This window comes from Gordionus sp. m RMFG-2023, chromosome 1, assembly GCF_954871325.1.
Source record: "Gordionus sp. m RMFG-2023 chromosome 1, tfGorSpeb1-WG-v2, whole genome shotgun sequence".
Lineage (NCBI taxonomy): Eukaryota > Metazoa > Nematomorpha > Gordioida > Chordodea > Parachordodidae > Gordionus > Gordionus sp. m RMFG-2023.
The window spans coordinates 40,088,076-40,232,254 of record NC_088775.1 but is presented as its reverse complement, the minus strand read 5'-3'; the positions used below and the strand labels follow the sequence as shown (position 1 = coordinate 40,232,254).

General features: G+C 27.3%; 3 protein-coding genes across 4 annotated transcripts; 2 read left to right on the top strand and 1 right to left on the bottom strand.

The window, feature by feature from the left end:
• Positions 1-19,410: 19,410 nt before the first annotated feature.
• On the top strand, positions 19,411-19,911 carry LOC135925445 (uncharacterized). Its single transcript, XM_065460772.1, has one exon. The coding sequence runs from the start codon at positions 19,411-19,413 to the stop codon at positions 19,909-19,911; it is 501 nt and encodes a 166-aa protein (XP_065316844.1).
• Positions 19,912-27,196: 7,285 nt separating this feature from the next.
• LOC135922036 (uncharacterized) lies at positions 27,197-92,603 on the bottom strand. Of its 2 annotated transcripts, none has more exons than XM_065456443.1 (21): positions 92,505-92,603; positions 69,223-70,020; positions 67,103-67,363; positions 66,907-66,992; positions 64,375-64,483; positions 63,773-64,081; positions 63,286-63,582; positions 62,653-63,082; positions 61,230-61,374; positions 60,500-60,620; positions 59,405-59,568; positions 59,041-59,201; positions 58,824-58,927; positions 45,920-46,077; positions 45,094-45,160; positions 44,851-44,942; positions 44,037-44,143; positions 43,591-43,700; positions 43,109-43,208; positions 27,652-27,758; positions 27,197-27,505 (listed from the first exon to the last, which is right to left on the bottom strand). In XM_065456443.1, exons 2-21 carry the CDS (start codon positions 69,506-69,508, stop codon positions 27,441-27,443), a joined length of 3,279 nt encoding a protein of 1,092 aa, XP_065312515.1. In that variant the 5' UTR covers positions 69,509-70,020; positions 92,505-92,603; the 3' UTR covers positions 27,197-27,440. The 2 variants fall into 2 exon arrangements, with proteins under 2 accessions (XP_065312515.1, XP_065312516.1); XM_065456444.1 differs by having other exon boundaries at positions 27,200-27,505; positions 63,782-64,081.
• LOC135925439 (uncharacterized) lies at positions 85,760-87,474 on the top strand. The gene is made up of 5 exons (XM_065460760.1): positions 85,760-85,942; positions 86,175-86,237; positions 86,655-86,822; positions 86,924-87,277; positions 87,320-87,474. Exons 1-5 carry the CDS (start codon positions 85,760-85,762, stop codon positions 87,446-87,448), a joined length of 897 nt encoding a protein of 298 aa, XP_065316832.1. The 3' UTR covers positions 87,449-87,474.
• Positions 92,604-144,179: the final 51,576 nt, after the last annotated feature.

Here is a 144,179-nt window from a genome sequence, read left to right as displayed (position 1 = left end):
CTTATATGGGGATTAATAATTTGGCAGAGATGAGGTCACTTATATATCCAAGAATTTTGAAGGAACTTAATTATGAGGTAATAATTGAAGTGGGGGAAAAAGTATTTAAGCCTATTTCAACTTTAATCAGCTCGAGAATTAAGTTTATTTGGATAAAAGAGGGAAAGGTGAGGCAGTTGCTGACTTTGGCCGGCTTAGAAAATTGGCACAAGAGTGTAAATGTTAATCTGACCTGGATGGAAGATTGAGGGATCAGATGATGTCTGGAATCAAAATGGCTGCATTGGAGGAAGATATTCGTACCAGATTTCCAGATGGAATAAATGATATGGGAGAAAGGGTGAGTTTTCAACAGGTTATAAATATGGCTTTGGCAATGGAAAGAGTTGAGGATGAAGTTACAAATATGATGGTAAAAAAGTCAATAAACCTTAGGAACAAATAGAGAATAATCAAGGAAATTTTTTAATCAAAAGTACCCATATAATAATAAAGGAAAATTAAAGTTATTACAATAATAATAATTTTAACAATTTTAAGTACAGAGATAATAGTAAATTTAACAATAATGATATGGGTAAAAACAATGACTGCTAGAACTCACCCCTCTTTTCAATATTTTGCATCAAGGGTGAAATGTTACAATTGCCAAAAGGTAGGGCATTATGCAAAATACTGTAAGGGACCTAAGCCACATGCTATGAATAAAGATGACATTAACTCATTAGATTCAATTAATAACATTTCCCAAATTGGTAGAAGCAGTGCTAAGATATCTGTAAGGATAAATGGAGTACCTATTGAATTTGATTATCATACGAATGCACATGTATCGGTAATTGGGAAACAATATTGGGATGAAATTGGCAGACCCAAGCTTGGACCAACAAAACCTTTGTCAGTTTAGGGTAACCAACCGCTAGATGTAGTTGGTGAGACTATGGTAAGGGTGCGACTTAAAAAGATAAGCAGATCCTTCCGATTGTGGTTACTAGTTCAAATTACATACCATTATTTGGACTACCATGGATACTGGCATTTAATATGTTTATCCCACGACAAGTTACCATACGAAGTATCACAAATAAAGATGTTATAACAATCGATAAACAAATTGCTGGCATGACGACAGAACTTTTAAGTGTTTTTGATGACAAGCCAGGACCAGTAAATGATATGGAAGTTAGCATACATCTGAGTGAGGCAGCAAGGCCGAAATCATGGCCAGCGCGTAGATAACCTTTTCCATTACGATTGAAATGGAAATCGATAGATTGGTTAGATCAGGAATATTGAAGGAGATTGACCCAACAAAAACGCGTATGACTTGGGCTACTCCAACAGTAACGTAAAACAAATGGAGAAATCAGGATTTGTGCGGATTTTAAGGTGACATTAAACTCATTTATTTTATATGACTATCATATAATACCAACGGTTGATGATCTTTTGACCAAATTACAAGATGGTTTGAAATTTACGGTAATAGATTTGAACGATGTCTATTTGCAATTACCAATAAAAGAGAGTTCAAAAGAATACTTAATTATATCAACCCATATTGGTTACTTCCAATATCAATGTATGCCTTTCGGCCTTTCTAGTGCGCTGACCATTTTTCAAAGATATATGAACAATTTATTACAGGACTGCCAAATGACTGGAGTATTGACGATATTATCATAACAGAAAAAAATTAGAACATTTGAAGGTAAAAAAAGTATTAATGAAATTAAAACAGGTTGAAGGCAAAATGGGCCAAAATACATTTTTTAAAAGAATCATTTTCTTTTTTAGATTTTTGTAATAGATAAAAATGGCATCCCAGCGAAAGAAAAAATAGATGCTATTCGATACCAACTCCTAAGAATATACACCAATTACGATCTTTTTTAGGACTTGTGAATTAACACGAGAGATTTTTGCCACATCTGAATGGTATCGCCTCTCCACTGCATAAATTAACAAGCATTCAAAGTTCCTGGGGTTGATCTGACAAGGAACAAGAGGTATTTGATAAAATAAAACAGCTTTTGTCAACAAATAAAACGCTAATTCCGAATTCGCCAAACTTGCCAATTATATTGCAATGTGACGCCTTCAACACTGGTTTTGTAGCTGTGCTGTGTCAAAGGGTGTTAGCAGACCTATCGCTTTTGCTTCGTGACTCTTTTAAAAAATAGATATTAATTTGGAGTCAGAGAAAAATTATGCACCAATAGAAAAAGAGGCACGAGCACTTCTGTTTGGAATGGAAAAATTTCGTACTTTCATTTTTAGACGAAAATTTATATGGCGAACAGATCACAAACCCTAGGAAAAATTATTTGGTGATAAACGGGAACTACCTAAAATATCCAATAGTCGATTAACGCGCTGGGCATGGAAAATGTCACTTCGAAAAAGGAAGGTAGCTAAAGAAATAAATAAGTCTGGGAGAGAGGAAGAAAATATGGAGTTAGAGAAAGAGGTAGGAAATAAAAAAATAGAGATTAGGAAATAGTTGAGATTTTGGAAAATGTGGAAGGTAATGGAAAACTAGAAACGCGGAAATCACAAAGATCTAGGAAACCTACAAATCGGCTGATTGAGGAGTTGTAAAATCATAAGTGTGGGGATATGTTATAAATAAGATATAATATATATTATTAATGTTATAAATGTCATATACAATACATTATTATGATGATTGACATTATTGATATGTAATATACGAATTGTGATAGATATGTCATACACAAATTACCATATTGATATATATATGTAATAAACGAATTTTATATTGGTTTTATACTAACCCTTTCCGATTTTGTTATTTTTAAAAAAAAAAAAAATTGGGTCTATAGAAAATCCAATAGCCATTTTTGAAGCTTATTTTTTTAGCCAATCTACTAATACGTTTTCTCCAATACTAATAAATAAAAAGATATATCTTATAGATTTTATTTTTTATTGATATATTTTTGGGTATTGGTCTCTGATAAAAATTCAATAAAGTAAGTTATGGAAAATTATAACTTTAAAAGTATTTTGTATTGATATATCTACTGGGTCTAACTCCTAAACTTTGACAAGTTGCATTGTTTAAAAATAAAGTAAAATTACTTTAAATGCTATTATTTAAAATTTAGATATAAAGTTAATTAAGAAAAATTATTACTGTTAAATATATAAAAATGAAATGAATAATATAACCTCTAAATTTTATAAACTTAAAAAATTTAATTTCGTACTTTTCTTTTTCTATATGTAAAAGCTTTAAATTAAATTCTTTTTCTTTAACCTTAAAATAAATCTTCTTAAATTTTATAAAATTCTTCTTTAGTATATATGTAAATAATTATAAAAAATAATATATATATATAGAATGAAATTGTAAAAGAGATATATATATATAATTTAGATAAATAAAAAAGTATTTATTGTTTTCTCAATGCCTTCCTTGTTTTATCATGGTGGCAGCAAAGCTACTTCAGAGATTTTTTTAGATATTTTTCAGAGACAAATTTTTGATATGATTTTTAGATACTGGAACATGGTCAAACTAGATGAAAGAGGATTCTGGAATGTTATGTTTATTTAATTCTAAAACACGTAAGAGATGATTAAAATGAAAAAGTGAAAAATAATTAAAATTTTAATAATAAAATCTCTAAAATATAAATAAACCAATATGAGACCATAATAATAAAACAAAATCCATAGGCATAGAAGATTATTTAATATATTATGATAGTAAAAATACTTTAAGCTTAATACATAATTTACCAGATGATTTATTTTTGGCTATGGAAGCAATGGTACCGAGAGATGAAAGTTCAACTTATGAGGAAGCAATGTTTATATTAAAATGTTTATGTATAAATCTGTAACGACAATAAAATAAACATCTAGATCAAATAATATATCTAATTATCCTAATAAAAATTTTCAATGTCAAAATTATAAAAATAATCATAACAATAATTATTATCATGACACAGACAATTATTATAACAGAAATCAATATAATAAAGTTGATAATAAAAATTATTATGGAAGTAGAAAATTAGATAACAAATATTATAAAGAAACACATAACAATCAAAGAAATGATCATTATAATTATAAATCTCATAATAATAAAAACTTAGAAAATATTGAATTACGTAAACCAAATATTCAAATTGAAATAGATTATTATAAATTAATGAGATAAATCATATGATAAAATTTCAAGAAATAATTGTGATTAGAGAAAATAATGATATAAACATTAAAGAAAATAATAAAATTATAAATTCAAAAATCGAATCTTACAATTTAAAATGTATTAATCACATGTTAAAGTACAAAGAAATTCTAGTAATTAATACTAAAAGTGATAAAAAATTTAAGAAAATAATGAAATCACACTTAAAAAATAGAAGTATGATAAAGGGAGGTTATGTAAAAACGAAACGTCTTAAATTTAGAAAAATATTTACGATAAGAAGATATTTTCTAAAAAATTAAGACTAAAGAAAAATTTCTTTATAAAATATAAGTTGAAGAATTATAATATGAAGAAATTGTTTAAATTGAAAAATAAAGGAGTAAAATTCAAATTTTAAAAATAAAAATAATTGAAATTTAATAAAAAAAATTATATAAAACGCGACAATTCAAAATATTTTATGATTCAATATTCTGATTATTATTCTTATTCTATGAATGATTCCGATAAATTATTTATTCCATTATCCTTTCAATTCCAAAATTATTTTATTCGAGATAAATTGATCATAATAATAATTACAAACAATGATAACTAAATATAAATGATAATAAATAACGAGATGAACAAGCTAATACGATGATGATGATCAAGCGAATGATTAGACGATCAGGATAACAAGCTAGTGATTCGAACAAACCAATGAAAAAGATATGACTGAGTCTAATCAACAAATATAATAACAAATGAAAATACTACACAGATTTTTAGAGGGAGAAGAAGTGAAGAAAGTGAAGATCAAGTTCAAGTTCAAAAATTACAAGTTTAAGTGCAAAAATCACAAGTTAAAGGTCAAAATTCACAAGTTCAAAGTAAAATTCAAAATCGGAATCATGACTTACGACCTAGAAAAAAATAATTGTTATAAATAAATAAATAAAGTTTTTGATAAAAAAATATAAAAATTTGAAAACGAAATGGAAATGGGATGATCAAAAACAAACAGCAAATCAACAAACGATGTTCAACAAACGATGATTCAACGGACAAACAAACTCAAGCCGTACTAACAAATGACTAATGAAGCAATAGAGAAGATGATAAACTGAGGAATGAAGCCACTTTAAAAAAGAGGGAAATGTTAAATATATAAAAATAAAATGAATAATATAACCTTTAAAATTTTATAACCTTAAAAAATTTACTTCAGGGGCGTCGCTAGCCTTTACAATCTCAGGGGGCTCAACTAAAAAAATTTTATAGGGGGCTTCGCCCCATACTTCCAATTTGGCCCGCTTTTGCCCGGCCTTTGGCCGGGTTTTATATTTATATATTATACTTTTTTAAAATTTGTTAATTATTCTGAATTTCATATTTTGTCATTTATTATATTATGCATACAAAATAAACTGGCATATAAATAATTAAAACAATACAAGACATTTCTAAAAATAATATTTTTTAATACATCAATTTATTATAGTATTCGATTGCTGATATAAAAAAAATTTGCGTCTAAAGAATTACAAGTGATAAAAAGGATTAATTAATTCATACAGCCTCAATTGATAATAGTTTTTAAAAACCACATAATGCATTAATATAATTCTTAGCAACTTACATTGACAAAAGGTTATCAAACTAATTGTTTAATTTTTCGTTTCTGTTAATTTTTTTTCTATCTTTTAATTTACTACTAATATTTATTACTCTTCTATATTTCTTTATGTTAATTTATTACCTTACTGTTAATTTTTCGTTAATTAACCCTATTCATATATATTTTTTTTTATTTTTAAAATATCAAACAACTTTTTACTTTTTTTGTATTTCTTTATTTTTCCTTCAATATATAATATAATATAATAATAATTATAATAATAATTCTCGTTTGTTTCTCTTTTCGCGCTTATATATTTATTTTTTACAAATTCATCTCGTTTATTTATTATTTTATTTATCACAAGTCAATCAACTTTTTTTTTAATATTTATTTATTCACGTATATCACGCTATTATCTTCCTCTCGTGCTAAGCTTAATACTTGCTCCCTTAACACTAATATAACTCTCTGTTACCATTTTACACATTTATAGAAATGGACTAATAAGGAAAAATTTATAGGCTTAAACCAAATCAAAAATTCTTGAAAAAGAAAGTATAAACGACCAATCCAAATCATAAAACTATTAAGTGGCTAGAGCTTCCTTTTAGATGACATGATGGCAACTAGATAAGTAATCGAGGAAATTATCGTGAGATATTAAATTTCTAAAAGATTATCATCCATTTTAAATGATATATAATATATAAACGACTACACAGTTGACCATTATTGTTTATCTAAAATATGCAATCATATGATCTCAGCCGTTGTAGTAATAATCTTAAATTACATAGCAACACAAATAATAGATGCTGGTTAATTTGCAGTAATAGCCATAACACTCACGATGAAAACTAGTATCAGAATTTATTATGTTGGATAAATTGATAAAAGAAAAACACTAAAAATCTTTGGAAGAAATAATTGTGAAAATATATTGAAGCCTTCATTTATTTACACGGCAAGGATGATATATTAGAAATGAAACATTTTGCAACTATAAAATAAGGACCAGAATGATATGATGAAACATTTAAGATATTATATATTGTTGCACCACCTCTAGTTGGCATTTTATATCTTATAATAATAGTAGTTTGTAAAAATATCAAAAATATACTTGTATTAAAAATTTAACTCACAACTGTTTTTTGAAAAAGAAAAAAATAGATTTCCTAACATAAAAAGAATAGAAAAGATATTAAATTTATTACATCTATTTTAGGATGAATAATAAAATGTTTAATTTTAAAATTATTTATAACTAAATAGATGGCGTTAAATACTTGAAAGCAAATTGTTACTATATTTATTATCAAAAGCATTTATTAGTAAAATTCATTATAATATTGGCTGATATATTATAACTGTCAAATACGTCTATAAAAGTGGCATTTTATATAAACTATAAGTCTACTTACTTACTTTTTATTATACTTATTTGGACCTTGAAAATATTTTTAGGAATAGGTATGATAATAATATTTAAAAATAAATATACAGTTGATTAGTCACTTTGAACTCTGCTGATTAAAATATTACATTTTTTAGTTTTCAATTAATAAATGATTATATTTATTTAATTAGGGTTATAAAATAATTTAAATAATAATAGTAAATTAAGCTTTAATTGTTAATGCTAAATTAATATTTAGTGAGTGATATATTTTGTTTAAAATTCTATTTTTAACACAAGATTTGATTGCTAGGCTGACATAGTGAAAATATAATTTAAATGTATTAATTTAATCTAATATTTAAAATAGTATTCATTAAATATTTAAATATAAAAAATAAAATTAAATCTATATTTTACTTAATAGAATTATAAAAGAAATCTTTCAGGGGGCAATCAAAAAAATTTATTTTTAGTTCAAGGGGTTAAGATTCCATTAAAAATTTTTTTATTTGCTTCAGGGGGCTATTCAAATTTTTTAGGGGGCTCGAGCCCCTGCGCTCCCCCCCCCCTTCCCTAGCGACGCCACTGATTTACTATCGTACTTTTCTTTTTCTATATGTAAAAACTTTAAATTAAATTCTTTTTCTTTAACCTTAAAATAAATCTTCTTAAATTTTATAAAATTCTTCTTTTGTATATATATAAATAATTATGAAAAATAATATATATATAGAATGAAAATTGTAAAAGAGGAATATATATAATTTAGATAAATAAAAAAGTAATTTAATTTATTGTTTTCTCACTGACTTCATTGTTTTATTAATTACTATTTTTTTATAACAAAAATATAAGCTTCTAACTTAAAATGTTTCAAATGGCTATGCCTAATCATTTTAAAAAGCATAAAAACTATAATAGCTTTACAGCTTACTTCACATGTAAATATAAACCATGACATGGACGCTAGATTGTTAAGAACAATTTATGATCATGTCTATAGAATAGACGAGTATATAAATATATTATAAAAGCATGATGTCTTCAAAAACATCTTTTTTCAATATCTATACAAACAGATGAGTCTATAACTTCAGTTTCCTATGCAACTGTAGGATGCCAAAGTAAAACCTCAAATATTCTTTTAATTAATTTTTACAAAATTTTACAAATCATTTTAATTTATCTTTACAATATTTTAAAAATCATTTTTGCAGATTCTCAAACTAAGATAGTTTTTATATTTCATTTATGAGCATTTTTTATACAAATTATTTTTTTTAATATGTATATTTAATGTTATTGAGTTTATATTTTATACTAAATGATACCCTTATAATGTTTTAAAAGATTTCGCCATAAATTATATATTTTTTGTGAAGTAAATATTTTTTATTAAATAAATATTGTGGTGATTTAATAAAATAAAAATACATCCTTTAATGCTTATGAATGAGTCTCATTGTAATAATACCTACAATAAAAATTTTATTCAGGGATTTCTTAGTAAGATAAGTAGTTAATAGTTAACCGATACCCATTAATCAGTTGAAACCTCAAAAAAATAAAATATATGAGGAAATCGGATATTTATATAAATAATAAGTATAAATCCAACAGTAAAAAAAATTATTTATGGATTTCCTGGTAATATAAGTAACTAACATTATACCCATTATCATAAAGCAATATGTTATATAAATCAATATATATTATATAAATCTAAATATATTTTAAATAATTATAATTAAAATTTAAAATATGTAAATAGATTATATTAAATATCTAATAAATTATATTAAATATCTAATAAATTATATTCAATATAAAAGTAAATTAATATATTAAATATATAAAATAAATTATACTAACTATGTTAATAATATTAAATACTACAAACAATCATATATTTAATTATTTTATATATATCAATTAATTTATTAATAAGTAGAATAATTTATACTAAATATGTAAATAATTAATATTAATTACTATATTAAATTTAAATATATTATTTTACATTATATTAAATAATACAAGCAATTATATATTTAATTATTTATAATTCTTTATATCAATTATTTTAATATTAAATATATAAATTACCATAATAAAATCTGTCTGATTTGTAATTACCGATTGAAAATATTAGTGACATGGTTTAATTTAACATTAATATTTTAAATTCTCTCACTTCAAAATTTAGGGGCCTTATTGGACGCCATTTTAACTTATTTATCTTTTTGATATTCGATAGAGGGGACCCAAATCTTAAAATTACAATTTCATTTTCCATAAGCGTTAAAAATTTTTTATTAAAATAATAAACATTAATATTTATTTGTTAAAAATTAAAAAAAAAACAAGCGTGTTGAATATAAATAAAATAACTTTATATCGCATGATTTTTTACTGATATATAAAGTTGTTCTCGTCAGTCTAGGTATTAATATATGTCATTGATAAAACCATACAATCAGTTAAAATAATTCTTAATTCCATTTTCGTAATAATTGAAAGCTTTTTATGTGATTATAACGTTTTCACCTTTTGGTTGTGGATACAACAATTTCCACAAATCCATCAAACTAGATATTTACTTTAGGGGAGAAAAATAAAGAGCCTTTCACATGTTTGTGGGCAAGCCGCACGTAATTTTACGCGCAATAGACCTAGAACTATTGTTAAACGTCTGTGGGCTGATTAAAAGGGAATGGGCAGAAAAGCACAGCCTACACCCAGGAATAGCATATGTATTTAATTACTTTATAGACAAGGGACCGATTTTAATTTTAAAGTTCATTGTATCTATGATAAGTTAAAATGAAAAGCTAGTGTCAATGAAATATAAGTCAGAGAAAAAGTAAAATAAAAAGATTAAAACCTGTATCAAAAGAGTTTAGGGAAGATTTAGATAATTTCATTTTATTTTTAGTAGTTTCCTTATAGACCATTGTTTTTATTCAATTTCAGGAACTGTTTCATATTTAGGTTTAAATCCATTATGACTTTCAGCTCTGTAGAACCATAATGTCTTATACTTGCGATATGTTTTCTCATGAAAGGAGTATAATCAACTAATGATATCGATAACCAGACTATTGTTGCCATGGTTCCTCAAAATGTGGGCAAAGAAGGAAAGGTGCTTCTTTTTTAATGTCACATGTAATTGAGTGTGGTTTGACTTCTTCCAAAGATTTTCATTCGAGATAATATTTGGGTAGAAGATGCCGTTTTTTATTCTTAGACATTTTGCAATTGGTCTCTCTCTTGGTAATCTCCCATATGCCTCATCCATAGACGAGAATTGAAATGATGGTTGAATTAAAAATTCGGAGACTTGTAAACACAGATATCTCTCTAGTTTTTTACAATTTGAAAAATTTATAAAAAGCTGCCCTGGCATTTTGTATACGGATTTTAAATTCTTCTTTGCAACTGCCTCTATTGTCAATGGTTACACCAAGATATTTAAAGGATTTCACCACCTAAACCATCTTACCCCCTACTATAAAGTTATCTAGAGGGGTACATGAGACGAGGGCATTATGACTATTTATCAAAATTTATATCCAGGTTAGCCTTAAGACTGAAGAAATTTAGTATAAATATCAAATTTTGAGTTTCTTCCAAACTTTTTGTATCCATAACTATGTCATCTACGTAGCACATCAGCATATTCTCTAAGTAACACAAATAATTAGACCTTAGTTATAAAAGATTAGGAATCCAAACGTGTCTTTCACAATTTTGTTCATGGCAATACTAAACAGCAACGGGGAAACAACAAACCCTTGTTTAACCCTTTTTTTTGTTCTGAAGGATGGAGAAACTTTATTATAATTTTGAAAGTGACAAAAAGATTATACTACAGTAGTGCGTCTTGAGGATTTTTATGACAACATTCTACTAAAATATTGCACAGAGAATCATGACTAACGTTATCAAAGGCGAGTTAATATCAATAAACCTGTTGTGTTTAATGTCTCATCTCGTTGGGACATGTTTTTCACATAAAAATCTCTTATAATACAACCTCCCACCAAAGCCTCCCCACATTGTTTGTCACATAATCTTATTTTATTTTATACCTTTGGTACTATAAAAGAAATGAAAAAGTGTAATTATATGTTATTTTCCCCACTCAAAACAGTTTTATTCTTTATTTTGTTTTATCCTAATCGTAATTTATAGACAAACCTTGTTTTTATATTTTATTCACTTGAAACTCGTCCTAGCCAGTTTCAAGGAAGTCTAATACATAGATAATTTTTATATAGATATGTCGATGGATTTTTTTTTGGTAAACAAAATTTTTACTATATAAGAACAAAAAAAAATATAATCGCGATCATTAAAATAATAATTTTTTTTTTTTAGTTTGTATTTAAATCTTTTTTATTTCAGTAAAATTTGATTTTACCTTACGTGGAATAAATCTTTTGTTAGTTTTCATTTTACGGTGACCATTTTTTTTTAACCTAATAAAATTCGTTTTTATCTATAACCAACGTACGTTTAATAAAATGATGGTTTCTTCTTTCGGTTCTAAACGCAACGGGAGTCGGGTACGATGGCCAAAATGTCTGCGTTGTCCGGTCCCCCAGTCCCAATCCCCAACAATTTCGGACCATCGAACTCCGTCGATCCCTTCCCCTCCCCTATGGTTGAACAGCCAATGATCGTGGCTCCAACTATTTCAAAGACAACTTTTATTTGTCACATTTCTGCATTATAATTTTTAAAGCTAAAATTGGTTCATTTATATTTCTTCTTGAAAGGTAGGCTCAAATAAATTTGGATAAGGTTAGGTGTTGAAGAGAGAATGCGGTTTTTCAAAAGGACATAAAAACCTTTGATGCAATAATCGTAAGAGCTATGACAACGTATCCTTGATTTTGGTTGGATTAAGAATTATAGGGAAATTGTAGATGATGTTCATATTCCAATCCGCAAGCATCGTCCCAGTGAGCCATATCTTGTTAAAAAATCTTAGTTAGAGATGAGAAATCGCTATTGAGGCGGCTTTCAGATGTTCCCAGTAATGTTATGTACCAAGAGATTTGTTATTCCTGATTTTATTTATGGCTGCAGCTATTTCGGCCAATAAAAGGTTTGCATCAGATTGTTCAATGTTATGGCTAGTAGATGATAACAAGGTTGGCCTCCTAGATTTGAAGATACCCATATAATGATATAACCACACGCCATCTGTTCATTTAAGTCATTAATTTGTTGTTTTCTAGCCTTATCGATGGAAGTATTTTGAACATTTTAGTTTAGCTTTACAAAAGTATTTGAGCTTTTTGAAAGCGTCAAATATTATATTCCTATTTGTTTCTATCTATTTCGAAAGCTTTTTTTGCAAAATAAATCCTTCTATCCCTCATAAGGAGCTAATGAATTGTAGTCTAGAGGTTACCGTCACGTCTTTCATTTAACTTGATATCCACTATCATATGAACAGTATCTTCGGATAACCATTTGTTTCTCAGAGAAGAATTGTTAATAGTAAGGAGATCATTGCAGGCTCCAAATAAATTGTTTTGAAGGACAACCAGCATTCCTCTACAGAATAAAGGCTCCAATGACACTAGGAATATTTCCACCCTATCACTTAAATTTTGATCTAACTGCAGCTTTACTTCCGGTCATTGCAGGTACTTTGAATTTCTTGTCCAGAGGAGGTATCCGAGCTGGTTTGGGGTAAAAAGCCGTTGGGAGTTTCCTCATAAATTCCTTACAGGGATACTTGCTCTGATTTTATGATCGGAAATATTTATGTTCCATATTACTTTCACATCCGTAAATCAACCATGAATGTTTGAGATGAGGAAATCAATTTATGATTTGGAGTTATTCCTTTTGTAGGTTAGAGAATAATTTACATTGTGAGAGTAGAAGGTGTTCTCAATTTTAAGGTTTATACCCCTGCCACATCTCCAGGATCACTGTCATCTCTGTTAGATTGTAAAATGGCAGCATTTCCAATTACACTCTCTCTTATAAAGTAGTCCTCCTTAGAAGTCTGCAATGGGCCCTAGTTGTTTTAAATTTTATTTAACCCGCCCTCCTCACTTTTAATTTATTTTAAAAAATTTACCCACCCACCCATTTATCTCTAAATTTTGTTTAACCCGCCCGCCTAATGTTTAAAAATTATTTTAATGGCTGGTTTGGCTTTTTATTTATTTAAATGTATTTTTAATCATATATAATATACAATATTATGAAATAAAACTATTATTCTTAATTGAATTCTGTTCTGCTTATTTATTTTAAAAAAATTCTAAAACTCACCCGCCCACGCCTGCCCATTACTTTTAAATTTTTTTAAAATCCGTTTGCCACCTGCCTAATGTTGAAAATATTTTTAAAAAACCCTACCAAACACATTCAAAGTATGGGCGGGTGGACGAAAAATCCGTCTAATACAGACCTACAATCTTCCTTCCCAATCCTAGTATCTAAGTGGCCTAGAATTATCAAATTATGGCTACTTGAAAGTGAGTTGACGATGTTTTCAAGATTATATATAAAAGGGAGCCTATCATTTATGCTTGAAGGGGCATAGACATTTATTAGAATGGTCCGTTTGAAACAGGTAATCTGATACAACAGACCACATCTTTCAGAGATGGGTACAAATTTATCTACATATTTATGTATTCCCTTATTAATTAGGAAGACAACCCCCGACCAATTGTTTGAAATGGTACCAGAACTATGCATTATAAAGTTGTTAGAAGTAGCCATGTTATTATCTTTAGAGGTATCTTGTACCGCTATTACACCCATTTTTTCTTCAGCCATAAATCTAAGTAAAATCGTTAACTTGCTCTTTAAGCCATTAATGTTATGCGAGGACAAGAGTAAATTTCCCTTTGAACCAATCAGACGCTATCGATTTTTCATACCGTTAATAGTAATTATTTGTAAATTAGTTGTAATTTTTCAAAATTATATATTATCTTATATCATAAGCTTAATGTTATGTTTTATAATAAGAAAATAATAGAGAAAGATGCCTATAGAGCAGTAACCACTTTTAACTACAATCGAAGAGAAAGAGTAAAGCAGAGTAAAGTAGAGTATAACTTCAAAAATTATAAAATGCATATTCAGGAAGGATGAGATCAATTACTCTGTTCATGATGGTGTGATAAAAACCTCTCCAGTCATATCATATGCAAAGGGAAAATATAATAACTTTACCACATAGGACAAGGAGGGGGGGGGGGTAAAGAATCTCTATGGCAAAAATTACAAATTAAAGTTATATCATACCGCTATGCTCGATGAAGAGAGAGAAACAATACTTGATGCCGTAAACCATAAATAATATATGAGAAAATATTAACGGATAGAATGATAACCAACATTAGTACTTTCCGAAAGGAGACAGAAACAACTATAGGGAACGTTTTATTGGAAGAAAACTAGAGATGTTAAAAAGGAGGTACAGTACTAAATAAATGGTATCCAACTAATAAAAAGCATGTAACTGATCAAAGAAAAAGATGTATATAAGATCCCCAAAGAAATAACGCTATAAAAGGAAGAAACACATTTGTTCTATGAGAAAGCCATCGAAAACGTTATGAGGGAGTTTCCAGGTAGGACTTATTATCCGTATATAAGTACAAGTAAGAGACAGATGAGGCCACCCTAAAAAACCTTAAAAATGGAAAGGAAAACAATTTTAAAAAAAGGCAACTCAAAGAAAATTACATTCATTTTTAAGGTAAAAAAATATTAATTGTTTAAAGAATTTACTTGCCTCTAGTGTTGTTAATCGACTAAGTCTAGTCGACTTAGCCGAAAACTGGAGTCAAGTTTTGGGTCAAAAAAATCGACCCAAAACTGACTCGAGTTGTGAACTCAGGTCTATCAACTTGAGTCGACTAGAGGACGAATAGTTCTATGAACTTAGTCGACTAGAGGACGAATAGTTCTATGAACTTAGTCGACTAGAGGACGAATAGTTCTATGAACTTAAGCCTTCGACTAGAGGACGAATAGTTCTAAAAACTTAGTCGACTAGAGGACGAATAGTTCTATGAACTTGAGTCGTCGACTAGTGGACGAATAGTTCCATGAACTTGAGTACTAAAGGACGAAGATTTTAAATTAGTTATTATTAATAAAACATTTGTTTATTATTTTTAACTTTAGATTTCCAACTTGAGTCGTTATTTATACGAAATATAATATACTTGAGTCGATTAGAAAATGAATAGTTCTATGAACTTGAGTCGTCGACTAGCGGACGAATAGTTCTATGAACTTGAGTCGTCTACCAGAGGACGAAGATTTGAAATTAGTTATTATTAATTAATAAAACATTTTATTTTTATTTTTTACTTTAGACTTCCAACTTGTATACTTATGTCGACAAGAGAACGAATAAATTATTGGGAATGGGGAAGATCGTGATTTAAAACAATTTAATATAATATAGTGATACACTTTATACCAACAAGGTGTTTATTATAAAAATCGCGAAGGGGGGGGGTGTTACTGCTTAAAACCTATTCATACTGTGATGTATATTGCCGACTTTTTTTTTAGATGAACCAGAGCTCTATTATGTCAAGACAAACATTGGTTTTAATGTAGACCTTTTTTTTATCGGGATTTTTTATCCCACGAAAATAATTTATGCCTGAAATTTTTTTTTCAATAATTAATATAATTTGAATTTTTTTTTGCTTCTTCGAAATACTCCCTTTTCCTCTTTTTAATAATATATTATTTGTTTTCATGGTACTTTTAAAATAAATAAGATTTGTATTTTTTATTTTTATTTAGTTATTATAATAAAAAAAGTAACATATTTTATTTACAAAAATTTAATTAATAAAAAATTCATTCGCGTAGATTTTTTAGTTATTCAAATGTCTTATATATGTGAGTGAATAGTAATTTTATATTTAATTTTTGATATTTGAGAATTTTCTAAGCAAAAATTATTATTAAAATAGAGAAACATAAATTAAAATGTTTTTGATCTTTGATTTAAATTTGTAAAACCTTAGATAAAATCTAATAAAAATAGGCCTATAATCTTATATTAAATAAATTATTACTAAATATCTTCAAAATAATATATAAATTACACAATATTTATTTATATTTTAAATATTTATTGATAACTATAATATAAAACAAGATTTATAATAGAATCAATAAGATACAAATGTATATATATATATATATAATGATTTCATATTGAAACATCCAAATTATTTAAGCACATACAATGTTTAAATGTTGTTGGTGATATCCTGTTTCGCTTCCTGGTCAAAAAATCAACGGCCTTGCTGAATTCTCTTTTGCTTGGAACGCTGGACGTTTGTTGAGCAAGGTAATCCTTAGCTATCAGTGACAAGGTTGGGTAAAAATCGCTGTTTTTCGCCCACCATATCTTACGAGATCTGGAAACTCACAAGCTTCTCTAAAATTATAAATTAATATAACCAAATATTTATAATTACTTTCTCAATTCGTGATGCATACAGACCGAATAAGGCTGTGTTTCCAAATCATCTGAAGAGAAGTCATACACATTTGCTTTGTGTGGCCACCGATAGGTTTTATATAATAAATTGAATTTTTCATTATAATCCTGCTTTGCTACAAAATGAGGCATATATTTCATCTTAGTTTTCGGATCTAACATGGTAGATACATAATTGCTGAATGTGCTCAGATAGTTTTTATACGTTCCACATTTTATCTGCATTTTACTTGCCGCATTTTTAATATCATCATCTGGATGATTTTTGGAAGTCTTCCCTAAAATTTTGTCCATCTTTGCTATAAATAAAACAGCGGATCCAATTGTAGTATCTGACGATATTTCGAGTGTTATTTTATAAAAAGGTTTTAAAAAAATTTCAACTTCTTTTAAAGATTTTGCCTCCCTAACGCTTATATCGAAAGGCTTTGCATACATTTTTTTCCTAGCTCTTTAATTGCTTCTAAATTCAATATAAATTAAATATCTTATTAGACAATGCAATGTTATATCTCAAGAAGGTTATCAAAAGAAGAACATAAAAGACATTATGAAAAAATATGTTCTTACTTTGTTTACTGTTGATATCATTAAATATTTAGAGTTCCATCTAGTTACTACATCTAAAGGAATCCTCGTCCCTCCTGAGAGCTCCAAATACTTTTGTAAAAGTTTTGGTGAAGAATGTAACTTCTTTACAAGATTAGTTATTTTATTTAGTTTTTTATCTAAGGCTGAAATCCCCTCTTTAACTATCAAATTTATAATATGAGCTAAACATCGGTGGCTGTATAAGCTTGTTTTATATTTTTCATGAAAATGTGTAATCATTTTTTCAGCAGCGTTTACTATGTTTGGTGCGTTATCATGCGTGATAGAGATAATTGTGTCCTTTATCTCAAATTCATCGAGAGATTCTAACAAATATTGTGATATCTCCTCACCACTATGAGGGTATGGTAGCTGAATTAAATCTAAAAGACAACTTTCCATTTTCCACTTTTTATCGATATAGTGGCATGTAATTACACAAAAAGACGATGAGTTAATGGAGGTCCACATATCAGTCGTGATAGCCAATTTACTTTTAATATTCTTTAAAGTTGTAATTTTGAAATTTTATACATTTTTTCAATGTACTTACAGGCTGGTCTTGTCCAGATTTTTTCATTCTTGAATATGAAGGAAAATATATTTCGGAACTCCTTACTATCCATAGCTTTGAAAGGAATGTTGTTTTTTATAATAAATTTCAAAATTAATTTGTTAAGGCATTCATTTTCCTAAGGTAATAATCTACGAATGCCAACTAGGTTTTCGGGTATATCTTCGCTCTCTCCTTTCCCAATTAAATCTGGATGATTTCTTCTAACGTGATTTTTTAAATTGGCTATAAAAATTAATATAGCTTATAATTTTATTTATTAAAATACTTGTTGCAGTGTGAACGCTAAAATATCTATTACACATTTTACACATTCGGCGATTTTTGTTGGGGCTTAATTCAAACATGCTCTTTGTATTAAAAGAAGTACTATCTATCAATATATTAACTGATGAATCAGATATTACTGATATCTGACTCATATTGATGTCTTGATCTTGATCATCTAGAAGATCTTGGTTGTATGCAAGGTCATTCTAATCACATTTATAATTATAAAAAATTGTTACATAATTCTACCTCCGAGTCAAGGTCCATGTTATTTAGTAGAGGGTTGCTGTTATCTTCATCACTATCTTGGTACGACATTTTAGTATGAAAAGATGTGAAATAAAAAAAAAATAGGAAAATGATTTTTTCAAATATGTTTTCATATAAAATAATTTTAAATATGTTTGTGCAAAAAAAAAAATTAATAAAATATAAGAAATATATAAAAATTATTAGTAACCCCCCCCCCCCCACCCCCTCCTCACACACCTCAATAATAACCAATTTCTCACCTTGTTTCTTTCTCCCAAAATAAATCTATCTCAAAATAAATTTTGGGCTATTTTAAAAAAGTAAGTTATAAAAAAGTAAAATTTTCTTGTTTTTTTCACCATTAACAATATTTATTAAATAAACGATTTATATTTTTTAATAAAAAAAGAATAGTAAATAAATCATGTATTAAAATTGCACATATACACTAATAATATGATTTGTTATTGTTGTAACACATTTCCATAATGTGAAAAAACATTCTTATATAGTTAAATAACTTTCCTTAATTATTGTAAAAACATTTTGAAAAAAATATTTTTGATATAATTTTTTTTAATAATAAGAGTTTTTGAACTTTAATGAAGATTAACGTCAAAGTTATGATCTAATATAATTTTTTTATGTTTTGGACCGAGGTTTAAGTGGGAAAATGAGAATTTAAAATTTTTTTTTCTAAGCCACAACAATATCGGAACAACATGTTGGACATGATATATCAAGGCCATATTGGAATGGTAAAAATGAAGATGAGAGCAAGACAATACGCGTGGTGGCCTAATATAAACCAAGATATAGAATGGGTCAAATAATGTAGAGAATGTCAGGAAAACATGATATGCCTCAAAAGACATCAATTCTGAATTGGCCAAAACTACCAAAAGCATGGCACTGAGTACATATTAATTACGCTGGACCTTTTCAAAATCATTATTGGTTGGTAGGGATAGATGCTAGCAGTCGCTGGCCAGAAATAGTTCCCATGACTAGTACTACAACTGAAAGCACGATAAAAATATTAAGAAATGCCAGATTCGGATTTCCTAAGATAATCGTTCTGAGAGCGGACCACAATTCAGCAGCAAAGATTTCAATGATTTTTGTGAAAAAAAACGGGATTCAATTAGTGCACGGAAGTCCATACCATCCTCAGGCAAACGGCATAACCGAACGTTTAGTTCTAACCTTTGAACAGAGCATGAATAAAAGAAACGAGGGGGATTTAGAAACCAGTCTAGCTATTTTTCTCTACAATTACCGAATAGAAACTGAACAAAGTCCCGCTGAAATACTATTAAAAATTAAACCTAGAGGATTGTCAGACCAAATATTTGAAAGGGGGAACAAAAAGGAGAAGTTGGAATACTACACTCAAAAATTCGAGATAAATGAAAAAGTGTGGTGGCGCCTTTACAATGAAGAAAAAAAATGGGGAAAAACCATTATTAAAAGCATACTCGGATCATTACGATATGAAGTATAGAGGGTAAAACAATTGTATGTCATACTGATCAATTAAGGAAAAGAACCGAAAATATATTAACTGAAGAATTCGAATTAAAAAAGAGACCCGAAGTATAAGAGAGCGAAGTAGAAGAGAGAACCGAAGAGGGAGTAAACAAAGAGGATATAATAAACAATAACGATGAAATGAATCTAAAGGAGAGGAAAGAAGAAGATACAAGTCAGGTTTTTTTTTAAAAAAAATATACAAATTAGATAGTAATACATTAACTTATGGTAACAAATAAAGTAACGAAAATAAATTTAATATTAAAAAAAAATGGATGAAGGCGTATAGCGTTTTATAACAAAAAGGCTTCGGAACTGGTAATGGCGCAAGTTTTGTGTTATGGCAGATCGACGTTTTCTTTAGTGTACATTCGATAGAGGAAGCATTCTCGCCTAAGCCCCAAGTTCTTAAGCACATTTTTGATTATTCGCTTCCTAAATTCGTTAGGCAAGGATAAGCATTACCAGAATCATTCTTAGCTTCCGTATCTTCTTTGATTATGATTGTATCAATTAAGACAGGTTCTTGAGTCAAAATCTTATTTAACAGTGCTATGAATATGCACCTGGCTAATCGCATGAGTCGGGTACAGAGGTCCTATGGATATCTACATAGCGCGGTCTCAAGATACCGTAGCCAACTATCTGATGCGAACCGTCTAGCGGTTTAGAGTAAGAGCTACGATGGTTGTAGTGTGTTCATAATGGGATACCGCTTCTTGAATATACCCTCGCGGGAGGAAGTATGTATGACGGTGTCGTAATCTATTAGTAGTTTCAGGAGATCAGAATGCTCCAGATCTTTTATGGTTTCGACATCCTCTTCTTGCAACTTTGGGGGATATAAGGGAAGAGTATCAGGAATAGTTAAAGGAGCCATAACTGAGCTTAAGAAGGTACTTGTGTCTGCTTTTCTTTCTTCTTCATGACTCAGAGTAGAAGCTCGAAGAAGATGATTTATGATTGAGATATTATTTTCTTTTTCTAATTTTAATAATCGTAACAGATTTTGGTTGCAAGATTAAGGTATGGGATGGATAATATGGATGTTGCATCTTCAATGATTCTGGAATTAACCAAGCCATAGTATCTGGCCAATCTAAAACCCACCTTCATACCAAGTCTCTGGTTGGGTTCTACACTGGAAACCACCGCGCCGCGTTGACACAGAAATTTTTAGCCTATCCCTTGACATCTGAAAGGCTTTTTAACGGCGAATACTCCTCCAAAAGCAAGCTTATATTCATTTCGAAAATTGAACCAATAATGGACCCCTTTTCGTCAATAACTACTATCCACCCCGATGGGTAGCAATTGAAAAGATCCACTAGGTAGTTCCAATGAGCCCTGTAACCGAATTCGTCGTGTCTTCAATTACATAGGGAAAGAATTTCTTGTTGGTAAGCGTTTCTTATTTCAAATTTGATGGGAATTTTGTTCTTTAGGACAACTTCGTTAACCGTTTTGATCGATGGGTCATCTATATTGTGGTTATTGGAATCGTGGGCGCATTCAAACTTAGTAGCGTCCGAGAGATGATCTACAGGAGTCGTCGACGAAGTATCCGAATACCCACTGTCCTGATTTTGGAAGGACAAAACGACGCTCTTCTCGATTCTCCCATCTTAATTCTCGACTAATTTCCGGTTTTGTTTAACGCGAGAACTGACTGTTTTATCGGAAATATGATTTGTTCGAGAAAAGACTATCGTTTCAATCAAAACATAAAACCAATTTTTGATTATATTTTTTTTTCAGCGATGAATTATCATATTTCTTTCACGACTCGATTAAATAAAACCCCTCGTTTTTATTTGAATATGTAAGTAATTGGGGGCACGTAAACGATACTTTAATCGGCTAAAAGAGTATCTTTATTTTATTGAAAAGTAGTTGTAAATAAAAACCAGACCTTTTTAAAGGTTTAAAATTAAATGATAATAAAAAATAAAAGTAAATTTTAAACTAAATTTTTATTCATTTGTATTTGTAATTTATAATCTAAGAAAATATTCTTGCTAAATGAGAAAGTTTTGGGAGGCAAAGTTAAATCGAAAATAAGTTATGCAAAACTCTCATCTATCAAGAATATATTTAATGAATAAAAATTTTGTTTAAAAGATATTTGCACGTAAATTAAAATTACTAAATATATACTTTATAAACATATTTTATTAAAAATAATGGAAAATTTTAGAATAACCTCTTATCTAAATAAATATATATTTCTAAATCACATCTCATAAGATGAGAAAATTTCTGATTCATCCATCATAAAATAAAGGAGAAAATTCAAAGGGTCTTCAAGTCACACGATAAAATGGTGGCAGGGCAGCCTCCACATGAGAGAGAAAATTGGAGGGAACCCGCTAAAAATTTACCCACGTGTTCCTAAAATATATTTTACAACCCGCCATTATGTAAGCATTGGTGTGGTACTCATGACAACGGTTCTATAGAAAAAATCCTTATACGATATAACGGATGGGAGAACAAATGCCATATTTGTGGTAAGCCAATAGAAGGACCACCAGGCTAAAGGTTAACAGTTATACTTTTTAATTGCCAATTTAGAAAATACGTTTGATAGGGTGGGATTTAGCGCAATGACCCCTTTGTGAAAGTAATCTCAATAAATGGTTAGTTAAAACAATTAATTTTTATACACGCATTATTTTCTACAGTAAAAACTAGGTGAGGAGTATGCATGGAGCTTCAAAATCATATCACATTAGTTTTCCCATTCTCTAGGAACATTTCAAAAGTTGAAGCTTAATACCAAATGGAGGATCGTAGTTGTAGACCGCTAATAACCAATAAAAACTTTAAAATTCTCATTTAATAGAAAGTTTTGTAAATATTTATAATATTCAAAATGACGATAAATTATATTAAAGTTTCATATTTCTTATAACAAAAGAAGGAAAAAATGGGTTAACAATAAGCCTTTGAAATTATTTTTTATCTTTCTCTAATTTTCTATTCCTGCGCTTGACACAATTTATATTTTAGAAAAATTTTACACTTTTCTTTCTTTAATAATTAATCCATTGTCTCTTACCTAATTAATTAATATAATTATTTATCTATTATTACATTTTCAACATTTTTTTAAAATTTGTAAGTATAAATGAGATGAAGTTTGTATCTAGTATAGTAGAATCATTTCAAATATATTTTTCGAAATTAATTATAAATTGATAATTCTTTCGCGAAGATAGTGTTGTATATAATATTGATATGAAATCTAGTAAATTCAAATAATTTATTGGGCAAGAAATAAAATAAAATACACACAAAAAAATAACTACCATAAAAATTTAAACAAAAAGAAAGATAAGCCACCAACCCTTGAGTAATAACACTAATGCTGCATTTAGAGTTAACGCGAATTCGCGGAGATGAATACAAAGATACACACGATTTGTATACTTCGTAGCGAATTCGCTCTAGCAGCAAATGCAGACTATCATTTCCGTCCAAATCGGTCTTTATAAATAAAAAGTTGCTCACTTAACTCATAATATGCCCACTGAAAAACTGGAATTTCTTGAATGCGTTATTATGCTTATCTTGTCTTTTAAGTTGTAAAGTGAATGTTAGAAGAGGAATAAAAAATGATTATATACTAATGATCTAAAACCACGTGTTACAATAATTAATAAAATCAAGCAATGTTTGTGAGGGTTGAGTCTTTCACAAAAAGCTGTGTATTGATAGATATATCCTTGTCATTTACAGCGTTTTGGAATTCCTGATGTGTAATCTTTCCCATCATAGATAATTAATTATCTCAGTTAGATAATCTACTTCTCAAAGTTTAATAATATTTATTTAGCATCTTCTTTTCTAAGGACCTCGCTCATTCGATTGATTGGTATTTACTCTATAAGAAAATATATTTCGCGAGACATAAATCGCGAACATTCAGAAGCTTATACATTTCAGCGCAACTTTTATCGCGAAATCACTATAGCGAAAACTTTACCTTTTTATAATTTTTTTATCATATATGAATTTGCGGAAAGGCAGTAACGGTGCAATACCGCGAATCTAAACTATATTGCAAATGCATTTAATAAACTACATATCAAAATAAAAGTCTTATCCTAAGCGACAAATGCTATAAGTGGTGTTGTTAAATGTTCGATGTAGCCGATTGCCAGAAAAATATTGTCTAAGCCTAGAGATTACGATAGATGTTCAAACCTTTGTGCCACTTATAAGCAAAATCTTAAGGCTTGCATAATATTTTTCCTAATAATTGAGTTAGCAGTTTTTAAAAATCGGCTCAAAATGAGCCTTTATAAAACATTAGTTATAAGAGTATTTTGTTAATTGTTTAAGTAAGCAAGATTTCGCTTAAATATGATAGTATTTTTTTTACTACGATAAATTTACCGCCCTACCATCCCCTCCCCCATTTTCAACATAAATTTTGAAAATTTAATAAATCTTCTTAATTTTTGCAAATAAGATAGAATGGTTTTGTTATTTCTGATAGATAATATTTTATTATTAATTGCAATATTTACATAATTTGTTGTAAAACATTTCCATATATTTTTAACAACTTTTAAATATTTACCTTACCATAATTATTGTAAAAATATGTTAATTAAATTTAAAAAAACAATAAATATGACAAGTTAAATAATTTTATAAGAAATTTGTTAAAAATATATTGAAATGTTTTGCAATAAACCAGTGAAAGAATTTTCTTCTATTCAAATTTAGATTTAGCACATTCATAGCAGAAAACTACTAATTTATTCTATTATATCGATTTCAAATTTTCCAAGCCGTTATATTTATTCACCATTTTAAAGTTTCACACCAATCATTTGAAACTTTTTCACTGCAAAATTAAGGTAAATGTTTCAAAAAATGATAACGTTTTGATTGAGACTATGAGAAAGCTGCTGAAAGCATTATACTGAAATTTAAAAAAATTAGTGATAAATTTCACAAATTATGTCACTTGTCAGAAAATTAAATTTACCTACCTCGACTCAAAGCAAGGCACGTCATCGTTACAATATTAATGGGTCATTCGAAGAATACAATATCTTTATACCGATGTTTTTATAACTCAAACGAATGAAAAGTTTTTGCAGTAAGGCAGCTTTTATAAATATATCATCACAGAGCATTTCCAAATCTATTTCCAAACTTGATAAAGAAATTAAATATTTCGTAGATTTTTATTGCTTCAAAGTAGGTGTCTTTAATGGGCCCAATTTCTAATCCAAATGCCTTTCAATTATTTTTAAACTAGCTTATGGTATTTAAAAGATTTTACCAGCCTACCTTTACCAGTAATTTTCATTTAACCCGCCCACACAATGTTTAAGAATTATTTGATGGATCGGTTTATTATTCAATTGATATATTTTAAACTTATAAAATATTCAATATTATGAAATAAAAAAATAATTTTAAATAAATGTAAGCCCGTTCTGCTCATTTCGCCCGAAAAATATTTCCAAATCACCCACTCTGCAATTGTTTAAAAGTTTTAGGCATATTCTTACATATCATTTTAATGAAATTCACACTTGGCGGAACGAAAGCTTCTATGAATTCAGCATTAAGTAATAGTATCACTCTCCAATGCAATATATTTGCCTGATTTTAATATTAATATCGAGCTTACTATATTTTAGGCCTGACCCGTTATCTGCCCATAAAAACTCCCCACCCAAGCCTTTTTTAAGCGAGGTTAAAAATAAAATTCTGAATATGCCATTGTTTGTGGCTTTTCGTTTTTTAAAATCGCCTTACCTCTTATCCCCCGCCCTAGTAAATAATTTTTTATAATGAACTATAGTATCCAGACATATTAATCTGAGCGGATACATTTTCCTGGTCTAAATTTTGAAATTTTACAGGTAAAAAGGCAAACGTCTTAAAAATATCGATTGAGGTAATTAAAAAAAAATAATTTAAGAATTATGTAAATTTTATTCCTCCTAGACCATAAAGAAGAAGAGGGTTATATCTAAAAAGTATTTCGATTCGTAATGGTGCTAGTGTAATATGAATATATGAAAGAGTGACTAACAAAATTTTAGTTTATATAGCTAAAACATTCAAGATATAGATATAAATAATTTGGGCCATTTAATAATAAATTTCTATTTTTTCCTTTTATTTAAATTTTAATTCGCATTTCCCATTATAGAAAAAAAAAAAATTGTAATTCTTTTTGAGAGTTGTAATATATACAAAAAAGAAACAAAATGTTATTAATGGATAGATAAATCAAATTATAAGTCATCGATATATAATAAAAATCATAAATTTAAATCATTAAAGGGAAGAAAAAACAAAAATTAAATATATATTTTCATCCTTTTTAAAAATTTTGAATAAACAACAATCTTTTTTACTAATATAATTATGTAAAATATTTATGTATATTATAGTAATAAAGTTTTAAAAATAAAATACAAAAATAATATTAATGTTTTCTACAATAATAACTAAACTTTATATAAAAATAAACTAAGAGTGTCAGAAAATATGGTTGTGTAAAAGTAACTTTAGCATTAAACTCATTAAATATATTAATATGTGTTGATTGAGGCGTGAAAGGTTTCCAAACTAAAAACAATTGTGGGTTTCATTAATATTTAAAAATTGCAAAAATTAAATTACTGAAGGAATAAAATGACTTAAATGTTTTTAAATGAATCAGAGAGAACATCTTATTTGAAAAAAATTAATAGTAAATCAATGAAAAATTCAACAATATTTTAATTATAGTATATAATATATAAATGTGTCAGTCAATAACTTTCCATTTTTTTTATTACAATATATTGATCGCATTTTTTGAAAATTTGGTTCTTTTTTAAACACCCGAGAATAGTAGGTAAAAATTGGTGTCAAATCCATGTCTCCCGATTGATTAAGGAGAATAGGCAGATAAACTAATAAGAAAATTTTAAGAAAAAAGTTAATCATTAAAACAAAAAAGTTTATATAATATATTTAAACATTATCTTATTAAATTTTTTTTCTGGTAAGGGGGGTGGGTGCATAAATGAATTATCATCGATGTTATAGTATGCGATAATTATAATTTGAGTAAGTAAATGAGTCATCATTTCATCCATCCATTAGAAAATATAAAAAATTTATAATAAATAAGTAATATTTTTTATTTTTCCTTATAAACTATAAGTGTAATAATTATAATATATAAATAACAATGATATATATATATCTCAACAATAAGCAAAAAAATATAGTTGATCTGTTGTCGAAAAAAACGATAATTTGTGAAAAAGTCACATTTCAAATTAATAAAATCTTTGATTGGATTTGAAACATGATTGAAAATTAAAATCGTTTATGATAAATAAAATATTTTTTTGACAAAGTATAATAAAATAAAACTCTAATAAAATGGGTAAAATATATATCATGGTAATAAATAATTTGATAGGCCAAATTTTCTGACTTTTCCAGCGTTTGTTTGAGTGTCTTAAAGTTTTAAGATTCGGTATATTGTTGTTTGATATTGGCAAAGAGCAATTTTCGGTTGTTAACACAATCAACTAATAGCAGTTTTCAGTTAAATTATAACAAAAAATTCAAATTTTTTATAATATAATTTTTGCTTTTAAAAAATAAATAAATAAAAAGTAATGAAAATCAAAAAATAAATAAAAAGTGATGAAAATCAAAAAATAAATAAACCTACCGATAAATTTCTTTAAACTCTTTTCTAAATTCTCTGGTCGGCATAATGAAGCATCAGAAAAATGGTTGAATTTATCCATGGCATATTTCATTAGATGATTCCACATGCTAAAAATAAGATTTAAAAATATTTTGATGTACTACCCCACCACACTGATATTCGACCACCCTCCATAAAATAGCTAACATTAAATTTCAAATTCACAAATAATTAGTAAAAATACATATGATATAATTTATGCAAAAAATTTAAAATTGTCACCCTGCATTATTGGACCACTATGCTAGCCAAAATATTTACCCATGTTAATTTATCTATCCTCCTATTTTTAAAAATTAACTATGGTCTGTTTAATTTTTAAGTTATAAGATAATTTTTATTTATAGCCTTTTAAATTTTTTATGTTCCACTGAATCATTTAAGCAAAATATTTACCCATGTTAATTTATCTATCCTCCTATTTTTAAAAATTAACTATGGTCTGTTTAATTTTTAAGTTATAAGATAATTTTTATTTATAGCCTTTTAAATTTTTTATGTTCCACTGAATCATTTAAGAGGGGAATTTTGGCAGAAATGAAGCAAACCAATTGGCATTTGCCGACCTACAGGGATATATAACATAAATATAAAAATACAGGGGTTTTTAAACCTATTCAATATAGAGGACGTCTAAAGTTAACTATCCCTAAAATGAGGATTCAAGAAAAATTGTTCCTAAAAATAGGCCTTCAAAAATTAATTTGATGAGATTTCAACAGTTGAGACAAATTTCCATATCAATTTATTATAAAGATTATATTCAATAGATATTCCTTCAATGAGAGAAAAAATGATTAAAATTTTTACATTTAAATTAATTAAGCATCATCATCATTTGATATAAATATATTATTTCTAATTCTATTATTATTAAAATAAGGTATTCAATTCAATGAATTTAAGGAAATAATGATAATATTATTAGCAGGGAGAACTAGAAATCTGCAAATCACAGCCTGGCCCGTACCCGGCCCGAGTCTAGTTTTTAAAATTAATTTCGGTTAGGGCCTTATATTTTTTTTAAAAATTTCGGGCTGGGCCAAATTGGGCGTAAATTTTTTTAATATATCATTACATTTTTTCAAATGAAATATTTTAAAATCTTGCAAAACACAAGGCGCTAATATTTTTTACCCTTAAGAAAAATTTAAATTTTTATTATTAAAATAAATTCGTACCAGGCTGGGTGGACAAATAATTTTTATTTCGAGTCGGGCTTTTCAGGAAAAATAAAAAAAATGTTCGGGATCAAGCCAAACAGAACAATTTTTTTAAAAAAATTTAGGCCCGGGTTCGAAAAATTAGACCCGATGCAGATCACATGTGACAAAAAAAACAAATGCATAATTTACAAAAAAAATTAATTTATAATTTAAATGTTTTATTTAATCGCATAGCCCTTAATATCATTTATAATAAAATATTATTACCTATAATTATTGTTGCGTAATCAGCTAAAAACTACGCCTAAGCCTAATTAGGTAAGCCTAAAAATTAGCTAAGCCTAAAAATCGGCTAAGTCTAAAAATGGCTAAGCCTACTAAAAATCGGCTAAGCCTAATTAAGTAAGCCTAAAAATCTAAGCCTAATTAGGTAAGCCTAAAAATCGGCTAAGCTTAAAAATCAGCTAAGCTTAAAAATCGGCTAAGCCTAATTAGGTAAGCCTAAAAATCGGCTAAGCCTAAAAATCGTCTAACTAAGCCTATATAAATCTGCTAAAATTAAATTAGTCAAAATTCTGCATCGATGCTTAGTATTAATTATTATTTATTTATTTTAGTAAAATAATTTATTTTATTTATATTATTATATTTTGAAATGAAAATAAATTTATTAATTTGATGTTATTTTAATAAAAAAAATAATATGCTGCTATATTGTAAAAATGTAATATTCTTTTTAATAAAATTTATTAGTGATTTTCACAATTTTCTTTGTAAATACATCTTTTATTGAGGAATTATATTGTAAATTTTATTAGATAAATAAACAATTTTAGGTGAAATCTTTTATAATTTTGTTAAAATTATCTATTTTTTATTAAATGAGGTGGATTTTATGAAACTTTTTTGATGATTTTATATGATCTTTTTAAGGATAATATTTTAATGTGACAATTGTCATAATCGTTATTTTATAAGTTTTTTGAATTTTTTTGAAGAAAATAGGTTAAAATAAGTATTAATAACATGTGTAAATATAAATTTAGTGAAGATGTACCAATGAAAAGTGACCATTGTCATAATCGTTATTTTTAAAGTTTTTTTGACGACAATATGTTAAAATAAGTATTAATAACATGTTTAAATAAAAATTTAGTGAAGATGTACCATAGGAAATTGACAATTGTCATAATCGTTATTTTATAAGTTTTTTGAATTTTTTTTGAAGAAAATATGTTAAAATAAGTATTAATAAGATGTTTAAATAAAAAAGTGAAGATGTACTATAGAAAAGTGACAATTGTCATAATCGTTATTTTATAAGTTTGAATTTTTTTGAAGAAAATATGTTAAAATAAGTATTAAAAACATGTTTAAATAAAAATTTAGTGAAGATATACCATAGAAAAGTGACAATTGTCATAATCGTTATTTTATAAGTTTTTTGAATTTTTTTGAAGAAAATATGTTAAAATAAGTATTGATAACATGTTTAAATAAAATTTAGTGAAGATGTACCATAGAAAATTGACATTGTCATAATCATTATTTTTAAAGTTTTTTGAATTTTTTTGACGAAAATATGTTAAAATAAGTATTAATAACATGTCTAAATATAAATTTAGTGAAGACAATAAAAAGTGACAATTGTCATAATCGTTATTTTTAAAGTTTTTTGACAAAAATATGTTAAAATAAGTATTAATAACATGTCTAAATATAAATTTAGTAAAGATATACCAATGAAAAGTGACATTTGTCATAATCGTTATTTTAAAGTTTTTTGAAGAAAATATGTTAAAATAAGTATTAAAAACATGTTTAAATAAAAATTTAGTGAAGATGTACCATAGAAAAGTGACAATTGTCATAATGGTTATTTTTAAAGTTTTTTGACGAAAATATGTTAAAATAAGTATTAATAACATGTGTAAATATAAATTTAGTGAAGATGTACCAATGAAAAGTGACAATTGTCATAATCGTTATTCTTATAGTTTTTTGAATTTTTTTGACGAAAATATTTTAAAATAAGTATTGATAACATGTTTAAATAAAAATTTAGTGAAGTTGTACTCTAGATAAGTGACAATTGTCATAATCATAGTTTTTTGATTTTTGTTGACGAAAATATGTTAAAATGAGTAATAATAACATGTTTAAATAAAAATTTAGTGAAGATGTCAAATTTGTGTTATGAAAGATGCCATATTTTACATTGATAGCTTACTTATAACTGGAAATAATGATAAGGCACATATAAACAATATTAGAAAAGTCTTCGACAGAATTACAAAGTATGGTCTAATACCTAATTTTGCCAAAGCATATTTTTAAAAACGAAATTCGTTTCCTGGGTCACGACATTTATGCTAATGGTAAACATCTAGATAAAATAAAAGCTATTATAAAACAGAATCAAAAACTAAAGAGGAATTATCTACATTCAAAGATAAATAAAATATAAATCAGAAAAGTCTTAACGAATTGAAAATGTTTAAGTTCACCATCTACGATCTATCCATTGGAATAGCCGCCGACGCTTCGAATTAAGAGACGTTTTATTTCATATAGAGGATGATGGTAAAGAAAAGTATATTGCCTTTGCATCAAGTGCATTGCTTAAATAGGAAGTAAACTATACTAACATTGAACGAGAATGTTTTACGATTATTTACGTGACTAAAAATTCAAGAAAGTCTGATAGGTTATAAAGTTACTATTATCACAGATCATAAACCACTTGCTTACTTACTTACTAAGGGTCTTAAAGACACGTCAATGAAATTACAAAAATAAAATTTAGCCATGGAAGCATGTGATTTAACGATTCACAGAGCAGGGAAATGTAGCATTGTACCTGATTGTTTATCAAGATTAACACAGATAAATACAGAGGAAATGATATAAAACTTGGAATTTGAAACTAAAGAATTATGAGACATGCCAATAAATTTTGAAATAATAGTGAAAAGTGCTAATGAAAAAGAAATTATGGAGATTATAGATAATATTAGAAAAGGGGAACTGTTAAAAACAAAACTTATAAAAACATGAAGACAGAATTAATCTTAATAAAAGATTTTCTTTTTAAAGAAAATAGTATTATAATCCCACTCAAAATGAGAACGTCAATGTTATATGTGTTACTTAGGGGACATTTAGGTGTTGGAAAAATTAAATTGTTGGCCAGAGATTACACATGGTGGCAGAAATATAGTAAACATTCCCATATAGAACACATTATTTATAATATCAATCAGATTTTATATAATGTATTTTACGTTTTTATATTTTTAATCGTAATCACATTTCCTGTGCAATCTTCGATCAACTCGTACCTGAGATCTTATTTTCGAGAAACAACTAGAAAGAATGAACGATTTTCTTTTAAATTTGACAAGCTGGAGAATATGAATCGATGTTATCAAGTACAAGGCAGATTATGTCCTGATGGTCATGGCAACTGGTTTATAATAAATCATATATACTAAATATTTAAATTATTTAATTCATTCTTTGTAACGTTTTGTAATAATTAAATTATAAAATAAATATAAAAAATGAATACAGATACTAAATCGACTCAAAATGTTAAGTAACTTTGAATAAATGAAGTAAAAACTATCTTTAAGGATAGTCAGTACTGATAACGAAAACCGGATGATTAATATACTAAATTAGAAGTAATATATACCATCTCCGATTTTCTAAGGCTGCAATATTTATCGAAAAATTTAAATTGTTACATCCCTACAAAACTAAAATTTCTAAACTCATTAAATTTAGTGATTCCGTCCAGGAGAAAAATGAAGGTATCTCGTCTAAGCAAGTTAACCAAGGATTGTAAATTTATAGGTTTTGATTGAGTTTTAGAAAAAGTTAAGACATTTTCTTTAAATGAAGACATTTGACGAAAATCAGTTTAAGAGACAATATTACATTCAATGAATCATTGAATATGAGTTAGAAGAATTAAAAATTAAAAATGAATATAGGTAAAATAGATCATATATATTTAAAAGATATTAACAATAAACATATAGGCGGTTCGAAAAATAAAAAAATGGAAACGTTCGTGAACAACAGGATAGACAATTAATGCTGATAATATTAGACCTCAGCATAATATTATAGGCAACGCTGAGTACCACAACGACGTTATGATAACCAAAGATTTCATTATCAAGATAACAACTATAATTCCCGATATCAAAGTTACAACAATCCAAAATACCATAATAAGAACTGTTTTGATTATGGAAAGAGATCGTATAACAATGATTATTTAATATTTAATAACTATAGGAGATATATTCAAAGTTTTATTAATTAAAATCAGGGAACCCAGAAAAGGGCATTTTTGCGTTCCCGTTCAGGTCAACAAAATTGTTCAGTTCCAGTTCCGTTCCACATTTCGGAAAACTTTCCTATAAAAATATAGCTATATATTTTTTAATCTACCTATTTAATTAATCTTTATTAAATCAATTATACATCTAAACAATAATAGATTTTATAAAGGATTATTATTTATATTGGTCTGTGGTGTTAGTATAAATTTGAGTGTCAAAAAACAACGTTCAACACTTACCTGGCTACATGGAGTTGTTAAATATGGGCCAATTCACACAGTATACTATTTTATTTATTGGATTCCCAATTTTCTAGCAAATTTTTTGATTTATCTAGACGATCCGCTAGAAATGTTTTTATAGTTGATAGAATATCATCCTTTTGTAAGTTATGTTTCTCTTTTTTATCCTTAGAAACATTTCTAATTCATCATATTCTGGTCCTTTTTCAGAAAATTCATCCTAATTATTTATATTTATATCTTCATCCTTTAAATTTTAAATATGTTCCCATGTTGCCAATAAATAATTTATATCTATATTATTTCACTATTCGTTCAAAAAGATCTAAATCTAAGATCTAGATATAAGGCAGAACAAAGTAATTAATTCATTAGCCTTTTTACCTTTTATAAGAGCTGAAATCGTCTTGTGATAACAGGGAATACATTTTTTGAAGCCTTATTTTACATTTGGTCCATTGACCTAGAAAGTCACCTGGAAAAAGGCTCTCTTTTTGGATCATTCAACTAACAGCTTTAACGAGACCAATATTTTTCAACGGTTTTACAATCTTCATCGGAGAAAAAACTTGAGGGTGTACCATTTGTAAGGATTTAGAAAATAAAAAGACTTAATAAATTGCACTGTTAGAGAGATAAAAAAAAATTTATATTTTTTTTAATTATAGAAATAAATAAGAATAGATTTAATTTCAGTAACGTTCCGGAATACACGTTCCATAAATTTACTCAAAGTTACGTTCCATGTCCCTGATTAAGATGGACCTTATTCAACCCAACAACACAACTATTGTTAAACGGCTCATTAAAAACGGCTAACCCAATATTTTAGCCAAAAATATTACGCTAGCCTCAAGATTTCATTAATAGATGCCCAAACCTTTCTGATATCTATGAGCAAAATATCCAGGCTTTCCTAATATTATTTGGCCAAAATCTTTAGTTGACCGTTTTTAAAAAATCGAGTCTAACAACATAGAATGGACGCTGACCATGATTATAAAAGCCTATGATGCATATAAAGTCATCTAAATAATATACAAATTATTTCGACGCCATTAATTTAAGTTTCCTTAAAAAAAGGTTCCACCTTATTTATAAAAACTTAAAGGTTATCTGTAAACCCTGAAGAATCAAATTAATACTATGAGCAGTCGCTTTAGTATCTGTATTCATTTTTTTTATATTTGTTTTATTTAATTAATTTTTTATAAAACGTTACACATAGAAAAAATTAACTAATTTTGATATATCGTTCATAACAACGAGTGTATTATAAACCAATTGCAGGACATAATCTGATTTGTACTTGATCCTCCACCGTGTCGTAAAAAGAAAATCGTTCAATTGTCATGGCCATCAGGACATAATCTGATTTGTACTTGATAGTAACATCTACCCTCCACCGTGTCAAAGTAAAAAGAAAATCGTTATTCCTTCTAGTTGTTTCGCGAAAAAATCCCTGTATCTCAGGTAAGAGTCCACTATTGATAGAAGATTGCGCGGGAAATTTAAATATTATTAAATATCTTAACATTTTATACTTTATATAATTATCATAAAAAATATATAAACGTAAAATACATTACGTAAGTATAAAATGTTATATTTAATCGTAAATAAATTTCCCAAGCAAAGTACAATTTATATTTTGTTAGGATACTTTTATTTTATTATTTGATCATTCTAATTCATATTTTTTATCATCTATATGGTAATAGGAAAAAAAATCGAGGAAAAATACCCTCAGATTTTTTTTTCAAGAATTTGTCACAAGAAGCAATTCTCAATTCCAAACACGTCGAAATGAGCCTCGCTTTCCTCCAGAAACTTGGAACGTGAATCAGAGCACTCTATCTGATGAAGAACGCACAAATATTCAAAGCGAAGGTAGGAATCATCGTTTTTCTAATCTGGTTGGGAATAAACATCCATCAATCTGGGTATTTATTTTAAAAAATGGAATGCGAGGTATCGATGAAACTAAACTTGAACGATGGCGTGTAGATAGTTGGACACCGAAAAAAAATTGCAGTTATAATACCCAGATTCGGTTAAAGTAACTTTGCGAGGAATACCGTGATGGGGTGCCAAGCTTTCCATATTTAATAAGGGCGATTTCCTTCAATATTCGATGTCAATCATATAATAATTATTCTTAATTATTAAATTTATATAAACATAATCATGATTTATCAATAAAATAAATATATTTTATTAAAAAATTATGTCAAATTTAGTCTACTTAATATCGTAATTATGGATATTGTATTTATTACTATAGCAAATAATCTTTACGAAAATAAGAAATACATGGGTTATTTTTTCCCAGTACCAATTTGAACTTCAGAATTTTATCTTTTTTATGGAAGGGTATATGAGTAATCTTTAAATAATGAATTAGGGCTTAAAGAAATTTAGCTGATTAATATATTATATTTTTATAATATTTTTTTCTAAAATACTAATTTATATATACATTATAAATATGAGTATATCCATTATAATCCAAATAAAAATATACCTATTATTATGAGTGATGTTAAACGACTCGTTTTGAGGCGATTTTTAAATTCGGCTAACTCATTATTTCATCCAGAAAATTTTTACGCAAGCCTGAAGAATTTGCTCATAGAAGGAACAAAGGTTTAGACATATATTATCAAAATCTCTATGCTTACGCAATATTTTTCTGGCTAAAATATTAAGTTAGCCGTTACTATATTAGGTCTTAAGTAAATTCTATAAATATGGAAAAAAAATCCAGGGGTCTATTTCCCGGGGGTAGGGATTCCATCTATATATGCTTCGATTTAATATTAATAAAACATTATAATACAATATAATATAAATTTGTTATAATAAAAAGACATAATCAAACTCCCTGCACATCCATTATATTGTATACATTTTTTGCAGAGAGGGGGTGATGCGAATGTAGATGGGATTTTTATTAGCAAAATTATATATATTTAGGAGAACAGGTAAATTTGCGATGGGGGGGATCTCTCTCCCTTAGATTATGCTCCTACAAAATTCCCAATTTTCACTTTCTAATGATATAAATTAAAACAAGATATCACCTATAAAATGGAAATATATTAATTAAGAAATTTTGAAAAATGCGAAAATAAAAAAAATAATTTATTATTCTTAAAATTTTTTTGACACCAAAAATCCTATTCTTTAAAAAAAGGTCCAGATTTAGTCCAGCAAAAATATTATAAAAAATTTGAGAAAAATAGTTTGAAAAAAGTTTTGCTTGGAATAAAAAACCATTTTTGTCAACACTATAAAATAACAGATTAATTTTTATCGTAAATTGGAGAAAAGAGTAATGCGAGAACACAATATTCAGAATCATAATTCGATATAAGCTTTAGGCATATACTATAAGATGCAGGACCGGAAACAGAAAGCTTATATCCTGATTGTTTACGATCCATTAAGTTTCTAGATATGGGGTTGATGAATACAAAAGGTCTATGATGTATTTTGTTTATAAATAATATACATACTAAATGCTGTTAAATATCATTCAAGATATCCTTAATGAAAAACTGATCCCATTAGTTCAATTATTAGGTCATAACGCAAATTACATCGTCTATCAAAACGGAGCTTCTAAACTAAATCTATAAAAATCTTTCAAGGATTGATATCCATCTGTTATCATTCCCAGATTTCAATATCTTACACATATGGGGTAATTAATATATTTGTAATATTATTATTCCCTATATCCCTAAAAAGAATATATATCAATCTATATTGTCAAATAAGTATATACAATTATTTTATTATCTGATCCTATAGTGTATAACTTTCTTATTCCATATTTCCAAAAAAAACAAAATAATATATTCATATTAAAAACAAAAATTAATAATCAGTGAATAATGTGTTTTATTTTTCTCTTTTTCTAATCGTCACCTCACATATTTTCTTATACATCTCCCCTCTTAATATGAATTTTCTCTTTTCCTGTCTATGTCATAGTTCCTCTCATTGCCCCATCGTCTTAATCTCTAACTTTAAAAACATGTGTTAATTTATCAGTTTCCATCATCTCTCCTTCTACTGTCTCAGTATTATATTCCCTACTACTCAAATCCAACCTTTTTAATCACTCTTCTCCCAGATATTTTTTCATTACTCTCTGGATATGATATACTCGTACACCAATGCTAAGATTCCCTCATCCTTCATACAATTTCAACTACCAAATCAATGATATCTCCATGGCTATATTTGATCCCTTTCCTCCTTTACTTCTCTAACATTTCTTTTTGCGTGATATAAACGTGTATCGTTAAGTTTTTATGTTCATGTTACAATTATCTATCTTGTTTATGTGGTTGTTGTTAGAATATAATAAAAGTTCTCTATTATGTGTGATTACTGTTACAATTATGTCTATATCCTAATGCAATTAAAGTTACAATAACATATAGGTTTTATTAATGTTTTCATAATTCTATTAATTCTTATATATTCCCTTGTAGATGTGATAATTGTAACAAGAAAGTAAAATTTGTTTATAAGTGTTTGTATTACAATATTGCATACTTAATTATTATGCCGTTATAATTTATAAAATTTTATTACTCCCAATTTAGGTATAGGTGATTACATAGTATTAACTTATTTTAATTCATTATAATTTATAATAAAATGTAATAAATGATTAATAGTGCTGTAAAGTAACGTCGCTAATAACTTAGTAAACTTTTTTGAAGAAAAGGAACGCCATTCGTTACCTTCTTCTAGAAATAATGAGTAACGGTAACGCATTTCTTTTTCTTTATGTTACTATAAATTTTTTCTTTAAAAATATTAAAAAAGGAAAAACATATTTTATTGACTATAAAATTACTTTTATTTATTTTATAATATAAATAATTTAAGCCGATTTTTAATTCATAGAAAGCACCATTCCTTCATTTTTATTTTAAATTCTCTTAAATTTTCATTCAATCAAAATTCAAAGTAAATGTCAGAGCAATATTATTATTTATTTTAAGACTATTATGTTCATAGTACTTACTAATTCTATGAATTAGTTTTTTATTTGTAATTGAAGAATTACAACCATTTTCAATTGTAGAAAGCACTGCATTTATTAATATTATCGAAAAATTGCAGCCAACCAAAAATGTGAAGTATAGGTCAACCCTCGTATAAAAAATTAACAAAGAATATGACACCATGGCAAAGAAATTAATGGATGTATGTGTATCCAAAAAATTGATTGTACAACTGTGGATTCTTGGTCAGCTTATCATCGCATATAAAATATATAATTTATAAATTGACAATATATTCTTTTAAAAAAGTTCGTATTTAAGGATGATACTCTTGAGGATTTCAGCCTGCTTAGCTTGTAAAAGACTAAATCAAAAACACATATTTGATTATCTAGCAAAAATAATCTCTGAAATTTTTACCACATATAAGACACTAAATAAAATGACCAAATGCATTACTGACAATGCTAGAAATTATATAAAATCTTTCACGTAAAAAATATAATATATTTATTAAAAATTTATTAGAGTATATGAACAAGGAGAGGAATCGAATGATGAAATAGTTCCTCTTTCATTATTTGATCTATTTGAAAATCAAAATACTAATGATAGTATTGTATACTTACCTAAGCATCATTCCTGTTAAGCACATATTTTAAATCTCATTGCAAGTGTTGACATTGAAAAGGCAGATAACGATAACCATTTTAAAACTATTTCAAAAATTACATTTTCTAAGTGTAAGTTATTGTGGAATAAACATGGAAATCTTCAAATTGTGCAACCAGTTTTAAAGGAAAACATGAGAAGATATCTGATTAAACCGGTTATAACAAGATGGAACTCTTTTTATAACTCCGTGAAATTAATAGAGTCTTATTAAGGAGAATTGCCAAAAATTTAACGAATCTTGTGATAAATCTGAATTAGAGAGAGTTTCAGATAACGACAAGTCGTTCATGGATGAATATTGTATGGTTATTGTTAATTAAGAAATATGATATGTGTATATATATATATGGCTTTGAATAATTTCTAGTTTTGTAAGTCGCTTTTTAATTCAATCCTGAAAGGCATAGATAAAAGGTATACAGTTCAAATATTGCTTACAATTTATATTTTGATTATCTTTTATTTTCAATAGATTCAAACACATCTATAACTATGAATATATACGATTCGCAATAATTCACCCAATATTTAAATTGGTTTGGCCCTGGATAAAATTAGAGGTCAACAAAGGAAGAATTCTAGAACTTATTTCCAGTTTGGTCTTGATAAAGAAGGAGCAAACTTAATTCCTTTGTCCAACACAAATACCAGAATAATTTTTGATAAAGTTAAATTTTTTTTTGATGAGGAAATGAATGAAGATTCTTGTGAAGATGATCTATTAGAAAGATAATTTTTAAAATATATTTAATAAATTCTCCGAATTAAAATATAATACAACTCTCCCATCCTCTGCGCCAACTGAACATGTGTTTAACAAGGCGAAGCTGTGTTGAGCACTAAGCGCTCTTGTTTGTCTGATCAAAATTTTGAAAATCAATAATTGTTACAAAAAGATGTTATCCTATTTTAAAGTAATGAGTAACCCGTTACTTTTTTGAATAAGCAGTAACGCGCGTTCCTTTTTTAAAAAGGTAACGAGTAACGGTAACAGTAACGCGTTCCTTTTTTCAGACATAACGTGTAACGCTAAAGCGTTTTTTTTGTAACTACAGCACTAATGATTAATGATTATCAATAACTGGATGGTGAAAATATAACTTAAATAATACAATTATTACTATTCTCTAATCTTGAGAATGAATTATAAAAAATAAACTTAAATTATAAATAATTGTGATTAATTAAGATGAAGAACAAAGAATATTTTAAATTTATGATAGATAAAATATAACTAAAATTTATATTTTTCTTTCACGACCTCTATTTCGACTTCGTGTTCTGGGTAATTTTATCATTCCATTTTTTATCAACCCATATTTATGGACAATTCATCCCCCTTTCACCCTTCTTATTCCATTGATCATTCATTTATCCTCCACTCTCCTCTTCTTTCCCTTTAACTCTTTTCACCCTTTTCCAATTTGAATAATTTCAATATTCGAGTCGTTCTTCTATGAATACTCCATTGTACCTCTCGTCATAGTCATTTACTACTTTATTTTCTTATTCAATTTGAATCCTTCAAGTTGAATACTTCTTTGAATTATTAGCCGAATCATGTTATTTAGCCAACGCTCAATTCAATTTGTCTAACTCTCCTAAATCAAATATTTCAATTTCATATTTTGACTCTTACGATTATACTTATATTCACAAAATTCCGGATCGAATTTGATTATGAATTAATTTAATTTTTCATAATCCGTCATTGATTTAACCTCTTAATTAATTTCTTCCTTTCTTATTCTCTTCTCCTTAATTGCTCCTCAAGCCTGGCCATACTAACTTCATTAACCAATACTAATATGTTCTACTGTTACTTTATTTATAATTCCTTTCACCCATCTATTTAATCTTAAACATTTTTACCCATACTGCTTGACCTTCCACAAATAGTGTTAAACCTTTTGTCTCTCCGTTCCATATAGCCTTCTTTAATGTATCTAAAAATAATTTTGTTCTCCTTCCTAAAAAACATAACGGATGGTGTACGGCCTGTATCATTTATACTATTATTATAATACAACTACAAAATACATATTTCTTTCCCTTATTTTCTCGACTTCTTTAACCACGATTTAACTAACCTTAGCATCCGTTTCGCCTGCCCATTGGAACTTGGATGGTTTGGTGGTGATAAAATGTGTCTAATAGTGCGCACAAATTAAAAGTTTCAATTCGTTTAAATTGAACAGAACTTTTTTTTGTTTTAAATTTAGATTTCATAAAAAACAAAAAATTAGCGGTTCAATTTAAACATAGTTACGTTTACCTTTTGAAATGCTGCGTTGAAACGTTCAATTTGTGTGCACTATTATAATACCTAAACTTTTCACTTATAAATGCTGGCCCTCCGTCTGATGCTAATGCTTTTATTAACCCGTATCTACCCATTCATAAGACTAATCTTTTGATGATTATCTCACTCGTTAACCCAGTATCATTTTCGTTTTTTCCATATATTTCGAAAAAAATCTATATACTCTTTCTCCTGGACCTACTGACGACCCTTTTATTATGTTTCACATCTTCTACTTAATTTTATCTCCTCATTCATTCCTGGCTACCATACACATTCCCTTCCTAATATTTTCATCTAGGAAGGGCAGAGAGAATTATCTACCATATGATGGCAATAGTAGAGGATAAGGAATAAAATAAGGAGGGAATACAAGTATTATGAATAACCCAATTATAAAGATAGCCAGAGTAATCCAAAATAAAAGATTAACATGGGAAGATATAAGAGAAGAGAGGTTAAAAGATAGAGAAATGGGTAGGGTAAAAAGAGTTTAACGGGGAAAGAGAAAATGAGAAGAAGAATAGAGAATGATTATAAGGGGAAGAAGATTAGTAATTCCCAATAAATTGGGGGAAAAGATATTGGAATTATTACACGTAGAACATCAGGGGATAGCAAGGATGAAAATATTAGAAAGGGAATATGTATGGTAGCCAGGAATGAACGAGGAGATAGAAAGGTTAAGAGAAAATGTGAACCATGTACGTAATAAAAGGGTCAAAATGCCAATAATAAAGAATAAGGGTAATCGAGAACCGTCAGAAGGTCCAGGAGAGAGAGTACATGATTTTTTCGAAATATATGGAAAAAAACTTTATAATTATAGCAGATGAATTTTCAAAATGGATAGAATGGGAAAATGTTATAAATACATGTAAAAAAATAAATATATAAAATCATAAAAAAACTAAAAAAATTGAGTTAGTCCACTCAAGTGGGAGTCTATCGACTAGAAACTAGGCCGTTTAACAACACTAGTGGCGATGTAGACCAAAGGATTCCTTGTAGAAAAAATTTGAGTTTATATGGAAATCGATTTCCAAAAATGTATATCAGATTCTTAATTCAATGCCACAAGGAATAGTAGAAGTTGTAAAGGTAGATATAAAAAAATTTAATATTGCTGGGAGAAAATATGATATTTTAGCATAGTAAGGCGATATTTTGAAAAGACACATAATAAATAATTATTTAAATAAAAAGATTTTTTAAAATTACATATTGCTACATTATAATGTTAAAGGTTTAAAAATATTCAAAATTATTATTTAAATAAGCTAAAAAAAACTAATAAGAGGGCAGTATAGGCATATATAACTGATAAAATTGTGATTTGGAATTTATTCAACTCTGGTCAAATTTAAATTAAAAAAAGAGATTTTGTAATGCTCTCAAAATAAAAAACCTTCAAAGATTTTAATTTTTCAAGATTTTTTAAAAGAAAATTTTTCGAGAATGCTCAAACATATTTTTTGATCAAATCTTGTATAAAACTCCAAATCTTTTGTAAAAAATATTTAAAAAAAGATTTTATAGGTAATCTTTTGTGATTATTACAATAAAAAATCTTTCATGATGAATGAAATCACAAATTTTTTCCTGAAAATAAATATCAGAGAACATCTTAAAATCATGTATGGTAATTTACATTTCGTTGATGATCGTTGGGGTGGATTGTTGCGAATAAATATTTGATAGAATAAATTGAACCCAAAATCTGATCCAATCGTTACGATCCAAATCTCCGCCTGTAGCATACAAAATAAAAACGCTTTATAAAAATCAAGGTAATAATATTGTAAAACAGCAGCCAAGTTAGAAAAACTAAATTCATTCAGTTATCATATCTACTATCAGTTATTAACTTTTCGTTTATATGATATATATAATATCTCTTAACATTGTTATATAAGTAGTGTTCCTAAATGGCTCGATTTGAGTCGATTTTTACAAACGGCTAATTCAATATTTGTCCGGGAAAATATTAGGCAAGCCTAATAATTTTTCTCATAGATGGCACAAAGGTTTACAGATCTATTAGCGAAATCTCACTAAAATATTGCCTAAGCCGTTTTTAAAAATCGGCTCAAAAAGAGCCGTTTAACAACATTATTTATAAGCATGAAAAACCTGATGACGAAGATGAATGAAAGCAGAGGTCCTCAAATTGTTTCATGTTTAAAAATTGTGCAAGTCCAACCTGGCATCCAAAAATATCGTCTTTACCACCAGGCTTACGACTATAATTAAAAGGAAAATTAATTTAATTTAAAATGTATTTTTTTTAGCTTTGAATGAGAAACATATATTAATTAAATATTATTTAATCAAAATAATAAGTGACTTAGATATATTAATAATTAAAAAGAGAGAAAATTATGAGAAACACAATTGGGTCCCTAAAAAAGAAAATTCCCTGAGTTTAAGGTTTATACTGTTAGGATATATATAAAACGATCTATAAAATAAATCCATATTCATTTATGATCGAAGTAAGGTCCAATACAAATAATATAGTTCTTAAGATTTTACATTTTTCGGTCTTATAAACGATATAACAAAAAAATATAAATTACGAATTCGATGATGAATCCAATTTAGAGGAAGTGATATCCCAGCTAAAAAGACCAGCGAAACTATAATTGGATATCAAAGCATCGTTAAGAGGAGGTAATAGCGGGGTCTATCAAAAAGTTGCAAGGACAAATAAATTATGTTATAATGTATATTAATTAGAGAAATATAAAAATTTGTATTTTGCTATTTTAATATTTGGTCAAAATTTATAAATTTAATTAAACAAGGTAAAAAACTAACACCTTAAACGTAAACGGAGTAAATAAGTTCGTCAAACGAATATTAATGATTTATCAAATAACACTTTCATTATGTAAATAAATATTTAAATAAATCTTATATAAAATAAAAAATAGCAAGATACCCAGCCATCATATGGCATAAATATTTAAGAACCTATCAACTATTTCTCAGAAAAGTTAATATTAGGTAGTGTTGTTAAACGACCTGATTAGGTCAATTTTTAAAAAAGGTTCGATTAATTTAGCTAAAATAATATTATACAAGCCTCGAAGAATAGGGAAATAGATGTCCAACCTTCCTCTATAAGCTAAATCTCTAGGCTAACATAATATTATTTTGGCTAAAATCTTAATCGGGTCATTTAAGATTTTTAGATATATTATTGTTAAAAAAACTAAGAACATATTGAATAATGTAAGTATCTTGTTTTAATATATCCTTAATGAATTCATATTTGATCATTTATCCATCATTTCATTTTTATGATAATTATAACTCTAAATTTCTATAAGAACCAGTACCAATATCCTTAATAGTATTTATTTTTGCTAAAACTATAAAAGAATATACTCGAGACAATAAACGATGACTAAGTTTATTGGAGGAGCAAAGGATAAAAGAGTCCGAAGAACTTCGACCAAGAGGGATATGTTGAAGATCGTCTAGTTGATAAAATATATATTTAAACAAAGTAAAATAAATCCTAGAAATAGTAAAAAAAACAATAAAATCCCTATTATGGACAAACAAGTAAGAGCATTAATTAAGTTAGAAGAAAAGATAATCATTTTTTAACCACAGACAATCGTTTACCATTAGTTTGGTTTAGAGATATAGCAGCGTAATTATCTGTAGCACCATTTAGCTTGGATATTCTCACCTAAATGAAAATATAATTAAATCTTGTTAATAAATGTTTTGTTGAAATGAGAAAATTACTTAGTTATGATTGTTTTGCATTCGAAGTATTTTAATTTATAAAAAATAGAAAATAAATTTAAAAATTATCTTACATTTTATTTAGTTTATAATGAAATCTTATTTAGCGATTATATCGTGATTAAAAATGTCCATTTGAACTACAAATTTCATGCAAAGTGAATTCTAAACATATAATTTATAAACTAATTCAACAACTTCACATCTATTCTCGATCATATATTTAAAGGACAAGTAGAGAAAAAATTGAACAATTTTAAAGTAAATTATTTATATTCAATTTTCAAATGAATTTATATATAAAACCAATCAATCACAAAATTTGAATTAAAAAAATATATAGATTACGATTGATACTTTGATTAGATCTTCACTTTCAGTCAATTTAATAGAAATAATTATAAAAATACTATAGGCTTGAAAACTATTAAATTTGTGAGATATCAAAACCATTTTATATTCAATTATATTTAATTCCTAAAAAAACAAAATAATATTTTAAAATTTACAGATGCAACATTAATCAAGAAAAATTAAACTTTTAGCTTTTAGGGGATCTTTATCCTTCTTATTCAAACTCAATTTTCAACTATGAGGTCATACTAAATGACAACATATAAAATTTAAATCGAACGAGGCTGGTGAGCCAAAGTTATAATGGGTACACAAAAGTAGAATAAAATTATTTTGTGTAATTTACAGGTTTGGGAAAAACGGCCAATTCAAGGACTCGCATCAACCTACGAAAAACACGCACAGGGGACATATTTTGAAGAGGGTTAAAGTCGTTCATTTGCGATAAAAGTTTCCGAAATACAGGGCAGTAGTTGAGGATGTTGATGTGACCAGCTTCGAAAACTTTTTTGTTATTGATTTGAGAAATATAAGTTTTATTTAAAAAAAATGTAACAAGTGAGAAATATTACAAATTGTGAAAGGCACAGTTACCCGGTTGTGAAATACCAATTATAATATATGAAACCTCCAAATTTCAAAACAAATAGATGTGTTGCTCTAAATGAATAATTGCTGCTTTATTATATATTTATAAGAGTCAATTCTATAGGAGATCAATTTTAAAATTCCCCCAAAAGTGCCTCAAAGAAGCAGTCTTCTGGATAGAAGTTAAAAAGGTTCCTGGTGGTCTGAGATAAATTTAATCACCGTTGTCCTCTATAACGTAAAAGCCACCTCAATGGGTTGATGAGAAGGGCATCGGATGGTAAAAATAGCTGGGAGGGGCACCGTTAATATCTCGTCGGCCTCCTCTCCCGGAACGACGAAATGAAAAATAAAATACCCGGCGTAACCACATATTGTGAAGAGGCGGCCATAAATGACTGGGCATTATGTATAAACAAAGTCAGAGAGAAACAGAAATTCACCTGCACATTGTTTTAAAAATATTTTTAATCCGACCGCTCACGACTTTTTTGAATTTGAAAGGAAAGAGTATTACCTTGTGGTGGGTGTGTTAAAACCCGTCCCCTGCAAACCTCTAATGCCAATGACATTTATATAGCCTATTCTGACTAAGCTACAAATGCCACGTTAAATAGGCAGATAGAAGTTTAAAATTGTAAAAGATGACTTAAAAAAATTATCAAAATACTTTTAAGTATGTATTATTGGTAGACATGTGCGCCGTTTAAACTATCGGCGGCGGCCAGGGCAAGAAAACCTAATCGGCGCATCGCCTTTTAACCGCCGTCAACATAGGCGGCGTAAATCGGCGCATCAACATAAATTTTTTTATCATGTATATCTTTTAAATGGTTCCATGTCATTTCAGCGAATGTCGTTTATCGCGAATGAATTTTATATCGAAACTTTTATCGCGAATCCACATTAGCGAATACTTTTCCGCGAAAACATTATAGCGAAACAAATATCGCGAATTTTTCATAGCGAAACTCTTATCGCGAAACCTTTAAATCGAATACATTAGCGAAATTTTTATCATATATCAATAATCGCGAAGTCAATATGCAAAACATAAATCGCGAAGACAATATAGAGAAAACTATTTCGCGAAATATAACGCGGCCTATTATTATTATTATTTTATTTATATTTAATGTTAATATTTTATTTATCTACAAATTAACATATTATATAATATATATATTTTATTTATATTATTATATTATGAAATGATAAATGGATTTCTTTTATTTGATGTTTTTTTAATAAAAAAAATGATATGCTACTATTGTAATATTATTTTTGTTACAATTTATTAGTGAGTTTCACGACCAAAATTAAACAAAAAATATTTTTTAAGGTTCAAAAAGATTTAAAAATTTTAAATCTTTTTCGAGGAATTCTTTTGTGAATTTTATTATAAATAAACAATCTTTTAGGTGAAATCTATTATAGTTTTTTTTTATAACATTTTTGTTAAATTATTTATTTTTTAAGTAGATTAAAAGAGGTGGGTTTTCTAAATAATATTTTTATTTAACTTATTTATGTTATTTTATATGATCTTTTTAAGGAAGATAATTAAATCTGACAACTTTTATATACGTTATTGAAGATGTTCCTGGAAGAATGACAATTATAATCGGTATTTTTAAACATATTAGATTTTTTATACTGTAAAATATGTATTTTTAAACATATTAGATTTTTTATACTGTAAAATATGTATTTTTAACATGTTAAATTAAAATTTCAATTAAGATGCACCATATAAAATGGACATTTATCATAATCGTTATTTTTAAAGTTTTTTTGACGTAAATCGGCTAAAATAAATATTGTTAACATGTATTAATAAAACTTCAGTGAAGATGTACCCTAGATAAGTGACAATTGTTATAATCCTTTTTGATGCAAATGGGTAAAAATATAGATTGTAACTTGTTAAATTAAAATTTCATGAAGATGTACCACAGAAAAGTGACAATTGTAATAATAGTTATTTTTAAACTTTTTTTGACGTAAATGGGCCAAAATAAGTATTGATAACACGTTTAAATGAAGCTTCAGTGAAGATGTACCTAAGATAAGTGACAATTATCATAATCATTTTTAAAGTTTTTTGAATTTTTTTGACGCAAATGGGCAAAATATAAATTGTTAACATGTTTAAATAAAAGTGAAGATGTACCCTAGATAAGTGACAATTGTCATAATCCTTATTTTTAAAATTTTTTGACGCAAATGGGCGAAAATAGAAATTGCTAACATGATAAAATAAAAGTGAAGATGTACCATAGATAAGTGACAATTGTCATAATCGTTGTTTTTAAAGTTTTTTGATACAAATGGATAAAAATATAGATTGTAAAAATGTCAAATTAAAATTTCATGAGTGTACCATATAAAAGTGACCATTGTCATAATCGTTATTTTTAAAAGTTTTTGAAGTAAATGGGCTAAAATATGAATTGGTTAAAATAATATTTCAGTGAAGATATACCCTAGATAAATGACAATAGTCATAATCGTTATTTTTATAGTTTTTAAATTGTTTGACTACCTAATTTGAACAAAAATATAAATTGTTAACATGTTAAAATAAAATTTCAGTCGAAACAAAAAAACAAATCGATATTTTCATGCTCATAATCGTTGTTCCTTTTATCCTGCTTAAAATTTGATAAAAATATGCAAAATGATTATTAAAGATAAAAAAGAACCTTGCATTCATAGTTAGTAAATATTTTTGTATAATCGTGGTAAAATAGTGCTGAGTTTGAATTTAGGGTAGGATTTTTATAGAAAGAACTTAAAAACCATATGAATATTATTTAGTAATATGATACAATCAACATCCTATAAATTTACAGGGTAAATTAATATAATAAAAGCAAAAAATTAAAAAGATTTAACAATATGTTTTTATATTTTTATATAATACTCAAAAAATAAATGACCATCAAATATATAATGTATGACAAAACAGATTTAAAAAATGCATTAAAATTAGTGTTGTTAATCGGCTTAGCCGAGTCGGCTCGAACAGAGCTCACCCAAATTTTGGGTGGTTTTTTTCGACTCCAACTCAAAGTTTTGGTCGTTTTTTACGACTTCGACCCGAGTTCAAGCCGAAAAAAACGACTTCGACCCAAAATATGGGTCGTTTTTTTCGACTCCGACCCAAGTCCAAGCCGAAAAAAACGACCTCGACCCAAAATATGGGTCGTTTTTTACGACTCCGACTCAAAATTTGGGTTGTATTTTTCGACTCAAACTTGAAATTTGGGTCGTATTTTTCGACTCAAACTTGAAGTTAGGGTCGTATTTTTCGACTCCAACTTGAAGTTTGGGTCGTATTTTTCGACTCAAACTAGAAGTTTGGGTCGTATTTTTCGACTCCAACTTGAAGTTTAGATCGTATTTTTCAACTCCAACTCAAAGTTTGGGTCGTTTTTCTGACTCAGACTCAAACATCGGGTCGTTTTATTCAATCCGACCCAAAATATGGATCGTTTTTTTAAAGACGCCTTAAAGTTAGGGTTGCTTTTTTTCACGTAATCAAATATCTAGATCATTTTTTTCGACCAAAAGTCAAATAACATTTAGTAGATATTAATATTATAGGCGGGAAAGTTTCTTAAAGCTTCTTTAAATTATAACGCTCTGATTTAACTATTCCATCATAGTTATTTTTTAAAATAAGTAAAGATGTACCATAGAAAAGAGCCATTTGTTATGATGGTTATTTTTGAACTTTTTTAAATGAAATAGATAAAAATATATATTGTAGACATGTTAAATCAAAATTTCAGTGAAGATGTACCATAAGATAAGTGACAATTGTCATAATCGACATTTTTGAACTTTTTTGAGTTTTTTATAGCAAATTGCTAAAAATATATATTCTGAACATGTTAAATTAAAAATTCAGTGAGGATGTATCATAGATAGGTGACAATTGTCATAATCGTTATTTTTGAACTTTCTTCAATTTTTTTAAAGGAAATAGCTAAAAATATATATTCTAAACATGTTAAATTTAAAATTCAGTGAGGATATATCATATATAGGTGACAATTGTCATAATCGCTATTTTTGAACTTTTTCAAATTTTTTTAAAGGAAATAGCTAAAAATATATATTCTAAACATGTTAAATTTAAAATTCAGTGAGGATGTATCATAGATAGGTGACAATTGTCATAATCTTTATTTTTGAAATTTTTTTAAAGGAAATAGCTAAAAATATATATTCTAAACATGTTAAATTAAAAATTCAGTGAGGATGTATCATAGATAAGTGACAATTGTCATAATCGTTATTTTTGAACTTTTTTCAATTTTTTTAAAGGAAATAGCTAAAAATATATATATTCTAAACATGTTAAATTAAAAATTCAGTGAGGATGTATCATAGATAGGTGACAATTGTCATAATCGCTATTTTTGAACTTTTTTCAATTTTTTTAAAGGAAATAGCTAAAAATATATATTCTAAACATGTTAAATTTAAAATTCAGTGAGGATGTATCATAGATAGGTGACAATTGTCATAATCGCTATTTTTGAACTTTTTCAAATTTTTTTAAAGGAAATAGCTAAAAAAATATATCCTAAACATGTTAAATTAAAATATCAGTGAGGATGTATCACAGATAGGTGACAATTGTCATAATCTTTATTTTTGAACTTTTTTCAATTTTTTTAAAGGAAATAGCTAAAAATATATATTCTAAACATGTTAAATTTAAAATTCAGTGAGGATGTATCATAGATAGGTGACAATTGTCATAATCGCTATTTTTGAACTTTTTCAAATTTTTTTAAAGGAAATAGCTAAAAAAATATATCCTAAACATGTTAAATTAAAATATCAGTGAGGATGTATCACAGATAGGTGACAATTGTCATAATCTTTATTTTTGAACTTTTTTCAATTTTTTTAAAGGAAATAGCTAAAAATATATATTCTAAACATGTTAAATTAAAAATTCAGTGAGGATGTATCATAGATAGGTGACAATTGTCATAATCGCTATTTTTGAACTTTTTTCAATTTTTTTAAAGGAAATAGCTAAAAATATATATTCTAAACATGTTAAATTAAAAATTCAGTGAGGATGTATTATAGATAGGTGACAATTGTCATAATCGCTATTTTTGAACTTTTTCAAATTTTTTTAAAGGAAATAGCTAAAAAAATATATCCTAAACATGTTAAATTAAAATATCAGTGAGGATGAATCACAGATAGGTGACAATTGTCATAATCTTTATTTTTGAACTTTTTTCAATTTTTTTAAAGGAAATAGCTAAAATATATATTCTAAACATGTTAAATAAAAAATTCAGTGAGGATGTATTAGAATCTTTTGAAAGTGAGTTTAAATTTAAATTATGTCAATTTTTTTAATATTTAGGGCGCCATATATGAAATGCACAAGATTCTGATTTATATATTCAAGAACTCGAAACTTAATTGAACATATTTTATTAAAATTCATTAAATATATGTTATATGGGCAAAAATTTTTATAATAAATTATAAATAAAGTAATAAATTGAATTTCTTTTATCGAGAGACAATTTCTATAATTGAATGAAAGCCCCATTTATTGTTATTTTCACTTACAAGATGAATAATCCTTTAAATTATATCAAATAGTTCAAGAAAAACCATTAAAAACTGATTAATATATAATTTTATACAAAGACGCCCCCTTTCGGGAAAATATCTATACACTTTTCTAAACATTTTTATCGATTTTGAGAATGAAGATTGCCGCGTCCCAGATTAATTTTTTTATATAAATATAAAGGAAAAATATAAAGGAAGAGTTTAATAATGTCTACTAAATTTTTTTAATAAATTGAAGGTCGTATTATTTCCAAAAAATCGATTTTAGTCCTTACTTATATATTAAATAAAATGACCGGAAATTGGGAAAAAAATAATAAATTTTTTTTTATCTAAAAGTAAAATCTTTGTACGTAATTTTGATATTAAATTTGTTATTTACTATTATGTAGTTTTTAAGATATGCTTAATTGAATGAAGGCAGATAATGGTAAAAATACGTCATTTTTGCCACTTTGAACCCTAATATCTTCAAAAATATAAATGTTAGAACCCAGTTATTCAATTCTATTGCAATTCTAAAAGTATATAAAATATTTTTATTGTTAAATCACTTTAAGCAGTGGCAGAGAGAAAAGGGGGGTTGAACCCCCCCCCATAGACATAACCTCCGAACAAAAAAATTTCTAAATAATTTTTTTCTTATTGCAAATTATTTAAAAAATGGTTTCAATTTATATAAAATTATATACGATATGAAAATGAAATATATTTAAAAAAACAAATAAGAATTTTAATTTTAAATGATAACACATGGTTTAAATATATATATTAAAAATTATATGTAAAATATTAAATAACAATAAAAATATATTGTAAATTTTTTCTCGCATAGTTAAATTAGATATTTATAAATTTAATAATAAAATTTATATTGTTAACTAATTAGAGTTTTAAAAATTTTAATTAATTTTTTATAATTTTTAAATAAAAGAAAAATCATTTAATTTGGGAAATATAATGAAAAGTAAAGGTGATCGCTAATATGTTTGGGATTAAAAATTTTAAACCTAGAGTAGTTTCTAGATAGCCCAATCGCTTAAATATTGATGCATCTACGATTGAGGATTTTTATAAAATAAATATTTTTACTCCCCTTATTGATACATTTTTATTTCAATTAAAGGAAAGACTTATTAGTCAGAATTTTATTTTAAACAGCTTTTATTTTCTGTTGCCGATTGAGTCTAAATACACTTGAAACGCGAGAGGATATTAAGAAAATCTCAGAGTTTTATTCTGATGAATTATCAGGATCGTATGATAAATTACTTTGTGATGTCGAATTTTGGTATAAAAATTTTCACAGAATAGAGTACTCTTTGAGACCAAAATATGCTTAGCAGGCTCTTTCCATGTATAATTGGGTCATTCCATGTCAAATGTTTTACTTTTCGGCCGACTCCTTTCGATTTCGATGAAAAAACATAGGCTGGTTATATATGTTCCCATTAGATTATAAACAAAATTTTAGCGGATTAGCAACTATATTAGCGGAGATATTAGGGGGTTAAAGGTCTAAAAAACGTCTTTTTTTTGCTTTTTACTGATGTTAAAAATAACTAGTTTTTAATTTTAAACTAAATATGATCAAATATTAAATATAATATCAATAGCTAAGTTAATAATTGATGATTATGGCGAAAACATCAAAATTAATTTTTGATAAAATATGGGTCATCTTATGGTCAGTTGAAAACTTGAAGTTAATATTTCGAAATGTATATTTCTCCTATTTTTAATTTTTTTAAGAAATATTATCCGTTTACTATTTTTTTTAATAATTTCTTCAACAATTAGCATGGCTGGATATTTATTTTAAAAAATATTGCGATTTATATACTTTTATAAAAACGCTATAATAGTTTTAATACGTTAAAATTCATTTTTTTTATTGATTAAAAATATCTTAATGTATATATATCATACTAAATCGATTACAATGTCCATTATATATATTTATTTGTAATTCAGATCATAAATTTTTAAAATCTTCACAAATTTAGCCTAATTAAGATAGTTTATAAATTAATTAAATCTTACTTCATCTAAAGGAATACAAAGCTTGGCTAGCTTGTGAGATTTCTTCAGAGAGAGAGAATATGAGATTTAGGCAACACTAAAATATCATCTTTCAGAGGAAATTTAAATGAGGCTGAAGGTCCACAAGGGTGTAAAAATCGGATTTTTACTTCTTCAATTATATCATTTTTATCGATTATATATCCTAACCACCATTTATCATCAAATACACATGTTATATATCTATTAATATTTTAAAAATTAATTTTCTCATTTAAAAACGAAACTTGTTTTATATTATATTTTTAGGAATTAGAATATATTTTGGTTTTTAATCTATTTTGATCAATGGGAATAACCCCGTGAATTTTTTGGGTCCCATGTATAAGCAGTGCATTAAATCTTTTATGAAGGGCTAATTCCTCTTCGATATATTCTTGATTAAATACATATTCAAATTGAATTCCATTAATATTTTCTTTAGCATAATTATATAATTCTAATGGGGTTAGGATTTGATTTTTATTTGGCCTTTGAAGACTAGCTCTGGCAACTAATTTTTTGACAGTTCCTCCGATACCGTCACATGCATTTTTGCCGTGAGCAGTGGCAAAGAAATGACATTCGGCAGGAATATTAAAATCGTATTTATGAAGGCATAGGTTCAGAAAAATTTTGCGATTCTTGTATTGAGACGCGGCTTCATCTGAAAAATATATTATTTTTTTTGGTTTAGAATTAAATTTGGATAAAATAACAATATATATATTTTTTAATTCTTCTCCAGATTTATAATATGCTACAAATGGATGTATAGTGGCCTGTACGTTGTTCCAATGAAATCCCTGAACTTCATCTTGTAAAATGAAGGAATAATTCTCAGAATAATCTAGAATTGATAAAAATTCCCCATCTTTTAAATTTTTCTACATTTGTCATTAATTTCACATTCTGATGAAGTGCAGACACAAACAGTGTGTGTGCCACTAGCTTCAACTAAAATACAGTTTTTTGGTCTAAGTTCGGCAAATTTAGAGAATCCAATTGATATATTTGGGTATTCTTCCTTAAACATCTTGAATATTTATTTAAGCTTAAGTCCTTGGACTGATTCTTTCTCGCCTTTAACAGATACACAATCTTTTATTCCAGGCATGAGTCGGCTTATTTCATCAGAACTATAATTTTGTTTATTTTTATTGCTTAAAAAATTTTTCAAAATCTTCGAAATTTATTTTTATCTGGTTATTTTAATAATTTAAGATAATGACAATTTCATAACATTCTTGATCTTGATGGGTATGACTTAGTCTGGGGGGGGGGGGGGTTGGGGGTAGGCCTGGTAATTAATGTGATTTTCGATTTTTCCCTTAATAATTTTCCTGCACTCCTTTAATCCTGCTTTTTTGTTCGTGTGTTAGTCGGATTTTTTTAATTATTTTTAATTTACATTGAAATATTAAAAAAATTATTAAAATTTTTTATCCTGCGAATATCTCAGGGGAATAAGGTTTACAAAGTTATATAATCGAATTTTATGATATATTATACATAAAAATATTTTTAATCAATAAAAAAATAAATTTTAACATATTAAAACTATTATATATAGCGCCATCTATTTTTTTAAAGTATAAAAATAGCAATATTTTTTTAAATAAATATCCAGCCATGCTAATTGTTGAAGAAATTATTAAAAAATAGTAAACGGATAATATTTCTTAAAAAAAATTAAAAATCGGAGATCATATACATTTCGAAATATTAATTTCAAGTTTTCAACTGACCCTAAGATGACCCATAAAAAAAAATTAATTTTGATGTTTTCGCCATAATTATCAATTATTAACTTAGCTATTGATATTAGATTCAATATTTGATCATATTTAGTTTTAAATTAAAAACTAATTATTTGACATCAGTAAAAAGCAAAAAAAGACGTTTTTTGGACCTTTAACCCCGATTATCTCCGCTAATATAGTTGCTAATGCGCTAAAATTATGTTTATAATCTAATGGGAACATATATAACCAGTCTACAACTTTTTATCGAAATTGAAAGGGGTCGGCCAAAAATCTTGATTTTTTTGCTCATTTGACATGGAATAACCCAATTGCACTTTAGATTCCCTGCCTAATATCAAAACATTGTTTTTTATCTTGGCTACCTTACCGATTAGCACCTGCATTAATAAAAGGTCTTTTTCAACTTTGAAAAGGTTAAAAACCTATTTAAGAAAAAAGGTGAAAGCCGTTTAAATGATTAGCAATATTAAATATTTATAAGGAGATTATTCTAGATAAAAATTTGATTCTAGATGAATTAGTCAAATCTCAGAGAAAAGAAGACCTCTCTTTATAAATTCAAATTATAAAATTTCTATATTTTTATAATATGATCTTAGTCATAAAATTTTTATATTCAAAACGTAATTATAATGAATTCTTAGTCATAATATTTAGTGTTGTTAAACGACTCTTTTTGAGCCGATTTTTAAAAACGACTAACTCAATATTTCATCCTGAATAATATTAAGCAAGACTGATTTGAACATCTATTAACAAAATCTCAAGGCTTAGGCAATATTTTTCTGGCTAAAATATTGAGTTAGCCGTTTTTAAAAATCGGCTCAAAACGAGCCGTTTAAGAACACTAATAATATTTATATATTATACTATTTTTAATAAAAATATTGCATTTGCACTAAGAATTAATGATCTGCATCGGGCCTAATTTTTCAAGCCTGGCCCTGCCCAAAATTATTTTAAAAAAATTTTGCCAGTCCGAACCCGATTTTTTTTTAAAAAAGTTTTGTCAGCCTGGCCCGAATTTATTAAAATATAGAAATTTATTTTTATAATTACTCAAAATAAAAGATATATGTTATATGGCGTCTAGTTTTTATAAATAAAATCAAATATTTTTATTTTACATAAAATTGATATATTTAGATATATTTTAAAAAATTTCTAAGGCCCAACCCAACTTGGCTCGAATTTTTTTAAAAAATATTAGGCCCAACCCAGCCTGATCCAGATTTTCTTACTTTTGCGGATCTCTAATAAGAATTATTTATGTTTTATTAATATACTCATTTGTAATAATTATATTATCATTGTTAAATTAGATTTTTTTAAATAACGCACAAGAATTACTCATATTTTATTGTAATTCTATTTTTTTTAAATATAGTTATTTAGAATAAATTTTTAATATAATCTTAAAATTTATATCTTTTGAAATTATTTTATTGTATAAATAATAAATAAAATCTATAATGAAATTCTCTGAAAAATTTTGTTATATACAAAAATTTAATTAAAATAATTATTTTCAACATAGAATAAGATATATTGGGTGATCATAAAAAATGGGAGGTTTGGGGGGCGATTTTATTCTTCTTTCTACACCGAATGGATTGAATTAATTTACAATTGACTAAACATTAATAAAATTTTCAGAATAATGCTTTCAGTCGCGTATTAATCATAAATTTGGACAAAATTTTGTCACTAATATTTTTTTCATTTATGATACTAAAATTTCCAATTTATCAGAAATCAGCCTGCGGCGATGGTAATTGTCAATATCACCAGCTTCACTAAAAACAGATTCTGAAGAGATTATCGTACATTTATATAAACAGAATGCGCAAAAAAATAACAATATGGCAGAATGTTTATTAATTAATTATTATTATTAAAAAAATATGGATTTCGATTTTATTTATAAATGATTTTAGATACAACTTTTTTTAAAAAAATTTATAACATTTTATTTTTGTTAAAGATGCCATTTTATATCGGATCGGCAAATTATATAATATTGGCCGATAACCGATATTTTAAAATAGGTGAAATATCGGCCCGATCTGATCCGATAAAAAATATCGGTACATTCGTAATTTAAAGTATAAATAATAAAATTGGCGTTATTATTTAAAAGATTTAAAATAAATAAAACTTTGGGTGTTACTTTCTATTTTTATAAAAAAACTTTTGAAATACTATATATCTATTTTAAAAAATAAATAAAACTTAAAGGTGCATTTGCATTGTTTAAAAAAAATTATTTAGAAAATAATATTAATGTAAAATAAATATACATAAAATAATAAAAAAAAGAAAAGTAAAAAGATCGGGGTTTATTGATTGATCCGATATTTTTTAAAAAAGCTAAATATCGTGCCGATATGATCCGATATTTAATATCGGCACAGCCCTAGTAATATTATCTTCCCAGTAATAGATTCACGGGAATGCATTCCCGATAATATTTGAAAACCATTACTTATGCCATAATGTATTCGTAGTAATGCTTATGCGGTAAATATTTGCAATAATATATTCACAAAATAAATTTTCGGTAATTTATCTTTTTATGTTAATCGAATCTACATTTGAGATACTATTTTTTCTGTATTGACATCTAAAAGGTAATTATGTATATTCAAAAATAACAATAGAAATGGATATGTAATATTTTAATCTTATATTATTATGTAGAAATTTGTGGCTATATTAATGTAATTGGGTATTGAATTCATAGTAACGCATTAGTGATAATGTATATGTGATAATATATTCGCAATAGATTCACTGTAATACATTCTGGATAATATTTGAGTATTAATACATATGCCATAATGTATTAGTGATAATGGTTTTGTGGGTATACATTTGCGGTAAGGTATTTGCAATAATATATTCAGAAATGTATTTGTGGTGTTATTTTTTATAGTTAATCGAATCTAAATTTTCAATAAATTTTTGCTGTATTGACATCTAATAGGTAATTATGTGCATTCAGGGATAATAATAGAAGTGGAATGTAATATTTTAATCTTATATTTATTATGGAAATTTGTGTTTGAGGCATAAAATTTCTATTTTTAAACTTAATTTAGCCCATATGGAAAATATATAGATGTGATAATTAATTATACCTTAAAAAATATTACATTACAAAATTAGTTTGCTTAAAAAGAATTGATATTCATTTCAGAAAAAAATATTTACATTGCTTCAGAGTTGGCGAAGGTAAAATAACGGTCAAGTCTTTAGCTAATAAATCTAAGTCCAATTTTGAGTTTTCGTCGTCTTTATTGCAAGTAATGTCAAGGCTAATATAAAATAATTATCAATCAAACGATATTTTGAAAAAAAATCCCAGCGCAAAAAATATGCCTAACCAAACTTAAAAATTAATTAAATTATTTATAGAAGTAAATTAAACCATTGACTCCAAATTGGGTTATTTGATGTGCTTCTCAAGTCTGGAACCGACCAGCTTCTATTGCGAAAATATTTGCAAAAATAATTCGTAGAAAAATGAATAGGCGGAGCTGGTGAAGAGTTGTTGCTTAGACATTTAACAAACAGTTTTACCAAATTTACCTGCATAAAATATATTAAAATTTTACCTAGATAATAAATAATATATGAATTGAGCAGTTAAAGTTTTTGCGTTAAATTAAACTGAAAAAGGCACGACTATAATCTCCCAAATAAATAGGCATAGTTATATACAAAAATTTTTAATTAGAAGGTGCTATATATAATAAGGAAATAAATTTTAATTAGTAAATCAAGAGACTAACGTCGTCCAAACACAATGTGTTGTAATTCAACGGCAGGCTAGACCAACGCCTTTGAGTAATCATTTTGAATTTGTTGCGACTAGTTTTTAGAGATTTTATATTACCAATGGGTGAAGGGGACGGAATGAGTACTTTGGAAATGGAAATTGGTTGTTCTTTGACAACTAATCCATATTTTTTTATAATTAAGGATTATGGTATAAGAAATTAATAAAACTCGATTGATTGCTCTAAATTAAGCTAAAAAAGTAAATGAGATTATAGGAAAATAATCAATAAAATGAAAAATTTCACCCAAACGATAAGACGGGTACTAAAAAATAAAAAGGTGTAATTATTTGGAAAAATAAACTATAATGGAGGTCATTTTCCTGGAAATCCCTAATCATTTATCAAAAACTATTATCATATTTATATTACTTATTCTTAAACTTGTATACCAATAAGGAAGAACAGTAAGCATGCAGGCTATTCAAAAAAGAATATGAATCGAGAAACATTAGTATTCTATTGCATTATTAAAAACATTTTTGAATAGACCAAGATAGATTATATATAAAAAAATGGTGATATTTCTAAATTTCCAAAAATTTTATTTTGATATTGTCAAGAATGTTGTTTTATATTTATTTTAACTCTTATGGTTTATTTTAATATACGTTATAATATAAAATTTTTTTTAAAATATTTGTGTTGATATTTTTTTATATAAAAACATTTATGATGTGATTTTATGTTGCTTATGTATTTTGTTCATTTTTTTAGAATACAAAAAGATCGCGATAAATTAAGTGTTGGACTTTACTTTTTTGTTTTATGAGAAAAAATAATAATTTTTAAAAAAAATCATAAGTATATGTAAAAAATTTAATAAAAATCTATAATTGTATAAAAATAAAATGGTACCTACATCATAAAGATAAGTTATTAAGAAATATAAATATATAAAAATAAGAGGATCTATAGGAGTTAAGTATAAGCATATAATTATTTGAGTTGTAAAGAATTATAAGAGTATAAATAAAAGTTGTAAAAGATATAAACATATTTTTCGAAACGAAATGACAAAAATTGGTTTTTATAGTTTGAATTTACTTGGAGTGTCTTGATGTTGACTGGTATTGTATAAAGGCCACTGCGTGGGATTATTGATCGTTCTTACTTTGTATTCGGTGGAAGATAGGCATAATTCAAGTTTTGGACTCATTTCTAAAGCCTATATTAAAAGAAATAAATAATTACATTCGTCTTAATTTTATTATGAACAGGTAATATTTTCATGGTTAACATAAATTTGTGACAAAAATAAACTATTAAATAAAGTTCTTATTTTATAATGTAGGAAAAATATTCCACCCAATTAGTGGCAAAATTGTTCCATTTAAGCCAATTTTAAAAAACGGCTCACATTTTACCCAGAAAAAAATATTGCCTAAGCCTTGAGATTTCGCTAATAATGTAAGAAACCTTTGTGCCATATATGAACAAATTCTATAAGCTTGCATAATATTTTTCCGGATAAAATACTAAGATAGGAGTTTTTAGGAATCGGCTCTAATAAAGCGATTTTGCATCATTATGACCAATAGGGTTTTAATCTTGCCGCTAATATTATTTTTATTTCTAGGTTTATGATACTTCAACCTATTAGATGCCATCTTATTCAATGATAAAAAGATAATATTCGCAGTTTTAATATTAACTAAAAGACACCTTGAGATAACCTTATACAAAGACAAAATTTATGACTTGCAAAGGAGTAATATTGCTAAAATAACAAGGCATAGTAAAGATTATTAAAATAAATAAGAGGGCATTTTATTACCTGTTTAATAAGTTTGGTATCAAGTGTTAACCGCTTGACTCTATGAAAATTAACGAAGAGTGACAAGGGTATAAATCCAAGGGCATCCATATTAGCTCGCAAGAAAAAATCTTTTTGTAAATTTTCTTCACTAAAGTAGTATTCACTAAAAAATACATAATATACAATCTAATCATGTGAGTTTAAAATAATTACTATAAGATTATTTCTAGAAGTGTGCTTACAAAATCGTTAGAAAAAAGTGATAATTACATGCGGTTGTTTTTGCATAGAAACTCTAATTATGAGAGTACAAAATATGTAAACAACATTTTATATATTTTGTTATCATTTTTTCGAGCAAATTCTCATTCAAAAGAATATTTATTTTTAAAATTTTTTTTACATTAAACTTATAATTTATTCATTAAAATATTTTGTGCATCAATGGTATTGCATAAAAGTATATTATAAAATAATCGAAATAATCTTAAAAAAATTAATTTGTAAACAATTAATATTTACAATATGAAAAAAATATATTATTGTTTAATTATATATTTCTTTACTTGAGAAAAATATCTACATCAACTGATATATATAAATTTAAAAAATAATTTCATCAAAATATTAAATTAAAATATGTTCTTTCTAAATTCCAAATAATTATGTTTTAACTTCCTTTTTATAATACTCTCCAATTATAAGGCAAAATTATCCTCGTACATATAAATAAGAATATTTGAGTATTCTTTTCTATAAAAAAAATTACAACTTTCTTTTTTCTTTTTATTCGATAAGTTTATAAATATTCTATTTTTAAACTAAATTATTTCGATTATTTTATAAAATATATTTATGCAATATCAAAGATGAATTATTTTAAAATAATTTTATAGATATTATATACTGACTTTTAATAAAAAATTTATAAGTTTAATGTAAAAATTTTTTTTTAAAATAAATGTTCGTTTTGAAATGAGAATTTAATTGAATGATAACTAAATATAAAAAAATGTTGTTTACGTATTTTGTGCTATCATAAAAAGAGTCTCTGTGCGAAAACAATGGCAATATGTCCAATCATGAAAGGTTCCTAAAAAATAAATATGGTGACACAACCTTTAAAATGCCTGGAATCGACTAATACTGCTAACTTAATTTATAGAATCAACTTTCTAAAAGGCAATAGTCGCCAGTTTAATACAGATATTTAATATCTGAAGCTCTAATATTTAACAAAGATAAGCGATAAATAGATACCAAAAATCAATTTTATTTTAAGAAAAGGTTTTTATGATAATTTTTAAACTTATTGTGAATTAGAGATAGCAAATAGCTCTCCAGTCAAACATATACTTTAACATATTAAAATGAATCATCCCTAAAATTTAGTTGACGTAAAGGACTTAATATTCAATTTAATCCTTAAAAACTATAATACATTTGAGTTTGAATCTGGGCTACGAGTGGCACTTTGAATACAGCATATTGTGAAGGCGTTCCCGGTAGTGGGGATGAAGGGGGTGGGCTGGATAAGACGGAAGGAGTTATCACTGTCGGTGTTAAAAGTCTGAGAGGTAAGGTTGTAGTGGACGCAAAAGCCTCGTTATCGTAAGGATATTGATGAGGGGGTGGCGCGGGCCTGAGGTGGAAAGAGTGAGAAGGTGAAGTTAATAATAACCCACCCCCTGCTGCATGGCGGGAGATATGATCGAGTCCGCTGGGGCGGACTGGACCTAAGACTGGAGTTGGGGAACGATTAGGATGGTGGTAATAGTAGTAGTACTGGAAACGAGGTGGTGGGAACGGAAACTGAACTGGACCAGTGGGGTGATTATGAGTGGCATAGAGAGGCGATGTGGTGCCGAAGTCTTTAAATATTTTAGGTTGGATATAAAACATTAAATAACGTAATTTTTTCTATAATTAATTGATTTCTATTTATAAATGTATGTAAAAAAAATAATAAGAAATTAATAAAAGATTAAAGTAAATCAATTCATTCTACTCTTATATGAATAAAATAATATCCAAACTATCATCAAATTCTTTATTCCTTGCGAACAAAACTTACAAGAGGCGTATGCAGGCGGCGTCTGGGAATAAATAAGAGTGGGGGGCGGATAATGTGCAGCAGCAAAGTAGTGTGAGGAATACCGTTTTTTACCGTTAAAATTGGTGCCGTCATTCCCAGTCGAGTAAAAACGCCATTTCTTGTTCATGCCAAAGCCATCTTTGCGGTCTTCTCCGACGCTCCCCCCACTGATACTTTCATCTCTAGAAGTAGCATTGTGTCTTGCTGATCTGGGGACCGAAGAGGTATTAAGAACAGGGCGGGAGTAATGGCGCTCAGACGAGAAAACCGTAGCAGCTGGGACAGAATAAAAGTAAGGAAAATTTAGAAAATTAAAATATCAAATTTTATCCCCATTTTCACCATAATTTATTTTTCTATTAATGAGTTAAGTATATTTTTTTAAATATAAATTACAAAAATTATTTAGTCAGTTAAAAACGGCAAATAGAAATCGAATGGTAGTCTTTAATATATTAATAATTACTTTGCAAACCTTTAAGTTTGTTACTGGAAATGGTTTCATCATTTGAGCACAATTCACGTGAATTTTCGTCCTCATGCTTCTTTTCTGATTCCTCCGAGGATTTCGTGTCAACTAATTGGCTAATATCGCTACTAACAGGATTGGTTCCCTTTTTGGGTCCGGGGTTATTAAGGCTATTGCTGGTTCGATTATTTGAAGCGCGATAATGGTTTTTAGAGAGAAAGGGTTGATGATTTGGACTAGAGGCCGAAGAGAAGTGCTCTTCACGAAAGGAAGGTCGCTCGATTACCAGTGGCACCCATTTTTTGCCTATGCCAAAATATTGTAATAGTTTTTTTCTTTATTTGTTTTTAAGAATTCTAACTCAATTAAATTAGTGTCCTTTAAACAAATTACCCATAATAGACTCTTAAAAATTAGCAAATATAAACTAGAGAGGGACATAAATTAGGTTATAAGGAATGTCAATTCAATTTAAAAATTGAGGGATGAATAAGCTAGAAAATATGTAAAACTCTAAAAAATATCACCATAAATAATGAGTGTTAATTAAAGTTTCTTGAAATACGATATTGGCATGAAAGAATAAAAATAAATCTAACTTTTTTTGCTACGAAAGTTGTTGAAGAGTGAGGAAGAAGCGGTTTTAGAGGTATCGTTACTGGCACCATTGTTGCTATCAGCTTGGGACGTTGAACTACTAAGGAGCATCTTAAACGTTGATCAAAAAAATTAAATGAAAGCTGGAAGTGGCTTAGTTCCATCGTGTTTTTTAAATCATTATCTTTTAAATCGATTTTTTTAAAAAGGTTAGATTTTATCTGACTTAAGCTTTAAAATTTTGCAATTATTAAATATAATTTGAAAAGATAGGTCTCATTAGTGTTGCTAAACGTCTCAATTTGAGCCGATTTTTAAACGCTAACAATATTTTATTCAAAAAAATATTAAGCAAGTCTGTAGATTTTGGTTATAGATGACACAAAGGTTTGGACGACAACTATTAGCGAAATCTCGTGTATGCAACATTTTTCTGACCAAAATATTGAGTTAGACGTTTTAAAAAAATCGCTGAAATCGAGCCGTTCAACAACACGTATAAAATACAAAAATGATTTTCATTGCATGGTTACAAGCGTTGTTACTGAACATGAATAATGAAACATAGGATAAGGAATACTAAAACTAATAGCACAAATTTTGATTTTGAAAATATTTTAACTCATAGATGCACTTCTCATAATTCAATCGATTATAATGATTTATACAAAAAGTGTAAAGGAAATATTAAATCATAGAAATAATCATTTTATGTTTTAAAGGATCCCAATGATGACAGAACAAACTAACAAATAATGTCCAATCATGTTTAAGTCAATGTCAAATTATCAGATATCTTTTATTACGATCATGATAATAAATATGAAAAGTTTGTGAATACCGAAAAAATATTTTAAAAAAAATTACCAGACATTTAAAAGTAACAGCTTCAGTTTTAAAGATACTAATTTCAATCACAAAATCCTTGAACGTATTGCAAAATAAATATCATATTGTGTAGAGCAATTACTGTAACAACTGGCATTAGAGGTCTGTAAAGTAATTTTTTCGCGAACCGAGCCCAAATTATAAAAATTTTCCGTTTGAGCCCGACCCGATCCCGAATTCAAAATGTTTTTCATCCCGACCCCAACTAATTTTTTCAATTTGAGTTTAAATATTATAATATCCAAAAAACAATTAAAAATTATGTGTATTACCTTAAATAAAAGTTAATTTGACCGCCATAATATAATCAATATTTATATTAAGTTGCATTTTATTTATATTGGAAACATATACCTTTTTATTCACTTTAAATATTAAAAAGTTGAAATACAATCGAATTTATAAATTATTTCGATTATATAACAATAATGTGCATAATATGAAAATATTATAAAGATATATCTATATCATTAACAATAGTATCATATAGTGAATAATTGTAATATGTATAAAAACAAGGAGACGAGTTTGTAAGGCTTTAAACAAGTCTTCCTATCTAAAAGACCATAGCTAACGCTGAAAACGCTCTTTCACTGCTAACTGAGGAAGCAGGGATAGTCAGGAATTTAAGAGCTAAAACAATTAAATTGGAAAAATGGTTTTAATGAGTCTTTCGCCAATTTAAAATTTGGCAAATGATTTTAAATACTGAAAATTTGGGGATATTTAATTAAATAGATATTAGAAAGTCCACATTTTCTCCAACACTCGCCTCCGGAGCTCAGATCAATGTTTGGGTTAGAGGAATTATTGGGGATATTTATATTTATTTATCGGGTCGGAAACCTTTTATAACTCGACACAAACCCGAAAAAGGGTATTTTATTAGTCCAACCCGCTCTAACTGGCATTAATAATTAAATTAAAAAAATGAGAAATGTTATTTCGCCTTCTATATTAAATAATGTTTCGAATCCTGAGTAGCGGAGATCAAAGAAAAGTTTTATTGATAATAATCTAGAAATAATCCTATATTCACTCAACTCTTAATGGTGTAGTGGCTTCTTCAGCTTCTGCAGAAAGAATATTTTTCTCTTTTAGCCTAGTCCAAACAAAATTTGTAAACAGATATGGACTAGAAAATTCTAGAAAATTAGTTTTTCATTTTAAATATTTTAATAAAAAAATCTTTTTTTGGAGGAAGAATCTCATTTATTAATTTTAAAAATAACATGTAAAAATTTTTTTTATTGAAATTTACATTTAAAAAGAAATACTACTAAGCGAAATATGATGTCTTATTCAAGTAATAGACCTAACTAGTATAGTAATATAGCAACGCCACAGTATTAGGTCGGTCACAAATTGAATGAAAATTATTTATTAAGAAAAAAACAGACGTGAATTAATATAACGAAAAGTAATATGTGAGTTGACAGAAGAAATAAAATTGGCTATTTCATTTTTAGTTTGTGGCAGTTAGTAAGTTAATTAGATACAATTAATTTTTGAAACAATCTTAAATTGTATTAATTTATAAACGAGATTCTTCCTTTTTATCATTAAATCATAGTTTATTATGACCCTTAAATGCAAATTTATATTTTGGATGCCCCATCAAATGCTATTATATTGTGTATATAAACTTGAGAGTCAAATGATTCACCACCTTCGACATCAAGGCCTAAATTTGGTTGTAAAGATTTGATAGCTAAGGTTTTAGTGGCATCACCTGGAATAAATAAATGTTATATAAAATTATCTGATTAGATAATTAAAGCGTCAAGATAAAAAATATCTTATTCAAAATACATGTCACTTATCTAAATTTTGGCAATTTACTTGGTTGAGCAATTGGGTTGAAATCACCAGAGCTTATTAATGTTCCTTTATTGACAATTTGGGAGTCAGTCATATTATCGTGGGGTGTGCAATTAAGAATAAAGGGTCTGGCCCACCTATTACCTAATGATTCGTCGCTGAGATTATCTGTAGAACTTAGCATAGTATTTTGTGATATTTTCAAAGATGCACTCGGAAAACTTTTTTGTGATGCGACGCAAGGAAAATCCAAATCGTATGTTTCGGGAGTTACTGCAAAATCTTACATGTGACAATATGTATTTTTAATAAATCAGGTGATGAGCAAATACAAAGTAAATAAAACAAAAAAATTATACTAATTTTAGGTGAAAATCAAAAAGAATTGATTAATTTGTATAGTCCAGTATACTATGTAAATATAATCTATTATTTCTAATATACGCGTGCATCCGGCATATTCCATTTTAAATTAAAACCGTAGACGGCGTTTAGCGTGCGTCATAAGGGAATAAAATAACGCTTGTGACCTTTTAAAAATTAATGAAACTTGACATGTTATTTATATAAATCAAAATTTTAATTAGCTCAAAAGGAACAGGAGTTATGAACTAAGTCCAATATAGGTTCGATCTAGTTTTCCCAAATTGTTCGACAAATATTTAGTCAAAATGCATAAATTGAATATCATTTTGTAGCCCTTAAAATTCAATTTAAGAAAATCTAAAAAAATTCAGTGGTGATCTATTTTCAGCAAAAATGAGTTATTTATGAGCTAGCCCCACTTTGAGAAGATGAAACTCATCAGGTATGTTTAATGCCAATACATTTAAATATTGTTTAGTGTCTCATAATTTTGAGTATAAAAACGCTATCGTTACGAAATCATTGTAATAAATTTTTTATATAAATTAGGCAATTTCTATTACGAACATTAAATATATTACGATTATTATATAAAAGAATCTTTATTTATCGCGATTCAATATCAATATTGTAACACCTATTACAATTTCTCAAGGATGTCTATAATGTGTATAACCATATAGATGTACATTTGATATATTTTACAGCTCACGCTTGTTAAAAATAATTATCATTTATGGTAAGCGCCTGCAGATTTAAAAATTTTCTTTTAAACTTTTTTCATACCCTTATGAGAATAGGGCAAAAATATTATTTTTTTAATCGTCGCTTTAAAGTAAAAAATTTGAGCCATATCGGACTTAAAATGAATACATTTGTCGGTCTTTGCTAATTTAAATATCGCCTTTTAGTTTTTTTTATTTCGAAAATAATGAAAACAAAATCATCCATTCTAATTCTTATTTAAATATATTGGTAATACACATATATGATGAGTTTCATCGCCCTAAAGTGGGACCAGCTCAAAATAACACATTTTTGTTTTACCGGAAATATACATTGACGATAAGAATTTTTTAAAAATATTTACATATTTTCTAAAAGAGAAACTTAAGTGCTACAAAATGATATATAATTTATTCATTTGGACTAAATAAATATATTATATATCGAGTAATTTAAAATTATCAAAACCGATGGCATCTGTATTGGACTTTGAGAGCCCACAACTCCGTGCCCATTTGGGGAGCATTACTAATCATTATTTAAATTGGACACTATAAAACTATAATTAAGTTTCATTCGTTTTTAATAGGTGGTCAAAAATCTAGTTTTTTGGTCGATTTGTCATGGAATAACCCCATAAAATTAAAATACTGACAATAACAAGCATTATGATTAATAACAAGACACAATGGTTAATTATTCCGCATTTCAAAGCATTTTTATGTCAATTTTAATATTGTGGGAGAATACGTCCTGGGCGGGCCCGTAGGAACCAAATAAATTAATTATAGCATGCACTTTGTAAAAATATATATTTAAGTTTTAAAAAATAACATTTTTAATATTCTTTCCCTGCTCTGTAATATTCGCGTCATTAAAAATGAGCCCATTTCTACTCTGTTATGTTTTTCAGAAAATTAACTTGACCATGAGCCTTCGATTGGGCTATAGCTAGTGTATCAAATAATCAACAATCTATTCATGTTAAATTATGACTTAAAACTTTTAAATAATTCGAGTAATGATACATTCATTCCCTCTCGGCTTACCTTTGTTTCTGGGATCGATTCCTTTAGTGTGATTAAATCGGTGGGAACCGCCTGAGTGACCGCGTCCAATCCCAACGGAATGCTGTTGAAAGGTTCCTCGGCCGCGTAAAGACCTGCCTTTCATTCCGCTATAGTGCCCATTATTAATGAGCGGACGTGGAGTAAGATCGGCATCTGAAATCCCGTTGCAAATGTCACCGTTTAAAAGCGGGCCATTAAGGATGACGGTAGGATTTGAGGCAGGGGAGCTTTCGGGGGCCTCCGAAGAACAAGTAACCATTACCATCAATTAATTTAATAACTGTAGAAATGATTCCGTGATAAAATGTTTTTCAGGGGTTCGAAAAGAGGGCGGGAAGGGGGTGGAAAGTGTAAAAAGGAACGCGAGGGACTGAGAAGCCGTGACGAGATTGAGGGTGAAGACCGATAGAACGTACTAAGATGTAACAAACGAGGTTTTATGATGGATTCTGTAGAAATCAAGATTTTCTTCCAAGTAAATATGATAAGTAGTGGTTAGCAAAAAGCGTTGATAGATACACGTTATAGTTTATTATAATAGGGGGGGGGGTATTCTTGTTGTAGCAAAAAGGGTAGATACTAAGATTGTTTTTATATAATTTTGTCAAGTATCAGATATATAAGCGATCTAAACTTGGGTTCGGAAAAATTGACAAGTACACTATACTATACTATACGCGTTCGACGTATTCTGGCGTTAATGATATGGATTTTAATTAACTTTCCTTCCATATGTATAAATATTGTGATTAGAATGTTGTATTAGGATAGATGAATCTGAATTTGCATGAATATAAAAAAGGCTTTATAATTTACATGTAATAAAGTTATTAATCTATTTATAATTTATTTTGTATATATCTCGTATTATGCTTAAAAAATATTTGCATTCTTTTCATGTTTTTACTACACTAATCAATATTAATTTTTTAAAGTTATTAAATGTTGCAAAAAAAATAAATACTTTTAAATTAGCGATTAGGCATGAAAACAATGCCATAAATTAAAACCACCATGTTTAAGCAAATCGATATTATAATTGATATGAATAAAATCATGTAAATTCATCACGAGCTCATTAAAATATATTACCTTTCTCTCAAACAGCTGAAGCACAAAATGAAAAAATAACTTAAAACAATGAAATGAAAAACAAAATTCATCTATGAGAATTTTAGGTCTTATATAGGATGAAACCTTCTGCGAAAGTTGGGATTTTATAGGATGGATACTAAAAAAGAAGCGTAGGGAAAATGTATTTTATTAAAATCGTTATTTAAATCACCCCGATATTTTTAAATGGATTTATTTACATCAATAATTTTTATACGATTTTATCTACTAAATAATATTATATTTTTAAAAATTTGCCCAGCCCTGCTAATTTGCCTACAGCAATAAACTTGGTGTCAAAATATTAAATAATGAATATTCATTTTAAAATTTAAAGATAGGAAAGAAAGAAAAACAACGAAATTATTGCTAGAATCCATGAAAATAAAGTTAAAAATGGATATCGAATTTTTTAAACAAAAATTAATTAAAGTATATGTATCTTTTGTCAAGGAGAAAAAATAAATATTTTTGTATAAGATAAAAAATATAAACTAAAAGTATCTTAGATAAGGATAAAAATATCCTATCAAAAATGCTAAAAATATACTGTCAAGATATCTAAAATACAGATATTCGTGGTACTGCCCAATTCTGAAATTCACAATAGACAAAATTGGCTCTAAAATATATCTGCTAAAGGTGCACAGCCATCATAACATTGACGTATAGGTTTTTGTTTTATTTGAACAATATTTTAAATCCCATTGGGGTTTTCCAAAATTTCATTGTCCTATTCCATTTTAAAGGGTTTGATTATGGTATACTACTGAAAAATCCAATATTTCAATTAAAATCAATTTCCCTTTAAAGTAAAAATATTTTGTGAAACTCTATAAACAATTTTATTGAAATATTTCCTCAATATTGAGAGATTTTAAAATATTTGGAATACAAATTTATGAAAAATAAATAATCAAAAATTAACCTATAAAAATAAAAGCCGGCCAAACTAAAATAAAAATTATTAATAATAATCATCAAATTATTTGAATATTTTATTTTGACTATTTATATCGAATAACTTGAACGACGGGGTGACGTATTTAACATCAATCAATACCTATGAATTAGAGCCCTGAACGCGACCTGCCCTATTCGAATTGGTCAGATTAGAATAGACATTCTCTTGAATTCGATCTAGCCAGATGCTGATTTTTAGCTTGGGACATCAATTTTATTTTTGCTTTTCTAATGCCTTTTTAAACCATTCGTTTTAGGTTGTCAAAAACTTATTTCAAAGATTTTTAAAAATTTAAAGTAGACAGACTAAAGTTTTGAAATGTCAGAAAAATGTTTTGGCCACATTTTCATTAAAAAAAACTTATCAAGTAGTGAATGTTTTGGAATTAAATTTTTGATGGGAACAGGGTTAAGAAAAAAACACGTTTTTTTTTATTTCTCACTAATTTTTTGGCTATAATTTTTTCATTAATTTTGTACGGCTATCTAATATTCAAGAAAATGCTATGCAAACCTGAAGATTTTGCTCATAGAAGGAACAAAGTTCTAGACATATTTTATCGAAATCTCCAGGTTTAGGCAATATTTTTATGGCTAAAATATTGAGTTAGCCGTTTTAAAAAATCGGCTCAAAACGAGCCGCTTAACAACACTATCATAATCCAATTTTTTATTTTTTCGGATGGGGTCGGACCATATTTTAAGTCAGATCAGGCCTATAAAGTTTAAATCGGACCTGGATCTTTAAAAAACAAACGAATCTATTATCATAATACGATTATGCTTTAACTCACTTTCACTTTAAAATATTTTCCTAAAAAAATTTTCGCTAATAAGGCTGTCGAAAATGGAAATGTTCGTTGTTTCCCTGGGCTGGCCGAGTTGGATCTACTTATATAATTTTTTGTTGCATCGCCGCCTAATTATTAGAGGGTTCTATGTCTACTCAAATCAATTTTTCAGGAGAATCTGGCAAATACTACAAGATATTGTAGCAAATTTTTTTTAAATTTTATAAATACTTAAACTATGACAAACTATTTAAAATTTTATTATATATCATAAAATTATTTTTGAAATAATTATCGTGCTTGAGTGATTCTAGCAGTAAAATTATTCAAATTTTTATATCCAAGTGGATCATGTGTAGAATGAGAAGTATCATGTGGTAATTCAACCCTAAATTGATAAGGAGATAAATTCAGGCAAAGGGAGAGTAAAAGGTTAGGATAAATGAAGGTGAAGGTTTTTTTGGAAGATGGGAAGGGGGAGGTAAAATAAAATTTAATATTGATAAGAAAATAAAGTGTAGGTAAAAAAAGTATGGAATTAGAGTGGGTAAAAATTATATGTAAAACGAATTATTCGTTTATTCGATTCGTATTTTACGAATAAGAATAATGAAATTATTAAAATTGAAATATCTGTCGAATAATTTTTTGTCGAAATTATTTGAAATTCTTAAAAATATTCATATATATTTGAATTTTTTTTAAAAAAAATATTTAACATGCTATTTCTGAACTTTTTATTTTTTTTTATACCTTTTCCCATAAATCACTTTTAAAAATTTTTGAAAATATTTTAGAATCAAATCTAATGTTATAAATATCCGTAAGAATATGAACCATTCAATTCGAAAATACGAATCGAACATGTAATGCAAATTAGAGATCTGCAAAAGTAGGCCCGGCTCTTACCTGGCCCGAACGGGCTTCGGGACCCGGGCCTTGGAAATATTTTTAAATATATTTAGATTTATCAATTTTATATTGAATTTTTTATGTAAAATAAAAATATTTTATTTTATTTATAGAACTAGACTCCATATAACATATATCTTTTATTTTGAGTAATTATAAAAATTAATTTCTATATTTAGATAAAATCGGACCGGGCAGGTAAATTTTTTCAAAAAATATTTCCGAATGGGGCCGGGGCGGCAAAACTTTTTAGAAAAAATTTCGGGTTCGGGCCGAGCCGGGTAAAACTTTTTTAAAAAATTTTGGGCCGGGTCGGGTTTGAAAAAAAAGACCCGATGAAGATCACTAATGAAAATATTCGATTCGTATTTTTGTAGGTATAAGTAAAAATGAAGAATTATGTCTGACTATGATGAGGATATTATCGAAACAAAATTTTTTAATTTCAAAAATAAAAATTTTGAAATTTAAAAAATAAAGACGTTGTTTTTTGAATTTTTTAAAACCAAAATATCATATTCAAAAAATATATAAACTTAAATTTTATCAGCCTTAGAACGAGTAAAAAATCCTTGGGTGGGTTAATTATATTTCCAAAATAATGGGTGGGAGGGCGGTAGCATTTAAAATGCGAAATGAGCGAAGCGGACTTATATATTTTTTTTAATTATTTCATAATAATCTAAATTTATGTTTAAGTAAAAAAGAAAAACATTAAAATAAAATAAGAGGCAAACTAACAAATATAATGATTTTTAAACATTCGAGTTAAACAATATTTTTAGAAAAATGAAGGACAGGAGGGTAAATTTTTTAAAAAAACTATAGGCGGGTGCGTAAATCTTAAAAAAATTACGAGCGAACGGGTTAAATTCTTTTTAAACAATGGGTGAGTGTTGGATTAAAAAGCATTTCATTGCAGACCTCTAATAATGATATTGATAAAATTAGATATTATTTTTAAAATCATATTTATGTAAAAAAAATTGGTAGAGGCAACTTTTTTAACTTATTAAAAGAATTTAGGTCTTCTTATAACAGATGCTAAATATAAGTACTTTCTTGTAGCTTGATGTTCTTTTATAAATTTTTTTTTAAATGGAAACATTTTAAATAAATAGGACCCTATAATAATTACAACTTTGGGCCAAAAGGAGATAAAACTTTATTTTATAAAAACGTATTCAAAATCATTTGTGTGGGGATTTATGAGCCAAGAGACCCTTAAGAATGATGATCAAAAGTCGACATAATTCTATAATAATCAGGCAGCGATTAAAAAATAAACTAGGTAGGAGCAGTCAAGGCGTTCTGTCTGACCCTTGCGCGAGGTACGAGCCTATTTAACAAGGTATTACATATTCCGTGCGCAATCAAAGGTATTCCCATTTAAAATGAAAATTAGACAATATAACTCTGCCACAAAGAATACTGGAATATTTTTTATTAAATCATATTTTTTTGAAATAGCCTAAGTGATGCAACGTAGATATATGAATTTTGTTGTATGAACATATGATATTATAAAATACGGTAGAAAATTACATATTTATAAACTTTGTTCTTTTCCTAAGCTCATATCTTTGTTTATTTTTATTGAAATTGTTTGTCAAATAAATGTAGTTTTTTATACGAGGTCGCGCTTTCCTATTTTTTAAATAATATTTTATTGATGATAGATAAAATACGCGATTTTGAGATTAAGGGAAAGTCATAACTCTAATAAAATTAAAGTTGTAAAAAAATATCTTATTTATTTTTTAAAAAATTAGGTTTGGATCGATGAAGTGGGAGGGAGGAGCTAAATTTTGATTACTTTCGGAATAGCGTAGGTGGAGTAAATGAGAATTAAAATGATGGGTTGGCTTCTTAATATTATTTTTTGGTAAAAAATATATTTAAAATATGATGCTAAGGTTACCAAATATATAAATATTAAATTAGGTCCTGTCTCACTGGCCAGCCATGTATTCTATTATTGCAATTTGTTATGATAGTTATTCTAATTTTCAATGTTAACCATAAATATCTTAAAGCTATTGATTCGATTCCTATAGAAGCCTTATAATGCAGTTCTAGGTTAGGTCGATGATTCAAACTTATTTATTTCCTTAAATACGCGTCTTGAAAATATAATTACTTTATGTGTTTTGGTTGCATTGTAACAAACAAAGATAAAAATGAATTTCTGATATCAAATCATTAAGCATATCTCTTCTATTTCGTATATCCTTTCTTTATTATTTGCCAAACATGAAGGTGGGAATAAATAAATATTTTTTAATAAAGGAAGCGTGATGTAATTATACTTCAATCCAGTTTTAGATTGATGGTGGGTAGGTAGAATTAGAATAATTAAACGTTAAAAAAATAAGCTATAAGATTGAATATATTCGGTAAGACTAATATTACTAGTTTTATCGATTTTTTTTACATTTTGTTAACTACACTTAACTCACTGTAAATTATTATTAATTGTTGACTAACAGGAACAATAATTAATTCGTACAACGCAGCGTTAAATGATTATTACACATATGTACGGTATTAAATTATAATCTTATTTTATCACTCCCCTCCCCTCCAACTACTGCGTTTTTTCGTTCAACAAAACATTTTCTTATGGAATAATATATTCATGCCTACACACCTTAAAGAAAATTTTTACTCCTTTCTTTTCTTCCTCTTGCCCTTTATCAATAATGAAAAGGTGGTAACTGCTTGATAGATAATTTCGTGGCCATCTTAGATTTCTGCCCCTCTCCTAAGAAAATTTTAAATTTAAAAATGCGGTTTATATAATTAAAAAAATAATAACAAAATTTAAAAAATAAATACTAATTGATTTTAATAAACTCAAATTTATTAACAAAATGAGTTGGTTATAAATGATTGTGATAATGAAAAATTTCCAATATAATATTGATTAGAATATATTTTAGATTGATTATTGTAAAATTTACGGGTTATAGTTTAGCCATAAAGATTGTAATTAATAAATTAAAAACAGAAAAGTTTTTTTTAATCCCCCAAAAAATTAACAAACCTGATTTGGTTGGAGGTCAAATTATAGTTGGTAACGATATTTTTAGACTGGCCATTTATAGAATTGGCTAATTAGAATTTTGGTCAGAATAATCTTGGTTAAAAGGTGGAACAGTCTTCAATATATATTTATCTATCAGTGTCCAATGGAATGAAGCGCAAGTCAGTTCGAATAAAAATTTATGAATATAAAAAATTCTAAAGATAATAATAGAAATTGTTTTTTAAAAAATAAAATGGTAAATTTTCTAGGATTAGGGAAAAGTGAATTTTTCAATTATTTTTCAACTTTATAAAAAGGCGCTTATTATTCAATTTTAGCATTTTGAGCTCGGGCCTAGAATATCAATTTCCGGCTTTGGCCAGAATAATTATTTGGGCAGGACCAGGGTTATAAATTAATAAAAATTTGGGGATAGGCTAGATAACGGCAAATTCAATCATTTTATCTCGTGTGTGACCATAATTATTTTAAGGCAGAATCCTTCAATAAATTTATCTATTCAACTTACACTAACTGAACAATTAAAATATTGGGAGAACCTTTTCCATTTACAAATTATACCCTCTAAGCTCCCTCAAACAAAGACATACAAATTTTAAAAATATATCGAATTCTTAATTTTATCACTCTCACCTTCAACTCCTAGAACTTAAAGCAACGTTATTAATGAAGCCATACGACTCGCAACTTGTTCCCGTTTTTAAATTTGACGTTGTTACATGTTCTACCCCCATGAATTCTTGAGGCAAAAGCATCCCGAAAATTCTCCATCCATTTAATTCTAAAGATGTCCTCATCAAAATAATGAAAACCATTTAATCATTTAAAAAAGACTCGGCAGGAGGCCTTGATGGTATCAGAATATATTTCTAAGATATTATTAAACTAAACATCCCCTCAAGCCATATTCTCATTAAAAATTTAACAAAATTTTTCAAATTATCCTATATTGGAATATTCTACCTCTAATTCTCCCGATCTTATATGGTAGTATCAGACCCGTCGCAGACGAATTATATCTAAATCCTATGCTCTATATTTAAAGATTATCCATCTAATTTTTTAAAACCCGATTAAATGGGATTCCCTATCCGCGGTGGTTCTGAATATTAGAACTATGACACATAGCTTTTCTAAGGCGAACCCTTGTCAACTATTCTTACAGCTCGATTTGAGCCAGTTTTTAAAAACGGCCAACTTAATATTTTAGCCAAAAAACAATGCGTAACACTCGAGATTTCGCTAATAGATATCTAAACCTTTGTGTCATTTATGAACAAAATCTTCAGACTATCATAATAATTTTCTGAATAAATATTGTGTTAACCGTTTTAAATCGGCTCAAATATAGACGTCTGAAAACACTAACTGTGACCTAAATATCAAAAATATAATTAATAAACTTTCTTAACTTTAATGTAAAAATAAAATACGGGCCTAAATCAAATTATGTAAAGTTAAAGAAATTAATAAAATTTAATAATTTTAGCTTAAAGTTTAAAAGGTGTGAAATTTTTACGAAAAAAGTAATCAATATTAATTTATATTTTTCAAATTATAATATATATTAATCAAAATAAAAAGTTAAATTAAATGGGAAGTATGAAAATAATTTAGAAGCAATTATAAAATTCAAAATTTACAAAACGTTTTAAAAAATTTAATGGAAGATTTTGGACATGCTTCATAATTTTATAGTTATGAAAGTTTTGAACTATCAAAGGAAACAAATTCTTCTTATTTTTTGTTCAAAGTACCCTAAATATTCAAACCATATTCATAATAGCTAAGCCACCATTTAATTTTTAAAATTCAATAATTATGTTTTATTATAGCGATTGTGTATCAAGTCAGGAGACCCCTTATGTCCAGTTCTATTTTGCTTAGAGATCCATGGTTTAATTTTTCATATTTAACACAAATCTTTATCTAATAATTTTTACAGAAGTTTATAATATCAAAAAAGTAATTAGGTTCAGTCATTTGTAACAATTAAATTTAACAATTAATTATGACTTGTATTGTAAAATATAGTAAATTGATTTAAATCATGATTTTTATTAAAAAACAATATTCATTTTTTTGGTGATTTAATGAATTTAATTTAATCATTACAACCCTATATCGAGGTGAATATAATATTAAATATTTTACTATTGACGATATACTAATAAATTTTAAAATATTTTAATGAATTAAATTTACATTTTATGTATAAGCGTTATTATTTTTTACAAGATTCAGTACCGATCCAGCCAGATAAATAAAAAATTTTCAGGATCGATCTGGTACAGGACCATATGAAAAAATTGGACCTGGTATATATCTAATTTAATATTTTTAAATGGTAAAATCTATAAATATTTATGTACTGTTTTTAATTTGTATTGATTTAATATTTAGTTGTTAATTCAAATTCAGTTTATAATTATTGGTTAATTAATAGTTTAAAAAATATTAAATAAATTAAAATCTTTGTTAATATTATAATCTTTACTTATAAAATATATATTCAGAATGCAAAATTATTATAAATGCGCTAATATTAATGATAAAATTTTAATTCAATAATCCTAAGTTCACAGGAAAACAGATATTTAATGTAATAAAATGAATGCATGTCAATTAATAATTTTGCCTAAGAGATCATTTTCCATAGGGGCTTATTTTTCCGAATATCTCTATTATAAGATTTGATTTAAATATTAAAAAAACATCTTTTAGCCAATCCTATATTGCTCTGGTTCAATTGCTTAGGCATTGTGTATGATCATAGGTATACAGACGCAAACGCCCCATTTGAGCTGATTATTAAAAACGACCCGATTATTTAGTCAAAATAATTTTATAAGCAAATAGAGGTCAAAACCTTTTGCCATCTATGAGCAAAATCTCCAGACTTACAAAATATTATTTTGGCTAAAATCGTAATCGGGCCGTTTTTAAAAATCGACCCAAATCTGGCCCACTAGATGGCACAAATGTTTGTACATCTATTAGCGAAATCTCGAAGCTATTTTTCCGGCTAAAATATTGAGTTAGCCGTAAAAATCGACATAAACGGGGCGATTTTGCATAATCATGAGTATGAATGAAAAGGCAATCCCATTATATCGTAAATATTTTAGTGAATTTAAAAATGACAAGCAAAATGTCTCATCAGGACTAATGAGTTGGAACTAATGACATCAAAATCATTTTTATACCAACCATAACCACCATTACTAGATAATAAACAGCAATGGGATGAGAAAAAAATTGTTTATTGTGAGAAAAAAAATTAATTTATGCAAATAAAATATGGAATTTCAATAAAGAAACAAAAAAAATAAAAGCTAATTTGTCATGAGTTGTTTCGTTTATAAATTTGAGCTCTACAAATTCAATTTTAACAGGCCTGAGTCCAGCCCCATAGCTACTGGGTAAATGGGCAAGTTTTTAGCCCACAAGCTCCTGTCCATTGTTTTAAAAAATTTAACCTACCCACTCAAGGTCTTTGGAAAAAATGGCCTACCCCTTCTTTGAAACTTTTTAACCTCACACACTCATGAATTTTAAAATATTAACAGCATGGTTGAAAAAAGGCCTGCTAGCCTAACTACAATCTATATAAATTCAATCGAAAAATATTTTTTGTCAAACAATTGCTAAGAAGCATTTTATACAGTATATTATAGTTAATCATTTGGATAAATAATAAAAAACAGGTATATAATACAATTAAAGATATAAGTGATGGATTTATATTTATTTCATAAATCAGAAATACTACCCAAATTCAAAAATAAAGCTAGTTTTTACTTTTGTTTTTATTTTTGGGGTGCAATGTAATATTAAACGCGTTATTAAGAAATATTTATTTACTTTACTGTAATAATCATATCTTTGTGCATATTAGGCCCATTCAAAAATGAATTCGAATCGAATAGTGCATTATTCATATTCGATGCGTTTAAACGAATCGAAAAATTTACTATTCGTATTCGTACGAATAATAAAATCTACTATTTGTATTCGATTCGAATTATTCGAATAATTGAAATTAATTTTCTTAATCAAATATGTCATATTCAAATATATTGACAAATTTGATTTCAAACAGAAAAAATTATTATAATAATCTGATAGTAAAAAATATGTAATCAATAATCTGATGATAAAAAATATGTATCGAGTTATAAACAAAATTAAAATGTATCTTTACATTTTATTTTAATTCATAATTCTAAGCCAATATTTAAGGCAGAGTTTTTCTTATATTTTCTTCCTTATATGACCGATTTCTTGACAACAAATTAGTTCCAACTAAGAAAAGTCTTTCACAAGCAGTTGATGTTCCTTGTATATATAGGTAATCTCTAGGTGTGAATAAACATATTATAATGATTAATAAGAGGGGATGTTGTTTTGCCTTTACATTTTATAATGCTCTATGATTGCAAGCAGCCTTTTCATAGTCTTTATTGAATTTATATTGATCCCATATAATCGCTCTTTTTGTGAAAAAATTTTGTCAAATTCAACATCAAGCATAACTATTTCATCAGAAGCATTCTCCTCTAACATAATTAGGCTACTAACAATAATTTATTTTATGTATTATATTTTTATTTACCTTTGGTTTGTGTAATTTTTTAACATAATTTATTATGAGATTCAAAAAAAATTTTTTTCGTGAGATTCGAAAAATACGGCAAATAAAAATTTAAATATTGCATTAATTTTCACTTCAGAGATTTTTTACATTTGTGCTAGTCTTTTTATAAACACATTACCTGTCAGATTGGAAGGTCATCAAATAGAAATGAGAAATGTTAGATTTATTAAAAGCAATTTATTAAATATTCCGAATAAATAATTATTCGTATTCGGATAAAACAAATAATTTATTTTTCGTATTCGTAATTATTCAATTCCGTTCGAATTATTCGATTTTTTTTATAGACCTAGTGCATGTAAACAAGAATTTTTTTTAAAAAAGTTGAATATGTCAAGTTATAGCATAAATAAAATCTTAATTTATAAATTGTTCTTGATATGTTTTCAAATTAATTTCCTTCAACGAAAGTAAGGCTGTCTACACCATTTGTAGTGATCTATTCCCATACTTGACAATTTTGGTGAATTTAACCATCCAGCTTAGACAATCGGATGGAATACTTCATTTACCTTGTGTCCACATTACTACGAGTGCTCTCAAGTTTTGATACAAACTTAGACTCGTCGCTAAAAATAATTTTTGAATTTTCTTGGTTAACTGTAAGTAGATGTTTTTTTAAGCCTATCCTTGCACTAAGAAGTACATTTACTCTATAAAAATTTTAATTTATAAAATTTATAGCCAATGAATCCTTTTGTTGCATAGTAGTCTTTTTTGTCGCTAGTTTCAATATTAAAGCAAAATAAACAAGTTTTAAATTGCGATTTTCTTTGATAATTGCAAACTACGTTAATCACTGAATGTTACCACCTGACGCCCTTTGAGACCAATAAGAAAATTTGACGATCAATTAATTTATTTATATTGTCTGATTGTTTCTTTGTTTGGGTGAGGTTTTTCAGCAGCGGAATTATACATTCCTTAAATCAGGAATATTCTTCTGAGTAATTGGATCAATTGGAATTCTACGGGAAGCATGATATTAAAATTTAAAAATAATAAAATAAAGATTAACCTTGTTTTTGCAGATGTTAAAGCAGAAGATCTAACCTTCACTTTAACATAAACTATGACCATTTGAAATAATGAAAAATTTTCTGATATTATTGATAATTATAATATGAGAATAATGCATCCATATTTTTGGATTCAAAAAAGTTCTTTGTTCCAGAAATTTTCCAGCAATTCTAAAGTCTCTTTCAGGAGAAGCGTTAGTGGCTGCAATAGCTAATATTCTTCTTGATTGAAAAATAATATATTTAAAGTTCTTTTCATTTTCAAAATATAGACACACATATTCAAATCAAAAATATTCTCAAATACAAATATTTTGTGATATTGTTGCAGCACTCTCCTCTGTCACACATCTGCCCATCTGTTGTATTTATTCATTTAAAACATGTATCTAATAATGAAAAAATATATTCCACTCATTTTCAACCTCTACATACTAACAGATAGTATCCAAGCTGAAAAAATATTGATAAAATAATTTTAAAAAAGTTATAACTTCCTCATAAAATATTTTAAAGATAATGATTTCCAGAGTTGCTAGAATAACTATAGAGATATTAAAATGGTATATGTAATTAAACAAACTATAATAAAAGGTATCAGTATCATTTTTAGATATTTTTTAAAAATTTTTTATATAATTTTATTTTATAGTTTTTATATTAAAGATAATAATATTTGAATTAAATTCATTAAATAATATGTCCAAGTTAATTCATTACAAAAACAAACCAGACAAATTTTATTTTGCACCATAAAATGGATGATGACAATATGGTAAATTTTAAATTTTAGTTGATGATCTATTAAAGTTTCCAACTGATTATTGAAAATAATCAAATATATAATATTTGCATCAAATTCATAAGTATTATGTCTGAATTAATCATTACAAAAACAAACTAGACAATTATTCACAATGGATGATGATAATAAATTTTTTTTAGTGTGGCTAAAGATATCTCTAGAAGAGTGCATTAATAATAAAAATTTTGAGAATGTTTTATAATAAAAATTTACTTATAAACCATACAATTATCACTTCTTTTTTTTAAAGTTGTCTGGTTCTGCCAATTTTCTTAAAATCCATAAATTATAGAAAAATACAATAATGATGAGGATTTCAGTTTCTTGATTTTCTCATATTTACATAATAGCAGGTCATAAAATCATTAAAATTAAAAGTAAAAATTTTTTTTTTCCTATTCTCTTTAAGCAACTGAGCATCTCTACTTTTTGCAAGCAGCCAGGCCTGTTATTGCCCCAACAAACTCAAATTAAAAATTCTAACATCACCCAGCTAACGGGTCAGACAATTTTTAATATGTATTAAAATTTAACAAAATTATCATTTAATTATATATTTTTGTATGTAGACGAGATATCAATAAAAAAAATTTAGCCCACTTCAAAATTTGAAACTCTGCTAATTGTAATTGTTGAAATTTACATTTAAAGATAAATAACTACATTTGAACATTGTTTGCTAGTACTACAAATAATATTATCAAATACATTGATGAAAATATTAAAATAATTTTTAACAAAAGAGCCATTAAATTATTTACACAATTATTAAACTGCTAAATTAAGTAATTTGCAGTAAAAGTGATTTGTTATTTGATAAAATTGATTTTTATTTTTATATCCTGTCACCAAATAAAAAACATTTAGTAGAAATAAATTTATTATAAAATTATTCAAATAAACTTATAAAAGTTATAATTTAATTTGTTCAAGGATCATACCATAATATTTAATTTTAACACAAAAATTCAATAGATAATATCCAAATATACTGTTTGGTCATAGAATTTATATTATGTACAATCCTAACAATTTTAATATCTATATCTAATTTTTCCAATGTTTTTTTAGGCTCTTATATCTCCCCTCTATGGCAATCTATTTCAACTACAATGATATAAATCAATTGTTTTGTTTGGTATCTGTATTGTATATTTGTAATCGGGTCATCATGAATAACTAGTACTGTAAAAAAAGAAACAACTCGTTAGTCTGAAAAAAAGAAAGCATTACCATTATTCGTTACCTTGTGAAAAAAGAAACGAGCGTTACTGGCTATTCAAAAAAGTAATGGGTTACTCGTTACTTAAAAAAATTAAAAAAAAATTCCTTATGTATATGGTGAATTCCATATCAAATCAACAAAAAAAGTCGATTTTCAATCAAACCCTCACATAATTTTTTTAAATTTTGTATATTGTAGTATATAAACTAAGAAAATAAAATTTTACTTCACCATTTACTCGCTAAGACATGGGCGTTTAAAAGTGGAAAAATGGTATATTTTTACTACATTAATTTTCAAATATCTCAAGAATAAATTATGTTTGAGAAATAATTTAAATTTTATTATATAGCTTAATAATAGATCTTTAACATGATATATAAATAAATGTGATAGACAATAAATACCAAAAAGTGGAGGTCATAGGTATTTTTTCTGTTTGTACCAAACAAACTACTTTATATTTGTACAAAATCCTAGACTATGCTGAACGTGGTTCTAGGAGTTATGACTTTATAGACTAAAATTGATCAAAATTTAACATAAATACCATTTAAATTTAATGGATGCTTACGTAATAATTTTTATTTAAAAATTATTTAAGGCTTTTAATTTATTATATAAAAAAATTAATTGAGAGATGAGGTGTGAGGGGGGGGGGGGTGATAATATGGTTTATCTAATACTTTGGCTAAATCTTCTCTTGAAATTACTTGGCAAAATAATTTTAAATCTTTTATTTTAACATAAATCGAAAATAAAAGAACGACTATTAATTATTTTGACGCGAATTCAATAAATTATATAACATTTGTTGAAACGCTAACAAAATTCGTCAACTAATTTGTAGATAATTTGATTCCTCATTCTTATAGCTTCATAATGCTTATTTCAAAACTTATTAAAATCCAATATATATGTTAAATTCATAGTTATTATTGACCTTTCAGAAAATTATGCATTTGTAGCAGGGACCCGGAGTGAACTAAAATGAACCGTTATATATGTCTGAACCATAACTGAACCGATATAATTATTTTTGAGGGAGTAAAAAGAACCTTTATAAAAAAGTTAAATCGGTTTGAAGGTTTCAGCCAGGGATTCGAACCGAACCCGGAGAAGTGAACCCGGGTTTTTAGAAAAAAACTCTGAACCCGAACCGAACCTAAACCCCATTTATAAAATTTTCAAAACCCCGAACCGAATCCTAGAATTAAAATCATATATTAATATATGTAAATACAAATATTATATTTTCAAATTTCCAATTAAATGAAGTGTTAATAAATTTTAAACAACTTAATTCATTTATGCCATTTTTAAATTTATTCTCGATTCCTATTGGAGTGTTAAAAAATTTTAAACAATTGAAATAATTTACGCCATTTATTTGTAAATTTTTATCTTATTATTCTTAAAGATTATTAATTAGAAGAAAATGGTTAACAAATCAAAGTAAAAATTATTATATTGTTAATTTAAAAAATTCTAAACATCTAACTTAAAAATTGTTAAATGTAGGGCAGTTTTTGTGAACTTATTAAAATGATTTTAAAATTTATATATGCTAATCATTTATTTTTGGTTCAAAATAATTTTTACAAGATATTAATGAAGTGCATATTATAAATGAAATTAAATTTATAAATATCTCTTTTTTAATTCTGAAATCATTGCTATTTAAAAAAATTATTCTCTTTTTATAGATTTAAGATTAAATAATAGTCATATTTGATAAGCATTTTACGCTTAATACAATAGAAAAAAAATCAATATGTTCATATTGCAAAGTAAAAATGTCTGGTAATCACTTGTCAAATTTAGAAAGACACCTGGAAAGAAATCACAACAATGAATATTTAAATCATTTAAATGAAAAAACCAAATATCAGGAATTGTTATTGGCAAAAAAACCTAAAATTAATATAGAAACCTTTTTTCCAAAAAAGCATATAAGTATAAATATATCATCTAATGATTTGATGAGTTCTATACTAGAACTTGTTACTGTAAATGGCTGGCCTTTATCAATTATTGAAGATTCGGGATTTCAAAGAATTATAAATCCACTCCTATCTGGGCTCAATTTAGTTATAAACAAAGAAAATTTATCCAGAACTATTAATAAAACAGCTAAATCAATTAGAGACAAAATATCGAGAGAGGTAGAAGGAAAATTAATAAGTTTAAAAGTTGATGCAGTTCAACGACTAGATAGGTAAATTCTTGGTGCAAATATTCAATTTATATCAAAGTCCATTATAAATTTGAGGACTCTTGGAATTGTAGAGCTGAAAGAGAGATGTACAGGAGAATATATAAAAGAGAATATATTAAAAACTTTACTAAAATTTAAAATTAATATTGAACAAATATACACAATTACTTCTGATAAAGCTCCTGCAACCTGAAACTGATTATGATATAAGGAGTGAATCAGCAGATGAGGAAAATATGGATGTAAATGTATATAAATATGATATTGATGATATACAAAATACTTTTTTATCAACTATTATATCCTATCCGATTTATAGTGTACGGTGTGCAGCTCACACACTTCAGCTGGCACTTCAAGATGTTATAAAATTATCACCTATTGTGGAAACCATTGCACTAGGAGCCTAAATTTAAAATTAAGACATCCCACTTACCAAAAGTTATTAAAAAATATGAAACTCCCTAAGCCTGTGTTAGATTGCCACAGATGGCATTCAACCCATGATATGTTAGAAAGGCTGATTTTACTAAAACCCAATATCGAAGATTTTTTTTCAGAGCAATCTGATTATTTATTGACTGAAGATTGAGATAATAACGATTGTTGAAATTTTAAAACCGCTAAAAATCGCAACCAAACAATTCCAATCTAAACAGTTAACACTGACAGATTTTTATGCAGCATGGTTAAGATGCTGCATCGAACTGGAAAAAAATCCAAACCATTTTGCTCAATTACTATATTCATGTCTTAAGAACAGAGAAGAAAGGTTTATAAAGAACGAAATTCTCTTAGCTGCCATATACCTGGACCCAAGATACAAGGTTAACTAAAAGCTTAGTAAATTAATTATTTTAGATTTATATTAAAATTGTTATTTTATGGAATATTTATAATAAACAATATAAATCCTTAAATATTACAGGTATTACTTAGTGATGATGATAAGATTTGTGCGAAAAGGCATCTTGTCAATTTATGGAGACGAATTAAAAGCTTAACAACGCCGATTTTATCTGATGATATTAGTTCCGATGAAGTTATTGAACAAGAAGATGATTTAGAGAAATTGATACAACTTAAAGAAAGGCAGGAGAAAATACTTAAAAGAGGGCCAACGATTGCTGAGAAAAGTATTGGAACAATAATTACTGGATTTAGCGATTATAAAAGATTAGATAAGAAGGAAAATATTTTGCATTTTTGGGAGTCTGCTAAGCTGGAACACCCTGAATTATATATTTTATCTAAAATCTTATTTGCTGTTCCTGCAACCCAAGTTAATTTATAATATTTACACATATAAATACATTTAACATAGGTTAGCGTTGAAAGATCTTTTTCACATTTGAAATTCATTCTTTCACCACATAGATCGAGGATGAGTGAACAACTCTTGGAAGATATTATGCTAATACGTCTAAATAAAATTTTTAAAATTGATACATGACTATATGCTTTGTATTTTTAACTATATTTGCCTATGAATAAAATAAAAAATTTATTTTTTATATCAAATTTATGTCTAGTTTTTTATTATGATTTAAATATAGAATTTTTTTTATCAACTCAAAAATTCTTGAACCCGAACCCGGGTTCAAAAATATTTCCCTGAACCGAACCCGAACCGAACCCACCTTTTTTTTATACCCCGAACCGAACCCGGGCAAAAATTTTGTCGGGTTCGCATCCCTGGTTTCAGCCATAATAAAATAATTTTACATTATTTAAAATTCTTTTCCTTGTGGTGTATTACATATTTTACCATATCAGTGTAGTTATTTATAATTATTAAATGATCGTTTAATATCCACAAGAAGTATGTATTGATTTTTCACTATTAAATTGATCCACAATCTATTAACTGCCTCATCTCATATAGTAATAAGGCATACCTATTTCCTGTATTTTAGTATTCAAAATATCTAAATAACCAATTTTTGATTTAGTTGCACTATATTTATCTAAAAAATCATCAGTTTTTATATATTGGGAATGAAAAAATTTGAATATCCAGAATTTTATAAACTTGCTCTTATAGTATTTGCGTTTCCTGCTATACAATTTCTGTTAAAAGGGCCTTTTTGGGGCTAAAATTTGTGTTACCGTCATAACGAACAATATGAATCCACTTATATTAGAAAATATATTACTTTCAAATAATATATTTAAAATGAGTTATAATTCTTATATATTATTCATAGATACTTATAATAAAAATAAATTAATTTCATCTATTTTATATAAACAATATATTATTAACTTAAGTGATGGCAATAATTTTAATAAATTCATAATTAAAATTATTATACGATGGTGTTGCTATAATAAAAATAATTTAAAAAAAATTTCTAACCGTAGTGAACTTTATAAACCTTTACATTTAGCTGAACCGAACCGAAACTTTATAAAATTTTTTCTTAAGAACCGAACCGTAACCATTATAATATTTTACATATTGAACCGTAACAAACTGAACCATTATAAAAAAGTTCGGGTACCTGATTTGTAATGCAGGACCGTGCACAAGGATTCCATTGGACCAATAATCAAGTTAAATATTTACTTTTTGATTTATTACCGTTAAGACGGCTTAATTGAACAAGTAAATTTTGTTGTTATATCAAATTGTTTAAAGCAAAACGCACGTAGATTTTATTTATTTCAAATAAAGATCCTATTCTCTAAAAAAAGGACAGAGTAGCCAAAGTTGTTTATTTCTGATGGGGCAGTTACCCAATATGAAAATAAAAAAAACTTCATTAACCTCTACAATCATGAAAATGATTTTGGGACAAATAGTTTTTGGCGACTTAATAATTTTTTAAATAATAAAGTAATGGCATTTCATTTAGGCATAATTTTTAAATAAATTATTACATAAGTATCCTAAATCCAAATATGGATGATATTTATATTAAATTTTGATTTTTAACCATATAAAGGGTCATAACTCCTAGACCCACGGTCAGCCCAGTCTAGATTTTGTACAAATATAAGGCAGTATGATATACATCTATAGAAGAAAAAAATTGTTTGGTATTGATCGGGTTTCGATCACATTTATTTATGTCATATTAATTATATATTAACCTATGTAATAAAATTTAAATTATTGCTCTAACTTAATTTATTTATTTGAAATTAATGAAGTGCATTTTGCCAAAATGTACCATTTTTCCGCTCTTTAAACGCTTATATCTTAGCGAGTAAGTGGTGCAAGAAATTAATTTTTCTTAGTTATAGTATATACTACCAATAAACAAAATTTAAAAAAAATTCTGTGGGTCAAATTGAAACCTTGGTAATTTGATATGGAATTCAATATGATATAAATAAAATTATGCAAAAAAATAAGATATCTTTTCATAATAATTTTTTTATATATAAAATAATACACAAATAATAAATTATAAGTCATACGTCAAATGAGCAAATAAAATGAGATTTTCGGCCGACCCCTTTCGATTTTTTTAAAATTTGGTAAGCAAAGAAAGGTTAGTGTAGTTAAGAAATAGCCAAAATTTTAGTCTCCTATCATTTATATTTTTGAACATATTAGGGTTCAAAGTGGCAAAAATGACGTATTTTTACCATTATCTGCCTTAATTTTCATAAAATAATTTAAAACAATCGTTTTTTTATAGTAAAACATAATGATACACGATATTTGGTACAAATCACTTTCGTAACCAATTTATTTTTCTTTATGTTTGGTGTCAATTGATATTGGTTTTTTTATATTAGCATTCATATTTTTGTTACATTTACAGAGTATCTCCTATTGAAATTTTAAATGTTAATAATGGCATCTGATCTTTTAGCGATAACTTTAAAGCTACAAAATCTCGCCTATACATTAAGATTTATGAGCATCATATCAATTATATGAAATACTATACGGTGATACCATTTATGTGAATTTGATATAAATTAATCAAATCCATTAAATCTACACTATCAAACCATTCACAATCTCCAAAAATCTACACTATCAAACCATTCACAATCTCCAAAAAGGTAACTTTCTATATACGTATTTAGAATAATTAATGCCATTTAGTTGCATATAATTCTACACCATTTACTGTTGGCTTCTTCTTGATAAAAGATCCACGCTCCATCTTTTAGAATTCTTTTTCAGTTGGAAACTGGTAATTATAAATTCTATTAGCTCTCGCTGTAGCAATACTCCCTTTTGGGTGAGTAATACTTGAAGTTATAATATCACAGAACCAATTATCAAAGCACAATTTAAAACTGGAATGTAGTGGTACCTATAGCTGAAATACATTTCCACTAGAATCAACATCTGCTAATCTTAAATCAAGAATTTCCTCATTTGATGAACCACTAAGATTAGAATCAGAACTATCTTCTGAAATGTACATTTTGACTATCGATAGCAATAAAGAACATTTAATAATATAAAAAAATAATCAAAAAAGCTCAAATTCATATTGCATTTGTGTGCATTATTTATCTGGGTACATGTACCTTAAAACTTAAATTTTAAACACTATTAATGAATTGAATATAAGAATATATTTATATATAAAACATTTCTTTTACCTTTATTTAATAGGATTCTTAACTTCCTGTTCCTTAAAAATTTGTACAAGAGAAATGATATGATTTATAAAATGGAATAAATGCAATATCAAAATTTGTAAACTACATATTTTAGAATTTTTATATTGATTGTCTTTCATTTTTGACAAAACTAACTATAGAAATAAATAAATATATGTGCTAGAGATCTGCAAAGTTAGGCCGAGCTTGGGTCTAATTCTATTTAAAATAATCAAGTTTGCGCTGGGCCATACTTAATATTTTTTTAAAAAATTCAGGCTGGGTGGGGTTGGATTTTAGAAATTTTTTTAAATATATCTAAATTTATCAATTTTATATTGAATTTTTTATGTAAAATAAAAATAAATTTATATATTTAAATGAATTCGTGTCAGCCTGGCTGGTAAATTTTATATGTGCATCTATTATACATCATGTGTATTAAACTGTAAAAAATTACATTAAAATTTATACCTTTTTTTATGGTATGTGTATTCAAATATGATGTCGACTAAAAATTTAAAACAAAAATGGTGGTTGATGTGAATTAAAAACTTGCCTTAAATTTATAAAATAACTAAAAAAAGTATTTTATAATACAATAAAATAGGTTTTTTCCATATTTTTTAAGAAAAATTTGAAGAAATAATGTTGTGTTACCGTACTTAAAAAAGAAACACATTATCATTATGCGTTATCCCTAGAAGACAGTAACAAATGGTGTTACTTTTCTTCAAATCAGTTAATAACAACATTACTTTTTTGGCATTACTTTACAGCACTATAAATAACTAATTTTTTGTGAATTTACTATATTTATAAATTTTATACTATAGTTGGACAGCTTTTAAAATAAAAATAATAAGCAAATTGTAATTTATTTTCAAGAAATAGGAATAGTAATTTACTTTCAAACAGTATTAAAATCAAAATCTAGAATTTTAAAAAAATATATCAAAATTTTAATGCTTGGGCTGGACTATTAAAATTTTTCAAAAATTAGAGATTTGTGAGGCCTTGTTATATATATAAATTGCCCAATCTGGCCAAGCTCAAAAAATTTTTAAGTAGAATATTTCCAACCTAACCCAAAAAATCTTTATATACAAATTGCCCAATCCATTATAAATTTTTTTTAATTTCCAATGACCAGACATTTCAGACAGGCCAGGCTTTGTAGATCTTTACAGCTAAACTTTCAAAGATGGTCACCATATAGATCAAAAATGATCTTATCAAAATTGCTAGCTAAATCTTGCCAAAACACAGTATTTGTTATTTATTAATAAATATTTAAAAAGTAATATATGAAAATAAAAGCATCATTAGAGAAACTAATACTTTGACAATTAATTTGTAATGGTAATAAATATTATATGACAAACAAAACATTGTAAAATAATTAAATGTCAAATAAATAAGAGAAAAAAGCATTTGTACATAAAAGATTATATTTTAAAAAATATCTAATCCATGTTCTAGTTAAAAATTTATTTAAATTAATATTGCAGTGCAAAAGGACAAAAAATCTAGTTAACAAAAATATATCATATTTAAATTTGCAGATAATTGTGATATGATAGTTCATAGTTTTAATAATAAAATTACTATTTAAGTGTTAATCTTTAAGATAACTTTTAACAGTTTTTCAATACTATAATAAAATATAAATTCACTAAACTATTTAAGGTGTATATTAAATATTAATTCATGATTTATTTACCTAGAAAATAGATATATGGATAATATATTCAGAGATTTCATATATATAAAATTGTATTAATATGAATTTTTTTTATATTATTCAAATTATTTGACATAATTATTCCTTATTATTCATGCGCCTAACTTGTGATATTTCATTATCTTTCAAAAATAATTAAGAGAACTTAGTATATAATAATACAATTTGTTAATTTAATGATTTGAATTACCTTATTATAATTATGAATCAAAATAAAGCATTAAGATTAGAGTTAAAAACGGATACACATATGTTACGACTCCAAAAATCGAAGGTAGTGATAAAGGACTCTAAAATGCATTATCATTAATTTTTAATTAGTGATTTTTATATTTTAAAATTAGAATTAAATATCCTTGTAAAAATATAAATAATAAGTTTTGATGTATAAAAAATATAAGTAATTGTAGAAGAAAGATTTATATATAAATCTTTTTATAAATTTTGGTTATAGGTTTTCAAAATATTTATTTCAAATTTATTGCATAAATATATATATAAGGAAAGTATATATCTGATCCAATTGCTTTATTTCGAGCCAATCTAGATAGCTAGAAATCAGAGTAAGTGATTTTTTTTAAGATGTATCTGGCCATAAAATAAGCTAGATGAAAGAGGCTAACTCTGAGAAATGTGAGGTTGCCTTGAGCTAGCTTAATACAATAACACGGTTGCAAAATGATATGTCCCCGTGTAAGAGGTTTTTCCGGATTTAGTTGGATTTGGTTAACGGACCTTGGAATGAAATAAAATAAGGCGGAAGCTTTGGTAAGATTTTCCTAAGGGGAGGGGGGGGGGAATTAATAAATTTATGAGGGATTTCACCCCCAGACTCTCTTTTGGAGAGGCCTCGGCCCTCTTTTTCCTATGCCTTCAGTCTGGTTTTCTTAGCCTATATAGTTATAAAATATTTTTAAGATAGGAGGTTAATTTTTTTAAAAAAAAAAATATTATCATTATCTATAAAAAATTATATTTCATATCAATGATATATCATTGTTTCATATATTATAATGTTTAGTAATTTTAAGAACACATTAATAGTAATTATACAAAGATACACTTTTTTTTAAGATTTTCCTTTGGCTTATATTTAATATCTTAATATTTTTATGTTATAACTTTTTTTATATTACTGTTGTTTTATGAAGTTTAGTTTAAAAATTTATTAACTTTTACATTCTTTCTTTCAACATACATTTTTGTGGAAGAGGGAGTTATGTAGATGCTAAGGAGGATATTTTTTATTAGCTTAAATGATTTCACAAAAGTGACATATATAGCAAACGAATGAGTATGAACTAGGATTAGAAAGTTATATTTTTATGATTAATGAGAAATAATAGAAAAGATGGTAGAGAAAAATGGGCAAACGAAATAAGTTGGGTATGAGGTATAAACAGGGTCTACATGAGGAGAGATAGTGGGGGGGGGAGGGTAGTGTAGTTTGACAATTTTTTAAGCGTTTATAGGGGTAAACATTTAATGGTGTAGGGGGTAGGCAATTAAGGAGGTAGGGTAGAGGTAGGATAAATTAATCAAGGGGGTTGTCAATTAAATTTTTAGATTAAATGGAGCAGAATAGATTGTAGAAATTATTTAATATTTTTATTATAAACCTATACGATACAATGATATTGCTAAACATCGACCAAATTAATATTGCATGCAATCATACATTATTTATTAAATGAAACTTGTTTTTTAATCATGTGCTATCTACGCAGGGGCGTACAGTAAGTTTAATGGGAAAATCTCCCACGAGGCCTCGAAATTTCACAAATTTGAAGGTATCTCCTTAATAATTTACAAATTTGGGGGCTTCTTTAGCAAAGAAAAATGAATTTTTTTAAAATTAAATTGGCATAAAATCGAAATTTGTTTTAATACAAATTTTTTTTATATTAGAAATTTAAATAATTATTAAATATTAATTTAATTATCTGGTGAAATTATAAGCACTATAAAAAAATTTATTCACTCATTCATTTTATTTAAAATATATGTTTATTTATAGAAAACACATTATTATTGAAAATGGACCAAAATGATAATAATATAATTTATGATTTTTTCATATTCATATAATTTTATTTATTTATCTTAAGTTAAATTGAAATTTACAATTCTAACCCAGAACTAAGAATAAATATTAATCCCCTTCCCAACTAAAATGGTCCATATTTGTTTCATAAACATAATCCATTGTAAATGTTTAAGGATTTTTCTGGACTAGAATGGAATCTTTACTTAAAATATATTGATTATTAATAGGGATGTGCTGGTCCACATATTTTTCACCGATCCGATCTGATATTTCGATATTGGTTCTTTATCGATCCGATATTTATATTGATTTTTCACCCCCCTCTTTGAACCAAATGTAATTAAGAAAACAATATTTTTTATGCAAAAAAATAGAATTATGCATTTAATTTAATTTTGTTATTTCTACAATAATTAAAAAAGTATACGGATATTGGTAGTATTAAATGAATTTTTTATTATTCCTACCCGTGTTCCGCAGTTAACACATTTTGCAAAATTATCTTTGTCTTTTGTAAAATATTTTCATAATTCAGATACCATATTTTAAAAAATTCTTTTATTTAAAGTATAAATAATAAAATTGGCGTTATCATTTAAAAAGATTCAAAATAAATAAAACTTTGGGTGTTCCTTACTATTTTTATAAAAAAAACTTTAAAAATACTATAAATCTATTTAAAAAATAAATAATTTAAGGGGTGTTGTGCACTTGCATTTATAAAAAAAAATTATTTAGAAAATATTATTAATGTAAAATAAATACACAAATATAACAAAAAAAAGAAAAGTAAAGTAAAAAGATCGGATGGGTTTTTACAGGTATCGGCCCAATCCGATTTTTGGGAAACGCTAAATATTGATGCCGATCCGATATTTAATATCGACACAGCCCTAATTATTAATTATCTTATCATTCAAACATAACATCAACATTTTATCTGACGTAAGATAATCATTATTAAATATAAATTCTAATTTATATAAATTCTAATTTATATTAAAATCTATATTTTTTATATTATCATGCATAAAAATATATAGTAAAAAAAAGAAAAGTGGAGCAGAAAAACTTCATTTGTAAAGAACTTAAGATAGCTGGTGAAAATCCAAAACAGCAAAAGTGGTCTTTTTTTAATATAGCAACTACACACTTTTAAAACATCTTCATATCTTGAAGCTTCTTCAGACTCTCCTTTATGCTCCAAAAAGGTGATATTACAACGTTGTTGACATTCTAGTTCATACCATAAAAATTCCACATAAATAACATCTAAAAAAATCATTTATCTTTATATTTAGTCTATTACAAGTATCTTCACCCATTATAAATTTTGGTTCATGTTCTAATAACATCTGATTTTTTTCATGCCAAACCACAAAATTATTAGCATATTTAACATGATCAGAGACTCCAGATTTTTCTTTACCTTTACATAATAGGACAATTTCACCAAATATTCCGATATCATTTCCTTCAAATGATAATAGCATTCCTATTCTATACCTAAATTTAAAGGAAACTTCATCTTTATCTACATTACAAACACCTACATCTATAAATTCTAATTGATCTGGTTTTTCATGCACAGAAGCAGCAAATTTAAAGAAAAAGATCTCACCTATTAAGTCATATTTATTTCATTTAAATTTAAATGCAACAATTCATAAAAACCTGCCTTTTTCAGCAACATCCAATCCAATCTGTGGACCTGAGACTAAATACATCGCGTTTGTATTATAGAGTAGTTATGGAAGATAGAGTACCACGAAATTGGCTTCCATTTGCTATAATTAATCATGACATTAAGCTATTTACTGCTCAATTTGTATAGCTTTTGCTGGGGAAATTCATTTTCAAAAGGATGCACCAATTATAAACATATATATTCTGTTGTCGAAAAGTCAAATGCTATCGATTTTCTGCCGTGCGCAACGATATATTATTATTGCATCAAGCTCACTATCAGCAGACCATTGCATTAACAACAGTTTACGTATTTTACTTTTTTTTAAAAAAATATATTACATTTTTATATTATTAGATTTCGTTTATTATAATATATTCCAGAGCTTTTATTTAATTCTTATCAATATTTTATTTTTTTGTTTTATAAATATTTTGTTAACTGATTTTTTTTTCAGCCTTCCATATAAATAAAAAATAAAAATATATATAAAACAATTAAGATTTAGTAAATATATTACAATAAATAATAAGAATTATGATAATTATTCCTAATATATATAAAATATGGGAAGATTATTTTAAATCATTTATTTATTACGGATTGGCTTGTTGCCGGCCATTAAATGAATGAAATAATATAAGTAATAATCACAATTCATAAATTAATGAAGAATAATGCATTCAACTCAAAGAACGAGTAATTTCTTTAAAATAATCATATACATATATATTAAAAAGATAAAAATTATTTTAAATATTAATATAGTATATTAGTCAAATAAAATCTTATAATTCCCAAAGTGGGCCGTAGCCCGCAAAGTGGGGTTTGGGAGGCAAAGCCCCCGAGAAATCTCTCACAGGACCTCTAGTCTCTCAGTTCGCCCCTGTATTTAAGGTTATATATTCTATCAACAAACTCGATGAGATGTATTAATTATTCATGTTATAAATAATTACTTTTACATATATTTTTATGATAATTGGTAGTAAAGTATTGATAATTCAAGTTATTCTTTTAACATATGTAATGGTGGAATTTTAAAGATAATTTAGGATCACATTGTAGTGACTGCAACGTTTCATTATTATAATATTCAAAGTGTATTGTCTGAAATGTATTATAACTTGTGTTGATAATAACCTTGTGATTATGTAAATAGAGTATGGTTTTTATAATGCAAATTTTGAAGTTATATAAATAAAAATATAGTAAGTATTTCGATATATTGTATATTATATAAATTTCGTGGTTTATGTTACTCTTAGTGTTAAATAAGGGATCGAGATTATTTTATATTAACGTTTTATTTTAACGTATTAACTATTTTAAAATCAATTTATTTTGACAATTGTTATATTTTTTGATATCAAGTTAAATTCAATTTTAAACGAACATTTTCATTTTATATAATGAGTTATTTTATGATTTATTTATTGTTTAAAAAAGATATAAAGGGAACATTTTTTTTGGTTAAGAGGGATAAATAAAATGTAATTCATAATAATATAAAAAAGAAAAATGTAATTTATTTTAATATGAATAATCAAATTGTAATTGTAATTATATGTAGAATAAAAAAGTTATTATATAACAATTATCCATGATTTATCTAACTATACAAAGAATAAAGATGTTATATATGACAATTCTTCATGGAGGCCAAGTTATGTCCGATCTTCGCATAAGTATTATCTCAAAATTCGATCTTGATTTTGCAATATACATGAATTCTATATTACGCCTTTATCGAATATAATTCTTTTACGATGGATGCATTGAATAATTCCACATATATGACCGAATTAATCATGCTGGATTTCCCTGAATTTAGTAACGATGACAGCACTTATAGAGGGAAATTGCAAAATTTCTTCGACACTAGCAAGATTTCCGACGGAGAAAAGGCCGCGTTGTTTCTCCGAAGTCTTCCAGATGACGAATTCAATAACATTGGAGAAATTTGAACGGAGGCAGACTTCCAGGACCGAATAGCTCTTCTTGGCAAATTCAAGCTACAACATCCGTCGAAGACTGAGAACGTCAAACTCTCATTTTTTTTATGGTGCCACCCAAGGCAAGGATGAGACGTTCTCGGTTTGTGTCACACGCGTAGCAAGACTCAATAAAGAATGCAAATTCAATGGCATTCAGCACATTATTGAGAAAGTGAGAGTTGCTTCGAATTCCAAAGATGCCAGGAAAGCGGTCAGGAGCTCTATGACTATAGAAGATATTTTCAATCTAGGTCTACAGGAAAACACCACGGAGCCAAGTGAAATCAAGGGCGTGATGAAAGTAGAAGCCATTCATTTGAATGAATCACCTGAAGTACAAGAGATTAATCACATGGGCAGAACCAAAATTAGCCAGGTAACCATAAAACCTATTTAGGACTCTCATGCACATTGTAAATCTCTTGTAAAATATGATGCTTTTTTAAGCAGCCTCAGCTCATCAATGACAACCGCCACGGACAACATTTCGATGATCGTTACGATATTTGCTGCGACAACTGCCGCGACAAACGATTCGATGAGCGTTACAAGATACGCTACGACAACTACCACGACAATCGTTTTTATCAACGCTACGATAATCGTCAGGATAACCGCAAACTTGAACAATCGCTACGACAACCACTATGACGATCGATAAAACATTGCGGGTACAACTTCCATGACAACCGCTACGACTATTGTCGTGACCATCATCAAGCCCTGATCAACGGGATGACTGCTATAGAGGAGATAACCGAACCAACTATCCACATCACGGTCAGCATAGACATAATCCTCAAAATATTAATGGTTTTCCGAAATATTCGCCGAGGCCCAACCATTATAAAATGACAATAATACCTATATCAGATCTTATGATTATAAAGATCGTGATTGTCAATCGAATACCAACCTTGCTATGAACATCAAAGTAATCGATGATGACGATGACACAAACACAGACGTTAAAGAATATAATCTGCAGAATATGGTAGTGTACAATCTGGGGGTCAACAACACCAGATATGATGCGTACAACGTAACGGTGAGTATCAACAACATACCCACGTTGATGCAAGTAGACACCGGTACTAGTACACAATACTTCCGAAGCATACAGCTAAGACTGTAGGCATAACCACGATGAGTAAGACGAATATGAAACTGACAGGGTATGACGGCAGCGCCATCAAGGCTTTAGGTCTGGTCAATGTGAACGTTAAGTTTGAAGGTAACCACAAACGCTGGAGGCCATAGTGGTGGATTGTGATAAGATCCCCCTGCTAGGGCGTATGTGCCTTCATGCCTTCAACAACATATTAAAAACGTTCTTAGTGGGTAACATAGAGAATGATCTCGATCTCGGCAACAAAAAAAGACCTCGAATCAACTTACTCCCACAAATCTAAAATGGTCAGACAAGAGAAAGTTCACTTGAAGCCCGATGACGTACCTAAGATCATACCTTCAAGGAGAAAAATCGATGCAACGACTCAGAAATTGGATGGCTGGCTGAGGGATCATAAACCTTGCTCGAGAGGAATCTATATGCCCGATACCATGCACAAGCGATCCGATTGGGAAGTTAGCTAAGAGCTGCCTTTACTTTACCAAGCCATCGTTCGTGAAAAGAAGACTGCACCATGAACATGGGTGGCGTATTGCGTGGCGATCATGAATGTCAATGGCGTTTACTACTCAACATATCCAAGGAAAACATAAGTCGAATTTCTTCGAAGGGTGGAATGTATAATAAGTGATCGAGATTATTTTATATTAACGTTTTATTTGATCGTATTAACATTATTTTAAAATCATTTTATTTTGACAATTGATTTTTTGATATCAAGTTAAATTCAATTTTAAACGAACATTTTCATTTTATATAATTGGTTATTTCATGATTTATTTATTGTTTAAAAAAGATTTAAAAGGGATAAATAAAATATAATTCATAATAATATAAAAAAGAAAATAATTTATTTTAATATGAATAATCAAATTGTAATTGTATTAATATATAGAATAAAAAAGTTATTATATCACAATTCTGCATATACAAAGAATAAAGATGTTATATATGACAATTCTTCACTTAGTTTCGTTAGTTTACATATTTTCTATTAATAAAGAATTTATATAAAATATATTTGCTCTATTTTATTATATTGGTGACTATTTATTTTTTGCAAATTAATTGTATTAAAAAAAATTTAGTTTTTATAAATTAATTTAAAAAATGAAATAAAAAAAATATAACGGATGGTGAATTATGATGATATAATTTGGGGAAAGCGATGTCCACGAAGACCAATATAAGAGCGATGCAACCTTGAACCAACAAAAGAGTGATATTACTGTTCTATAAAAATTGGAGAGTATTCTTTTAACCCAAATAGCAAGCTGCAGAAAGAAAACAAACCTCTATGAGTAGTATTGTTAAAATTTTAATTCCTTTCTCATCTTCGAAAAAATTGCTGATACCTTTAAATTAGACAATAATTGTTCTATCGGTAAAGGATACTTTACTATCATTATCAAAGGGTTATAGATACTCTATGGTCTATGCCTAATCTCAGGTTGCCTTTAGATTTTATGGGAACCAATGGTGTCCCCCATATGCTATGACATATTGGCTTTATTATTCCTTCTTTTCCATTTTCTAGTTCCTTATCTAACTCCTCTATCTATTGAAAAAGTAATCTTTTAATGCCACAAAATCTAGGGTGGTAATTCTCCTTTAATCTTATCTCTGACTCAAAATCCTTAGTTCCTAATTTATTTTTATACACTTCTTGGTATTATTTATATATAATCTATTACATTGCAAAACCTCCTTTCAACGATCTCATTAGCTTCTAATTTTTCATTTATTCTTTGTTTGTTGTTTTTAAATTAAGTTACCTCAATTCTATTAACTTATATCCTTTAGCAAATTCTTCTCTTCTATATTGATTCTATATCTAATCAAGATCTGCGGTGTTCGATTTCGCAGTTTATCAAGAACTAAATCTTGTTTAACCAATAAACTAGGTGCCTTAGTCCTAACGCTCACGCTCTGTATTACTCGATTTACATTGTTGCTCTCAAAGTTTTGATAATTATATTCATGACATATGTTCTTAATGTCACTCCGACCTAAAATAGACTATCTTTAATGTAATAAGCCACACAGTTATCTCTTTGATAATATCTATTAATCTTATCATGTGAAAACATAAAATAGTTACAATACTACCCAATTGTGTGTCATTTCTTCTTACTATGAACTCTTTTTTCTGTCAAACATTTATTAAAATCCTTTACGCTCAACTTATTTTAGCTCCAGTAATTAATAAGAACAGTGTTTTAATTTCTCCTATCTTAATCCTCGGGCTTTTACACCGTCTTATTATTTTTTCCAATTCTTTCTGACACACTTTTTCTATCGCTATATTCTCTTAATATTGTGATTATAAATTTCAGAAACACCATTAAACCTATTATTTTTATTATCACTTAATCATTTATTATATTTATCTTGATAATGGCCGCTCTGTCCGAATTTCGTACATATTGTCATACATAGATCCTCTACAATTCGTAAAGTGTCCCTCGCTGCCACACCTCTATCACTTTAAATGCTGCTTATTTAATTTGCATTTTCGTGACATATAGCCTGGCTTTTTACAACTATAACATATAATCAGTTTGTAATTATCAACAAGTTTTATCTTTCCTTTATTATCTTCTTTCTCTTTTCTATATCTATATTCTGCACTTTAAAAATAATTTAATAAATTTTCAATTAGTGTTAAACGGCTCGTTTTGAGCCGATTTTTAAAAACGGCTAACAGTATTTTATCCAGAAAAATATTAAGCAAGCCTGAATTTTGTTTATAGAAGGAGCAAAGGTCTAGACATATGGTATCGAAATTTCGAGGCTTAGTTAATATTTTTCTGGCGAAAATATTGGGTTAGCCGTTTTTAAAAATAGGCTCAAAACTAGCTGTTTAACAATATTATCTCCAATAACTATACAAAATACACAACCTTTACAATTTCAGGGGGCTCAACTAAAAAAAGATTATGGGGGGCCTAGCCCCCTATACTCCTCTGGCCGGGTTTTATATTAATATATAATACATTTTAAGATTGGCTAACTTGGAACAGTTATTCTGAATTTCATATTTTGTCATTTATCATATTATGCATACAAAATAAACTAGCATATAAACAATTAAAAAAATAAAAGACATTTCTAAATATAATATTTTTTAATACAAAATCTATTTATTACAGTATAAAATATTTATGACAATATAAAAAATTTTGCCTCTAATTACAAGTGAAAAAAAGGTTAATTAATTCATACATATGCCTCAATTGATAATTGTTTTTAAAAACCACATATGGCAATATAATTCTTAGCAACTTACATAGATAAAAGAAAAGGTCATGAAACTAATATAACTCTCTGTTACCATTTTACAAAATGTTTTATAGAATGGACCAATAAGGAAAATTTTTTAGGTCTAACCAAATTAACAATTCTTGAAGAAGAGAATATACCTCCAAATCATAAAACTATATGGTATTTAGAGCTTCCTCATAGATGACATGATGGAAGCTAGATAAGTAATCGAGAAAATTGTTGTGAGATATTATATTTCTAAAAGGTTATCTTCCATTCTAATGATATATAAACAACTCACAGTTGAAAATTATTGCTTATCTAAAATATGCAATCATATGCTCTCAGCAGCTGTATTAATAATCATAAATTACATAGCCACACAAATAAGAGATGCTGGTTAATTTGCAGTCGTGGCCAGGGTTGCCAGGTCAAAATTTTCAAATTGCGGGAGAAATTTGGAATTATGCGGGAGAAATATGAAAATTAAAAAAAAAATTTTGCGGGCCTTGACTTAATTATTATCCGCCTATTATCTTTTAAAATTAGTTTAAATAAATACAAAGTCGGTAACTATTTTTCAAAATAAAATAACATCTTGATTAATTAAAATATATTAATTTATAAAAAAAAACAACATTTTAAATATAAAAGAATGTAAACAAGATAAAATTTTATAAAAATAATATATTTTATGCGAATGTCCCGCAAAACGACCGCAATTGGAAATCTACCGTGTGTGTGTATAACATAATAGGTAGTACAACATTCACAGAGATACTTATCATCACAATGTTGGTAGAATCTTTTCCCCATATTATTTAACGACTCTAATATAAGTGAAAAAAATGAGCAAGGCTATCATCAATGTTTTAGGACCTAAATCCAGGAGGTCAATTGACGATTTGAAAGATGGGCAATGCATCTAATAAGGGAAATATTCTCCGCTATTTTAACAAAATTAAAGTCGTTTCAATAAAACTATTAATTTTTCCTCTCAAATAGTGAAAAATCCAAAGACATAGCTAACCATATAATGGTAAATATAGCAGATTCGATATTATCAATAAATTTCATGTAAGCTTTCTGATCTGATAATGCCTCCCTGAATTTGGTAAAAGCAAAGTGTCAGCGTCTACATGAGCGGGATTAGTAGGAACAGTGTGCATCCTATTTTTATGAGGGGGGTAGAAGGCAGGCTGCTTTAATGGGGGTAGGATAATTTTTGGGGGGTTATCTATTAAATTTTCAGATGAAATAGGACAAAATTTATGTAAAAATTAATACTTTTATTATAGAATTATTATAATACAATTCATCGACCAAATCTATATATTGCACATTCCAAATAAAACTTTGTGCTATCCTTTTAAATGTAATTCAAAAGGTTTAGATATTTCAGCCATAATGCCATAAAAATTAATTCATTGAATTTATTATTTAAAAAATAAATTCCTTATATTCACAAAATATCGATAGTTGGTAGTAGAGATAGATTCATTTAAGTTATCCTTTATAAATTCTCTGAAAAGAATATCAATAAATTAAAAAGGTGGACATAATAATAAGGAGACACCGCCGCCGAAGGCGACGCAAATTTTTTAGGGGGGTACTTAAAGGTTTTTGAAGGGGGTTTGCATCCAGTGAAAATCCTGTCATGTAGACGCTAGAGTGTATATACAGAATTGAGTCAACAATGTTGGTTGCGATATGTTCTTAATACCTGGCATCGTTAGAATTTTAAAATTTTATAAACCTTTAAAAAAATATTTCTTAAATAAAGATTATAAAAGCTGTCCTAACATTGGGAAATTTTTTTTCAATAATGAATGGCAGAGGAATATTTAGGAATGATTTCACATGTAGGAAATCTACCACATGCTGTTAATATGTAGTTGCAAAGAAGAATCTTAATAAAGATTCACAAAATTATGTTGAAGATGTGTTCATCTTTACAGTTAATAATTGACAATATATTTTATAGCGCCATTGCTAAAACTTAATTATATTTTATTTGAGATTTAAATGTTTACCGTCGCTATTGAGATATTTATAAAATTCCTGGCATGACATATTATATATTTGTTTAACCATTAGCTCGGCCTCTAATGTTATTAAAGCAATCCGATTTCTTCCCTTTTTCCAGGCAGTCCTCATCATGCTAAAAATGAGCTCGGATGAGGCATTAGCTAAATGTAAGGAATAGACATACTCGCATATTTTTCCCAAGCATGAGGATGTATTGTTATTACGAAAAAATTCTACCCATTTCTCCTCTGCTTTTAGACTATCTAAAGTAATTTGGCGAATCATAAAAATAGAGAGAATTACAATCTCCTCAAACACGACATCAATGTCTTTCGGTATTTTTAATATATTTTATTTATTAATTTATAAAAACCATCAATTGATGGTTTCTGTTCCAAGGTCATAATATTTATACATTTGTAAATAGAGTTATTAAAATCAAATTTTGATGTAAATATTCTAAAATTGTGTTAATAAAAATATGTGATTCATTTAAAAATGTATTAATTAGAGTATTATTTGAACATTTTAATATATTTTTAGCAATAGCGCCATAAAATTTATTATCAATTTTTAACTGTAGAGATGAACAGAGCAGTAGCATGATTTTGTGAATCTTTTTTAATAAAGAATATTCTGATTGCAACTGGATATTAACTGCATGAAGCAGATTTCCTACATGTGAAACGAATCCCAAATATGCTTCTGCCATTTCATATTCGAAAAAATTTTAGGACAGATTTTAAAATCTTTATTTAAGAAGTATTTTTTTAAGGGTTTGTAAAATTTTAAAATTCCATCGATGGCAGGTATTAATGACAACACCTGATAGGTATATATCGCAAAAACTCACACCATTCCAAGTCAGACCACTTCAACAACTCTTTTTATTTATTAACTATTTTAGTTGATGAACTAAATTTGTTAAAACATTTCATCACACTGATTTCGACATCCACAGATAGTACATTCATTGCCTTCTTGCAAGAATTATGTAGTAAATGACACATATAGCCAATTGGTATTAATTCATTATTGTGTAACTTTGGTTTTTGCCAATATTTACAGAGGCATTATCAGCGCAGATGACATGCAAAATATTGATAACCCTGAATCAGCGATATTTACCATTATGTGGCTAGCTACATCGTTGGATTTTTCACTATCCGAGGTAAAAATTTTAACAGTTTTATTGAAATGTTCTTATTCTTGCTGAAATAGCGAAGGATCGAGGGAAATGTTTTAATATTTCCCTTATTAGGTGCATCTGTTAGAATTGCATATGGATGCCCATCTTTCAAATCGTATAGAATTGACCTCTAGGATTCAGGTACTAAAACACTTGTGATAGTCTTGCTCATTTTTGTTCTGCCACAAGTAAAGTTTGAACTTATATTGAAGTCGTAAACATCATGAGAAAAAGATTCGACCCACATTGTGATTATATAGCTCTATGAATGTTGAACTACATGATAGATGTATACGATTTCCGCAAATTTAGTTGCATCTGTATTATTTATTATTTTTGAGAATATTTTTGTATTGCAATCGATATTGATATACTCTTCTGTACTGACTTATATGAATGGATGTTGATTTATTATTGGATAAAAATAAAACAGGATAGAAAGAAATTTAGAAACTAGACATGTTTTTTGAATGAATATTTAAAATTTATTTTAAAAATATAAAAATAATCAATTAATGTCTCTCAAAATTATTATTTATATATTAAAAACGTTAAAATACTATAAAAAAAATGCGGAAGAAATTAAAAAATTGCGGTAGATTTTTGCGGAAGATTTCCAATTGTGGTGTTTTGCGGGAGTGAGATGTCTGCGTGTAAACTAAAAATTTGCGGGAGTCTCCCTCTGATGGGGGGAGACATGGCAACCCTTTTCATAGCCATGACACTAACGATGTTAACTCATATCAGAATTAATTATGTTAGATAAATTGATACGAAAACACTAAAAATAATTAGAAGAAATTATGGAAATATATTGAAGCCTTGAATTATTTACATGGCAAGGATGCCATATTAGAAATGATTTTATAACTACAAAATAAACCAGAGTGATATGATGAAAGCAATTAAGATTTTATACATTAGTATATTATATCATTATATCTTAAGATAATAGTAGTTTGTAATAATATCAAAAATATACTCGTATTAAAAATTTAACTCAAAACTATTTTTCAAAGAAGAAAAAAATAGCTTTCCTAAAAACACCTAAAAAAACAGAAGAAAAGATATCTAATTTAAATCCATTGTGGGATGTAGTATGCTTGTTTTGAGCCGATTTTTCAGAACGGCTAACTCAATATTTTAGGCAGAAAAATATTGCCTATCTAAACCTTTGTTCCTTCTATGAGCAAAATCTTCAGGCCTGCATAATATTTTTCTGGATATAATATTGAATTAGCCGTTTTTAAAAATCGGTCTAAACGAGCCGTTTAACAACACTATAGTGGGATGAATAATAAGATATTTAATTTTTAATAATATTTTTAAATAAATAGATAGTGTTAAAGAATTGAATTCAAATTCTTACTTATATTTATTACAAAAGCATTTATTAGTTAAATTTATTATTAACTGTAATATATTATATAACTGTCAAATACATCTGTAAAAGTGGCATTTTACCTAATATTTTATAACCAATTATATATAATAGGAATTATAAACTATATGTTTACTTTTTTATAAAGAAATCTATACTTATTTGGACCTTGAGATTTTTTTTAGAAAGAGGCATGGTAATTAAATTTAAAAATGAATAATATAGTTGATTAGTAATATGGAACTCAGCTAATTACAATATTAAATTTGTTAATTTTAAATTAATAAATGATTATATTTATTTAATTAGGATAATAATTTAAATAATAAAGTCAATTACTTCAACTGTTAATGCTAAATTAATATTTAGCGAGTGATATTGTTATTCTATTTTTAACACAGAATTTGATTGCAAGCTGACATAGGGAAAATATAACTTATATGTATTAATCTAATCTAATAATTGAAATAGTATTCATTTAATAAAAATCTAGATAGTCTTATTAATTTTTAAATAATAAAATTAAATCTATATATTACGTAATAGAATTATAAAAGAAATAGTTCAGGGGGTAATCAAAACATTTAATTTAGTTCAAGGGAATATTAAGGAGCTATTTTTTAAAAAAATTTGCTTCAGGGGATTATTCAAATTTTTTAGGGGGCTTGAGCCCCTGCGCGCCCCTTCCTAGTGACGCCACTGCTATATATTACTTAATAGAATTATAAAAGAAATCTTTCAGGGGACAATCAAAAAATTAATTTTTAGTTCAAGGGGATATTTAGGAGCCATTAAAAATAATTTTTTTTTGCTTCAGGGGGCTATTCAAATTTTTTAGGGGGCTCGAGCCCCTGCCCGCCCCTTTCTAGTGACGCCATTGACACAATGCTATTAAACCCACCTAAATAATATGAATCATATAATATTTTTTGTCTATACCTTGCTCCTATTTATTAGAATGCATCTTTCTTTCTTTTTTATAATAGACTAAATATCTAAAGGTCTTTTTTAATTTTAGAATTTAATCTTCCCAAATGTTATTTGTCACCTATAGTATGATCATTTCATAATTAACAATTAATGTTAAAATTCAAACGTTTATTAATAAAATTCCCTAAAATAAAATAATATCGGAGTTAATATAAAAATAATAAAGAACTGCAATATTCTACTTCACTATATATATATATAGAAGTAAAGAAAATATCATTTGCATATTAAACTTAACAATAAGAATATTTACCCAAAAAAGCTAACCAAAAGTAAATTCTTACATTATCTTCATGCAAATCAAAATCAAATAACATATAAAATATAATATTCCAAATTATGTTTTTGAATTTACATAATACAACCTAATTTGAATATCTTTAGATATTATAACAGAAAACAGTAAGCGTTCCTTTTCTGAGGTAATGTTTGCAGCACTACTAATTTTTAACGCAAAATATATATTTTATACTTTTTTTTAGCGTGATCCTAATTTTGAGGATTTCTTACTTATTTTACCAATAATTTTTTTCTTCTCTTGAACCATCTACCAAATAGATAAAAGGAATAATAGCACTGTTGTTTTCATTTTGTTTATAACTTTATTTTTTTTTTCAAATTGACTAAGGAATTAATAGAATCCAGTCAGGCACTATATCAATTTTCTAATTACTTTTTTTCTTTATCCTGTTATGGTTAAGGCACTTTTCGGTACTAACAAAGCACTTGGCATAGTTTTTATAATTAGTGCTCTCAATTGTTCAGTCAAAGTTAACGGATATAATATAAAGATACTATATATTTAATAAAAATTGTAAGTCAAATGATAACTTTCCATGGGAGAGATCGGGACAAAGGCTGGGCAAATGAGGGTTTAAGGGACGAAGCGCAGATGTTTATAACCTAACCTCCCCAACCCTTAAATATATCCTGGATACGCCAAAATTATTCCCAAAATAATCGTCTTAGCATTATAAATTTTTCATATGTAATGTGCTACAATCATAATATGCGCTTGATAGCGAGGATAAGAATTTGAACAAATTAAAAAATTACGAAATATTTTAAAATTTGAAAAAAAATTAACTCAAGGCCTTCAATTATTTCTATTCAAAAACGAGTTAGATGGATTCCATTATCCTGCATTCACAGTTTGCACGAATTCGTGGAGAAAAAAAATTAAATTATAATACAAAATATTAGGTTATCAAACAAATTTGATTATTAAACGCCATTTATTAACATAAAAAACAATAATTTTGTAAATTAAAATTGTTATAAAATTATGTCATGAAAAGAAAAATTGGTATGCTCTAATTTTGATTCCTAATTCCTTGAGAAAATTTGGAATTGTGGAGCTCAACGAGCATTGAATCAACTTAGATAGTAAGGTGCATATTCTGAAAACAAGGTTTCCGATTTAAATGTACCATATTATCAAGTGTGAAATGAATGAAAGATTTTGGTTTATAAACATAGGCTACAATCATTTGGATCTTTAGACAAACTTGAAAAAATGGTGTATTATAGCCCTTAATTTTGCTATAATAATTTGGCGTTATGTCAATGGAAGATAATTTTGTTTGGTGTTTAAGATAAAGAGGACCGATTCGACATGTTTCGTTTATATATTTTGATTAATTCTAATTGTATTTAAATAAAGATTTAAAAATATATGCTGATATTTTGACTTATAATTTATGATTAGGAAAAAAAAATTGAAAAATCCGACTACATAACGGGAACCCATTTAGCTCCTTTTTGAAAAAAAATTGAATATTTTAAGATATTTTTGTCAAATATTGTTATCAACTCATTATATCCTAAAAAACGACTCAATTGAATTCTAAAAAAGTTTGAGGATATTAGGTTGTATATATACCATAATAAAATACGACTTTTTATAATAAAAAAGTGATACGTTTTTCTATTAAATGATTACAATAAGTAAAGTTTTTTTTGAGCTACACAGTATATGTTCCCAATAACCTTGAGAAAAAATTGACATTGTAGAGACTAGATCTAAGGAATACACTAAAAAGTTAATCAAGAAGTAGAAATTATGTGATATTTACATACAATTTTTCACGTTAAATAATAAAAGAAACCTTATTTATATTAAAAAAATATTTATATAAATATCATTCAAAGTTCTTCCATATTCACATCCAATCAATATGCACCGCTTTAGTGTTGTTTTTAGTTGATTATATTTTATTGTTTGGAAGTTTGAAATAACCATATAAAGACCATTCTTGACACACTATATATATATTAAAGAGGGTTCTCGCCAATATCACATCAAAAATAGAGGCTCTTACACATAATTATACACATGCGTTGATTTTTGCACCATCCTTTAGCTCCAATTCCTTGGTTTAAGTTGAAATTAGAAAAATTAAAAAAATATAGTAACATTCCTAATATCACTTTAATCACCATTAAGTGCTTTAGTATCCAGAACCCCTGATTTCTTCAAAGAACTCGACCAAAAAATGCACTTAATTTCGGATTTAAGACAAAGAATTTCAATTGAAGTATGTAGACACTGTATATCAATCAACGGTGTTATTGTCTAGATGTATCTCTTTATTATACATTTTTAATTTATTTTACTTTTACTTTTTCTATATCTTATTTCTTTTTTCAAATATATTTTGTTTTGATATAGTCTATATATCCTGTTTTATAAATTGAAATCTAAAAAATTATTTAACTATAAAAAATTTTTTTTTTCTAAGCTTATAATATTTTAGTGTTTCAGATTATCATCTATGCCGTCTTATTAAATATGTTAGTAGGATATTTCTAACCCTAACTCTTGTTTTTTAAAAATGTAAAACTAAAACATCTAAGACTAGAAATAAAGGCTTCGGCAATATTCGATATATGATTTCAATGATGAATTTAATTGCCTTTCATAGTTCTCTCCTGATTAATACAGTAAAATTACTTATAAATTCCCCATTTTTGTTCTTTTGTTCTTTTGACTTTTTAATTTTTTGGTCCCTAGAGATACAAATAGGAAAAGTTTTTTTTATATTATCAATTTCCATTATTTTAAAAAAATTGGAAATATATTTTTTGTGAATGCCTATATTATATGGTGTATATATTCAGAGGTGTTAGATGGATTAATTCTTAAACCCATATAAGATATTTAAGTCAAATATCCTCTTTATGCTTAATTAACACCATTTCCTATTTTTAAAGTCGCTTTTTGTTATTTGGGTATTAAAAAGCATACTTTAAACCAGTGGCCTCTACACTTTTTGAGCAATGAAAGTAGAATATCCCCCCCCCCCCCCAATAATCTCCTCCCCCCTCCACTCCCTTTAAATAAATACTTCCCTCCAAAAAAACAGTTAATTATTTTTTAACTCCCAAACCTCAATTATGAATTATAATAATTTTTATTGCATTAATCTTTAATATATAATATAAAAATTTAATAAAATATATACCATAAAAATATTATTTTTAAATTAATAATTTAGATAAATTAGAGGAAGAGAAAGCGAAAGAATAACGTCAATATTTAATTGTTTAAATTAATTGTTCCAATGATAAAATGGTTAAATTTTTTAGAAAATGATTTCTTGGTACTGCGAAGGCTTGCTTATAATTTAACTTATGACCCCTTCAACAGTATATAAGGTAGCAGGAATAGTTAATAAATTTATATAAAATTGATATATTAAGGAAAACAAAAAAAATTAAAAAGTAAACGATAAAGTAAAATAAACGAATATTTTTCCCAGTCTTAATTATAAGTTTCAGAATCATCAATATCAGAAGAAGAAGCTAAATAATGTAATATAAATATTTTAATAAAATAAATTTACTATTCTCAGAAATGAACAAGTCTTTAGATTCTTTAACCTCCAAATCATAAGTAATAATTACATCCCCTTTTTAGCGATCATATAATTATTTTTAAACTTCATTTCTTCAAAAACTTGACTCAATTTTAAATGGTAAAATTACAGATATCCGATATCATTTTTAACAAATACCTTTACCTACATTCCCTTTTGTGTAAAAAAAGAATGTTTGATTAAAATATTTCATTGATTCATCATTAAATCTTTCATTAAACTGCATTATTATCAAATTAAGTGCAGCATAAGTAAAATAATTTAATAATGAAAGTATATATATATACACTTTCCTGTTGGGATTGTAAAGTTTGAAGTCTAGAACCTTCAAAATCAAAAGGTAGATTTCTCTTCTTCATTAAATGTCTTTTCAAAAATATCCAAAAATTCAGTATCATTATCTAATAAAATTAAAAAATGATACAAGACAATAATTTAAATTATACTTTTCAAATTAATCAGTCAATATTTTGACAATTGAATTTAGTTTATTGCAAACCCTATTCGATATGGTTTGCAATTGTATAAGCCAAGCTTGTTATCTACAATATTTTATCCAAAACGCTTAGTGATAAAAAAATTTTTCTATTGGAAAAATATAGCATTAGCCATGATAGAAGTGACAGGATCATCAGAATCCTTTAAATTTATAAAAGCTGCCCTCTAGGCATCATAAAGTATGAAAAATTTACAACTGCTATTATACACAATGATAAATAGCTTCCATAAAAAAATATATATAATAAACATTTAGAATCTAATCAGATAAAATTATATTCCGAGTGGTATTCTTGATGCGTAAAAATCATTGAGAATTTCTTATTACAACACTCTGACTCTCTTGAAGCACTGCATATCTTTTAACACCATTGAAATAAATGAGAATCTCATTTAAAATCCCTAAAACATTTCTCAATTATTGTATCGATTAGCATAATTGATGATTTAATTTAATCGAAGCCAATATCTCCAAATAAAAGCTACATATAGGGCCTCAGCTATCAATGCCTTTATACTCCATTGATTCTTTCGCTCCGGTTTGATACTCAACCATGGCTTTTCCCAACTAAGAATTCGAGGAGCAGATTCATGGAACTAAGTTTGCATATTATATTTTTTTGATATCAAGCCGAGTCGTGTTACTAGTTCATTGTATATGTATCAATCTTTCAACCGTCTTAGGCATTTTACCATTTTCAATATATCATACTAACAAAGATATTGTTTCAAAATATAATTGAAAAGCATTGGATTCAAAATTATTTTTGAATTTATTTATAACCATATTTTCAATGGTATTTAATTTATATTATTATCAGATAAAAGATTGGAATATAGTTTGGATTATAATCTATTTTGATATCCCTTTGTTTATTTATTTTTTTGTATATATATTTGAGAACATATTGTAAAAATTTTTTAAAAAATTTAAAAATTAAAATAATTTAAAAAGTACCCCCATCATCATGAGGCAATATTTATTTTTAAAAAAATTCCCAAAAAAGAGTACTATCTTTAAAATCTTAAGAAGTAGCTACTTCGTACCACCCCCTTCCCCTTCCATCCGGGGGCCCACTGCTTTAAACCTTTTACAAGAACTATTATATTTCTGTCATTATATTATAAAACACCTTTAAAATATTCCAATTATAGAAATTCTCTATAAAGCCGGCTTCAATAAAATTTAGCGAAGAAATTTTTAGACAGGAGACATTTAGGATTAAGATGCAATCAAAGCATTGATTAACGTAAACCATGTTTATTTGTCATATAATATCATCTTTATATAATTACAGCAGCAGGATTATCAATAATCACCTTTATTTATATTCCACAAGTATATAATCCAGTAACGAAACGTGTAATTTACTGCAATTGACTTTTAATTTATATTTTTATTAGCCAAACAATATAAATTATTAAGATTTATAAATGAGCGGAATTCATCTTTGCTTTGAGTAAAATTCTCAAGAATTAAAATTGTTTGATTTTAAACTTTTTAGTAATTTTTTTTCTATTGAGATAGATTGGATAATCGATAAAAATTCTAATCTTTTTGAATATTAAAATCCATATTTTTGTTGCTAATTTTAAGTTTCACGTTAGGTTTAATTATAGGAAGAAATACGACTTACGTTAAGATAGAGAGTAAAGAGTTAGAAAATATTAAGAATATATTAAGAGAGGAAGATAAGAAAAGAAATATAAACAACTTCATACGAACGGATAATTACATACAGATAATTTGCTATAGTTGTGGTCAGCCGGGCCACATGTCGCGCCAATGTGAGATAACGAAGAATCTAAGATGCGCGAGGTGTGGCAAGAATGGCCATGTGGCTATAAGTTGCAGAGTAAACAATTCAATTGTAAGGTGCATTAGTTGTGCCCAAGAAGGACACACACAAGAAAATTGCAATAAATGACTAAGAGAGAGATATTTTAATTTTAATGATAAATTTTGTAATGATAATAATTTTTCTAATGTTGATAATTTTAATTCAGGTAATAATAAATATTTTAATTTTAATGATTAATTTTGTAATGATAATAATTTTTCTAATGTTGATAATTTTAATTCAGGTAAGAATAAATATTTTAATTTTAATGATAAATTTTGTAATGATAATAATTTTTCTAATGTTGATAATTTTAGTTCAAGTAAGAATAAGTATTTTAATGTTAATGATAAATCCGGTGATGATAATGAGTGTTTTAATGTTGATAATTATAATTTGAATAATAATAATAGAAGTATAGGTAAAGAGAGAAATATAAAGATAGAAAGTAGGAATTTTGAAATATATAGAATAAAAGGTTCAACTGGTGTAGATGTACGAAAAATTAAATTAGAGGATTTTTTAATGAAAAAGAAATGTCCGAGAGTCAAGATAAAGGCTGAAGAAGCAGAGATATGTTTTTTTATTGGATACAGGAGCGGAGATTAGCCTAATGAGTGTAAAAGATTTTAATAAATATTTTCCTAAAGAAAGATTTATTGCAAAGAGAATAAAGGCTAGACAATTAGACGGTAGCATGGTTAAAATTCTAGGTTTTTATGTGATAAAATTGTTAGATATAAATAAGGAAGTAAAGTTATGGATTACGACACTAAAGATGGAGCCTATTTTAGGTTGGAATGACATTGAGAAGATAGGTCCTGAGTATAATTGGTGGCCTTTGTTTGAAAATGTCCAAAAACAAAATAACGAATGAGATAATAAGAAGTGAGGATAAAGAGAAGACTGATTTACCTTGTTTAAGATTTAAACAGGATATAGTTCTCGATAAACTCAAAAATCGAACACCAGAATTTTTAATTAGATATATAAGTAACTTAGAAGAAAATAAGGAAATAAGAGATATAAAGACAATAGAGGTAAATACAGTCGAAGATAAACAACAAGGAATTAATAAAATGGTAGAACTGAATGTTGTTGAGGACAATTTTAACAAAGAAATAAAGATTATTTTGAATAGATGAAAGGAAGTCTTTAAAAAAGAATTAGGGACTCTTAAAGATTTTGAAGTAGATATACGATTAGAACAAGATTATCGACCTAAATATTGCAGCACAAGAAGATTGCCGTTTTCGTGGATAGAAGATATGACAAATGGTTAAAAGAAGGAATTATAAAACCAATAGTGCATAGTGTATGGGCAACACCATTAGTTCCCATAAGAAAACCAGATAACAGTTTAAGACTGTGTATAGACTATAGAGTATCAGTTAACCCGTGGGTAATAAACGAAAGATATCCATTATCTAGAATAGAACAATTGCTGGCTAATTTAAGAGGAGCAACAATTTTTTCAAAAATAGATTTTTCGAATGCTTACTTGCAAATAAAGGTAAGTGAGAGAACAAGTAAGATATTAACGATTACAACGCATAGAGGATTATTTGCTTTTTGTCGTTTACCATTTGTTTGAAAGTATCAGCTCCAATATTTCAAAGAACTATGGCGGCATTATTTCAAGGAATAAAGGGAATAATGTATTATTTAGACGATGTTTTGATATCTGGTAAAACAGAAGAAGAACACAATGCTAGGTTAGTTAAAGTGTTAGATATTATATTAGAAAATGGTTTAAAAGCTAATATTAATAAAAGTGTTTTTGGAACAAGAAAAATAAAGTATTTAGGACATATTATAAAGGGAGATGAAATTACTCCAATTGCAAAGAATATAGATAAGATAATGAATATGAGCCCCAAATAATAAGACTGAAGTACAGGCGTTTTTGGGAGCAACTAATTATTATCATCGGTTTGTTAAAGATTTTGCAGAACGCCTCACCGTTGTATGATTTATTAAAGAAAAATAAAAAGTTTGAATGGGAAGAAACACAGGAGAAAAGTTTCGAAACATTGAAGATAAAGATGGTAGAGAAACCGATTTTAAATTGTTTTAATGAAAAATTGGATATTATATTAGCGGTGATGCATCTAATGAAGGTATAGGAGGAGTTTTATTACAGATGACCGATAAGGTTGAGAAACCGATTTTATTTTTATCGAGACCTCCACGATCGAGAGAGAGGCTCTGGCTGTGAAATTCGGGCTAGAGAAGTGCAAAGAATATCTGATTGGAAGAAGGTTTATTTTATATACGGATCATAAGCCATTGGTAGATTTATTCAAGAAAGAAAATAAAGAACTTATGATGTCACCAAGACTACAGAGATGGTTAATTTTAGTTGGTAATTTCGATTTTGAGATAAGATTCAGAGCAGGTAAACAAAATTGTTTACCAGATATATTATCGAGATTGTTTAAAAAAGACAGTGCAAACAAGGATACAGTAATCAATAGTTTAGAATATATAGAAGAGGAGGAAAAATTAAATAGTAAAATTATAATAGCTTTGAAGATAAATACAAGAGAAGAACCGATAACGTTTGAAAGAATAGAGGAGATATCCAAAAAAGATGAAGAATTAATAAGAATTAGAACTTGTTTGAAAGGAGAGGCAGAATGGAAAGGTGAAGACAAAGCTTTTAAAAATATAAGGAATGAATTAAATATAGAAGACAATTGTTTATTGAGAGGATATCGATTAGTGATACCGATTAAGTTAAGAAAAGATACATTACCGTATTACATTCAGGACATCAAGGCATAGAAAGAATGAAGAATAAAGCAAGAGAATATATTTGGTGGCCCAATATGAATAGTGAAATTGAAGAATTAGCTAGAAGCTGCGAGACATGTAACATGTGGGCTAATGTACCACCAAAGAATAAAGCAGATAAATGGCCAGAAACGGACATTCCATGTAAAAGAATACATGTATAGAATATGAAAAAAGAAGATATTTTATTATGGTAGATGCGGGATCGAAATGGATAGATTGCCAACAGGTTTCAGGTTTAACGACGAAGATAGCGTTGACTAAAATAAAAGATTTTGCAGGTAAATATGGATTAATGGAAACTTTAGTTTCGGATGGAGGCCCAGCATTTAAAGGTAGAGTTTTTAATCAATTTTGTGATAGGTGGAATATTAAACATTTAGTATCGCCACCACATTACCCGAGAAGTAATGGGCAAGCCGAGAGAATGGTAGCTATTGTTAAAAGCTGGCTAAAAAAAAAAAATATGGAGAGGGAAAATGGTGGTTGTTATTATTAGCATATAACAATACTAAAACGAACAAAGGAAATTCACCATCAGTGATGTTTTTAGGTAGAAAAACAAGAACGGAATTAGATTTTTTGAAAGAAAGAATAAAGCAAAAGGAGGATACATATGATGATAAATTTAAAGTTGGAAGTCTAGTATGGATTCTACTGTTTGAGGGTCCAGTTAAATGGGGGAAGGGTATAATAAGTAAGAATATAGGAAAAAAGAAAGTAGAAGTAGAGATTGAAGGGCAAGAAGGCACTTTTACTAGACACCTAAAACAAGTAAGACTGAGAAGCTTAGGGCAAGTAAAAGATATGGGAGATAATTAGAATAAATAAATTGATGATAGACATTATTATGAGAATCATACTGATGATATACTTAATTATGAGAATCAATTGTGAAAGAGATAAATTGAGGATAGACATAATTATGAGAATCATATTGATGATAGACATAATGATGAGAATCATAATTTATCAGGGGATACAATTAAAAGAAATAAATTGATGATAGACATTATTATGAGAATCATATTGATGATATACTTAATTATGAGAATCAATTGTTAAAGAGATAAATTGAGGATAGACATAATTATGAGAATCATATTGATGATAGACATAATGATGAGAATCATAATTTATCAGGGGATACAATTAAAAAAAGATAAATTAATGATAGACCTAATTTGAGAATCATATTGTTAGATGAAAGAAAATTGATGATAGACATAATTAGGAGAATCATAATTTCAAGAGATCAATGAGGAGAATAATCATTCTCGAGGAAATAAATTTAATGATAAACCTAATTATGAGGGTTTAAACGGTGAAGAAATTATCAGGTGAATTTATTAGAAGATTATGAATGATATATATATTTTTATAGTAATTTTATAGATGGCATCATATGTCAGAGTAGGAAATAAGATTATCAAGATGGAAATCAGAGAAGCAGATTAATCGGCCGAATCAAACAGATGGATCGAAGTGGCAAGGGCAGAAGCGCAACAAAGATACGGAGAGTTACTGCAGAAAATACCCAGAAGACAGAACGACGAATGGAGCCATATTGGGTTCGGAAGAATCGATTAGCATGTCGGGCGTGCGGAGGAATGCATAAATTAAGGTTTTGTCCGACGACAACAGCGTTCTCAATGAACGGTTCAGAGTTGGAAGTGCGAGAAGGTGGGGGACTAACGAAGGAAGCCTTGGAAAGCTAATCTTAAAGGGTGGAGGTGTTGTATGCAAATATATATATGAGCCATTATTAATTTTGTTGTATTCAAATATATATAAATAACTATAATTAATTTGAATATGTTAAAAAAAAAAACGATGTCTATAAATATTAATAATTTTGATTATTGTTGAAAAAGAAACTTATAATTTTTCATTACTTATTTTTTTGATGAATTTTTACGAGATTATAATTTTGGAATTTTAAAAAGATGAATAAAAATGAAAAGATTTTAAAATAAAGAAAATCATTCTTAAAGTTAAAAAAAAAAATTAGAATTAAACTGATTACGGTCTCTGACAAGTGATTATAATTGGGTGTAACATTCGTAAGATTAGCGAATTTAGTAAATTTTATCTAAAATATTGAGTTAGTCGTTAAAAATCGGCTCAAATGGAGAAATTTTGCATCACTACCCGCATTTATTTTTTTATGTAGTAAAAATTATACTGATAGTAAAAATATTTTTTTTAACATAGCATAAAGATTATATTAATTTTTTTAAGATTTTTTAAGAAAAGTTGCAAGGTAGGCAATGCTTCTCTTGCTTCTATAGACGCTTCATCAATAAATTTTATAAAAACATTAACAATATGTAATATTATAAAGTTTTGGTATGTAAATATGATTCTCCGATTTAATTGTCAAAAGTATATAGTTTATTTATTACTATTCATGGCAAATTAAATGTCATTATTTTCCAAAAAATTTAAAAATGAATAGTACAATAGTAACAAAAGTAACAAATCTTTTAACGATTTAAGCTATATAAAATGTTGGTTACTACCATTTTCCTTGACAAATACTATGTGAATAATGAGGTAATTTAAAGGGTATAAATAATATCATTGAGGTCATTAATTAAATGGTAGCTACAGCAAATCTCCTTAAATCCTTAGCACTATATTGATTTTAGAGAAGGATATCTATGCTTCCATCTGATTTAACCTTATCCAAACAAGAGTGATGATCAGGGTAACAACGTTCAAATTTAAAGTGTTTATAACTTTGCCAACCATTAATCATTTCGGAATTCATCCAATGAGAGCTATGCTTATATACACTTTTGCCGTATCTATTACGAACATGTAGCCCAGGGTTGCTGGGAGCCGGCAACCATACATTTCCCACCATGATATAACACCGTTGGGTTTCGAGGCTAAAATATCCTGCGTAATATATCGGGTTATTAAAGGATTTCAATATACGAGTTGATTGAATTGAAATATCTTTAATGTGATTGTTTATGGATTCGATTGATGATTGTTTGCTTGTGGTAACATTATATATGTTTTTGATCGTATGCAATGGTTTTATAAGATAATTGCTGTATAAATCTTTAGGTCTTCTCTTTTCTCCCAGTGTGGAAGAATAATTGATATTTTCCGTATTTAAATTTGTAATTTTCATTTTATTCAATTTGGTAGATTTTCTAAAATATCTCTCATTTACGATTTTATCATTATCATCATAGGATTGAGGAATATTTTTAAAATAACTCAAACGATGGTGACCAAACATTTCAATATGCATTCCATGACCTTGAACAAGGAATTTTCCACCTGCTAAATACTCTTTATCAGCACAACACCATGGTTTCCCACTCTCGAGCAATTCATAGCCTGCATTTTTGAAAACCCCGTAAAGTGCTGATAATTTGGCAAAATGAGAGGATAAAAAAGTGATGTCTCCATCTCTGTCCCATGGTAAGATGTTGCCTAGCTTAACAGCTCCTAAAAGAGTTCCCTCTTGTAATTCGCAATCTATATCGTATGTGCGACATGTTTCGAAGACGAATGTTAACATTTCAAGAAATCGAGCTCTACAGCAGGGTGAAAGTAGTTTATCTCGATCAATTTTGAAACATTTTCCCTTCCATTTTTGCAAGATAAAGGATTCGTGTGACCGTAAATAATCACCGATACTAGGATAAATCTTGCATGGTATATTTACGGTATACTCTAGCGAACGACCAAAGGATATTTTTTCCAGGTTCCATTTATACATCATTGGCCAGTAATAACGCGAAAGGTTAATTTCATATGGTAGTAAAGAGGATAGAGAAAGCCATGGAGGATTTTCTATTACAAATAAGGAATCGGGACATATTCCGGTTTTAAAAGTTTTTTTAAGTAATAAGTTCATGAATAAGTCTTCAATTAAACTATTCCCAGCATCATAATTATTCTCGGCAGCTTTGATTACAATATGTAGAATAAATATTATTAATTAATAAGTAATATATTTTTGAATAAATTAGATAAATAAATTGTCGTAATTCTATTATTTTATTTTTCCTCTTAATTTTTTTTCTCTCAAAATATTTTTTTAAAAATCCCTCAAAATATTTTAATCTTCATTTTTCTCCATTCTAGTGAGGGTATATAAATCATTCCTAATGTTTTATTTACGATTCCTTAAGGATTATATAGAATATAATGTAATTATGTAACGACAATCAATAAGGTTTATTCTTCAATTAAAATTGGCTATAAAAGATAAATTATAGATGAAATTAATATTATATTCGAGACCTGCAGAGGTACCATTAGCACGGTCCTGCCCGAGTTTTATATTTTCAGGTCCGGCCCGCAGGCGGCCCGGATTTTTTTAAAATATATTTTATTTATTTTTGATTTTTATAGCTAAGAATGGCTATTTAATATTTGGTTTTAAAATATACATCCCGGCCCAGCCCCGATATTTTTTTAAAAAATATTTTCAGGCCCGGCCTGGCCTGGCCCGGGTATATTTAAAAAAATTAAAATAAGGCTCGGGCCAAGCTTATGACAGGGCCTGCAGGTCTCTGATTATTATATAAAATTTCATTTCAAATCATACCTTTCTTGTTAGATATTTCCATACTAAATTACATATTATAACAAACCGGAAAAGTGAAAGCAATAGAATTTTAATTTTTTTTGTGATTAACTTCATCTTTAAAAATTATTTGATGTCCGAATTTACTTTGATAAAAAGAATGTCACAATTGTATCTAAATTTTATTAATGTTGGAACTTGGATATATAAATAAATTGTTATTGAATTTGATTAGGTAAGATTCGCTCTCGCATACCTATAAGGTATTACATATTTTTATTTATATATTATAGATATATAGACTCCTATTTCATCGCTTAGATTTAAAACTGAAATGCTCAGGAAAAAAAAATCCTTAAATTCTCATACTAAATACTCAGTTGCTAAGAAAAAATACTAATTGTTCATAAAACTGAAACTTTCAGATTAAAAAATGAATCCATTAGAAAAATATATAAAACGCTCAGAATTAATTACTTAATTAATCAGAAACAATTTTTCTTTTCTTAGTACTACTTTAAGAATTTGTATACGATTATAAATTTTGAAAAAAATATATATTGGCCCCTTCAGGTTCCCATGGACTTCTGCACCCTCTAATTTATGACCATATTACGTCATATCCTCCTCCCGTTGTCGTAGTAGTCCTTGCTGTTTCCTCAAAATAAAAATTCTGGTTACTGGGCTCATTTTAAAAAATGACTCGATTTGTATGGTTTTGGCTAGATAGAAATGAGGTAAATTAAACATTCAAGAATCTTACACTTAATACCCATGTTTGAAAGTCAGAATGCCCCCTAAGACATAGTGATGAAAATTACAATGTTAGTAGTAGATCTCTTTTTAACTTTTGTAAAATACCAATATTTAAATATTATGTTCGAATTTTTCAACTTATACAATCCACTCTGAATAATTGAGTTATAACTGTCAATATAATAAATTGATCCTTTTCGAAATATTATTCTATAACCTTATTAACCTCGCCGTACTCATACTGAAAGAGTGATGACCATTAATCAATTGATCTCCTTATAAGCTTTGATTTGATACTCATGTCGTAATATTAAACAAAGATATTTTAACCCCCAACCCTACCCTACCATACCCAATCTAAATTATAATCAATTGATCTTTTTATTAGCTATTATTTATGCCCATGTTGAGATATTATACTAGAGAAATTTGTAACCCCCCCCCCCCCCCCCCCCATCCCCACTTGATACGCATGTCGATATAATGTGTTAAGAAATCAACCCTCCTCCTCACTCTGGAGAGACGAAAATTAATGTAATCAATAAATCTTTTTAATGACAAGATATTATGTTAAGATTTACCCCCTAACCCTAATACATATATTGTTGAGTATCAATGTAATCAATTTTCTTTTTTATTAGCTTTTATTTGATGCCCATGTCAAGATATTATGTTAAAAATTGTAACCCCCCCCCTCCCTCCCCCCACTATGACACACGAGAGCATAGATAATAAAACTAAACAAGAGCATAGATTAATAAAATTCAACAATTCATTTGAATAACTTTAATTTGAAATTGAAGTACTTTTAGCAAAAATTTATGAGCGATTTCGCATCTCTTCTGAGAAATTCTATAAAATCTGAGAAAATATAAATTTTTACTTTGCAAAATGGTCTTTGATTTTAAAAAAAATATCTGTGAAATTCAGTATAAATTCTTGACTTAAGTATTTTTTAATTCTGAGCAAGTAAGTAAATACTGAACGTTTCAGTTTTTATACTGTTCATTTTTCTAATTTATTTGTTGTTATTAATTCGATTCTTAATAATTATTTTTTAAATTTAATATTATGCTATTTGCTATATTATAACTAGCTTATTAAATTATTGCATTAGTTTCATATGCATTCCTTAAAAAAAATTTCGAAGCATTCTTATGTATTTATGTCGTAATAGAATATAAACGAACTGCTTAAAACTAATCCATTTTACAATTTCGAATTATAAAGTTGATTTTAATTTTATTGTTATTGTTAACTAATCTTTATAAGTTAGTAATGCTATACTTATATATAATTCATAAATTTAATTAATGTTCAATTCAATATAGTTTATTATGAAAAATAATAATAAAATTGATAACTATTTCATAAAAAGTATAATAACGCGTAACCCAAAGTAATTATTAATTATTCTGCATACATTATTAAAAGGATGAACAAAGGTACCTTTAGAAATATTTTAAAAAATTGCATAAAAGCAGGGGATCTAAAAGATCATACTCATACGACTTATCTAAGGTCCGAAAAATAGGAACCTAATTAAAACTCCGTAAATTAAAACCTTTAGCCAGGGATTCGTCAGGCTTGTTGGTAAGCTGGATTGGAAAAATCTTATATATCATCCAGCCTGGTAAGGCCTAAAATATAATTATTTAGAATATGACTGGCCTTACACTAGATTAAAATCAGGTATGATATATAATCCCTCTTTAAATATGTGCAGGCCCCTCTAGACTAGCAAAACGTGCACAAATTTTGGCTTGTCATTCCAAAAATTTTTTTTTTGATTATCTCGTCGTAGGTGCAGGATCATATAAAGTATAGGAATTCATTATGTAAGTCGATAAACATACCCAAAAATTTTTATTTGTTACGTCCAGAAATAAATGAGATCTATAAAAACGAGCAAAGCTAATAGTCTTAATAAAATAGAAGAAAAAAATATTTAAAAAAAAACAGTCATTGTGAAATTCATTGAAAATTAGATGAGAAGATACTGTCCAAAAGCTATACAACAATTTCTGGTAAAAAAATAATAATTTTTTAAAGAGGCTTACTTTGTTTGGCTGGAGTCGATAGGATAGTCGATTTTATCAGTAAAGGTCCCTCCATATAGTCACAATGTAGGCATTCACCGTGCGATGTCCTATAACCAGGTGTCAAGGACCAATGGTAATCGGCTAATTTAGATTGGTAACAATTCATGTACCAGCTTCCATTAGTTAACTTTACTGCTCCTCCTAAAACGTCCCAATTGGTTTTAATCATTTCAAACAATAGTCGAGATATGTTCGGGGTAGCGCTTAGCGTTATAGCGTTCTTGGCTATTAAAATATAAGGGGTTTTAACGATTTCTCTGATCTGTATCCATATATCTTTTGATGTATTATATGGATGCTCTAAAAGTGAAATTGTCTCTTGATGATTTATAATTGAATTATTGCTAAATTTTATTTTCTTGCCAGAAATATTCTTATAATTATAATTAACATTTATCATTGTGTTATCAGTTTTGATGTTATTATATTTAATCAATCCTTTAGAATCTCGTGAATGAGGCGTTGTTGAGATAATATATATATCGTGCTCTAGTTCAAAATTTGCAATATTATTATTTTCTGTTTTAGGGCTATTTATTATCTTTTTAATGTTCAATAAATTCGTTGTCCTTGAATGAATTTTACTAAAACTTAAATCTGTACCTGGAAATAATAACGAATGTGCCATTTTCCAAAGATGATTGGTTAATGTTGATTGCTTTGTGAATTTTTTAGAATGAGGAATTAGAATAACTATACTTATATATTTCTCCAAATTTTGTAAATGTGGACAATCAACTAAATAAAACCCTTTGTCAAAAAATGGATAACCTTTGCCCAAACCTTCATACATTTCACGGCAACTTTTGTTATTTTTTATTTTGAAGGATTTCTTGGTAGTTATTTTTGCTTCATATTTATCACTATTTATTTTTAAATTTCTTGATTCAAATTCCATGTGATCTTTAAAATTCTGTTGTTTTCTAGTTAAATATAACAATATTTCTAAGCGGTGTAATGCATTAGATATATGATCTGGTCTAATAATTTGAGGGACGTGATTTTGGATGTCTGAGATGGAATCTATTAAAAACTTCATTGAAGAGTAACCGTGCATTGAGTTATTGTTTTCTCCGTTGAATAAATTACTATCATCAGTATTTTGTTCTAGCAGATGGTGGTTTGTAGATTCCACGATAAAGGATAGGGCCAAGAAAGTTACTGCGGATAGCTGATTATATAAATGTAATTGTTTTTGCAGGTTACGTATCAATTTTTGTCTTGGATCACCAATTTCGAGATAAGATAGCTGCTGTATTTCCATGGTAAGTCTCTCGTATGATAATAATTTATCATTAATTAAAATACCTTTCCTCTGGGACAGTAAAACGGTGATGTCCCTTGGTGAACGTGATGAGATCAGATTAATTATTTTGTAATTTCTCAAAAAATTTAATTTTTCTATATTTGTGAACCCCAAGAACATGTGGTCTCCTAAACTCACTGTTATTCCAATCACGTATATAGCGCACGTTAATAAGCCTAAATAAATTACAATATACAATATAGTCTTAATAAGCGAAGTTTGGCGGGAAATGATGGAAAGAACCTGCATTTTTGTTTTGTTTTTTCCCCTTCTTATATATTATAAACGTCAAGATTTCCTATAGGGATATAAAAAAAGAAAGAATTTAATGTTATATAATCATTGAATTTTTGTTGTAAATACAATTATAAATTATTGGATATAGCTTAAAGAAAACCAACTATGTTTATGATAATAGTCCCTGTTACTGAAGTACACTCTGTGATACGAAAGCTATAGAATGGAATACGATGATTATAATAATTCATTATAGACAAAATCGTATATTCTAGGCTATCAAATATTTTATTAGGGTAATTTTTTTCCCCTGAATACCATCAAATAATTCAATTCTTTTTATAATAATTTGTTTGATTTGTGTCATGATAACTTTATTACGACATAAACATCCTTAAAAAATTTGCACAAGATATATTAAAATTTTTAATTCAAATGAAGAGGTTATAAATAATCTTTTAAATTAAATTCAGCATATTAATATTGGATAAAAGGACTGGATGATTTTTACATATTTTTGATTGATGAATATTATCCATGATTCCAACTCTAGGATATGTATTCCAGGTCAAATAATGTTTATTATAAGGGCTTTGATTTGATAATTTTTTTTAAAATGATGGGTGGGGGTTAACAATAGGTTAAAAAATAAACTGCTATCATATTTGTAGTACAAAATTTTCCATTCATTATTTTGTTTAATTTAAGTATATTTAAAAGGAGGAGTAAATTTCTCTCCATATTTTTTTTTAATATTCATTTCATTTTTAACCTTTGAATACGCCGGTGAAAAAAATGACGTTAGTACTCGGGTGGGGTTTAATAGACCCCAATTTCAAATGTATATATCTCCAGTTATATTCATTATTTTCATTTGATATATGGATATAAGATAGATCTAACCTTAAGCTTGATAAATTGTTTAAATATTTTTATTTCTTAAGCCTAGATTAAAGATGATGAGGATAATTATAATTTGTGCCAAAATTTTTTATAACTTATCCATCATATAATCATGATGATTCATAATATGGATCTTTATTCTTCAATATAAAAAAGAATTACACTATTATATTTAAATATAAAAAAAATATAGAACATTGAAATATGCTAAATTTGACATGCAAAACATTTATTACATATAATATTAATGTGTTAAACATAAATTTATTTTATATATTTGACAAAAATATTTTGTTTTTTTATAAGGAGTATAGTTTTATGCTATATTTTGATGGTTTATTTTGCATGTATTGCCTGAATGGGCATTTACCACGAAATGCTGGAAGCATTTCATCTAGGGTTGCATATTCTGATATTGTATAAGATCTGTAGCAGTTATCAACAAATTCTTGAAAAAAATTTCTTTGTTTTGTCTACCATTTTTCTCTTCATCAAATCTTATTGAATGAATTAGAAATCTGAATCTTTTGAGTGTCATTGTTGCTCTAAATATATTCCAAACCCATCAGATTTCCATAAATCTGACATATTTTGATGATTTGATTTGAAAATTCCAGATAAATAAATAATTTCCAATAATGCCTTGAAATTACATCAACCTCTTTAGTAGAACTTTCATATTTATCAGTGTAGTTTTTACTTATAATTTCAATTTTTTCATTTGTGATAAATAATTTCTGCAATCATTTTTGGTGATATGAACAAATTAACTGGGGTATCATCTTTCCAATATTCTTTTACTCCTGGTATATGAAAAATTAAATTTTGTTGACGTGTTCTTACTCTTTGTTTACATTAGTTAATTTTACATAGATATGATAAATAATTCCATAAATAATATTTAAGTTTATTGTCTGTTTCAACTAGCATATCTTCTTCTTCATCTAATTCAGATTGTGTAACATGATCACTATCATAAATAAAATCTTCTTCATTATCAATTACATAGTCATAATCACCTCAAATAAAATGATATTACAATTACATCTTAAATAATTTTTTATTTACTATCAGAATCTGCAAAAATCATAGTATATGATACGTGATATATAGCGCTTTTGCCCTCTAGCGTTGAAGATTTAACAGAGCTACGCTAGGTTTTCCTCATTTCCATCATCTAATTGGAACAATTTAATTTGGGTATAAAAGTAAAAATATGAGGAGCCCTCCACACGTTTGTGGGCAAGCCGCACGTACTTGTAGGCACAACATTTTGAAAAATGTTGCTTAAACCTCTATAGGCTTTAATTTAAAAGGAGTGGGACAAAGAAAAAGCCTATACCCGAGAACTACAGTATAATTAAATTACTTCAAAGGTGGGTGATGGCTGATTTTAAGCTTAATTTCTTTAGTGTAAGTTATAATTACTTTCAATATTGAGATACAATGTACATAAATAAATATGATTAAAATAAAATAATATTTACCGTTCTATCACTTCAAATTTTCCACCGGATGAAACCGTACCTCTCCAATTTTTCATAGTATATGATAAAATAATTTGATAAATGAGCCAGATGGTGAAAATAAGAATAAAATAACTCCACCAAGAAAAATGTTTAAGTTTTCTTTTTCATATATCCAGAGTTGTTAATAGCTACTTTTAAAAGTAGCGCGCTACCGCTATCGCTATTTGTCAAAAAAAGTAGCTCGCTATTAGCTAGCTACTTTTTAAGCTACTTTTTATAAATAAAATTTAGAAACAAATTTGTTTTATTTTTTGCTTATAATGTTATTGTATAGTAAATATATAAAAATCAACATTTATAAATATTAAAATATAGTTTGTTCTGATAATAAAAAAATTTATGTAATAAAAATAAATATTTATGGTAATTTGTTGCATTTTATAAGTTTTTACTTAGTGTTATGTGTCCAACTATCTGCTGTGGTACTATATATGATATCTCTGATAACTCTACTATTAGAGCATTTTTCATCACTTTAGGTTATCTGCCATTTTCATTAGTGTCTGGTAACATAAAATTGTTGTAACAGAGGATATAATTTTAATTATCATGGTAAATGATGGATTCAACCAAGGAAAATCAACAATAACTTTATCAGCCAATTTCTGAGAAATATTGACATTTGGATTATTAATTAATTTGGTATGAATTGAATTAGTCATTTTGGATGTAGAGTGGCCTATACCAAAATTATTTAAATGATTCTTTCTTAAAGCTATTGGTATGAACAGTCTTATAAAATAAATACTATTAGAATGTAAAAATGACAATTTACCTTTTGGTGTTTCTTGAGGTTATAATTGGATTGATTTGAGGAAATATTTTTTTTACGTTTTAAACAAATAAATTTAAAGCCAGTTTTTGTTTTTATATTTATTTTAAAAATTTTTTTAAATCTAGGGAATGGGCTAGGGAATGGGAAATTTGTATTATAGCTATTAAGAACATTTTCTTCCCTGGTATTTTCCATTTTATTAATATCATTGTCTGAATCACTTTCAACGATTTGGACATCCATAGGCGATGACATTTTAAATTATTAACACGTGATTTAGGTTTATAATACAAATGAAAATATAAATTACAAATTGAAAATATCAATTTCAAAATTAAATAATAGATCATAAAAATTATAACTAATTATGATATTATATTTAAATTTTCATTTATAATTATCTTCATTATATTTTTTAAAAGTAGCTAAGTAGCGTGCTACTTAGATACTTTCAAAAAAAGTAGCGCGCTAAAAAATTAAATAATTACAAAAAAGTAGCTGCTATTAGCTATAGCTACCAAAATGTTAGCGCGCTAAATAGCTCGCTACTTTAACAACTCTGCATATATCTCAATCAAAAAAAGATATTTAAATTTTGTTTTAATAAATTTTATAATATAGTAGTATATATTTATAATTTTAAAAATTTTTTTAAAAAAAATTTCCTAAAAAATTACAAATTTACTCTGGTGGGGTCTCACAAACCCCAATCAGTCACAAAATGCTTATATCTTAAAAACTACTCAACCGAAATATATGAAATTTGGAATATAGATTCTAAGATATATTTGATAAAGTTACTGAAGAACCCAGATCATAATATTTTATTATGTATTATCATTTCTAGCATGCCTAGGGTTTCATATACCCCACCAGAGTATTGAAGCGTTTTCCCCTGTGAAATACAAAAGGTTCATATATGTAAAGAAACTTTTTTAATTTGTAAATATATATATGGTTCCATGTCAATACGGTCGAACTTTTACCGTAAAACAATTTTTCTCAAAACTTTTATCACGAATGTCTATTATAGTAAAACCTTAATCGCTAATCCACGCTTGCTAACACTGCTCCTCAAAAACTATATCGCAAATTTTTTTAATAGCGAAACCCTTGCAGAGCAAATACACAAGAGTGAAACTTTTATCAGGAATAAATAATCATGAAAATTTTATAACAAAGTAATTAAACCAAAATAGAGAAAATAATGTAACGGAGGTTATTTCGCAAACCATATATATCAATGACTATTTCGTCAATCATATATCACGAATACTACCCAGAATTTATTCCCCGAAGTCAAAATCGTGAAGACAATATCTAGAATGTGAATAAAAAATATTTATTTTTTAGTCTAGATTATTTATATGGCATAAATAAATAAGCTGAAAGATTGATTGAGCTTTTAATTTTTTTTTAACCGTAATAAATTTATATTATGATTCTCATCCATGTGGAGCTTAAAATTAGTATATTAAGGTTTAACTTTTTTAAAAAAGTACAATAAATTGTTTTAAGTTTTCAAGATTTATCAACTTATCTAATTCCTGCTAAAATTTACATTAATTTGCTATTTCATAAATTCGCTTAACTACCTTATAATTCCCACGATTAATGTTTTAAAAATGATTCCACCTTTAGCTGCAAAAATTATATAGAATTTTACGAATCGCCGAAAGTGTATAAGAAACCATATATAAAACCCGTGTTTAAAATTTATACCTCTGCTATATTTAGATATATATATCAGAGACCAGCCGGCCCGGCCCTAAGCCCTGCAGGCCCGGCCCAAAGCCCGGCCCGATAATTTTTTTTTAAAAATATCCGGGCAGGGCCGGGCCGTATTTTTTTTTAAAATTTATACAACATGAATTATTATATTCGTCAATTAGATATGGTTATAATGATTATATATAGTTATGATTAATATAATGTTTGGTGAAAGTTAACACTAGCTAACACTCATAGTTTCTATTACATAATAAAATTATAGTTTTCCTGCCATGGAATAAATACGCAAAGGATTAAATACATTATTATATAATATATATGTTATATTTTTTATTAAAAATATCATTTTTATTTTTTTTATAAATACATAGTATTTATAATATACTAAATATCTGTTTAGAATATAAAAAAAATAAAATTTAGTGTTGTTAAACGACTCGTTTTGAGCCGATTTTTAAAAACGGCTAACTAAGTTTTTTATCCAGAAAAATATTATGCAAGCCTGAAAATTTTGCTCATAGAAGGAGCAAAGGTATAGACATATAGTATCGAAATTTCGAGGCTTAGTCAATATTTTTCTGGCAAAAATATTGAGTTAGCCGTTTTTAAAAATCGGCTCAAAACGAGCCGTTTAACAACATTAGCTAATATACTTGCTTATTAAATGATAATATTCGCCGAAAAATATGATAAAATACGAAATAATGATTTTTTTGAATATACCAGGTCGAATATAATTTTTAAAAATTCCGAGCTGGGCCTAAAAAAAATTTTTTTTAAATCTAAGCCGGGCCAGGCCCCAAAAATTTTTTTTTTAAATATTAGGGCCGGGCCGAATTTTTTTTAATCTGGGCCGGGCCGGGCCGTACAAATGGTACCTCTGCAGGTCTCTGATATATATAGGTATACACTCCTATTTTTCGTTTCACAATTTAATATTAAAAAACCATTATATTTTTGTTATGGGGTTTTATTTTGTAGGAATGTCTATCCTCTATGTAGATTAATTTTGAAAATAAAAGAGACCGGGGTAAAACCAGTGGAATTTTGCATTTATCTCATAAAATTTTGAAGCAAAAACAAAACAGAACAAATTAGAGATTACAATGTAGACAGATCACTCACCTGCAAAATAAAAAAATATCTCTCTCTACCTACAATACTTTAGGAACTATAATTAATTATGTGTTTATACCTTTTTGCCATTTTACCCCATACCCAGGATAAAATGTCTAAGCATCAGGTAAAGTGGTTAAATAAAAAACTATTGTTTTATTTAAAAAAATATTGCAATTTTTACATCCATTCATCATTTTTCAATTTTTTTTTTATCAAAATAGCACATTTTGAATGTTCCCATTTTAGGCACATCGTAAATTTCAATAATTCTTCCCATTTTACGGCTATTTTTAAAATTTTATTCCAAATAACATAAACTATTTATTAATGTTCTTTTTTGTTCAAAAACATTTTATTATATGGTGTAGACAAGTTATTTTTTTACATCTTTAATACAACATTTTTACCGTTTTATTCTCAACTACTTTACCCCAAGGTGATATATATTATAAAAATCGTTATTTCGTGATTTCTATGAAAGCCATAACCTTACAAAAAAATTTATGTTATAGCTATGACTTTAAGAAACATGTATGCTAAATTTTAAATTATGAGCCTTAATATCGCTAAAAGCAAAATAAACTAGCGGGTGATTTTTATATTCTTGTGTAAAAAACGGTTTTTTGGCAAAATATGACAACCCAGGAAAATTTTTCAAAAAATGAACATAGGTAAGAATTAGATATAAAAATATCACACCAAATTTAAGGTCTTTTTGCTAAGGGTTAAAAAGTTATTCGCGCTAACATTGTTACCCCATCCATCGCTTTACCCCGGTTTCCCCTATGGCCTACAATAAGGCTAACAAAAAAATATATTTTGGACTTATGAAGAATCCAAATTGATATTTTTACCCGTCATTCACATTAGATTTGTAATAATAGTTCAATATAGATCTTCATGAATGGAGTGATTTTTAAAAATATTCTGATAGGAATTAACTTTTTCCCTTTTCATAAGTGCAAAGCCCATTTTATAAGCTGATTGGGGGTAAAAAAAATATTGAAAATATTTCCATTAGTCTGAAGATAATATACATTTAACATATGTTAAAACCAACAAAACCATCAATTGACGGTTTTCTATAATAATTTAATTTGAAATTTTTTACACCTAATTTATAAATTTTATTAAAGTATACATTTTATATTATCTACAAAGGAATTTTATTGAATTAAAAAATTGTTATACAATATAATTCATTTTTTATCTCGCATTTTTTACAAAGGTTTCTTACATTTGAAACACTATTAGTAGTTTATTGTTTCATAGACCGTTATTATATTGTTGTCTTATTTTATTATTTGTAATATTTTTTGCACCAAACATCGCGAATTTTGGTTAAATTTTTAACCAACGTTTTCATGAAATTTATTCTAATAAATATACTTGCTTTCATAATTTTTTTGTAGATAATTCAAGGGTTCATCTAGATCTATGATATTTTTAAACAAACTATGATTAACCATCTCAGACTTTGAAACTTTGTTGAATTTAATCAAGTAACTTAAATAATCTTGGATATTGGTTCAACATTACTTATGATATTGAGTAACTGGTTAGCTCAGAAGAATGCCTCAAATACTGTCTTTAGCATCTTATACAATGTTTTTTTGAATATCCTAGCTTTTTCAAACTGAAAAATCTGGAATATTTCTTCTGGCTCTAATTCAGACTATCTTTCCTGTAAGTATTTTCAGTGAATATAAACTATCTTCTAAATTTTCAGATTCTTCTGAATTATGAGAGTGAACATAATCTTCTTCACTATCACCAGATGCTAGATACATTTTGGATATATTTAATGAAAAGAAAGAATTATCTAATAATTTTTTTTTAAACATTTTCCTTGTATAAAGAACATTTTTTTGAAAGTACATTTTTTACAATGAGTTGGCATTTATTTTTATACATATTTGAACAAAAATCAAGTTTTCATTCTATTTAACTCAGTTCTTTGTCATTTGTAAAACTGATAGAAGAATTCATAAATTCCAGTCAGGCACCAAATATTAGCACAAACCAGATATTTAGTTCTTTTATATTTTTTCGCATGACGCCAATTATTACTTATGTTAATAACTTCCTTTTTTCTTTATACTATTCAAAACAGATTAAAAATTAATCACTTTTCAGGAATAAATACTTTCAGTCGTTTTTTAGTTGTGAGGTTGGTAAAATTATTTTGCTAATAATTTTTTCCTTTATAATGGCTACTATATCAGTTAAAACACTCATAGAAACTAATAAATCACGAAATATCAGATCTGCAAAGCCCCACCCACAGGCCGAATTGTGCAATTATTTTTTTAAAAATTATAATGGGCAGAACAAAAAATTAAACAGGTTAGAAATATAATATTTTTTAAAGAATTATTTTGGGTTTTCACAAATTTTGAATTTATAGTTATTATTTTAATTAAAAGATTATCAAATTTTACTTATATTTCTTTCAAATTTTTGTTTATAGTGATATATTATATACATTTAGAGAACTTTTTTTTATTTGCTTAAAATGATATTTGAACAAGCAACCCCCCCCCCCCAATCTTTTGTTACCGTCAATGGGGATAGTTTTGGCATTAAAATTATAATTTTTCGAATTTCATGCAAATATTTTGATTAATACTATTTGAAGATAAATTATAATTTTTTTATTTCTATGTAATTTAGGAGCTGATTAACAAAAATACTAAATCAATAAATAAAATATTAAATTCACAAAAAATTTAACAAGTTATTGATTATGATTCAATTCCAAAAAATACAATATACAGATATCAAAACACAATTGTTTTATATAACGGTTGTTATAGAAATAGATAGCCATAGAGTAAATATATATAGGAGCCTTAATTGACATTGCTGAAAATTTGATATAGACATTAAAAATAAGATGGCCGGATTGGTCCAAAAAAATTTAACAAGCCAGGCCTAAATTTTCATAATGTTATAACATGCCGGGCCGAAAAAATTAATGAGCTCGATTGGGACCAACAAACATTTAGATAACGATCTGGGCCAGAGACCGAAGCTGACCAGAAGCCTTCCAGATTTCTGATTGTTATAGATTTCAGAATTAGTGCTTCCAATTGTTCAGCCAACTTGGAGATGGATAAGATATTACATATTTTAAATAAGTAATATCAAAATAACGGACGGGAAAATCAAAAATATGAAGCCAGAATCTTTGATAGGTAGGACCTGGCCGAAGGCTGGATAAATAAAAGTTTAGGGACTAAGCCCTTAGAAACAAAATTATAACCTCCCCTTTTATAAATCCTAGCTACGCCACTATAGAAAATTTTCCTTATACTTTTAAAAGCTAAGATTTAAATTATCCATCGTATACAAAGTCAGATTATCCTATTTATTTCATTCTAACTCTGCTCATTTTAAATTATCATGCGCGTTTCAGTATATTTTAAAATCCTTTTTTTAAATATATTGTAGTGAATATAAATTCTAAAAATTTAATAATAATTTGAAGTTATTATCTTAATTACATGTCTGAATAGATTTATCATGATAATTCTATAGTTATTTTATATAATACTATATGAAAAATTAGGCAACTTAATTAACGAATTGATATGCAATGAACAAATTTACTATATTGAAGTATCAGGACACGATTGATTTTATGCAACAATTCGAAAGCCCTTTTCGCTAAATAATGTTATGTGTATCCACACATAAGCTACACAAATTAAATTATATGAATTATATTTCAGTTCCTTTTTTCAAAGTTTTTATTCAAAATTTAAATTCTCCAAAACAAAAAAATTGGTATAATAATATTTCATATAAATTTTGCCTTAAAAAAAGGGAATGAAACAAAAACAATTACAAAAATATATTTAAAAATGTATAATATACAAAAATTACGTGATGAGCATATATAAAAAAATGTCCTACTAATTCATAATAATAATATCTTTGTTCTTTTCTGACCATTTATCTATAATATTTTTTAGAAAATATCTTGAAATAACAAATATAATAGATTTACTTTACGAAAATGAATCAGTTTTTAATTACACTAAATTATAAAGAAAATAAAAATATTTTTTAATTATTTTTTAATGAGGGGAAAATAAATAAAATAGTATCTTACTATTACTTTTTATATGTAGTATACATTAAACATTACACATGAGATTAATAATTCATTATATGTCAAATCGCCTATTTAGTTAGAGCAAAATTGTTAATGTTAAAGCGTAAATTATATTTTTTCTTTAAAAAAATTTCAAATAATATTTTGCATTTTTTTAAAATTTACAACTTATTTAAAAGTTCCACGATGAACTAATTTGCAGAAATATGTCTAAAAGATAAGTGAGTCTAATAAATAATATTGAATATTCAAATCTTACATTTTAATGATATTTTTGATTTTAAAAATCCTATATAGATAAAAAAAAATTGTTATTCGATTCTTTATATGATATTCACGATTAGAGGTGGGCGCGGGCCGTGAAATTAGGCGTGACCCATCGTGTCACGGTGGGTCACGGCGTGAGTGTGAATAAATTTTAAATTCCAAGGCGTGACTGGGCGTGACGGGCCTTCCCAAAATTTTCCGCGGGCGTGATCTGGAAAATTATTTTTTATAAATATAAATTTGCAATTTTATAATTATAAATTTGCAATTTTATAATAATATTATATATTTTCTTATTTAATTTAGTTCTTTTTAAAAAAGAATAATTTGTGAAAACTAAGAATCTTCCGCATTTTATAAACAACATCCGATATCATTTTGTTAGTTCTATTTTCTTTTTATGTTTAGGTGTTTTTTTTCTTATGCTAAATTTTGCTTAAATTTTTTACAGAAAAGTCAGTTATATTTTATTTATAAAGATCTTCAATCTTTAAATGCTACAGAAAGTGAAGGATTTTACAAGCTAGGCCAAGAGATAAATGTTGGTGTTACATATGGATGACAAAATATAAAAGTTTTGAACCGGAAAACTCTAATGAATACTATAGGTCCAAACATACCATGAAATAAAATTTAAGATTTAAAGCATGATCATTGTTGATAATCACTGATATTTGGACGGATGACTATAAAAATCTAAGTTTTTTTAACCATTATAGGACATATTATCTTTAAGGATTATAATTAAAAACATTTGTTTTGGCCACAAGGGCAATGGATGAAAAAACGTCAAAATTAAAAGTGTAGTCAATTCAATTTTAGGAGAATATACAGAAGTAGAAAATTACTTAAATAAATGTATAGTTGTGAGTAATAACGGAGCAAATCTTATAAGTGCATTCAAAGATGACGAAAGGCTAGCATGTATATGCCATTACTAAATAATATTATGCATTATATTTTTGACAATTGTTTAACTGAAATAGCCTTAAATATAAACGGTGTAAAAAAAAATAGTACAATATTTCAAACACAGCTAATAACAAACTAAGCCACACCCTTAAACAATATGTAATAGCGAGAATAACGAGATGGAACTCTGTATATATAATGATAAAGAGTTTCTTAAAATCATATTCTGAAATACAGGTGTACTTTTTTAGCAAGCAAGAATTAAATAGATTAGCCACAATTGATATCAGCATCATACGCGAGTTAGATAAATTTTTATCAATATTTAAAGAATGCTCGGATAATCTGAGAGCAGATTCTTGTCCCACAATAAATAAAGTTTGTCTATGGAAACAAAATTAATAAAATTTTGTTAACTTTCTGAACGTGATACAATAATAATCAAAACCTTAATATGCAGAGCAAGATTTCATTTAAAATATTATTATGCAGCCACTATAGTAGGCTTAATTCTAGATCCGAATTTCAAAAGACTTAAATTTTTAATAAAAGAAGAAAATGATATATATAAAACAATCTTAAAAATTCTAAATGATATAAAATTAGATAATATGCATAAGTCAATGCCAACTACCATTTATAACTTTCCTAACTTATCCTAAACTCATAAAAAACCGTATATTCTAAATGATCAATACCAACTATCACATTCCTAATTCATCCTACACTCATAAAAGACCGTATATTTCTAGATGATTCTGATGAAGCATCAACATCACCGATGAAAGCTGTGTGGGTGAACTTAAAAGATTCATATAAGATAAATAACAAGACTATTTTGAAGTTTTGGAAGCAGGAATATTCATTTCCTTTTTTGAGAAAATTATTGAGTAAAATTTATCAGCTGCAAGTTCGGCTTCAAGTGAAAGGTTATTTTCTGTAGCCAATCTCTTACTAGAGGAAAGATGTACACAATTGAAATAGAAAAAGATGGACACTCTTCTTTTTCCAAATAAATTTCGATTTATAGATTGTATTTATTTTTTGTTATTAATATGGATTATGAAATTATTCCTTGTGAGCGGGCGGGTCGGGTCGAAATTTTTTTAGTGTTAAGCGTGAATGGGCGTAATATTTTTTTATTACCACCATGAGCGGGCGGGCCATGAATGAAAAATTAGGCCCGCGCCTACCTCTATTCACGATATCCGAATAATAAAAAATATTAATTAAATTTTGTATTTCTTATAAAAAGGAAATCATTTTGAAAAATATCTAAATTACTACTGCAAATAAATATGTAGAATAGTAGAAGATTGAAATGATGAGTAATTTTATTTTGCTTAAAAAAATTTATTTAATAAGTATAATATCTGTCGTATATCTATGGGGATTCAGATTTTCTCAATTTTAAATCATTTAGTGTGCGATTTATAGATTTTGCAGAAATCTGATTTGACTGGAAATGTATTCAGCATGCATGTAGACAATTTTTCCCATGACTTGTGCATTTTTAATTTTTATTAAAAAAATTACCGAGAACTTATGATTCATTAATTTAAATGAATATCAATGCAAATCAACTGGTAACGCGCCATTTCGGGTTTCCTCTGTAACTTGTATTAAAATCTTATGAATACTTTTTTTTAAATATTAAAGTTTCATTTATTTATAGAATCATATGAAAAACCTACAGCGTGTTATGGAAAATATATTTCAATGAATGGATTGTCAGTCTAGCTAGGTAAGTATAATATGCCATGGACAGGGTTGCATATTCAACATTTTATTATATTGTTTTATATGGTGCTTTTGCTAGGCCTTCGGAAGGATTGCTGGCTTATTCCAATTGTATTATTATACTCTTAAATAATATATATATCAGAGAGCTACAGGCTTGGCCCGGTCCTAAACCCTGTATTCTAATTATTTTAAATATACCCGGGCCGGGCCTACAACTTTTTTAAAAATAAATACCCGAGCCGGGCCAGGCTCTATATTTCAAAACCGAATTATTAATTAGCTCTATTAGATATAAAAATTAAAAATAAATGTAATATATTTTTAAAAAATCCGGGTATCGGTAAGGTCTTTATTTTTAGGACGGACCTGCAAAGGTCAACCCTTTCCTGATTTTCAGAGTGGACGGGATTGGAAAAGGATAAATAAATGATAGCATAGATGCTTTTTCAAACCTAACTGGCACACAAAATTTAAGACATGGACTAAATACTCGTATGCCACTGAAAAATTTATTACTTAGTGGTTATTACTTTTTGAAAATTACAAGTTAAACGCTTTATGCAAATTAAACAATGGCTTAGATAGGGAATGTAAAGCTCGCGTTTCTTTATATTTTGGTGGCCAGAATTGCTATTATAAATTTCTTTTAAAATATATTTATTCCCTTCTTTTTTTATAAATTAGAGTGTTAAAAATCCGCCTCTACATTTTAAAAAAAAACACCTGGAGCGCTGCTAAAACTTGGGAGGGGGAGCGGAGCTTGCTCCTTTTTGGGATGGGTCTGAGGAACGTAATTTTATTGTATAAATTGTTTAAAAAATAATCTCAATTAATACATTAAATACAATAAAAATAATATATATTTATTTAAATTTATGAAACTATTTAATTATATTAAATGTTGAGCAAAGTTGTTACCAAAATTTTTATTCTATTCATTTTTTAAACTAAAATTATAAAACATAGAAACTATTGAAGACGATATCGTCTTATTAACAGATTGTGAAGATATGAAATGAATGAAATAAAATTTCCAACTTACAAAATATATATTTCACTTCTAAAAGAAGTGGAATGTTGAGGATAAAAATTAAATGAAGAATTTCAACTTGTGGATATAGACGATATCCTAATCAACAGAGCAAAAAGTTATTTATTTCTACCACAAATTTCACGCTGTACTTGCCACGATATCAGTTTAATATACATATGATGTGGAGAAAGCTTTAGAAAGAAGATTTAAAATTATATTCCAATACTCATTTAAAGGTCAAAGCAAAGAAAACAAGACTGGCAAGTTTGAATATTGGGACGCTTAAAGGTAAGACGAGAGAATTGGCATCAATGTTGAACAATAGAAAAGTTGATATAGCGTGCATACAAGAGACGAAATGGAAAGGACAGAAGACTTTGATGATTGGAGATGGGTATAAATTGTACTATAATGGACTTGTTAGCAATAGAAACGGTGTCGGCATCATCCTCAGTCAAGATCTAACCTCCTCAGTTGTAGAAGTCAACAGGATCTCTGATAGACTAATGAAGATAAAACTCTGCATTGGTCAATCAATACTACACATCCTTTCAGTATATGCTCCTCAAACGGGTTGCAAGGAAGAGGAGAAAGATGATTTTAGAGCTATCCTTGATGAAGCTGTAATGGAAATCCCTAAGGATGACCTAGTCATAATTGGTGGTGATTTAAATGCGCATGTGGGGAAAGCAAGAGATAGCTACAAAAGGCATCATGGTGGTTTTGGATACGGAGAAAGAAATGATGAAGGAGAGCACGTACTGAAATTTGCGCAAGCCTTCGACCTTGCCTTAACCAACACCTACTATAGGAAAAAAGACAGTCATTTAATAACATATGAAAGTGGTACTAGGAAAACACAGATAGATTACATGCTAATCTCTCGCAGAAGATTAAAAGATGTAATAGACTGCAAAGTCATCCCAGGAGAAGATATCGCCGCGCAACACAAGCTACTAATCATGGATTTACAAATCTCAAATAAATCCACTCAAAATAAGATAAAACTGGAACCATGCATCAAATGGGGCAAATTAAAAACAATGACAGATGCCTTTGCAATCAATGCAAACATTGAAACAATAAATTGCTCACAAGTCAGTGAAAAAATCTGGACAGACCTTTAATCCAGATTAATAGACACTGCAAAATCGACGCTAGGCTTGACAAGAGGAGGCAACAAATCACAGAAAGAACTATGGTGGTGGAATCAAGAGGTACAAACCACTATACAGGAGAAAAAAGCCCTTTATAAAATATGGTACAAATCCAAAAATGCAGATGACAAGTCAAGATACAAAAAATCCAAGAGATTAGCTACAAAGGCGGTGGCTAGGGCCAAATCTATGGCATACGATGACATGTACGAAGATCTACATACCAAAGAAGGGCAAAATAAAATATACAGATTAGCCAAACAGCGAGAAAAGAACTCTAGGGATATAAACGGAGCTCCGAAAGTAATCAAAAATAAAGATGGGAAATTGATAATAAAGGAAAAAGAAATAATGAATAGATGGAAAGAATATTTTCAGGAGCTTCTCAACTTTAATTCCCACATATTGCATCTCGACGAACACTCCCCTTGTCAAAACCTTGTACAACCTATAACAGAACAAGAAATAATCACATGCCTCAAGCATATGAAAAACAACAAAGCTAGGGGTCCAGAATTCCAATAGAAAGCCTTAAAGCATTAGGAGATGATGGAATACATCTCCTCACAAATCTGTACAATAAAATACTTGGAAATGAAGAGGTTCCCCAAAAATGGAGGCAGAGCTATCTAGTTCCTATCTTCAAAATAAAGGGGATCCACACAATTGTCAAATTACAGGGGCATAAAACTAATGTCACACTGTCTAAAACTATATGAAAAAATAATAGAAAAAAGATTAAGAGATATAATCGATATAGGAGAGACACAGTTTGGCTTTATGCCTGGAAGATCAACAACCGATGCTATCCATGCAATTAGGCAAATGAGTGAAAAATACAGGGAAAAGAACAAAAAGCTACACATGGTCTTTCTCGATCTAGAAAAGGCCTTCGATAGAATCCCAAGAAAACTTATCTGGTGGGCGCTACGCCACAAAAAAGTTCCCGAAAAATATATAAGAATAATACAGGATATGTATATGGGACATACAACAATGGTCCGTAGCACAACAGGTACTTCAGCAGGCTTCACAATAGCCGAAGGAGTTCATCAAGGGTCGGCTCTCAGCCCACTTCTCTTCATTACAGTAATAGATGTATTAGCACAGTCTATACCTCAAACAGTCCCGTGGAATATGATATTTGCAGATGATATTGTGATACTTGCCGAATCCAAGGATGAAATGAAAGAAAGGTTAGTAAGTTGGATAAATATCCTAGAAACGCACGGATTAAAAGTAAATAGAGAAAAGACGGAGTATATGGTGATAGGAGGAGATGAAACAGAGAGTATTGATATAAATGAATGGCAGATATCCGCAATTGAAAGCTGCAAATATTTGGGCTCCACTATACAAACAAACGGCACAATAGAAAAAGAGATAAAGAGTAAGATTAATCAAGGGTGGTTAAAGTGGAGATCTTTATCTGGAGTGCTATTTGACAAAAGAATCCCACACAAATTAAAGGGAAAAATTTACAGTTCCATAGTACAACCAACTATTCTATATAGTTCGGAAACATGGCCAACCAAAGAATCAGACGAGAGAAGTCTACAAACTATGGAGATGAGAATGCTGAGGATGATTGCTGAAGTAACAAGAAAGGATAATATGCGCAGTACAAGAATACTAAATAGTTTAAAGGTAGTGCCCATTAAGACTAAGTTAATGGTAAATAGACTTAGGTGGTATGGGCACACAATGAGAAGGCCTATGAACTACATAGGAAATAAAGTTGAAAGTTTGGAAGTGATGGGCAAATGTAAAAGAGGAAGGCCAAAACTTCAATGGGGCCATAAAGTAAGAGCCAATATAAAGAAGTATAAAATAGATAAAAGAGATTGTATGAATAACATAAAGTGGAGAGAGATGTTGAAGGAGCTTACCACCAGAAAATGTGAAAGCTAAAAGAGAAAAAAAAAACTCATTTCGAATGCGGCGGTCTTTATGGAATAAACAAAATATATCCAGAAATATATCTGATAACATAATTAAATATTTGAGAAGGGTTCACACGTTTTAGGAACATCAATTTATTAATAAATTAAGCCAAATTAGGTTTATGGTACCTTTAGCAAAAACCTTGAAGATCTTTGAAGATACAAGCTTCATATGAATATTGGTTTTTTAGATCCAATCTCTAAATTCACTTCAAAATTAAATTATTTTGCAGATTCTGAGTTTTGTCAATCTCTTGTGTAGTCTCTTATATGCGGCATTGATAAAAGGTTTATAATATTTCAGTTTTCAACTGTTTATAATGATGATAATATTATTATTGCCATTATCCATCCCGCATTTAAATTCAATTTGGAATTGATTAGCAGGGATCAAAATAGAGTTAAAAGAAAACATATTCCTAACACAAAAATACCTACAATTGCACCGGAAATACCTCCATGGATTTAGAAGAGGTTTTTGGATTCAATCAAATTGATTATCAAGAAAATATAGGGTTCCCCATTCAAAAGGAAAAGTCCCAATCAAAAAGGAAAAGATCATAAAAGGAAAAGGTCCAATTAAAAAAGGAAAAGTGTCTAACAAAAAAGGAAAAGGTCCAATCAAAAAAGGAAAAGTGTCAATCAAAAAAGGAAAATTCTCATTCAAAAAAGGAAAATTGTTATTTTTTATAATATTTCTAAAATTGTTTTTCTTGTCAATTTTTCTTAAATTTTTATTTATTTTTATTATTCCTTCTTATTTTATATATAACTTTTTGCGATTTCTTTTCTTTATTTTTCTTACTATCTTTTCTCGATTTATTTTTCTTCTCATTTTGATAATTTTATAAATTTTTCGTTATTTTTCTTCACCTCTCTGCTCCATTTTTTCTTTACTATTTTTTCATCATACATACAATAATCTTTTTATGATTTTTTCTCCTCATAT

Coding starts and splice junctions, on each gene's coding strand:
- LOC135925445 (XM_065460772.1), top strand. CDS start 19,411: ATGACTAGTACTACAACTGAAAGCACGATAAAAATATTAAGAAATGCC.
- LOC135922036 (XM_065456443.1), bottom strand. CDS start 69,508: ATGGTAATGGTTACTTGTTCTTCGGAGGCCCCCGAAAGCTCCCCTGCC. Junction 64,484..66,906: donor GTGAATCATTTGACTCTCAA/GTTTATATACAC, acceptor TCAACGTTTAAG/ATGCTCCTTAGTAGTTCAAC. Junction 64,082..64,374: donor CAACTTTCGTAGCAAAAAAA/GTTAGATTTATT, acceptor ATTTTGGCATAG/GCAAAAAATGGGTGCCACTG.
- LOC135925439 (XM_065460760.1), top strand. CDS start 85,760: ATGAGTTCTATACTAGAACTTGTTACTGTAAATGGCTGGCCTTTATCA. Junction 86,238..86,654: donor CAGATGAGGAAAATATGGAT/GTAAATGTATAT, acceptor CAATCTAAACAG/TTAACACTGACAGATTTTTA. Junction 86,823..86,923: donor ACCTGGACCCAAGATACAAG/GTTAACTAAAAG, acceptor TAAATATTACAG/GTATTACTTAGTGATGATGA.